The 104,710-nt window shown below is 43.9% G+C and overlaps 2 protein-coding genes across 2 annotated transcripts; both read left to right on the forward strand.

Annotated features, from left to right (window-relative positions):
- The first annotated feature begins 32,389 nt into the window (after positions 1 to 32,389).
- sgms2a (sphingomyelin synthase 2a) lies at positions 32,390 to 79,704 on the forward strand. The gene is made up of 6 exons (XM_060926473.1): positions 32,390 to 32,525; positions 52,874 to 53,429; positions 62,330 to 62,447; positions 63,124 to 63,277; positions 66,253 to 66,419; positions 79,294 to 79,704. The coding sequence occupies exons 2-6, from the start codon at positions 53,008 to 53,010 to the stop codon at positions 79,477 to 79,479; spliced, it is 1,047 nt and encodes a 348-aa protein (XP_060782456.1). The 5' UTR covers positions 32,390 to 32,525; positions 52,874 to 53,007; the 3' UTR covers positions 79,480 to 79,704.
- Positions 79,705 to 85,838: 6,134 nt separating this feature from the next.
- Positions 85,839 to 98,301, forward strand: LOC132889707 (cytochrome P450 2U1). Its single transcript, XM_060926472.1, has 5 exons — positions 85,839 to 86,679; positions 91,120 to 91,773; positions 94,596 to 94,757; positions 94,928 to 95,095; positions 96,888 to 98,301. The coding sequence occupies exons 1-5, from the start codon at positions 86,256 to 86,258 to the stop codon at positions 97,064 to 97,066; spliced, it is 1,587 nt and encodes a 528-aa protein (XP_060782455.1). The 5' UTR covers positions 85,839 to 86,255; the 3' UTR covers positions 97,067 to 98,301.
- The last annotated feature ends 6,409 nt before the right edge of the window (positions 98,302 to 104,710 follow it).

The raw sequence follows: 104,710 nt of genomic DNA on the forward strand, positions 1-104,710 counted from the left end.
ATTACTGCTTACGCTCACTGGATTATATTTCAGTAACTGTGCCAAAAGGTCAGTACAAAGTTCAAGAAAAAGACCTTTAAATTCTCTGCTCCTGCTTCTTGGAATGATCTCCAAAAATGTTTTAGATTAAAGGAGCTTACCACTTTAAATTAATTTAAATCTAAGGTTCAAGATCGGGAATTTCTCAAAAATGGGGACTGCCATTGTCCTTTTTGATTGTTGCATGATTTATTTTTATCTGGGACTTTCTTTTAAGTTTTAATACATACACTCACCAGGTACTTTAATTCTAAGATTCCTGTTCTTGGCTGCAGGCGTGGAACCCAGTGTGTTCTTCTGCTCACCACAGTTGTAAAGAGTGATATGAGTTACTATATCCTTCCTGGCAGCTCAAACCAATCTGCCATTTTTCTCTGACCTCTCTTATCAACAAGGCATTTGTTTCCACCCACAGAATTGTCGCTCACTCAATGTTTTTTGTACCATTCTGTGTAAACTCTAGAGACTCTTTGTTATGGGTGACGAGATGTGGTGAGTTAGGATCCAAAAGCAGAAACACAAACCAGAAAATCCAATGAATTTAAAAAAAAAAAAAAAAAAAAAATTTAATTGAAGTCCAAGAGAGTAAACGAACAAAAATAGCAAAAATAGTCCAGACAAAAATGAGGTAGGCAAAGACAAAATGCTAGTATGAAAAGACATGAAAAATTGTCCTGACAAAAAAACTATCACAAAAACATGAAAAAATGGCAAGACGATAATGCAAAAACTGTGGCAAAGAATAGGCAAAAACAGAGCAAAAATCCAAGAAGCAATAATGGCACAGAGACAACATGAGAAACCAACAAGACGTTCTGGCAAAGTCCCCTTCTGAGAACGGCCCTTTTATGCACAGCAGAGCAAACCAGGAAGTGGATGCCGGCAAGATGGAAGTCCCATCCCGGATCCGGATTGCGCTGAACTGGGAGATAATGATTCTCCGGAGTGGATCATGACAGTACCCCCCCCCCTCAACGAGCGCCTCCAGGCGCTTTAGGAAGAGCGTCAGGGTGTTGCCGGTGGAACTCCGTGATAAGTGTTGGGTCCAGTATGAACCTGGCAGGGACCCAACTTCTCTCCTCAGGACCGTAACCCTCCCAGTTCACCAGGTAATAGAGACCTCTGCCTCGCCGGCGCAACTTCAGCAGTTTCTTGACCATGTAGGCCTCGCCGCCATCAGTGAGCCTGGGAGGAGGAGGGGTTTGAAGGGTGGGAGCAAAGGACTGGAAATCAGAGGTTTAAGCTGTGATACATGAAAGGTAGGGTGAACACATCGCATGGTGAGTGGTAATGCCAGTCTAACGGAACATGGGTTGATTACCTTCTTGATGAGGAAGGGTCCAAGGAACCTGGGTGCTAGCTTGCGAGAGACGGCCCTAAGTGGCAGGTGGTGCATGGAGAGCATAACTCGTTGTCCCACTCGGTAGGTGGGTGCCTTGGAGCGATGTTTGTCAGCCTGCTTCTTGGATGTGAGTGTGGAGCGAATGAGTCTTCTCCGGGCCAATGACCATGTCCTCCTGCAGCGGTGTATAAAGGCGTGGGCTGATGGTACGGTGACCTCCTCCTCCTGGCTGGGGAACAGTGGTGGTTGGTACCCTAGTGAGCACTGGAATGGAGAGAAGCCTGTGGCAGAGGAAGGGAGAGTGTTGTGTGTATTCGATCCAAGGTAGGTACTTGCTCCAAGAACTGGCATCCCTGGATGCCATGCACCTGAGTGCAACCTCCAAAGCCTGGTTAGCCCATTCTGCCTGGCCATTGGTCTGTGGGTGGAAGCCTGAGGAGAGACTACAGGTGGCCCCTGATGAGTTTGCAGAAGACTCTCCAGAACTGTGCAGTGAACTGAGGACCGTGGTCAGAAACTATGTCGGTAGGCAGACCTTGTAGGCGGAAAACGTGGTGGATGAGTAGTTCTGCGGTCTTTGGCTGAGGGTAGCTTGGGCAGAGGAATTAAATGGACTGTCTTAGAAAAACGGTCAATGACAGTGAGGATGCATGCATTGCCACCTGAGTTGGGGAGTTCTATGATGAAGTCCAGGGCGATGTGAGACCAAGGTTGATGCGGAGTAGGAAGAAGTTTTAGTAGGCCGGCAGGGGGGGTCGATTGGCTGTCTTGTTCTGGGAGCATGTGTCGCAGGCTGCCACGAACTCCTGGACATCCTCCTTGATGGATGGCCACCAAAAGCGCTGCTGGATGAGAGCCAGGGTTCGGGCAGCTCCCGGATGACAGGCCAACTTGGAACCATGACCCCACTGCAGCACCTGAGTTCGCACATGACAGGGGACAAACAGATGGTTACAAGGAATATTGTTGGAGTTACCTTCACCGGGGTCCTGCTCCAGGGCCTTCTGCACGAGCGTCTCAACCCCTAAAATAGCGGCTCCCACCAGGCAGCATGGAGGAAGGATAGTCTCAGGTGGCTTGGACTCCTCTTGGTGGGAAGAGAACATCCTGGACAGGGTGTCAGGTTTGCCATTCTTGGAGCCTGGGTGGTAGGAGAGCGTGAAGTTGAATCAAGAGAAGGAGAGAGACCAATGGGCTTGATGTGAGTTGAGACATTTGGGAGACTTGAGATACTCCAAGTTTTTATGGTCGGTCCAGACTAGGAATGGGAGGTCAGACCCCTCGAGTTAGTACCTCCACTCCTCCAAGGCTAGTTTCACGGCCAGTAGTTTACGGTCGCCAATGTCGTAGTTTCGTTTGGCTGGGGATAGTCGGCGGGAGAAGGAGCATGGGTGGACCTTGTTGTTGGCCCTCTGGGATAGGATGGCTCCGACCCCTGACTCGGAGGCATCGACCTCGACGATAAACTGCTTGGTAGAATCAGGTATGGTGAGAATGGGTGCTGTGGTAAGCCTGTGCTTGAGACTGAAAAAGGCTTTTTCTGCTTCCTCCCCCCACTTGAACTTGGTCTTGGTCAAGGTCAGGGCTGAGAGAGGTTCAGCCACCGTGCTGAAATTGCGGATGAAACGCCTGTAAAAGTTGGTAAACCCCAGGAAGCGCTGGAGCTCTCGTCTTGAAGATGGGGTGGGCCAGTCAGCGACTGCCTCCAGCTTGAGGGGGTCCATCTGGATCTTGGCTGGTGAAATGATGAACCCCAGGAATGAGACAGAGCCTTGGTGGAACTCATTCTTCTTTGCCTTAACGAACAGCTTATTCTCCAGCAGGCGTTGAAGAACCTGCCGGAAGTGACCCCGATGTTCCTCCAGGGAGCGAGAGAAAATCAAGATATCGTCCAGGTAAACAAAGACAAAAGTGTTAAGAAAGTCCCTCAAGACATCATTAACCAACGCCTGGAATATTGCGGGCGCATCAGTCAGGCCGAAAGGGACTACAAGGTACTCATAGTGGCCTGTGGTGGTGTTGAAGGCCGTCTTCCACTCGTCCCCTTCCCTGATCCTAACTAGGTGATAGGCGTTGCATAAGTCCAGTTTAGTGAACACCTTGGCTCCCTGGAGTAGTTCGAAGGCTGTAGTCATGAGCGGTAGTTTTTTTTTTTTAACCTTTCTTTAACCAGGAAATGGTCCCATTGAGTTACAATAACTCTTCTTCCAGGGAGTCCTGGCCAAGATAGGCGGCTAAAAAGTTACATTACAATAAAACACATAAGACAAGACAAACCACAGCTATACACCACATCTAAACAGACAAAAACAAAATCAATGCTAACAGCCTATGTATACACAGACAACTAAAAAAAAAAAAGCACACGGCAAACAAATAATGAAATTAAAAACAATTGCAATGCTCAGTTAATGTTGCTTTTAAAAGGTCTTTAAAAGAATTAATGGGTGGAAGAATTTCAAGATTTAGAGTAGCTTGAAGTTCATTCCAAAGTTTTGGTGCATATGAAAAGACAGTTTTACCAAGTTCTGATCTTGTTTGTGGAGCACGTAAAAGTATTTTTCCTGATGACCTTGTCCGGTAAACACTATTATGAAAAGAAAGCAAATTAAAAATGTACAGGGGTAGTTTACCCATTAGGGCTTTAGCAATAAAAGTCAGTGCATGGATTCTCCTTCAGAGAGAGAGAGAGAGAGAGAGAGAAAAAAAAAGACCATTGTACAGTTTCATAAAGAGTGCAGTGGTGAGTCCTGGCTGATACACCAGTGATGAAACGCAGGGCTGAATGGTACAACACATCCAGTTTTTTAAGTAAAAACAAACTGGAGTGCATATACAGTGTGTCCCCATAATCAAGCACTGACAAGAAAGTGCTTAGAACTAACCTTCTCCTTGCATGATAAGGAAAGCACTTCCTCATTCTAAAGAAAAAAATTCAACTTTGGTCTCAATTTCTTGCAGAGGCTCTCAATATGTACACCAAAAGACATCTTATCATCCAACCAGATCCCTAAATACTTGTATGATGATACTCTTTCTATTTCAGTGCCATCTAATGTTGACACACCAATATTAGCTGGAGAGCGTGATTGTGTAAAAGACATTATTTTTGTTTTTTTAGCATTCAGTACCAACCTTAACTCAATAAGAAATGTTTGTACATGATTAAAAGCAGACTGCAGTTGTGCAAATGCATCATTCACTGATGAAGCTGTGGTGTACAAAATGGTGTCATCTGCATAAAGATACACCTTTGCTTGCTTCAAGTTCTTACCTAAATAATTTATATAAATAGAAAATAAAATTGGGCCCAAAACAGACCCTTGTGGAACACCCATAAAGACTTCTAATGATGAGGTATAGTTATCAATAACAATACATTGTGTTCTACCACTGAGATAATTTGAAAACCACCTTAATACAGTACCACTAAAACCTATGCTTTGTAATCGCTTCAGAAGGTCATGGTTCACCATATCAAACGCTTTAGAAAGGTCAATAAATATTGCAGCACAAGACTTCTTATTATCCAAGGCATTTAAAATATCTTTTGTGACTACGGTTACGGCTGTGACTGTACCATGGCCTTGTCGGAAGCCAGACTGCATAGGATTTAAAATGGAGTTTTTGGTTAAAAAATGTTTAAGCTGCTCATTTATAAGAGCTTCAAACAGTTTGGCCAGCATAGACAATCTGGAGATTGGGAGATAGTTGTCCAATACAAAAGGATCTCCACTTTTTAAAAGTTGGAGGACAAATGCAGACTTCCATGATTTAGGTATAGAACCACTGAGTAAACTAAGATTAAAAATGGAGGCAATAGGGCCAGCAATCAACTTAGCAGCAGTCTTAAGAAAGTAAGGCTCGATCTGGTCAGGGCCAGCAGACTTTTTACAGTCCAATCCAAGCAAAGCCCTCTGAACTTCATAGGCAGATATAGAGCTAAAATTAAAACTATTTAAACTTAAGTTTGGATCTGGGACAGTCATTATACTATTAATAAAATTGGTTGGAAGAGTCGACTGAATAGCAATTCCAGCACTAATAAAATGCATGTTAAAAGTGTCTACCATGTTTTGTTTATCCCTAATTTCTCCCTGGCTAGTCACTAAATATTCAGGAATAGTAGGAGGTGGCACATTACCCGAGGATGATTTAATTGCTTTCCAGAATTTCTTAGGGTTATTGAAATTTTCCTCTATTAGATTAAGATACTCATTTTTTTATACTTATTAGTCTTGTGCATTTATTTCTTAATACCCTGTAGTTTAACCAGCAAGCATCACTATTGTATCTTTTTGCTTTTACCCATGCCCAATGCCGGGGTGGCCCTATATTTAGCCGGGACCATCCCCGGCCCAAACCATCAATGGTGGCCTGCTTGGAGCATGGGGAAAATAATTTTCACTAATTTTGGTCACTGATCTTATTTTTGCATTAATCATCAATTCAACTGCACTCTGCATTTTCACATGGCAGCCCAGACGCCGACAGCATCGCAGCAGATTAAATAGGCGCTACCAAATAAGGAAATTCTCCCCTCCCCTCTATTGCAGTTGGTTTGGTCCAAGACTCCTCCTCTGTATTGCGGGGAACTTAAACAACATTGGCGCGAAACAGCGCACGTCAGTGATGGAGGGCAGAAAGAGGCCAGGTGGAACAGAAAGGGCGAAGCTTAAAAAAAGGAAGGAGGTGGCAGCAAAATGTGCCAAATTGACAGACATGTTCTCAAGACCAGCTGGTAGGTTACGAAAGATATGGAGTATGATAACCCTGTTTGTTGATTTTCATCAGTCTATGCTAGGCCTATAATGTGTCGATAGTTTGCGATGTCAATTCAGCTTTTTGATGTCATGTGAAATCTCGCAATTTACACAGTATACTGTAGATGTGGTGTATGTCTTAATTCTAAGAAGAACCGGACATTGCTTTACATCCCAGTTATTAACAATTTTAGATGAACAGGTCCCAAATGTGCTGTTGCGCGTTATTTCCTCATCCGGCCTATTTCATCTCGCTGTCACACCGTGCATTTCCACAGGCGTGTGCACATTGTGGTTATGAACACATAGGCCTAGAAGTCATATTTGATGTTAAATAATTGTTGTTAAATATATAACTTAGAAGAGGTGTATGCGTATCCCAATATTCTAAGCAGAATCGAACACTTGCTTTAGCCTACATTTCATTTAACCATTTTTGAGTTGCCTAATGCACCCTCACGCTTTATCTGCTGGTTGCTGAGTACCCAGCATTGTTGATTTGCCATTATTTTCGAGGCGTATGCGGCATGTAATGCACAAGCATTGGTTCAAATGCACGCGAGAACCTATATTGTTAAAGTGAAGTGAAGTTTACCTGAATTTAAACCAAATAAAAAGCATTGTGAAAGAACAGTTATTTGTTTTATCTTTTTTAATGTACTCAAATTCCTCCTCCATTTCAAAGTGGCCTGAATGTGAATTAAACTCCCGGACTGAAAACAGGGCCCACTCCGGCCCTGCCCATGCCTCATTACGCTCTCTAATGGCGGTCGCAATACAGTCATTAAACCAGGGATTGTCCCTGCCCCTTACTCTATATCTTCTAAAAGGGGCATGTTTATCAATTATAGCTACAAAAGTTTTCTTAAAATAATCCCAGGCTATTTCAACATCATCCATAAAACAAACTGAATTTAAATCACTATGGAATATGTCATGCAGAAATGCTTGTTCATTAAAACACTTAAGATTTCGTTCAAAAACAAACCGTGGCTTGGTCTTAACCATTTTACAATTCCTGATGCAAGCAACCATACAATGATCACTGACATCGTTACAAAAAACACCAACCGCAGAGTATTTGTGTGGAGCATTGGTCAGGATGACGTCAAGTAAAGTAGATTTGTCCATACGTTTTAAATTAAGGCGAGTAGGTGATTGTATTAGTTGGGTCAAATTCAGCGCATCACATATGTCTCTCAACACAGAAGACGACGACAGCCAGTCCCAGTTTAAATCCCCCAGAACGATATACTCGTTAGAGAGCTTGTTCAAAAAGTCAGACAGAAGCGCAGTTGCTCCAGCTACTGCCGATGGTGGGTGATAGCATCCTACTACCAGGCCCGCCGACAGGGGGGGGACAAACGGGTATGTTGTCCCGGGCTCAGGAATGGGGGGGGCCCAGAACTGGGCTCTCATGAAGTTGCGATTATTTTATTTCATTTCAAAATGTGTTGATTTGGGGGAGAAATGTGCTATATTTGCATTCAATAAATGATTTCTAGATCTTTTGCCTTTATTGTCTTTGAAAAAGGCGTCAAGAACCCCCTACCACCCCTAATGCAAAAATGGTTTGGTCTGACTATTTGATTAAGGGGAAAAAAAACAACATCATTCGATCATAGCACTTCGACAATCAGCGTGTGTGCCATTTGCCAACATGCACAAGTCAGGAGCACAGAAAAGAAAAGAAAAGAAAAAGAGAGGAAGAAACCAAGAGACTCAGGGGCTCACTGCATAAATATTTTAAAAAAGATTCGGATGATGCAGCAGGTACTAGCAAAGGCAGTGGGGCAGCTGAGCCAGGTAAGACACAGCCAACTTTTTCCAGCCCCGTAAAGTAACCCCAACCAAGGCACGCGCGGCACGCAATTCATGTTACAAACGAGGGGAGAGCAAGTCACACTGAACACCAGATCAAACGCACAGGGCATTGAATCATTTCATAACCACAACGGCTTAATAACATTTTGTTTCATATATCTGATTGAAGCTAAGAATATTCACATTAGCCCGCAATCATATCCCGCCGTTTCTCGAGCGGTGTGTTCTTCTCTGCTTTTCACACTGGACAGTACGCACGCACGCACGCACAACAAAAGTCTGGCACATTGCATTTCGCACCTGAATACATGCAGACTAAGGAAATGTTAAAATGTTAAAACTGTAAAAATGTTGAAGTGCTAAAATGAAATGGCTGTTGACCGGTTGAATGGTTTTTGAATACCTGTCATTTAAGGGTTGGAGTGAGTAGAGACTGGGATAAGAGAGGTGTGTGTGTGTGTGTGTGGGTTGGCCGGGGGGGGGTTGTTAGGGGGGGCCCATTCAGAGCATTTTGTCCCGGGCCCAGCCAAAGCTGTCAGCGGCCCTGTCTACTACCGTCAAGGGAGTGCCATTAGGGAGATTCACTTTGATGGCACACAGTTCAAAACACTTCGGCTTAGTTATTGCCTCAATGACACAGCAGTCCAAGGAGGATTTTACATATAAAGCTACTCCCACTCCTTTATTCACATGATCCATCCTAAATAAGGTATACCCATCGATGTAAATCATATTGCTCGTAATAGAAGATTTGAGCCAAGTCTCAGACAAGACGATTATGTCACTATCAGTCATTTTAGCCCAGAGACGAATGGCGTCAATTTTATTTATCAGGCTGCGCACATTAACATGAATAAAACGCAAACCACTGCTGTTTTTCAAATCATTGGGGCTCGAAAGTTCAGGCAGTTGCGGGCCTGGGTTGGGGTGTATATTACCTGATAGAAACAGGAGAAGGATAATCCAAAAACCAGCTGATCTTGCCGTGCGGATGGTGGCTCCCCTGTCAGGCCTACAACAGGTGGACCAAAACTGTCCAACCTCGGGCCACTTGAGGAGTGCGCACTTGCGCAAGGGTTCAACGCAACAACTATTAGACAGGGGTGTAAATCCGGTTGTGTCAAAGAACAAAGTTCCAGAATTTGGAAAAACAATCCGAGGGGAGGATGCGCATAATCCATCACTAATTCCAGCTCCCAAAGCGCCCATAAACGGTGTGTTTAGCACAAACACAAACAGCAGGTAAACCGGAAGTCTCAAGGTGTTGATGCAGCCAGACCTGCAGGATTGAGTAGGCCTAGACTTGCGTTGCTGTTTATGGCTACCCATCGCCACAATGTCAAGATTTTTGTAATCCCATGTAAAAAATGTTCTTGATAAAGAAATATCCCAAAAATCAGGTAATTTAGACCAACCGATTCATAAAAACACACATACACAGATAAACGTAGACAAACATAAAACACCTATGCCGCCATCTTGGATTGATTTAGTGGGTAGTGGGTAGCGGTTCTTGACTGTGATGGCGTTGAGACCTCGATAGTCAATGCAGGGGCGGAGTGACTTGTCTTTCTTCTCCATGAAGAAGAATCCCGCCCCTTCCAGGGAGGAGGAAGGGCGGATAATCCCAGCTGCCAGAGACTCAGTGATGTATTTCTCCATGGCCTGTCTCTCGGCGGGGGAAAGAGAGTAGAGACGTCCCTTGGGTGGCGCCATCCCTGGCAGGAGGTCAATACCGCAGTCATAGGGCCTATGAGGGGGAAGGGACACTGCTTGGGTCTTACTGAAGACAGGCTTGAGGTCCAGATACTCCGGAGGCACATGAGAAAGGTCAGGAAACTCACTGGCTGAGGGCGGAGGTGGTTTGGCGGGAGGCAGAGCAGAGTTCAGGCAGGAGGCCAGGCAGGAAGGACTCCAGCCTAAGATGGTGTGGTCAGTCCAGTTTAGGTGGGGGTTGTGCTGCATCAACCAGGGTAATCCAAGAATAACGGGAACATGAGGGTTGTTCATGATGTGAAGTTGTATAGTTTCGGAGTGATTACCTGAAATCCTTAGGATGAGCGGGGTGGTGAGGTGAGTGATGGTGGTCAAGCCAATGCCATTGAGTGTCAGGATGGTGAGATGGACCTCGAGGGCGAGTAGTGGGATTCCAAGATCCTTGGCAGTGGTGGAGCAGATCAGGTTCCTGTCTGCCCCTGAGTCGATAAGCGCCTGAAAATGGTGATACCAGTTGTTGAGTGTGAGGATAACAGGGAGCAATGTTTGGTCGGCAGGGGACTGGTTCCAAGCATTGCCCACCAGGGCCCCTCAATTCACTGGTGGGCTCGTCCTTTTAGCGGGCAGGCTTGGCAGATGTGTCCCTGCTGACCACAGTAGAAGCAAGCCCCCATGTTCCGTTGGCACATTAATTTCTCCGCTGACACCCGTACCCGATGTACCTGCATGGGTTCGACGGACGAGGCGGGTGGTGGAGAGGGGTTGAAGTTGAGTCGGCTCCTCTCTCTCCTCCGTTGTTGAACCTGCATGTCAATACGATTGGCAAGGTCCATCAGGCTGGAGAGGTCCGACAGCAGTTCCCGCAAGACAAGTTCATCCTTGATGGTGTCGGATAAGCCATGTAGGAACGCGTCGAGCAGGGCACTCATTCCAACCGCATGACGCTGCCAACGTCCAGAACTCGATGGCATAATCCGAGGTAGATCGGGACCCCTACCACAGCTCCCTGAGCTCTCTTGCCGCCTCCCGGCCAGACAGAGAGTAGTCAAATGTTCGCCTCATTTTCTCAGAGAATTCCTTGAAGCTGGAACAACAGGGCGCGTTGGCATCCCAGACCGCCATCACCCATTCCCTGGCCTTGCGGGTGAGGAGCATGATGGTATAGGCTACCCGGGAGCGTTCTGTGGGGAAAGCCAGAGGTTGAAGCTCCAAGATCAGTGAACACTGTGACAAAAAAGATCTGCAGGTGCCTGGTTCTCCACTGTAGGGCTGAGGCAAAGGGAGTCTTGGTTCGTGGAGAGCAGCAGTGGCAGGAGGTGAAGAAAGAGACAGCTGGGCAGGGGTAGGCACGGCTTGGGAGTGCTGGAGTTGTGTGGCTAGGAGGTTGAGTGAGTCGGACAGGGTGGCCAGGTTCTGGGTGATCTGCCTGAGTTCCTGTTGGTGGGTCCCGAGGAGGGCTCCTTGCTGCTGCATAGCTGATCTCAGATGGTTAAGTTCCACTGGATCCATATTGGCCAGAACATACTGTTATGGGTGACGAGATGTGGTGAGTTAGGATCCAAAAGCAGAAACACAAACCAGAAAATCCAATGAATAAAAAAAGATTTAATTGAAGTCCAAGAGAGTAAACAAACAAAAATAGCAAAAATAGTCCAGACAAAAATGAGGTAGGCAAAGACAAAATGCTTGTATGAAAAAACATGAAAAAACAGTCCTGACAAAAAAATGTACCACAAAAAACATGAAAAAACGGCAAGACGAGAGTGCAAAAACTGTGGCAAAGAATAGGCAAAAACAGAGAGCAAAAATCCAGGAAGCAATAATGGCACAGAGACGACATGAGAAACCAACAAGACGTTCTGGCAAAGTCCCCTTCTGAGAACGGCCCTTTTATGCACAGCAGAGCAAACCAGGAAGTGGATGCCGGCAAGATGGAAGTCCCGTCCCGGATCCAGATTGTGCTGAACTGGGAGATAATGATTCTCCAGAGTGGAAGTCCAGGGCGGATCATGACACTCTTGTGTGTGAAAACCCCAGGAGATCAGCAGTTTCTGAAATACTCACACCATAATAATAATAATAATAATGTGTTGCCAGGTAAAATAAACCTAGCCCATTAGCACTTATATGAAGGAAGATCTCGTCTCGTCTCGTCTCGTCTTCTTCTGCTTTATCCGGGACCGGGTCGCGGAGGCAGCAGTCTAAGCAGGGAAGCCCAAACTTCCCTTTCCCCAGACACCTCGGCCAGCTCCTCGGGAAGAACACCGAGGCGTTCCCAGGCCAGCCGAGAGACATAGTCCCTCCAGCATGTCCTGGGTCTTCCCCGGGGCCTCCTTCCGGGGGGACATGCCTGGAACACCTCCCCAGGGAGGCGTCCAGGAGGCATCCGAAAAAGATGCCCGAGCCACCTCAGCTGATTCCTCTCGATGTGGAGCAGCAGCGGCTCTACTCCGAGCTCCTCCCGAGTGACTGTGCTTCTCACCCTATCTCTAAGGGAGCGCCCAGCCACCCTGCGAAGGAAACTCATTTCGGCCGCTTGTATCCGCGATCTTGTCCTTTCGGTCATTACCCAAAGCTCATGACCATAGGTGAGAGTCGGAACGTAGATCGACCGGTAAATTGAGAGCTTCGCCTTTTGGCTCAGCTCCTTCTTCACCACGACGGACCGGTAAAGCGACCGCATCACTGCGGAGGCTGCACCGATCCGCCTGTCGATCTCACGCTCCATCCTTCCCTCACTCGTGAACAAGATCCCGAGATACTTAAACTCCTCCACTTGAGGCAGAACTTAACCAATCTGGAGAGGGCAAGCCACCCTTTTCCGGTCGAGAACCATGGCCTCGGACTTGGAGGTGCTGATTCTCATCCCAGCCGCTTCACACTCGACTGCAAACCGCCCCAGTGCATGCTGAAGGTCCTGGTTTGAAGAAGCCAACAGGACAACATCATCCGCAAAAAGCAGAGATGAAATCCTGTGGTTCCCAAACAGGATTCTTTCTGGCCCCTGGCTGCGCCTAGAAATTCTGTCCATAAAAATTATGAACAGAACCGGTGACAAAGGGCAGCCCTGCCGGAGTCCAACATGCACTGGGAACAGGTCTGACTTACTGCCGGCAATGCGAACCAGACTCCTGCTCCGTTCGTACAGGGACCGGACAGCCCTTAGCAAAGAGCCCCGAACCCCATACTCCCGAAGCACCCCCCACAGAATACTATGGGGGACACGGTCGAATGCCTTCTCCAGATCCACAAAGCACATGTGGACTGGTTGGGCAAACTCCCATGAACCCTCGAGCACCCTATGAAGGGTATAGAGCTGGTCCAGTGTTCCGCGACCAGGACAAAAACCGCATTGTTCCTCCTAGATCCGAGGTTCGACTATTGGTCGAATTCTCCTCTCCAGTACCCTGGAGTAAACCTTCCCTGGGAGGCTGAGAAGTGTGATTCCCCTATAATTGGGGCACACTCTCCGGTCCCCTTTCTTAAAAAGAGGGACCACCACCCCAGTCTGCCACTCCAGAGGCACTGTCCCTGACCGCCACGCGATGTTGCAGAGGCGTGTCAACCAAGACAGCCCCACAACATCCAGAGACTTGAGATACTCAGGGAGGATCTCATCCACCCCTGGTGCCTTGCCACCGAGGAGCTTGCAAACCACCTCAGTGACTTCGGCTTGGGTAATGGACGAGTCCACCTCTGAGTCATCAGCCTCAGTCTCCTCAGTGGAAGACATGACGGTGGGATTGAGGAGATCCTCAAAGTATTCCTTCCACCGCCGACAATGTCCCCAGTCGAGGTCAACAGCTCCCCACCCGCACTGTAAACAGTGTTGGCAGAGTACTGCTTCCCCCTCCTGAGGCGCCGGACGGTTTGCCAGAATTTCTTCGAGGCCGACCGATAGTCCTTCTCCATGGCCTCCCCGAACTCCTCCCAGTTCCGAGTTTTTGCCTCTGCAACTGCCCGAGCTGCAGCATGCCTGGCCTGCCGATACCCGTCAGCTGCCTCAGGAGTCCTGGAGGTTAACATGGCCCGATAGGACTCCTTCTTCAGCTTGACGGCATCCCTTACTTCTGGTGTCCACCACCGGGTTCGGGGATTGCCGCCACGACAGGCACCGGAGACCTTGCGGCCACAGCTCCGAACAGCTGCGTCCACAATGGAGGTAGAGAACATGGTCCACTCAGACTCAATGTCCCCCGCCTCCCTCGGAAGCTGGGAAAAGCTCTCCTGGAGGTGGGAGTTAAAGACCTCCCCAACAGAGTGCTCGGCCAGACGTTCCCAGCAGACCCTCACCATATGTTTGGGCCTGCCAGGTCTGTCCAGCTTCCTCCTCCGCCAGCGGATCCAACTCACCACCAGGTGGTGATCAGTTGACAGCTCAGCCCCTCTCTTCACCCGAGTGTCCAAGACATAGGGCCGGAGATCAGATGAAACGACTACAAAGTCTATCATTGACCTCCGACCTAAGGTGTCCTGGTGCCACGTGCACTTATGGACACCCCTATGCTCGAACATGGTGTTCGTTATGGACAAACCGTGACTAGCACAGAAGTCCAATAACAAAACACCACTCGGGTTCAGATCGGGGAGGCCGTTCCTCCCAACCACGCCCCTCCAGGTGTCACTGTCATCTCCCACGTGAGCATTGAAGTCCCCCAGTAACACAATGGAGTCCCCAGTCTGAGCACTCCTCAGTACCTCTCCCAGGGACTCCAAGAAGGCCGGATACTCTATACTGCTATTTGGGCCGTAGGCACAAACAACAGCAAGAGCCCTCTCCCCAATCCGAAGGCGCAGAGAGGCGACCCTCTCGTTCACTGGGGTAAACTCCAACACATGGCGGCTGAGCTGGGGAGCTATAAGCAAGCCCACACCAGCCCGCCGCCGCTCACCACGGGCGACTCCAGAGAAGTGGAGAGTCCAGCCCCTCTCGAGGAGCTGGGTTCCAGAGCCCAAGCTGTGCGTGGAGGTGAGCCCGACTATCTCTAGCCGGTACCTCTCAACCTCCCGCACAAGCTCAGGCTCTTTCCCCCCCAGCGAAGTGACATTCCATGTCCCAACAGCCAGCCGCTGTGTCCGGGGATCAGGTCGTCGAGGCCCCTGCCTTCGACTGCCACCCAATCCACATTGCACCAGTCCCCTACTGCTACCTCTGTGGGTGGTGAACCCACAGGAGGTCGGGCCCACGTCACCTCTTCGGGCTGAGCCCGGCCGGGCCCCATGGGCAAAGGCCCGGCCACCAAGCACTCGCATACGAGCCCCAACCCCGGGCCTGGCTCCAGGGTGGGGCCCCGGCTGCGTCATCCTGGGCGACGTCACGGTCCTCGGATTTTTCTCCAAAGGGGTTTTGGTGAACTGCTCTTAGTCTGGCCTGTCACCTAGGACCTGTCTGCCTTGGGAAACCCTGACAGGGGCATAATGCCCCCGACAACATAGCTCCTAGGATCATTCAAGCACACAAACCCCTCCACCACAATAAGGTGGTAGTTCTAGGAGGGGATGAAGGAAGTTTTTTTTTTGCGATGAAGGAAGATATCGCAAAAAAACGATTTTGACCTTTTTGGTGACCTTGACCTTGATTTTGACCTTGTGTGTGAACATACTTGGCCAATAAACATGGTTCTGATTCTCTGCTGCTGTCAGCCAATCAGAACACACCATACTGCTTTCAGCCAATCAGGACACACTGTACTTACTGCTCTCAGCCAATCAGAACACACCATACTGCTCTGAGCCAATCAGAACACACCATACTGCTCTCACACCATACTGTGCAATTGTTACACTCTGACATTCTTATGGCATGATGACATGGTGGCTACCACTTCTATATGAGGCAGTAGCCACAAAAACCTTGACCGGATGACCCCCAAAATTTTGGAGGTTCTATATGAGCCCAATGCCCATCTATCCTGAGCGTTTCTTGAAGATTGGTCCAGCCATTTTCCTGTAACATCGTTTACAAAAAAACAAAGAAAGAAACAAACGAACAAAGAAACCCGACCAAAAACAATACCTCGCCCCCTGGTGGACTCCATCCCGGGTGAGGTAATAATAATAGGTCTTTATTGCAGAAGATAAAAACACATATCCTATGTTACAATGAGAATATAAAACTAAAAAGGGCAGGAAAATACAGAATAACAGAAAATATGAAATGTAAGCATAAACTAATTTATAGATAGATAGATAACACCTTTATTTAAAAATAAAAGATAAATCACCCAGGGTAGTCCAATCAGGTAGCCACAAGAGCAAATCTGCTATCAATAGGAGCCCTGGGTAAAAATAAAAAATTGATTAAAATATTATTTACATTAAAACTTCATAATAATAATACTAAGAATATTTAAACAATGATAAAAAGAAGAAAAAATATATATATATATACACATATATACAAAATATACATACACACACACACACACACACACACATATATATATATATATATATATTCCACTACAAACTAGTATGATCATTAAAAACAGTATATAAATACAAAAGTCCAAGTAATATAATGGAGTCTTCTCCGTGCTTTCATGGAAGGCGGTTGCATTTCTCTGCCTCTCCCTCCCCTAATCTTTCCTGCTTTCTATCTAACGTCAGACTCTCTCTGTCCCCCCGCCCTTCCCTTCCCACGGTCGCCATTCTTACCCCTAGTGTGTCAAGTCGGTAAGCGCCGTCTGGCTGCAGGACCGGACTGCTCGTCTGTGCTGGGTTACCTATACCCATTTCCCCCCCTTACCCCCCTTCCATGATTGCCCCCCTCCCTCACTCCCTTCCCCCCCTCGAGTCCTGAGTTGTTGTAAAGTGTACTGTGTGTGTGGGATTTGTGCTTATGTGCTGAGGTGTTTTTTTAAATGTTCCCACACTGTGCGTCCCTAGAAGCATAGTGTGGGGGTCGTTTTTTTTCTCCTCCTCTTCCCTCATGTCATTCTGTATTTTTCATCCCTGTCTTCCTGTCCTGTCTACCCTATGTCAATTGTATGTTGTATACGTACGGACAGGTTGACGGCTAATTTCGCTGGTACATGTGACTAGTGACAATAAAGGGCTTATCATCATCATCATCATAATACTATATGAGATCAATAATACTAATACTACTACTACTAATAATAAATTAAATACAACTTCTAATAAAAAAATAAATTGTATCTAAAGATTAGGTGGTTTACAGAAGAGCTCATAAAATGCTGCGTGTTTATTTTAGGTTTCTTAATTGACTTTCTTCTAAACTGAGCTCTGGTATTTTTAACCTTAGGCATCATATTATATAACGGATGGCTCTCCAAGCTCATAGAACTCCAGTCCATCTGGCACCAACAGCCATGCCACAGTGAAAGTCACCCTTTGAGATCAGTTTTTCCCATTCTGATGTTTGAAGAAGTGAACATTAACTGAAGCTCTTGATTTGTATCTGCATGATTTGATGCAATGTGCTGCTGTGAAGGTATCGGCTGATTAGAGAACTGCATCAAACAACAGGTGGATAGGTGTTCCTAATAAAGTGTCCAATGAGTAATTATTAATTAATTAATTTATTTTTTGTGAGTTTTATGTGAGTCGTTGTCTTACTTGGCCAGGTCTCTCTTGTGAAAGAGATTTTAAATCTCAAGAGACAAAAACCTTTGATTTATTTTGAACTAAAATTTCAAAAATAGCAAAGCAAAGGCTCATTGCAAGAAATATTGACTTTGTTTCCTTTATCACTGTTTACGGCTCTTTGTAGTCATTTTTTAATGTTGAAACATTTAATTTCATTATTTCTGAAGGCATCTTTTGCTCGACAGCATTTCTTTGCATGTGCCTGAGACTTGTACACACTACGTAATTTCATGTTAAACTGCAATCTGAGAATCACGTCAAAGAGCTTTGATGTTACTCTTATTATAGGAATTTTTGAGTTTGTGTTCTTGGTAGCTTGTAAATCTGAAACCTGCTGTTTACTCCTCCAGAAACTGCACCGCTACCCTGTAATAACTCCACACTTATCCACAGAGCAAGAAATTACAGCCACCACCCTTTTCCTTTTGCCCAACCCTCAATGACAGACTGTACCATAGCAGGGATTCCCAATAAGTCCGTCTTGTAAAACACGACCATTTTGAAAAGAAATCTTTGAAAAGCTCTTCATTTATGAAAACAAGCACAGAAATCACACACATATACAGGGTGTTTCAAAAAATTTGATATGATTTTGAGATGTAAATATCCCAGAAACTACATAGTCTAGGCAAATGAAACTGAACAGGCTTAATGTTGAGCAATATAAGATTTCTCATCTCATCTCATTATCTCTAGCAGCTTAATCCTGTTCTACGGGGTCGCAGGCAAGCTGGAGCCTATCCCAGCTGACTACGGGCAAAAGGCGGGGTACACCCTGGACAAGTCGCCAGGTCATCACTGGGCTGACACATAGATACAGACAACCATTCACACTCACGGTCAATTTAGAGTCACCAGTTAACCTAACCTGCATGTCTTTGGACTGTGGGGGAAACTGGAGCACCCAGACGAAACCCACGCGGACACAGGGAGAACATGCAAACTCCACACAGAAAGGCCCTCGCCGGCCACGGGGCTCGAACCCGGACCTTCTTGCTGTGAGGCGACAGCGCTAACCACTACACCACCGTGCCACCCCCAATATAAGATTTATTCCTCAAAATTTGAATGAGACCAAGCCTTCCTCTTTGAACCGTGTCCAAATCTGCAATGCAGTTGGTACCTGTGGCAGCGGGGGCGTGGTCAAGCGCCGGTCTGTGACAGGAGGGCGGAGTCAGGGAAGGTAAGTGGCAGAATCACGTCACCTGAGAGCAATTAACCTGTTTGTGTGTCTTCCCAGTGACTGCGCCCTATATCAGGAGGGAGAGCGAGAGCAGAGGGGTGCAACCCTGAACCAGACGCCAGTTGTGTGTGTGTCTCTGTAAAAAGTATTGCTAGACTGAAAAGTGTGGCAATAAAGCCAGTTGATAAAACCTGATCTCTGTCCTGCCGTCCTCTGTGCTCCACCCACACGTAGGGTCGTTACAGTGGTGCCGAAACCCGGGACAGTGGAGCACCAAACCCGCAGCCCCATGGAATCCTCCCCGTTCGCCGATCTGATCCACGCCCTCGCCACGGCTCAGCAAAGCCAGCACCAGGCACTCGTCACGCTCCGAAAGGAGCAGGAGCAGCGCTTCAAAGCCCTGGTGCTGGCCCAGCAGGAAGATCGCGAGGCGTTCCGGCTTCTCCTCGCGTCGGCGGGGTCCACCAGCGCTCCGGCCGCGGGCCCGTCTCCCCTCATTGTCACCAAGATGGGCCCGCAGGACGACCCCGAGGCTTTCATCACGTTGTTTGAACAGGTCGCCGAAGCCTCGGGGTGGCCGATGGAGCAGCGCGCGGCGCGCCTCCTCCCCCTGCTCACGGGAGAGGCACAGCTGGCCGCGCTACAGCTCCCCGCCGACCGCCGGCTGGCCTACGCGGACCTTCGCCGGGCCGTCCTCCAGCGCGTGGGGCGCACACCGGAGCAACAGCGCCAGCGCTTCCGCGCGCTGCGACTGGAGGAAGTCGGCCGGCCGTTCGCGTTCGGCCAGCAGCTCCGGGACGCCTGCTGGCGGTGGCTGAGGGCCAACGATCGCGACGCCGAGGGAATCGTCGACCAGGTGGTACTGGAACAGTTCATCGCCCGCTTACCAGCCGGAACCGCGGAGTGGGTCCAGTGCCACCGCCCGGCGTCGCTGGATCAGGCAGTCGAGCTGGCGGAGGATCATCTGGCGGCTGTCCCGGCGGCAGGACAGCAGATGGCATCTTCTCTTCTCTCCTCTTCTCTCTCTCTCTCTCCCCCTCCTCCTGTGTCCTGTCCTCGCCCCATTCCCCCTCCGCGGAGGCGGGGGCCGGCACCCCCCCAGCCGGCCCGCCGCACCCGCGGTGCCCTCCCGTTTCTCCCTTCTGTGTCTGTCTCTCCCCCACCTCAGGTGAGTGAGCCCCAGATCACCGGTGCAGAGGGAAAGCCCGGGCCGGTTTGCTGGCGCTGCGGGGAGCCGGGCCACCTTCAACAGCAGTGCACGGCAATGGAAGTGGGCGCGGTGGTTCGGATCCCCGACGCGCCAGAGGCCGCCCTCGATTGGGCCGGAGCGTATCGCATACCGGTGAGTATCCAAGGGGCTACATATCAGGCGTTGGTGGATTCTGGTTGTAATCAGACCTCAATTCGCCAAAGCCTGGTTCAAAACGAGGCATTGGGGGGAGCACAAGGGGTGAAGGTGTTATGTGTGCACGGGGATGTTCACAGCTACCCTTTGGTGTCGGTCCACATTATTTTCAGAGGGGAAAAATTCATAGTAAAGGCGGCGGTTAATCCTCGCCTTACCCACTCTCTAATTTTGGGGACTGATTGGCCGGGATTTCGGGGTTTAATGACACGCCTAGTCGAGAGTGGGTCCTGCCATTTGACAGGGGGAGGTCCCGGTGTCGCTTTGGCGGGAGCAGCTGTCACAGAGCCGTCTACGTCATCTCCGCGTCAGAGTGAGGAGCCGCCGGCTCCTCCTCTCTCTCTTGGGGAATCCCTCGCGGATTTCCCATTAGAGCAGTCGCGAGACGAGACTCTGCGGCATGCGTTTGACCAAGTGAGAGTAATCGATGGTCAAACGCTCCCGCCGAACGCCACCCCGTCCTTCCCCTACTTCGCGATTATGAAGGATAGATTATACCGAGTGACGCAGGACACTCAAACTAAAGAGCGAGTCACGCAGCTTTTAATTCCGAAGAGCCGCCGGGAATTGGTATTCCAGGCGGCTCACTTTAATCCCATGGCCGGACACTTGGGGCAGGATAAAACACTAGCCCGAATAATGGCCCGTTTCTATTGGCCGGGGATTCGCGGCGATGTCCGTAGGTGGTGTACGGCATGCCGCGAATGCCAGTTAGTAAACCCAGCGGCCATTCCAAAAGCGCCTTTGCGCCCTCTACCGTTAATCGAGACCCCGTTCGAGAGAATTGGGATGGATCTCGTCGGGCCATTAGATCGGTCAGCACGAGGGTACCGCTTTATATTAGTTCTGGTGGACTATGCAACGCGATACCCGGAAGCAGTGCCTCTGCGCAATATCTCAGCACGCAGTATTGCCGAGGCACTCTTCCGCGTCATCTCCCGAGTTGGAATCCCGAAAGAGATTCTGACTGATCAAGGCACTACGTTTATGTCACGAACACTGCGCGAACTGTATGGGTTATTGGGGATTAAGCCGATCCGCACCAGCGTGTATCACCCACAAACGGACGGTTTAGTGGAACGATTCAACCGCACCCTCAAAAATATTATTAAAAAATTCGTAAGTGAGGACGGACGTAACTGGGATAAGTGGCTCGAACCCTTGCTGTTCTCAGTGCGAGAGGTCCCCCAAGCCTCCACGGGGTTCTCCCCGTTTGAATTATTATATGGGCGTAAGCCGCGCGGCATCCTGGACGTGCTGCGGGAAAATTGGGAGGAGGGACCTTCACAAAGTAAGAACGAAATTCAGTACGTTATGGACCTGCGCGCAAAACTCCACACACTCACGCACCTAACTCAGGAGAATTTGCGGCAGGCCCAGGAACGGCAAGCCCGCCTGTACAACAAGGGTACGCGCCTTAGAGAGTTCACTCCGGGAGATAAGGTACTCGTACTGTTGCCCACGTCGAGCTCCAAATTGATCGCCAAGTGGCAAGGACCCTTTGAGGTCACACGGCGAGTCGGGGACGTCGACTATGAGGTGAGGCGAACGGACAGGGGTGGGGCGCTACAGATTTACCACCTCAACCTGCTTAAACTCTGGAACGAGGAGGTCCCCGTGGCGTTGGTGTCGGTAGTTCCAGAGAAGGCGGAGCTGGGGCCGGAGGTTCAAAAAGGGACATTGGCATCGCGTACCTCTCCGGTCCCCTGTGGAGACCACCTCTCCCCGACCCAACTCACGGAGGTCGCCCAGTTGCAGACCGAGTTTTCGGATGTGTTCTCGCCCCTGCCCGGTCGCACTAACCTCATAGAGCACCACATAGAGACGCCCCCGGGGGTGGTAGTGCGTAGCCGCCCTTACAGGCTACCCGAACACAAAAAAAAGGTGGTTCGGGAAGAACTTCAGACCATGCTCGAAATGGGCATCGTCGAGGAGTCCTACAGTGACTGGAGCAGCCCGGTGGTCTTGGTACCCAAGGCCGACGGGTCGGTCCGGTTCTGTGTGGACTATAGGAAAGTCAACGCGGTGTCTAAATTCGACGCGTACCCAATGCCTCGTATTGATGAGTTGCTCGATCGACTCGGCACTGCTCGCTTTTATTCGACACTGGATTTGACGAAGGGATATTGGCAGATCCCCTTGACTCCACTATCCCGAGAAAAAACGGCCTTTTCCACACCGTTTGGTTTACACCAATTCGTCACCCTTCCGTTTGGGCTGTTTGGGGCGCCCGCGACGTTTCAGCGGCTGATGGACAGAGTCCTCCGCCCTCACGCCACGTATGCAGCAGCATATTTAGATGACATAATCATCTATAGTAATGACTGGCAGCGGCACCTCGAACATCTGAGGGCTGTCCTTAGGTCACTGAGGCGAGCGGGGCTCACAGCCAACCCAAAGAAGTGTGCGATTGGGCGGGTGGAAGTACGGTATCTGGGCTTCCACTTGGGCAACGGGCAGGTGCGTCCCCAAATTAATAAGACGGCAGCAATTGCGGCCTGCCCGAGGCCCAAGACCAAAAAGGGGGTGAGACAGTTCCTGGGGCTGGCTGGCTATTATCGCAGGTTTATACCTAATTATTCGGATGTCACCAGCCCGCTGACTGATCTCACTAAAAAGGGGGCACCAGATCCGGTCCAGTGGACGGAGCAGTGCCAGCGGGCTTTCTCAGAGGTAAAGGCTGCACTGTGTGGGGGGCCACTTCTACACTCCCCTGACTTTTCTCTCCCTTTTATGTTGCAGACCGATGCGTCGGACAGAGGGCTGGGGGCGGTTTTGTCCCAGGAGGTGGAGGGGGAGGACCGCCCTGTCCTGTATATCAGCAGGAAGCTGTCGGTGCGTGAGGGGCGCTACAGCACCATAGAGAAAGAGTGTCTGGCCATCAAGTGGGCGGTTCTCGCCCTCCGGTACTACCTGCTGGGGCGCCCTTTCACCCTCTGTTCGGACCACGCGCCCCTCCAGTGGCTCCACCGCATGAAGGATGCCAACGCGCGGATCACCCGTTGGTATCTGGCGCTCCAACCCTTTAATTTCAAGGTGGTCCACAGGCCGGGGGCGCAGATGGTCGTGGCGGACTTCCTCTCCCGTCAAGGGGGGGGGGAGTCGGCTGCAGGCCGGACGGCCGCCCGGCCTGAGTCGGGCGGTGGGGGTATGTGGCAGCGGGGGCGTGGTCAAGCGCCGGTCTGTGACAGGAGGGCGGAGTCAGGGAAGGTAAGTGGCAGAATCACGTCACCTGAGAGCAATTAACCTGTTTGTGTGTCTTCCCAGTGACTGCGCCCTATATCAGGAGGGAGAGCGAGAGCAGAGGGGCGCAACCCTGAACCAGACGCCAGTTGTGTGTGTGTCTCTGTAAAAAGTATTGCTAGACTGAAAAGTGTGGCAATAAAGCCAGTTGATAAAACCTGATCTCTGTCCTGCCGTCCTCTGTGCTCCACCCACACGTAGGGTCGTTACAGTACCTAACCTGCATGTCTTTGGACTGTGGGGGAAACCGGAGCACCCAGAGGAAACCCACGCGGACACAGGGAGAACATGCAAACTCCACACAGAAAGGCCCTCGCCGGCCACGGGGCTCGAACCCGGACCTTCTTGCTGTGAGGCGACAGCGCTAACCACTACACCACTGTGCCACCCCCAATATAAGATTTATTCCTCAAAATTTGAATGAGACCAAGCCTTCCTCTTTGAACCGTGTCCAAATCTGCAATGCAGTTGGTACATTTTTAGAGAATTCTCTCATAACCGCACGCTGCACAGTCTTGTTCGACTGTGTTCGAGCGTACTCTAACACACAAAACGCCTTTTCTTTTCCAGTGAATGGCATTTCTATACCTAAAAAGATAAAAACAAAAAACATTAAGCATAAAATGTTTAGCCGTTTCCAGACATGCTGTTAAAATTTGAGCTCAATTGAACGAGAATTGGCAAAGTTATTAGATTGTGAAATGATATCAAATTTTTTGAAACAACCTGTATTTATCTATCTATCAATTTTCTGCAAAGGGTGAAAGCTACAGTATGATGCTCCCAGCACCAGTATTGATGAGTAGACAAGGTGCATTTCTACCACTTTTTCCAGATCTGAAGATTTTTTTTTGTTTCCTTTTCAAAATCGGGTAGTTTATGATACCACCAGGAAACCCATCCATCCATCCATTATCTGTAGCTGCTTATCCTGTCCTACAGGGTTGCAGGCAAGCTGGAGCCTATCCCAACTGACTATGGGCAAGAGGCAGGGTACACCCTGGACAAGTCGCCAGGTCATCGCAGGGCTGACACAGAGACAACCATTCACGCTCACACCTACGAGCCACCAATTAGCCTAACCTGCATGTCTTTGGACTATGGGGGAAACCGGAGCACCCGGAGGAAACCCACACAGAGAACGTGCAAACTCCACACAGAAAGGCCCTTGTCAGTCGCTGGGTTCAAACCCAGGACCTTCTTGCTGTGAGGTGACAGTACTAACCGCTACACCACTGTGACGCCCCACCAGGAAACCCAGGAGGATTTCTGGTACTCTTTATAGTTTCTAGTCCAGAGTAGGTATAACTCTGATGACAAAGCACTACTGGGGTGGAACTTGCCATCCTAAACGTTGGTTATTAGCTCATCCGGCCGACAGGTGATGAGTTTATGCCATCATGTTGTCTGGCGTCCGTCTAGCGTCATCCACATTTCACAAAAATCACTTCTTGTCTGTCAATTCTTCACTGCTTTTTCTTCTTTTTGGCAGGAAGGTAGGTCTGCCTGGGGTGCATATGGTTTCTACCCAAATTTGCATAATTGCAATTAATAATGACGATATGGAGTAATTAATCCCTAACGAGCAGTTTCCACACAAATCGTTTCTTCTCCCTTAATTCTTAGCCTATTTTGATTCTTTCTGGCATGAAGGTACCTAGGGTGCATAAAACTTCTACCCAGATTTGCTTAATGACAATTATTAACAAGTGTTGCCAGGCAAAACAAACTTTACCCAGTAGCACTTATGATGAATATGAAGGAAAATATCATGAAAAAAATAGGTCCCCTATGCGTACATGTGGCTACTGCTTATAAATAAAATTGTTTTCTGATCCCATGTCCATACAGTAAATATAGCATATATATATATATATATATATATATATATATATATATATATATATATATATATATATATATATACTCTATGAAGCGTAATCCAAAAATGAACAATTTTTTAAAAAAATCACAGAAGTAAAATATAACAAGTGTCTGTACTTTATATTATTCTCCTCTTACCTCTTACAGTTTTTGAAACCGAAACCTCAGAACCAAGGTAGACATATACAGGCTGTTGCCATGACCCTAACTCTTATTCCCCAGAAATGGCCTGGCACTAGAGCTCAGTGGAACGCACTTTTCCCTCTGTAATAAGCATAAACATGTCTGAAAGTGATTTCTTTAGTCTAGTCCATTTATTTCGAATGGTGAACCGAACTGTATACACTCACCGGCCATTTTAATCAGAACATGTGTATGCGCAGTGCGTGATTGTTACACTCTTACATTCTTACAGCACAATGACGTAGTGGCTAGCGCCTCTATATGAGGCAATAGACACAACAAAAACAATTTTGACCTTTTTGGTGACCGGATGACGCTCAAAATGTTGGAGGTTCTATTTGAGACCATTGCATTGCATTACATTGGCAATCTTCTGTCTCGAGAAGGAATGGAGTTTTGCACCTTAGAGTTAGTCTATGATGGAATTGCAGTGGCGGCTGTGGCTGTAAAGCCCTATCCTGGATCGGCAGGTCCTGTTGCAAGTACCACAGGTAAAGACGGTGTCGTCCGAATGCGCCGACTCTGCTCTCTCACGTCTTCGTGCTCTTTTCTCCTCCCACTGCTCTTCTCTCCTCTGCTCTGATGTCTCAACAGCAGACCTGACAGCAAGTTTCCAAGCATTACGGTTTATTGCCACTACTTCAAAGCCGGCTGGTTCAATGCCACCCGCCTTGAGGTCCCACTTGCACACATCTTTGTAGCGGAGTGTGGGTCTTCCTGTAGGTCTGGAGCCAGTGGTAAGCTCACCGTACAAGATGTCTTTGGGAATTCTGCCATCTTGCATGCAGGTGACATGGCCGAGCCAACACAAGCGTCTCTTTGTGAGCAGGGCAAACATGCTGAGAGTTCCCGCCCATGCCAAGACATCCTTATTGGGAATGTGGTCCTGCCAAGAGATACCAAGGATCCTTCTGAGGCAGCGGAGATGAAAGGTGCTGAGCCTGCATTCCTGGCGGGAGTATAGGGTCCAGCTCTCGCTACCATACAGCAGAGTGCTCAGCACACAGACTTGATACACTTTGATCTTTGTATTAATGGTGAGCATGGAGTTTTCCCACACTCTCTTTGACAGGTGGGCCATTGCTGCTGAAGCCTTCCCGATTCTAGTGTTCAGCTCTGTGTCTAGGTTGAGACTGCTGGAAATGGTGGAGCCAAGGTAGGTGAAATCCTCCACCACGTCTAGAGTGCAGTCACCGATGGAGATGCAGGGTGCAGAGGTGACATCTTGGCCAAGGATGTTCGTCTTCTTTATACTTATTGTAAGTCCAAATTCTCTGCAGGCGTCGGCAAAACAGTTAATGAGATCTTGGAGGCCAGCCTTGGTGTGTGCTGTCAGGGTGGCATTGTCAGCGAACAGCATCTCACGAATGAGAACTCTTCGCACCTTTGTCTTTGCGCGAAGGCGCGTGAGATTGAACAGGCTGCCTTCGCTTCTGGTGTGAATGTACACGCCCTCTTCAGATTGACTGAAGGCGTAGCGCAGCAGCAGGGAGAACAGGATACCAAAAAGTGTTGGGGCGAGTACGCAGCCCTGTTTGACTCCACTCTTGATGGGGAAGGGAGCCGAGGAAGAGCCATCATACTGAACTGTGCCTTGCATGTCTTCATGGAATGATGTGATGATCCTCAGAAGCTTAGGGGGACATCCAATTCTCTGCAAGAGTGTAAACAGGCCTGACCTGCTGACCAGATCGAATGCCTTGGTCAAGTCTATAAAGGCAATATACAAAGGACGTCTCTGCTCGCGGCACCTCTCTTGCAGCTGCCTCAATGAGAAGATCATGTCTATTGTAGATCTCTCAGCTCTGAACCCGCACTGCGCTTCGGGGTAGACATATTCAGCAATCAGCTGCAGTCTCTTCAACATGACATGGGCGAAGGTCTTGCCAACAGTGCTTAGAAGGGATATGCCATGATAATTGTTACAATCGCTGCGTTCGCCTTTGTTTTTATAGAGCGTGATGATGTTGGCATCGCGCATGTCCTGAGGTACGGTTCCTTCCTCCCAGCACTGTAGCAGGAGTTCGTGGAGGTAAACGAGGAGGCTCGACTGTTTGCCTACTTTGATGACCTCAGGAGGGATGCCATCGTTTCCTGGAGATTTGCCACTGGCTAGAGATTCAATGGCCTTGCTAAGCTCCTCGATGGTGGGTGGGGCATCAAGCTCTTCCATGACAGGCAGGGGACTCGTGTTTTCCACTACCATGTCTGTCACAATGGTCTCCCTCGAGTACAGTTCTTGGTAATGTTCTGCCCACCTCTCCATCTGCTTTGCATGATCAGTGATGATTTCGCCTGAGGTAGATTTTAGCGGGGCGATCTTGATGACACTGGGGCTGAAGGCCTTCTTCATACCTTCGTACATGGCTCGTATGTTGCCACAGTCGGCGGAAAGCTGGATACTTTGACACAAGGTCTGCCAGTAGTTATTGGCGCACTGTCTAGCAATCTGTTGGGCATTACTTCTCGCCCTCCTGAGGGCTGTAAGTGTCTTTTCACATGGATCTTGCTTGTAGTTGAGTAGGGCAATTCTTTTAGATGCAATAGCTGGCTCGATTTCCACAATACCGGCTTCAAACCAGTCAGGGTTTTTCTGCTCCCTCTTTCCAAAAGTGTCAATAGATGACTTATATATAGCGTCGTGGATGTAGTTCCATCTCACATCGGCGCTGCTTGTTGGGCAGTTAGTGAGGGCCTCTTGGATGGTGTCTGCAAGGCGTTCACTCAGCTCAGGGACTGAAGTCATAGCCGTGTTGATTCGAGGTCATCCTTTATGCTCTGAATGATGGATCCGTCTGGGTTGAAGACGCACCTTGCTGGCGACCATGGAGTGATCAGTGTCACAGTCAGCGCTGTGGTAGCTGCGTGTAGAGAGGACACTGTTCAGTGAGGGTCTTCTGGTGATGACTAGATCCAACTGGTGCCAGTGACAAGATCTGGGATGCCGCCAAGACACTCTGTGGTTGAGCTTCATGGGATAGAATGTATTTGTGATGCAGAGGTTGTGAAAAAAGAGCATAGCTCAAGGAGTCTTTGCCCATTCTCATTGAGGTTGCTGACGCCAAAGTGACCAATGCAGTGGGGCCAGGAGATGTAATCGGAACCAACCCGTGCATTAAAGTCACCGAGCAGGAACAAGTGTTCATTGGTGGGAAGCTTCTCGATGGCGGTCTCGAGCTCCTCATAAAATTCATCTTTCGCCTCTGTTGAAGAGCATAAAGTTGGGGCATAGACGCTCACGATGTTCACGGGGCCTGAGGTGGTTGTACGGCGAAGAGAGAGGATGCGGTCTGTGCCTTCTGATGGAGGTTCAATTGCAGACAATAGGGAGTTTCTTACTGCAAAACCTACGCCGTGCACACGGTAGTCCTCTGGGGCTTTCCCTTGCCAAAAGAATGTATAGTCCTTTTCTCTAAGGCTGCCGTTTGAGGATCCTGGTTTCCTGCAGTGCTGCAATGTCTATCTCGAATCTCTTGAGCTCCCGACTGATGACCGCTGTCTTTCTTGCATCATCAACTTGTTGTAGGTCATCAGAGAGGCCAGGACACATGGTCCTGATATTCCAAGTTGCCAATCTCAGCGCTGGCGGCTTTCTTGTTTTGTTTCTTGTTTTTCCTGGTGCAGGGTTTGCAGTCAGCTCTTCGGTTTTGTCCTGAGCTCCAAGCACCCATTGGAGCAGGCAGACTGTGATGGGTCAGCACCTTACTGGCTGGGGGCTGCCCAGCTTGAGGCAGGCAGTAGCTGACCAGTGGGATGCGATGGTCCCTCCCACCGTCAGAGACAACCCATAGCGTCCGAGCTCACGTCAACTCGCTCCGGACTTATAACTTGTAACTGCTGTCTCCCATGTTGTTTCTGCTGCTGGGGTAGCGGCACTGAAGTGACCTCTCCAGGGCGCAAGCCTGGGCGACGTATGTGGAGATCCTGGGTTGCCCAATCGTCAGGACCCCCCTCTCGGCCTCGCCGGTGTAATCCAAAGGAATGCGAAGCAGTACATTTGGCACCGGGTTGGCTGCAGGAGTTGCCGGAGTCAGTTTGCACAGCACGCTGGTCCGCCTTCGGGGCTCCACTCCTGATTTGAAGGGTTTACTCCCCTACACTAGGCTGTTGGATCCACTGGGATCACCTCCGCCTGCTAGCCTTTGACTGCCCAAAGCAGCTCCTCTGCCTAGAAATGATGTAGTGTAAACACCACCCCCTCACGTGGTTTAGTCCGCCAGCTGAAGTGGTGTCCTGGGGTGTGGCGCTTGGAGCCAGCACGTGAGAGTTTGGGAGATGGATGAGGACCAGTGATGCCCAGCTATCCTACATAGTAGGATACAGCCGCTAGACGCCAAAAGTGCTACCTCTATCCAGAGCTCTGTACACCCCTATTTGAGACCAATGCCCATCTATTCTGAAAGTTTCATGAAGATTGGTCCAAATGTTTTCCCATAATATTGTTAACAAAAAATCAAAGAAACCTGACTGAAAACAATACCTCGCACCCTGGTGGACTCTGTCCCAGGCGAGGTAATGAAGTTATGGACTAATTAAGCCTTAATGAGCAGTTCAACAAAAATCACTTCTTCTTGGTCAATTCCTTGTTGTTTTGGATTCTTTGTGGCAAATAGGTAGGTATTTCTAGGGTGTATATAGCTTCTATATAGCTTGCAACATTTATTGTGTAAGGTGGCCCACTTTGGATCGTTCCTTCTGGACTAGACGGGGCTGGAGGGAGCTACGTTGTCCTTGGCCATCTCGTTTTTTTTAAAAGTGACCCTCCTATTAAACAAACACTTGTATTGCTAGCAAGTGCTGTAGCTTATGGTACGCAAAGAGGAATGTTTATAGGACACTTTTTTAAAAATTAACTTTTTAAGAACTTTACACGTTTCTACCAGGCGTACCAACGTTGCTTGCAGCAAGCTTTGTGCAAATGTAGCTCCAGCTCTGCTGCTTGCCTTGTGCTGTTGCTTTAAAAGCTCAATAAACATAATCATGTATTCACACCACAAAGCAAAACAATAAAGAAGGACATTGCCATCTTAACATCTGTGTTTGTGTTGTGGTGTTGCTGTGCTGCTGTCCTCCTGCGCTGTGTTAAAATTACATAACCATCACACAGCCTGTGACTTATTGTACTTCATGATCCCAAACAAGGAAGTCATTCAGAAACTATGGAGTTGTTCTTGTAGAACTCTGGAACTCTTGTTCAAGGTTTCTTTAGGTCTTCATGAGGTTCTGGAAATTAAATGTGAATGATTTGTACGGAATAAAACATCAGGGCATGATCTAATAGGAAAATACAGTAATCGTCTTACATTTATATGGACTTGTATGACAGATGTTTGCGATAAACAGCCTTTGATTTGACATTTTCTGTCAGGAGACTTTTATTTCGCCTTTAGGGAAGGAGTCTCCAGTGTCAGCACTTTGTCACAGTCAGAGGTAAAGCTGTAACGTTAAGTTCTCCTGCATGGGAAAGTCTTCAGGACAAAAGATTTTAGTGCTTTGTGATTTCTCAGTAACATGACAAGCCTTATTACATTAAAGGCATTTTAGCAAACACTCTTAACCAGAGTGAATTACAATATACCCAGAGTAGCAGTTAGGGGTTAGATGCCTTGCTCAAGGGCAGTTCAACCATTCCTGCTGGTCCAGGGAATTGAACCAGCAGCCTTTTGGTCCCAAAGCTGCTTCTCTAAACATTAGGCCATGGCTTCCCTTTATTGAGTTCAAGAAAGAGAGAAATGAGAGGCTGGTAAAATAAAGACTGTTTTTATAGCTGCTATAACATAAGTGATAACAGGAACTAACTTGTTTTGAGGATATTCCACAACATTCAATGTAACTATTTAACAGTTATTCCATGAAATCGAGTTGTACATGAGCTGATCGCTGTAAGCCATGTACGACGAGATTGAGTGGAATAACTTTTATTCTATCCACATTCACTGGATTTTGAGAAATGGAGCATTTTTATTTTTTGCAAATTCGATAAATAAAAACTTTATACAAAACGTCTGGCAAAATCGTTTCCGCTTAGAATGTAAACAAACCGGCAAAATGACAGAGCAGTTTTTTGAAAAATGTTATTATAATAATTATTGAAAAATAAAAAAAGATACATTCTTACCATGAAATACTTTCATTCCATATTTTGTTGCCTTTTTTTGTATTTTTTGCCGTTTTTGTTTTCGAGTAGAGCTTTTATTTCGTCCTCGGTTGATTCACCGACACAGTCTGCCATTTTTTTTCTTCTTTAGTTTTTTTTTGCCAATTGGCAAACCAACTTAAAGGTGAATTACTGCCACCGACTGGGCTGGAGTGTGGAACAGGAGATATTGAGGGTTAAAAAAAACAAAACAACCTATATTCTTTTATGTTTCTTTTTCTTTTAAATACTTGATAAAGTGACTTGATGTGCGCCGCCATTTTGTTTTTCTCTACTCACAGTATATGAGCTGATATCCTAGTAGTAGCCAATCAGAGCACGTGATTGCTCATATCCAGTGAATGTGAATAATCAAAATGGACACAGGACATGTCATTCTTTAATATAAGACATTGTAAGCATTGATAAATTGATGGATAGATCCTTTAATAATAATAAAAACACTGCATCACACCACCCCATTTTTGATTATGTTCCCAGAACAGCATGCCCCTGAGTGTTTTCTTCATTACCACATATACCACACCAGGAAAATCAAACATCAAGAAAGCTGAGTAGAAATAAATTTGCACCACATCCTTAATCACGTTTTTTTTTTCCTGGGTTTTCTAATTCACCCCATTTTTACATGGATAAAATACACCCAATAGACCCAGATGCCTTAAACATAACATATAGCTGCTTAACTGCGACTCATTCTACTCTTCTACGTTATGTCTAGCCCTCTTTGGTGTGGCCAGATCTTTTTTTATTCTTCTTTTTTGATCCTGTATTTAAAGAAGAAGAAGAAAAGCAGTAGCATGTCATTAGCAGCGTGTGCTAACCTGTAGGTCAGGAAAGTAAAACACAGCCCTGGGTTGACGTTTCTGTAAATAGCAGGCAGGGCTGAGCGATCGCAGGCAGACAACCCATCCATTACCATCTGTGTGCATGTGGAAGACATTTTCCCCTGCCAGTTTTCCACCACACAACGTCCCCATCAGGGCAGAAGGGTGGAGGCTGAGGAAACATGCCACTCCGAGTTTGAGAAGGCGAGAAGGATAAGCCTGGAGGAGGACGAGAAACACACACACACACACACACACACACCGAGGGACATAAGCTACAGCTGGGATTGCGTTTGACTCTAGGACAGATCTGTAGTGTTCAGCATTCAGATGACGTCCTTTCGGATGGTACAGTAAAATTTATCTCTTTTTTTTTTGGCTGAATGCTTTTAATATAGGAATGTGTGTGTGTCTTGTGTATACGGGTAGCATTCCAATCAAATAAATCTTGTAAGTGTATCCGAGCGCTGTAGGAAATGTGGTTATCCATGCAACAAGTCTTTCTCAAAAGGAGCAACATTTCAGGGAAATGATTAGCTTCATGCTTTGTATTCCTCCATCCCTCTACATTCGTCCTTCTTTCAGCATATCCACTGTTTTTCCAGTGTTTGTCTGCTGCTGATTATTGAGATGCATTTTGGGAAAGTGATGGGCTCGGATCTCTTAATGGAGCTTTTAAGTGGTGCTCTATTGGAAAAACCCATTTCAGATACACTCTCATGTTTTCAGCCGAGGAGAAGTCTCATTAATTACATCTGATATCGATATCTAGACAGGAAGTGATCGTTGGATAAATGTGCTTAAAAAGAAAAGTCATATTTCAAAGGTTAGCACAATTGTAGCTTTTATTTTTATAATAACAGACCACAAATAATAATCATCCATGTTATGGATACACTCTAATCTTATTAGACTAAGTTTTATTAGTTACTAATACTAGTGATGCTGTTTAACAGAAAATTGTAGTTAACTCTTCGATCGTACTTATACTGGATGCGCTATGTCAATGTGCGTCTGAATCCGACACAGAACAAGTGCTATATAGGTGGGTTGCATCCCACGTCACATCCGCCTCATTAGATATGCAAGCCATGAAGTGGTGGTCAGCTAAGCTCACTGTTCACAAAGCGTTACTATCATTGGGGCGCCTTGCTAGTCGTTAAAATGCCCTATGCTTGCGTTGTTTTGGGCCGTTCGAATCAAACAAACCGTGAAACTGATAAAGTTTCCTCCGGGTTCCCCGTGAAGTGATAAAAGGTGAATGAGCAAAGGATTTTACTAAAAGACGATGAGAAAGGTGGCGCTTGAGCCTTTCACTGTGATGGAAGGGAGCCGAGTCGAAGAACGCTCGAGTTTGCAGTGATCACTTCTTGAAAGGTTTGTAAATTCCCCTGATTTATTTCGTTTGGATTCGCAAATGACTTTTCTCGCCATTTTCTGTTATTACGTGATGTTTTAAAGTTCAGGAGACGCTTAAGTCCTTGGATGTGTTTTTGTTTACTGTTTAATCGTAGTCGCCATATTGTAAACTAATGCATATATGAGTAATACCCAGGTCTTTAAAGGTGTTCCTGTGGATCTTTGTGAATGATTTACCTGGAAGACGAGCAGGGAGGATTGAGAATCGAGCGGCTGTGGGTTGTTTACACCCGACACTAAAACTTGTAGCGTCCTAGCTTAAATGCAGAGGACAAATTTCACTGTGCTTGAGTGTCTGTCTGTCTGCCATCCTCATAGTTGATCCAGGAAACGATCAGCTAGCTTCCCTGAATTCTCTTGGGTGATTATAGCACACCAGAGGGACCCAAACCCTCATCTGATGACAGGTACACATACACACTTATGGGCAATTTAGAGTAGCCAGTCGACCTAATCCACATGTCTTTGGACTGTGGGGGAAACCCACGCAGACATGGGGAGAACATGCAAATTCCACACAGAAAGTCCCCCGTCAGCCACTGGGCTCAAACCCAGAACCTTCTTGCTGGGAGGCGACAGTGCCACCACACCACCATGCTGCCTGTGCTTGAGTGTACATGTGACAGATAAAGACTTCTTCTAGTGAGTGCAACTGCAGGCTAGAGCAAGGCTAGATTATGTCATTTTTCTGAACAGATAACTAAATCATTCTAGCTAGTGCTTAGCTATCTTAGCCTTAAAGGCGGCAACTACGCACTTCTGTCAGCTTATTAATTAGAGGGCAGGTTTTTTTCTTAGTCGGCCTATACAACGTGTGGAATATAGTATAGAGTGTGTTATAGAACATGGTGTAGAATGTGTCGTGGAATATATTCGAGTGTGTGTTATAGAACACACTGTTATAGAACAGTGTTTCTCAACTACTGGGCCATGGCCAAACCGCCATCTAGTGGGCTGTGAATTTTTTTTCAAGTTTGAAGCCAAATACCAAATATTTCAGGATGTCGTAGTATCCCAAATCCGGTAGCTGATTTAACATACACTTTTCAAGTGAAATAAATACATTTGTGGATAAATTAAGAAGAACAAGCCTTTATTATTGTCATGTTCCTCCTTGGGTGGCACGGTGGTGTAGTGGTTAGCGCTGTCGCCTCACAACAAGAAGGTCCGGGTTCGAGCCCTGTGGCTGGCGAGGGCCTTTCTGTGCGGAGTTTGCATGTTCTCCCCGTGTCCGCGTGCTCCGGTTTCCCCCACAGTCCAAAGACATGCAGGCTAGGTTAACTGGTGACTCTAAATTGACCGTGAGTGTGAATGGTTGTCTGTGTCTGTGTGTCAGCCGTGTGATGACCTGGCGACTTGTCCAGGGTGTACCCCGCCTTTCGCTCATAGTCAGCTGGGATAGGCTCCAGCTTGCCTGCGACCCTGTAGAACAGGATAAAGCGGCTAGAGATAATGAGATGAGATGTTCCTCCTTTGCATTTAACCCCCGAACGTGCGCCTGCGTGCACAGAGCTTGCATGTGTAGTGGGCAGAATAAATAAATCCATTTGTGGGTAAATTCTATGGATCTGTGATGCCTGCTGGAAGAGAAGTGCAGGGAGGGTTGAGAATCGAACAGCCGTGGTTTGTTTACACCCGATACTAAAACTTCTAGCGTCCTAGCAACCATCACAAAGATGCGTCCAAAGTCCAGAAATTCCTCCTTACCCAGGCAAAAACGATACAGGATCTATCTTGTAGTGTTCTGATCCCCAGATCTTTAACCCAGCCACATATAAAAAGTTGTACTCCTCCATGCTCTTTCAGGTTTTCATCTGTGTGTCCATGTAGAACAATGTCTGTGGTACCAGGTAGTTTGAGATGTTGGGGAACTCAACAGATGGATAATTTTCCAACTCATAGGAAAAATCCTTCTTTGATAATGTGTAAGGATCTATCCCATAACAAAGAGCAACTTTCTGATGGTACCTTGATTGTGCATTGGCCTCTAAACTGTGGAAACAGTTGGAGATGATTTCACTAGCTCTTTGCATAATGGCAGCCAAACTGGTTCTGATTCTTGTTCTACTGCATAAACTCCACAGATGGGATGTAACATTCAGGCGCAAGTCGACTGAGCAGGTGTAACAGTTCTTTTTTGGCTTTTCAGCTTCGTTCGTTCGTTCGTTTGTTCACTCAGCCACACACGTGTTGGGGTCGGGAGCTCCTCTTCTCTGCTCTCCCCCTCTTATGCTCAATCCCTGTGACAAACAAGCACACCTACACACATTAATGACACCAGGTGTAATAACTTAGCCACTTACAGTGGGGCAAAAAAGTATTTAGTCAGCCACCAATTGTGCAAGTTCTCCCACTTAAAAAGATGAGAGAGGCCTGTAATTTTCATCATAGGTACACTTCAACTATGAGAGACAGAATGGGGGGAAAGAATCCAGGAAATCATATTGTAGGATTTTTAATGAATTAATTGGTAAATTCCTTGGTAAAATAAGTATTTGGTCACCTACGAACAAGCAAGATTTCTGGCTCTCACAGACCTGTAACAACTTCTTTAAGAGGCTCCTCTGTCCTCCACTTGTTACCTGTATTAATGGCACCTGTTTGAACTCATTATCAGTATAAAAGACACCTGTCCACAACCTCAAATAGTCACACTCCAAACTCCACTATGGCCAAGACCAAAGAGCTGTCAAAGGACACCAGAAACAAAATTGTAGACCTGCACCAGGCTGGGAAGACTGAATCTGCAATAGGTAAGCAGCTTGGTGTGAAGAAATCAACTGTGGGAGCAATTATTAGAAAATGGAAGACATACAAGACCACTGATAATCTCCCTCAATCTGGGGCTCCACACAAGATCTCACCCCGTGGGGTCAAAATGATCACAAGAACGGTGAGCAAAAATCCCAGAACCACATGGGAGGACCTAGTGAATGACCTGCAGAGAGCTGGGACCAAAGTAACAAAGGCTACCATCAGTAACACACTACGCCACCAGGGACTCAAATCCTGCAGTGCCAGACGTGTCCTCTTGCTTAAGCCAGTACATGTCCAGGCCTGTCTGAAGTTTGCTAGAGAGCATTTGGATGATCCAGAAGAGGATTGGGAGACTGTCATATGGTCAGATGAAACCAAAATAGAACTTTTTGGTAAAAACTCAACTTGTCGTGTTTGGAGGAGAAAGAATGCTGAGTTGCATCCAAAGAACACCATACCTACTGTGAAGCATGGGGGTGGAAACATCATGCTTTGGGGCTGTTTTTCTGCAAAGGGACCAGGACAACTGATCCGTGTAAAGGAAAGAATGAATGGGGCCATGTATCGTGAGATTTTGAGTGAAAACCTCCTTCCATCAGCAAGGGCATTGAAGATGAAACGTGGCTGGGTCTTTCAGCATGACAATGATCCCAAACACACCAGTTTCGTTGATGTTATAAACTCTTCATTAATGGAAACTTGAGTGCAAAACTGCCCATGACATCTGCAGTCCCAAAGTCAGCAAGCCAACTGTAGTCCTCAGCCAGAAAAGCATTACTGTAAGTGTCCAGAGTGTCTTCCAAGTGTGACTTTCAACTGTCTATATGGGGCCGTCCTCCACAGGAGCGATGTGATGAGACTCCAACCAGACACAGGGTAACAGGATGGATCAAGCAGGTCTGAGGAGCAGAAGAGGTCAACATCTCGATCCCAGGATTGACATGTAACTCAGAGGGACAGACGGGGGGGGGGGAGATAGAGAGAAAACACAGGTTGTTAGGTATGCCCAGTGTCACCTGAATAAGTAGGAACAGTATACATTTTGCGCTGAGTACAAGCAGGGACCCCGGCAAAACTAACTATGACAGCATAACTAAAAGGGGAGAGCCAGAAGGTAACACAGGCATGAGGGAGCCCCAGGACATAAAGCAGCAGCCACTACACCGTCAACAAACTCGAGTGAGCAAGCGAGTGGGGGACTGACAGCATCCATACATCCCAGTTTACCAAAACACTCTGTCTGAGGACACTCCAGATTAAAAATAAGGGTCCTCAGACATAGTGTTTTGGTAAACTGAGGGTCTGCCTGGCACTACAAACAAAACTATATACATTGTGGAACTGGGAGGAATGGTAATATTTGAATATTAAATACATAAAGTATACATCATATAAAGTCTGTTCTTCTGGGAGCTATATACAGTAAGCAGTCCACTTAAACCATATATACTGGTAAAATCATCTTGGCAAAGCTGAAGATGGTATGTAAATCTCTCCATTTTGTATATTTAAAAAATTATGTCAACCCAGTCGTCAACTACAGGAGCCTGTTGCTTTAGCCTTTTGCAGGTTATGGCCTTTTTACATGCAGCTAGTAGGATGGACATGAGCTTCTTGTCTTTAGTGTGAGGGGATAGTTTTATTTAAAAGTTTATTTTTAGATCAAGACAATGCCATTTAATTTATTTGAAGATATGCCAAACCTCATTTCAAACCTCATTTCAAAGTTAAAATGTATTTTACCCTGAGAGAAAAAACTCTTGCTAATCATTTGTTTGCTAGCTAGTCACTCTCATCAAAAAGAAGTATACTTCAAGTTCATTTTATTAAGTATACTTAAGTAAAGTTATAGTATATAATTTTACTTAAGTTATATATAAAGTTAAGTATATATTAACATATATAAAGTTAAGTATACTTTTGTGTACCAAGTATACTGATATCAATGTACTTACAGTATACTTGGAAGTAAACTAATCTAATACTTCTTGGGACTAAATTGGCCCACTTTTAGTTTATAAAAAGTATACTTTAAGTCTAAGAGAAGTAAACTCTGAGTATACAACTAGTATTTTTTTATTTTGTACAGCAAGCATACCACAAGTAAACTATATACTAATAGTTTACTAGTTCTATACTTGTAGTCCACTCTTTAGTTTACAAAAAGCATACTTCATAGCATACTGGAAATATACTACAAGTTTACTTGTTTTATACTTCTAGTCCACTTTTTTGTTTACTAAAGTATACTTTGTAGTATACTGGAAATATACTATTGGTTTACTCATTACACACTTCTAGTCCACTTTTTAGTTTATAAAAGTATACTTTAGAGCATATTGGAAATATACTATTAGTTACTGGTTATATACATCTAGTCCACTTTTTAGTTTTGAAGTATACTGTAATTACCCTTCTAGGTATACTATTAGTTTTCTAGCCCTAACCCTTACCTCATGCACACTACCAGTAGACAACTTAAGTGTTTTGTACCTTAAATTACAATGAAGTTATAAAGGTAAGAATTCACAAAATAACAACAGATATACTCACGATTAAGAACATATTCATTTTCTTTAAAAATCAAAATTTAAAGCAGGGGTCATCAAACTACAGCCCGCAGGCCGACTCCGGCCCGCCACCCCCCTTTGACTGGCCCCCCAGCCCCTCTGCCCCCACCACTTGAACCGGCCCTATGAGGCAATCCCCAAAAGTGGTCATGGCCTATTTTTTTTTAAATTGCTTTTTGGCAAATAATAACGTCTGCATCTTGTATTTTGTTGATTTTATCAATTAAAATTGATATTTAGTTATAAAATGAACTATTCATATTTTCCAAATTTTCATCATATGCTCGTGACCAAGCAGTGACAGACAGCGCACGCGCAGAGAACTGTCAGTGTTCAGGACAACAAAATGGCTAGCGGTCAGCGAAAAGTTGACAGAGAGTGCAGAGTTTTTAAAGAGCAGTGGACCACCGATTATTTTTTCGTTCAGTGTAAGGACCGTGCAGTTTGTCTTGTATGTAAAGAAAGTGTGTCAGTTTTCAAAGAATATAATCTGCGTCGTCACTACGAAACCTGCCACAAAGAGTATGCTAGTTTGCAAGGGCAAACAAGAGAAGACAGGATTCGGAGGATGAAATGCGGACTGGCTGCACAACAGAATGTATTCCTTCACCAAACCCAGATCAACCAGGCTGCTGTCCGAGCTAGCTATAAGGTAGCTCACCTACTAGCTACCCATGGAAAGCCGTTTACTGAAGGGGACTTTGTTAAAGTATGCATGCTTGCTGTGGCCGAGGAGGTGTGTCCCGACAAGAAGGATGCGCTCAACGCGGTGAGTCTCTCCGCACCTACCATGACCAGGCGAACCGAAGATTTGGGGGACAACGTGTATGACCAGCTGAATGAGAGAGCGTCAGAATTCGAGTTTTTTGCTTTGGCCATGGATGAGAGCAATGACGTGCAGGACACAGCACAACTGCTGTGATCTATTGCTCATATTATAATTTCACTGTTTTTTAAAAATTTATTTATTTTATAGGCCTATTTATTTGACCTTTATTAAGTGCTGCACACAATTATTAATAATATCAACAGGCCTACCTACAATTTATAATTTTCCACTCACCTTTGCCAGTGTCGATCACCTCAACTAGGCAGATGTTTCTTACCTTGACAGCTTTGATGTTATTTTTATTAGAAAATAAATAAATGGAATATCTGTGGTATTTCAAATTAAAACAAAGTGTGAAGACTCGATTACTACTTTTGCAAACCACTAGTAAAGATAAACAAATCAGGAATCAAGTGTTGATATAGTAGTGGGGATGGCTATGCCAGGTTAGTAATCTCTACTACACAATGAGGCCTGCTGGTGATATTATTTGTCTGGGTCATACAATTCTATGTTATATAGCTGACCCAACCCTGGTCCCCCATCACAGTCAGGAACGACAATGTGGCCCCCAGAGAAAAAAGTTTGGTGACCCCTGATTTAAAGCAACATTGTATTAAATGCCAAAGTATAAAAACATAGCAATGACAACTGAAATTGACATCCAAGCTCTAAAGAAAAAGAAATAAATAAGAAAATATCCTACTCAGGAGGAAAAAAAAAACCTTATACGGAACCACAGACATACCTAAGAGTCAACAATCTTGAAGCACAACTACAGGGCAAGTCCACTTAAACATAAGGCACAAATATTTTAATACTTTTTTACACTTTTGTTAAGTGTATCTTGATCAAAAGTTTAAGTATCAGCTTAATATACTTAGACTTTTCTATATACTTTTCGGTATAAGCCAAGTCTACTTATGTATAACTTTATTAGGTATATCTCTGATAAGTAAATAAAAAGTAAACTGAAAGCATACTCTCTTATTTTTAGTTTAAAAGAAGTATACTAGAAGCACACTTGAATAAACTTCTTTTTTGTAAGGGCAGCCAGCCTCATTAGAATGACAGAGCATGATTAAATAATTAAATGTTTTCCATCTTGCAGTGGCTAACTTTGATCACAGTAGGGGAGAGCGGGGTAAGATGAGCCACTTTTTACATTTTTCATCATAACTACATGTTAAAGCCATTTTTGCTTCCAGTCTACACACCATACCAAATTTCAAAGTGTACTGTTACTATATGAGCAAAAAATAATTGATAAGCTCTTATGGTTAGAGTGATATTACCTCTTGAAAAAAAAATGTCAAGTGGCTCAACTTACCCCATGCATGGGGTAAGATGAGCCACTGTGTGGGGTAAATTGAGCCAACACAAAACATGTTAGGTTAACAAAGTAAACAACTTTTATTATTAGAAATGCAATCAATGAATCAAGTCAAGTCAATCAAGTGGGGGATAGGGCCGTTGCATAGAGAAGGGGAGATGAAGAGAGAGGTGATAGAACGAGATGGGATAGGGAGGGATAGATAGATGGATAGAGAGAGATATGCGTAGATCATGCACATCATGCGCATCATGCACACCTGTAATAACAGAGGGCATTATTTTATTTATTAAAAACCTTTTAAACATATTATTTATATTAACATGTTATTTATTTGTTTGTTTATTTTTTTTTTTTTGTTGTTGTTGTTGTCATATATGACCAGTAAATGTGAAAACTTAAGTGTCATCCATATTGGGTAAGCTCAGCCACCAATGGGGTAAGTTGAGCCAGTGGCTCAACTTGCCCCACATCTAATGGCTCATCTTACCCCATGGCCACCATTTTGTAGAAAAATGCTAATAAAGGGGATTAGGCTAATCAAAATTATTTTTATTAGCATTCATATCATAGCTTAGAAAGCCACTAACTTAACCCTAATGTGTCTACATATTATTCTACTTTTGTCTTCTCTAAATCATCTTCACTGTGGACAAACATGGAATTGACTTAGAAAGCACAAAAACACATTTTTATAAATATGTCCCTCACCTAGTTTGACATGTGGTGCTCCTCTCCACAAGTGTAAGTAAATGGTCCCGCCCCCCTTTGAATGTGGTCACATGGTCACATTTGTTTACTGTTTCTTAGAAACAGGGGGTGGCTCATCTTACCCCCTGGCTCATCTTACCCCGCTCTCCCCTACCTGTTTTTAAGTTGTGTACTGCTTTTGTTGTCTTCCCTGTACCTTTATCTGGAAGGTTAGTGAGAACAGACATCTGAAGTAATACTGTATCACAAACTTCACCCAGTAGTGATGGATATAAAGAATGAGGCTTTTACAAGGATAATATTACCTGGATACTGTCGATTTGCACTTCGGAGCTGCTCCTGTAATCATAAAGCCAGTCCTGTGCTCATCTCATGTCCATGTGCTCTGCTCATACTGAACTTGTTTTCAAGGCATTTCATACTGTTTGTTTTTTAATCTTCTTTACCTGTATACTGGGTTCAGTTTTCAGTCTGGTTCCTCTCAAGGTTTCTTCCTCATGTTCTGTCAGGGGTTTTTATTTTGCCACTGATTTGCTCGTTAGGGAAATACATCAAGATGTCTGTAAAGCTGATTTGTGACCATGCAAAGTATTTCCTTGCATCCTGTCACAAATTAAACCCTGGTACTAACCATTACTTTGTGATACAGAGGGTGTAGAGAAGACTTTCGTTTTGCTGATAAATATGAATCCTACAGTATGTTTCCTGTTTCCGATATAATACCGAGATCAGGGGTGGGTTTCCTGAAAGCCTCTTAAGGCTAAGGCCCTGTCCACACGGCAACGGATTCAGGTGACTCCGATACAATTGCTTATCATTTAGGCCTGGCGTCCACACGGCACCGGCGTTTTGGGTGCCCAAAATGCAATCTTTTTGAGAACGGGTTCCAGAGTGGAAAGATCTGGCAACGTTGCCATTGTGAAGTCGTCTGGATGAGTAGAACGGATTTATTTACGATGACGTCACAACCACATGACTGTCAGTGCTTCACGCCGGGTAGAAGTGTAACGAACTCGATGTGAGTTGTCAACAAATCCTATAACTTGGTTCATGAAACGCGCTTACAAAATATTTTCACTGTGAATATTTATTGTGTAATGGTGCAAAGTGAGAGAGAGAGAGAGAGAGAGAGAGAGAGAGAGAGAGAGACTCTGCCCTTAGGGCAGAGTCAATCCCGCCAGCAAAAATAGGGAAAAAAAAAGGAGCGATCTCACCTCTTCAGATGTTGGTTTAAATCCTACAATACATTCCTCAAAAAGGGCGTAGAAGAGCAAATTAATCCATCAACGTGTAGCATCCAATTTATTCCGGACCATTAAAGATGCCGCCTTCCGCGTAGAATCATACATCATCCTCGCCGCCATATTGGATAGGTCAAAGCGGAGAATAAAGATTCATGTGCTGCGTTTAACTGTACCAACAGGTTTACCGTCCAAACGAGATCACATGGGATTACCTTTCACAGGTGAGAAACAGCAAATTAATCCATCAACGTGTAGCATTCAATTTATTCCGGACCATTAAAGACGCCGCCTTCCGAGTAGAATCATACGTCATCCTCGCCACCATATTGGATAGGTCAAAGCGGAGAATAAAGATTAGCTGCGTTTAACTGTACCAACAGGTTTGCCGTCCAAACGAGATCACACGGGATTACCTTTCACAGGTGAGACTGGAAAAATACTTTTCATTGTATTTGGTCATTATAACGTAATTTTACGAACAGATTTTTCTGACTTTGTGGCTAATATGAAGTCTCGCGCATAATAGTTTATGCGCATGCGTCCTTACTTCTTCTATTGTTCTGGTGTTTCCGAAGGGACCGTCTTACAGCGCCCCTAGAGGTGTGGCATGTGTATTGCATCATTTTCAGCAAGCGTTGCGTTGCCATATGGACCTGATATTTTACTGATCGTTGCCCATTTGGACGCGATATTTTTTTAAATAACATCTCGTTGCCGTTGTCGTGTGGATGAGGCATAAGAGCATCTTTAACTGCCTACATCTTTTAAGCTAGTGTGGTTTTCCTGAACAATGTTGTAGTCAAAGGAATTTGCTCTTAACTTACGACGGACCTGGATCACAACGAACGCTCGTTCACAACAAAGAGCGTCTCCACGCAGCTGAATACACAGAATGCACATGCACCTCCAAGGGACTCTCGCAGTTGATGGGCGGAAACTGGTGTTGAATCTGCTACCGGTGTTCATTTATTTTGCTTGTACATTGCAAGTGTATTGAGTTAATGATTGAATAAATATACGGAAAACATTTATGAATATATTTCAATACTGTATGGAATTACGTATGGATATCGTAATGCCACATTGATGTCGCCACATTTTAATCAAATTTAACTCCATTAGGCGAGTGATCATCTCATTTAGTATCGTAAATGAGACAAATTTCTGCACCTGTAATGTGTGTGTGTGTGTGTGTGTGTGAGATATCCATCCATCCATTATCTGTAGCCGCTTATCCTGTCCAACAGGGTCGTGGGCAAACTGGAGCCTATCCCAGCTGACCATGGGTGAGAGGCAGGGTACACCCTGGACAAGTCGCCAGGTCATCACAGGGCTGACACATAGACACACAGACAACCATTCACACTCACATTCACACCTACGGTCAAGTTAGAGTCACCAGTTAACCTAACCTGCATGTCTTTGGACTGTGGTGGAAACCGGAGCACCCAGAGGAAACCCACGCGGACACGGGGAGAACATGCAAACTCCGCACAGAAAGGCCCTCATTGGCCACTGGGCTCGAACCCGGACCTTCTTGCTGTGAGGTGACAGCGCTAACCACTACACCACTGTGCCACCCTGTGTGATATATATTCCATCCACATTCACTGGATATGAGCAATCGCGTGCTCTGATTGGCTACTCTAATACTAGGATATCAGCTCATATACTATAAGTAGAGAAAAACAAAATGGCGGTGCGTGTTTCTGAACCAACCAAGGATGAAATAAAAACTCATCTCATCTCATCTCATCTCATTATCTCTAGCCGCTTTATCCTTCTACAGGGTCGCAGGCAAGCTGGAGCCTATCCCAGCTGACTACGGGCGAAAGGCGGGGTACACCCTGGACAAGTCGCCAGGTCATCACAGGGCTGACACATAGACAAAGACAACCATTCACACTCACATTCACACCTACGGTCAATTTAGAGTCACCAGTTAACCTAACCTGCATGTCTTTGGACTGTGGGGGAAACCGGAGCACCCGGAGGAAACCCACACGGACACGGGGAGAACATGCAAACTCCGCACAGAAAGGCCCTCATTGGCCACTGGGCTCAAACCCAGGACCTTCTTGCTGTGAGGCGACAGCGCTAACCACTACACCACTGTGCCACCCTGTGTGATATATATTCCATCCACATTCACTGGATATGAGCAATCGCGTGCTCTGATTGGCTACTCTAATACTAGGATATCAGCTCATATACTATAAGTAGAGAAAAACAAAATGGCGGTGCGTGTTTCTGAACCAACCAAGGATGAAATAAAAACTGTTCTATAAAACAAACACCCTCCCCCCCAAAAAAAAATCAACAAAATATGGAATGAAAGTATTTGATGGTAAGAATGTACTTTTTTATTTTTCAAAAACTATTTCATTTTTCACAAATTGTTACCGCCATTTCGCTGGTTTGTTTACATTCTAAGCAGAAATAATTTTGTCAGACATTTTGTATGAAGTTTTTAGGTATCGAATTTGTACAAACAAAAAAGCTTTTATTTGTCACATGCACACTCAAGCACCGTGAAATTCATCCTCTGCATTTAACCCATCTGAAGCAGTGAACACACGCATGCACACACACATACTCTGAGCAGTGGGCAGCCAGGCTACAGCGCCCAGGGAGCAGTTGGGGGTTAGGTGCCTTGCTCAAGAGCACTTCAGCCAAAGGCTGCCTCATGTTAACCTAACCGCAGGTCTGTGGGGGAAACTGGAGCACCCGAAGGAAACCCACACGGACACGGGGAGAACATGCAAACTCCACACAGAAAGGCCCTCGCCGGCCACTGGGCTCAAACCCAGAACCTTCTTGCTGTGAGATGACAGTGAATGTGGATAGAATAAAATAGTTATTCCACTCAATAAAAAAGCCACTCAGTAAAAAGAGCTGATAGCCGTGCCTCGTCAGCTATCAGCTCATGTGCGACTCGATTTCATGGAATAATGGATATACACTGAACAAAAATATAAACGCAGCACCTAAAGATTTTATTTATTTTGTACATCCGATACTGATTTTTTTTTCTGCCCACATCAAATGATAGTATAGCATACCAGTAAACATTTTTTGAAAAAAAAAATGTCCCTCTACTCAAGTTCTGAGCAGTGCCCAGACTTGAAATAATCCATGATCCAGTTGGGTGTGACCATTGCAGACAAAAATTTCACTGAGTAATGCATGTCATGACCATCCTTTATGTGGGGCCAATAAAAGGCCACCCTAAAATGACAAAAATGTTCAAATGTCAAGATGCCACAGATGACCAGAATCAACCGGGAACGAGCCATTGGCATGCTGCAGGCTGGAATGTCCATCAGAGCTGTAGGGCGTCAATTGGGGGTGCTATTCCACGATAGTCCGCCTCCGACGACGATTTCAGCAGCATGGCACCACAGACAACATGCCACATGCACGCAGGCCACGTGTCACCACTCTAGCACAAGACCGGCATATCCGTCTGACCCACCTGCGTGATCGGTGCCGGACTGCAACACGGACCGCAGATGAGACCATGGGGAGACACAATCGCAGGGTCATCAGTCAAACTGTGAGAAACCGACTCAGAGAAGCTGGCCTCCATGCACGTAGACCTCATCGAGGATTGGACCTGACTGCTGGGCGACGACGTTCTCGTCTGGACTGGGCTCGGGCACATCTCATATCATTATCTCTAGCCGCTTTATCCTTCTACAGGGTCGCAGGCAAGCTGGAGCCTATCCCAGCTGACTACGGGCAAAAGGCGGGGTACACCCTGGACAAGTCGCCAGGTCATCACAGGGCTGACACATAGACACAGACAACCATTCACACTCACATTCACACCTACGGTCAATTTAGAGTCACCAGTTAACCTAACCTGTATGTCTTTGGACTGTGGGGGAAACCGGAGCACCTGGAGGAAACCCACGCGGACACGGGGAGAACATGCAAACTCCACACAGAAAGGCCCTCGCCAGCCCCGGGGCTCGAACCCAGGACCTTCTTGCTGTGAGGTGACAGCGCTAACCACTACACCACCGTGGGCTCGGGCACATAGAAAATAAAAATGAAAATGAATTTCTATCTGAACATTTGTATTTCATAAAATATGGACCGCTGCGTTTATATTTTTATTCAGTGTATAATGGAGAACAGATAACAGTTGAAATAATCCTGACTGCATGATTGGGTGACAGTGAAATGAGCGGGCACAGGGAAAATATTTTACTTAACTGTTTAGCTTATTATTTGTTCATTCTTTCACGTGAACATTTGTTAATTTATTTAAAAAACACACTTGGAATAAAATTAATTATTGTCCAACAATGTAAAATAGCTTCAATTATTAATTAGCACATTATATATGTCATGCTTAGCGATGATACAGTATATTAAAATATTTCAACACTTTTTTATATTTTATTGTTTTTTGTTTAAAAATTAATGCCATGTGACCTCATCAACTGGATTTAGCAGCTACTAATGCCTTTAGCAACTACAGTACAAATGCCTTTAGCAACTACTAATGCCTATATCAAAGACGCTCTTAAGACTATTTCTTACGAGTGAGTTCAGAAAACCATGTACAGGGACAATGTTCGTTGCTTAAGAGTCTCTCAACTCGCCCTTTTGCCCTAAAGTGTTACGTTATTGGGGAAACCTACCCCAGAGCACTGAGTCTAAGCTGAGATCTGATACTGATCTGACTCTGACATCCATTTTAGCTGCACAGTATGTCTACGTTAAAAAAAAAAAAAAAATCAGTCATCACTTATATTTAAGGGATAAAACGGATCAATGGATTAGATTGGAACATTTGTCAAATCGGATCCAATAATGATCCAGTATCATCTTTGATACTCCTAGCCTCAAAGAAAAGGTTTCAGTCAGTCAGCACTGTAAAACAATTAAAAGATCTACAAAGACTCCTACAACAATTCTCCCCACTGTGTACTCCTAAGATTTGGATGGATTCAAGGTCGCTTAGAGTTTAAAGGCGGATTTCAAAATAGCTTGACTAAATATGTGTTTAGAAAGAAACATTGTTAAACCGGGAAAGGGTGTTGAGAGAGACTAGCGTCTTATTGTGTGTTCCACCACAAGGATTATAGGGTTCTTCAGATGGGGTTGGTTCACTCAACAGAGAAACACTCTGGTGCACATAAATCCTTTAAGGCTTGGCCAACATAGACAAGCTGAAGAAGGATTCTTGATTTAAGAAGCCACAGATACTAGACCTTTATTTTTTCATCAGTTGGGTCACAGAAACTAATTTGGAATTCGTACCACTGTTTGCAGATGTTTTGCTAATAGATGCCGTTGAGTCATATTAATTTTAAAAGCTCTGTTCAATTCGGTCCATTTGATATTTCATCTTTAAAAAGAGTTCCAGAATGTGTGATCAGGTTCAGTATGGATCCAGGCCCTGCGGTTACAGTCTTGTATTCTTCATTGTCAGAGTAGAACTGCTCTGATCCGAGTTCTGATCTGAGTTCTGGTAGACTTTGGGGATTTGAGTTCTGATCTGAGTTCTGGTAGACTTTGGGAATATTTTCTCTGATACTCTGAGCTACGCCTGTGGCACTGTGGTACAACTTTTCCCACATGTTCCTCAGTTACTTTAAAGAAAAACAAGGTAAGCCAATTATGAAAGAAAAGCTATGTACCTCATTGTATTATAGATAATACATGGATTTGCAGAAAGTATTAAACATGCATGGTTGGTTAAAGGTGGCACGGTGGGGTAATGGTTAGCACTGTCGCCTCACAGCAAGAAGGTTCTGGGTTCAAGCCCAGCAGCCGACAAGGGCCTTTCTGTGTGGAGTTTGCATGTTCTCTCCGTGTCTGTGTGGGTTTCCTCCAGGTGCTCTGGTTTCCCCCACAGTCCAAAGACATGCAGGTTAGGCTAATTGGTGGCTCTAAATTGACCGTAGGTGTGAATGTGAATGGTTGTCTCTATGTGTCAGACCTGCAATGACCTGCCGACTTGTTCAGGGTGTACCCTGCCTCTTGCCCATAGTGAGCTGGGATAGGCCCCAGCTTGCCTGCGGTCCTGTAAAGGATAAGCGGTGACATAGATGGCTGGTTAAATTGGTTAATACAGGGGTTTTCAAAGTGTGGGAGAGTCAGCCCCCCCTCAGAGAGCAAATAAACAACAGCGCTCCCCCCCTTACAATTTTTGTTGTTGCTATACTTAATGTTCCATTCGTATTTTTAAAAAATGGTTGTTGTACTGTACACATTTTTATTTTTTTATTTTTCACATTTTAAACATCTGCGCTTTTTAAAACATCTTGTTTTACACATTTTAAACATCTCATAGCATCGTTAGCTAGCACCTCTTGGCAGACAACACACTGTGGCAGTGGAGCATCTTCAGATCCAGTCCATGAAAATCCAAACTTTAAATAATCGTGGTCATACTTCCTTCTTTTTTCAGTCCCTCCAGGATTCCGTGGGCCTTTTTTGTGATTGTTGCGGGCTAAAATGTCTGATGTTGCGGGGGTTTTCCAAAAAATTGCGATGAAAGTTGCAGTGTTTTTTAGGTTTTTGTTGCGATTACATTGCGAGCGGAAGTGAAAGTTGCGAGAAATTGTTGCGATTTTCTCTTTTTGTGATTAAAATTGAGTGATATGTTAAATATTAAGTTATTACTGAAAAACTATTGATTAAAAAAAACAGACACTGAGAAATGGTCCTATAAACAACTTTACCAATATAAAAGCTTACCAGAACTACAAAAATGCAGAAAAATAGGCTTTACTTATCCAAATGCTCCTGTTGGTTCAAAAGTTAAAGTGCATAGAACCTCACAGCACAACATGAAGTTACCAACTATACCTCTGGAAGGTTCCGAAGAAGAATGTCTACTTGATAACCTCATGGGTAAGTGGCATTAAAACGTTTATCATAAAGAGACTATGCAGGGCATTTTATTTTAAGAATGCTCAAAATTTGGGGGCATTGTGGCTCAGGTGGATAAGGCGCCATACCATAAATCCGGGGACGCGGGTTCGATTCTGGCCTGAGGTCATTTCTCGATCCCTCCTCGTCTCTCCCTCTCATTTCCTGTCTCTACACTGTCCTATCCAATAAAGGTGAAAAAAGCCCCAAAAAAATCTTTAAAAAAAAAAGAATGTTCGAAATTGTGGGCGGCACGGTGGTGCAGTGGTTAGCGCTGTCGCCTCACAGCAAGAAGGTCCTGGGTTCGAGCCCCGGGGCCGGCGAGGGCCTTTCTGTGCGGAGTTTGCATGTTCTCCCCGTGTCCGCGTGGGTTTCCTCCGGGTGCTCCGGTTTCCCCCACAGTCCAAAGACATGCAGGTTAGGTTAACTGGTGACTCTAAATTGAGCGTAGGTGTGAATGTGAGTGTGAATGGTTGTCTGTGTCTATGTGTCAGCCCTGTGATGACCTGGCGACTTGTCCAGGGTGTACCCCGCCTTTCGCCCATAGTCAGCTGGGATAGGCTCCAGCTTGCCTGCGACCCTGTAGAAGGATAAAGCGGCTAGAGATAATGAGATGAGATGAGATGAATGTTCGAAATTTAAACTCAGTTCCAGATAATGACAGGGTTGTAAATGTTTTTGTCTGAAAAACAGGAAATCCGCGAAAACGTGGGCAGCTTTCTGATTTACTGTTTTCTTCTCATACTTCCTATTTTTCATGGACTGTAAGGCATTTGCTTATTTAGTAATTTTAATACAGAATTTACTCTGATGAAATTATTCAGACACTCCAACGCCCCCCCTAAAAACGCCCCTGGATCTGCACGATTCAGCCGTGAAAAAGGTGCATCTGCCCGTTTGCATCCCTGTTTAAACTCATAGGTTAACCGACTTTAATCGGCTAATGAGGCTCGGTGGTCGGTCAAGATTTTTTTTGAGTTTTCGCCATCCCTACTATGGATTGGCCTTTCAAAGGCATATATGAGCCAAAAAGATAAAACATTGTTATAGACTAGGCCAGGGTAGTAGGGCTAGGCATAGCCATTTTAAACGTTAGAGACTGTCTAGTTTCTAAGTATGCAGCTATCATTCAATCTGAAAATCAACTTAACAGATGTACTAGGAGTACTGCATTAGAAGATTACACCAAATGCTGAACAAGATATAACCATCCTCGAAAGATCTACTCCCATACACTTGATAATTAGAATGGGTTCATCTAAGTTCTATGTGCGGCCTTGCCGTCCAAAATGGCGGATAATGAATATCACGTGACCTCGTGACGCCACATGCACGCTCTCTATAAACACTGACTCGCACACAGTGTTGCCAGATACTGCTGACGTTTTCCAGTCCAAAATATGTTCAAAACCTGCCAAAATGCACTTGAAACCACCCAATCTGGCAACACTGCGTGCATGCTGCTTCTCTTTAACGTACACGGAAGTAAGGCGGAAGGTAGTTTGTCGACGTCACCTCAAGACGACGCCAACGATTGGTCAAATTTGCGGGAAAGTTGCGGTGATTGGATATAATTGCAACACCGCCCTGAATTCGCGGGGATTGGTTGAATTTGCGTTGAAGTTGCAAATCGCAACATCGCGAAATCCTGGAGAGTCTGGTTTTTTGCTTGGCCCAGACTCTGTCTCCTCACTCACTGTAGCTTTAGGTACTAAAAATCAATCCATTTTGTCTCTGGTAAAGGCTAGCTGAAGTTCGCCAAATGTCCGCAATAGTAACTTATTCTGGTTTATTTTTCCTCACGTTGCGCCCCCCCCTGAAGAACTCTGGCGCCCCCCAGGGGAGGCGCGCCCCACACTTTGAAAAGCCCTGGGTTAATAGTTTAAATTGTATCCTGTAAGAACTTCCTTGTTGTTCAATCAATTTGAATGGTTGTGGTGAGGCAATTAGACATCAGATATCCTGAGATGTTACTCACAGCACATTTGTTTTAGATGAGAAGTAAAATCCATAAAATGAGCTTGCTTTGCAAAAATCTGATCAAACAACCAAATATATGGCAGGATGACAAGGTCTATTCAAGTTTCTTTTTTTTACTTCTCTTTGTCATTCAAAGTCCAAGAAAACACAGTGAATATCTTTTGATTCATGGATGCAGATTAAACCTAGTAATCAGCCACAAAAAAGAAAGTCACTCACAGTCTCTACTGGCAGTCTGGGCTTTGGGTTAAAGCATCCAGGATCTCTGCATCCACAAAGCATTTTAAAACAAAACCACTCACGTGGGACCAGATTTCCATCAGATCTTCTGGTGTGTGTGGTAAAACACAAAAACGTTCTAGAAACTGGAATGATCTGCTTTGTGATTACGGTCCCTAGAAAACAATTATTTAGTAGACTTGGGAGACTGGCTACTAACCACGAATCAGCATGTTGAGAGAGGTTAACTATCTTTATATAGCTCTTTTTTTTGCTATTTGGCCTCCAGAATCCTGGTGACCCCAAAGTAATGATCATTACATTAAATTACGTTATGTTAATGCCGTTAGGCAGACGCTCTAATCCAGAGCGATGTACAACATACCCAGAGCAATTAGGGTTCTGGTGCCTTGCTCAAGGGCACTTCAGCCATTCCTGCTGGTCCAGGGAATTGAACCAGCGACCTTTTGGTCCTAAAGCTGCTTCTCTATCCATTAGGCTTCCTCTGATCACGTTGAAACGAACCAAATGGACAGCAGGGTAACATTCTGGCATTGGATTACATTACACACATCTCCAATAACTGACAGGCATGTCTATATGCTGTCCTGTCAATATGAGAGCCTTGTTTATTTGTGGCTGCAAAAAGCCCGTATTGATTATTAATACCTACTAAAAATAACTAAATGCTTTCTAGAGGCATATGAGATCAAGTTTCCTGCTTATTTTTTCTTTCATTACAGTTGGAGTGCCACACCTGAAACCTCGAACCCTGCAGCCTTTCATTTGCAGCTGTAACGCCGGCGAGTCTCAGAGAAGCAGCTAAGCCTGGTGGATCAGTGTGTGTGTGATTAGTGGGTAGCGTGTGGGGGCTCTTATGGCGTCAGCAGACCACCAGTGTGAGCGACATCCCACAGGTGCCCACCCACACGTCCACCCGCAATGCCCTGTCCACAGTCCTGTGGCAGAGGAAGTGAAGAACAGTGGCCTACGCAAGGGCTTGAGCAGACACCGAGACTATGTGAAGATCGCGGTACCTGATGGCAAGGGCAAGCCTCCACCCATGGAGTGGTGGAAGACGGTGATTGCGTTCGTGTATGCAGCATTTAACCTGGTCCTGACTACGGTGATGATCACAGTGGTGCACGAGAGAGTTCCAGCGAAAGAGAACAGCCCGCCTCTGCCAGATAAGTTCTTCGACTATGTGGACCGTGTGAAGTGGGCTTTCACAGTGACCGAGGTGAACGGGATGCTGCTGGTGGGGATTTGGTCTATACAATGGCTCTTCCATAGATATCGGTAAGGAAAGACACAACACTGGAGTTAACGTTCCTTCTGAGCATGTTCACAAACTCGATGTCTTGTGTGATATGTTAGACAGTGCCAGGGGGAGATAAATCAATATCTACCTTAAAGTCCAAGGGGATATAGTGTAAAACGTTCCTATGATCCCAAATCAAGACTCTAATAAAATACGTTTCAAACACTAGCTAATCTGTGCTAATCTTTGTTGAGCACAACTGTCTGGGTGTGGCCTAATATTCTAATAATGACATTGACTCAACACCCTGTGTCCAAGACCTACTGCCGTGAGCGGCCTGCCAAATCATAGAACTATCATAGTAAGCTATGTTCAGTAGCTCAGAGCTCAGCTTATGTTTGCTAGTTTGCATAGGTGTAAAAACACCATTCAAATGGGTACACAGGTTTACCCCCCAATGGCTTCTATATCCCATGTGGTTTAAGGGCACTGCCTTCCAATGGGCTCCCCAAGAGATAATGAGTTCTTGTCAAATTTGTATAACACCTCTAGATACTTACTTATAACATTCATTCATCTTCAGTAAGTACTTTATCCTGGACATGGATCTGGATCCGGAGCCAATCCCTTGAACACGAGACACAAAGCAGCAGTACATCCTGGATGGGATGCCAGTCCATCACAGGCCACCATACAGACACATTTATGTCTAATATGCGTGTATTGTTTGTTGTTCATGATTGCCTTCATAAATTTGGGCTGTTTCTATTTAAAAATGCAGAATACAGGGTAGTGTCTAGACAAATAGATTAATTTTGCACCAGCAATGTGATTTACTGCTGCATGGAAAGTAACATTGGGAATGCAAATGTATACGACTGACGGGCAGGCATTAAGTTTGTTGAAACCACTTTCCATTAGTTGAAGGCAAAGTAATAAAATCAACAATATACAGTACTGTACAAAAGATTTTTTCAAACAGACTTTGTTATAGATTTCTATTTTATGACTTCTACGTTATCGAGTCAGTACAAAAACATTTTAGAGTCCAAACATCTGTTTTCCAGCACAAAATTAAATGTTACAGAAAAAAAAGTTTGTATCTGAGCAGCATATTACATACAGTAAGAGAACACTTTTCAGATGAATAAAAGAAAGCATAATAAAGGCTACTGGGTTTTGCCGCAAAATTAAAGCTAGACGGCCTTTCAATTTCATAAATCTGTGAAACTTAGTTCCCTCTGAAATTTGGTCATTGTGATATGTTTATTTCTGTAATATCTTACAAAAAAACAGGCCATTCTGTGGCTGGGAAGTTATTTAATTTGAGGGGATTAAAGCTAATAATGTGCATGAAATCGCTCGCTTCGTGCAGTCAAGCAGACAGAAGAAGTCCATGTGCGCATGCGCAGGTTTACCTTCTTCTTCTTTTGGGTTTTATGGCAGCTGGCATCCACAGTGTTGCATTACTGCCATCTACAGGTTTACCTTTGACCATGCACAGTTCCATCATTCTGTCGCTAAACGAACAGCTGATCACACCGAGGTGCTCGCTGACCGCCGATATTTATTAGTTTGGTCCTGCGTTTCCTTTCCTTCACAACATGACGTCTTTTCTCCTTGCTTTCCGTTACTGTAGTCGGTCTTTCACATTTCATTTGCACACTCACGTCCTCCATTTTTCTCTCCTGTTTCAAATTTGTATCCCACAATGCCTTGTGCGAACGGGGAAAGCCCACCATGTGATGCATGACGTAGTATCTTGAATTGGGTCATGGTGAAGCAGGAAAAAATAGCGGAGAATTCAGGGCCACGTGGCCTTAAATTCATTAATTGTTCTATTAAAAAAACAAATAAATTTGGAAGTCTGTGATTCGAATTCAGTAGCTTTCAGTCCACTAAACAAAAATAATTGGGTGTCGGGGGGAAATTCTTTTTATGACCTACACTTGAAAAATCTGAAAGGCAGTACAGCTTTAAGAAGCAAGTGTGCACACTAAAAAGGGAGATGTTCAAGCATAGTACATGTACATACATGAAAAGTCAATTAAAGTCAACATTTTTGTCTTACATGTACAATACATGCACAATACATAAAAAGCAATCACAACTTTAGATTTTTATTTTTATTTTTGGAACTTTTTAATATATAACTGTATGCACAGGCTAATTTCATTGCCCAGGAGTTATCAGTGTAGGAAGTAATTTTCTTTGAATGGTCTCAAGGGGCCCTAATTACATTTCTCTGTCTGCTCTGGTTCTATTAGTGCTAAATCATTTTAGGTCAGATTTCTACCATTGTCGGATGAAACAAACAAAAGCTTCATGATAGACAAGAACATGCAGGCAGTACTCTTGGGAGCCTTAATTTTTCATTTTACCAAGTACAGAATAGTATTTGTCTTGAAATTCAATGGATGATATAATTATAGTCTGTTGCAAGGTTTTTGCCTGTCTCATCACATTATCAGTTATTTTACAGCCCACATGGCCTGCTCACACTGACTTTATAATTTCATTACGGCTGTGTAATATTTACTACGCAGTATGGAGGAAGAACACATTTCACATACAGTGGTGCTTGGAAGTTTGTGAGCCCTTTAGAATTTTCTATATTTCTGCATAAATATGACCTAAAACATCATCAGATTTTCACACAAGTCCTAAAAGTAGATAAAGAGAGCCCAGTTAAACAAATGAGACAAAAATATTATACTTGGTCATTTATTTATTGAGGAAAATGATTCAATATTACCGGTACATATCTGTGAGTGGCAAAAGTATGTGAACCTCTAGGATTAGCAGTCAATTTGAAGGTGAAATTAGAGTCAGGTGTTTTCAATCAATGGGATGACAATCAGGTGTGAGTGGGCACCCTGTTTTATTTAAAGAACAGGGATCTATCAAAGTCTGATCTTCACAACACATGTTTGTGGAAGTGTATCATGGCACAAACAAAGGAGATTTCTGAGAACCTCAGAAAAAGCATTGTTGTTGATGCTCATCAGGCTGGAAAAGGTTACAAAACCATCTCTAAAGAGTTTGGACTCCACCAATCTACAGTCAGATAGACTGTGTACAAATGGAGGAAATTCAAGACCATTGTTACCCTCCCCAGGAGTGGTCGACCAACAAAGATCACTCCAAGAGCAAGGCGTGTAATAGTCGACGAGGTCACAAAGGACCCCAGGTTAACTTCTAAGCAACTGAAGGCTTCTCTCACATTGGCTAATGTTAATGTTCATGAGTCCACCATCAGGAGAACACTGAACAACAATGGTGTGCATGGCAGGGTTGCAAGGAGAAAGCCACTGCTCTCCAAAAAGAACATTTTGCTAAAGATCATGTGGACAAGCCAGAAGGCTATTGGAAAAATGTTTTGTGGACAGATGAGACCAAAATAGAACTTTTTTGTTGAAATGAGAAGCATTATGTTTGGAGAAAGGAAAACACTGCATTCCAGCACAAGAACCTTATCCCATCTGTGAAACATGGTGGTGGTAGTATCATGGTTTGGGCCTGTTTTGCTGCATCTGGGCCAGGACGGCTTGCCATCATTGATGGAACAATGAATTCTGAATTATACCAGCGAATTCTAAAGGAAAATGTCAGGACATCTGTCCATGAACTGAATCTCAAGAGAAGGTGGGTCATGCGGCAAGACAACGACCCTAAGCACACAAGTCGTTCTACCAAAGAATGGTTAAAGAAGAATAAAGTTAATGTTTTGGAATGGCCAAGTCAAAGTCCTGACCTTAATCCAATTGAAATATTGTGGAAGGTCCTGAAGCGAGCAGTTCATGTGAGGAAACCCACCAACATCCCAGAGTTGAAGCTGTTCTGTATGGAGGAATGGGCTAAAATTCCTCCAAGCCAGTGTGCAGGACTGATCAACAGTTACCGGAAACATTTAGTTGCAGTGATTGCTGTACAAGGGGGTCACACCAGATACTGAAAGCAAAGGTTCACATACTTTTGCCACTCACAGATATGTAATACTGGATCATTTTCCTCAATAAATAAATGACCAAGTATAATATTTTTGTCTCATTTGTTTAACTGGGTTCCCTTTATCTACTTTTAGGACTTGTGTGAAAATCTGATGTTGTTTTTGGTCATATTTATGCAGAAATATATAAAATTCTAAAGGGTTCACAAACTTTCAAGCACCACTGTAGACCATGTTAACGCCAGAGCTGGTTCATGTTGAGATGCAACACTAAATGTCAAAAGTTCTACAGCACTTGTTAGATTGCTGTACAACCCCATTTTCAAAAAAAGTTAGGACGCTGTGCAAATTGTAAATAAAAATAGTGTGCGATAACTTGCAAATCATAGAAACCCTATATTTCATTGAAAATAGTACAAAGACTACATATCAAATGTTGAAACTGAGAATTTTTTTTTTAATATATGCTCGTTTTGAATTTGGAACAGGGGCATGTTTACCACTGTGTTGCCTCAGCTCTACTTTTAACAACACTCTGTAAAGGTTTGGGAACTGAGGAGACCAATTGCTCTAGTTTTGGAATGTTGTCCCATTCCTGCCTGATATACAATTTCAGTTGCTCAACAGCTTGGGGTCTCCTTTGTCATATTTTGTGCTTCATTAATGCGTCAGATGTTTTAAATGGGAGACAGGTCTGGACTGCAGGCAGGCCAGTTTAGCACCTGGACTCTTTTACTATTGAGCCATGTAGTTTTAATATGCGCAGAAAGTGGTTTGGCATTGTCTTACTGAATGCATTGATGCATCCTCATACCGTCACAGATGCTGGATTTTGATCTGTGCACTGATAAGCCGGATGGTCCCTCTCCTCTTTAGCCTGGAGGACGTGGTGTCCATGATTTGTAAAAAGAATTTCTACTTTTGATTTGTCAGACCTCAGGACAATTTTCTACTTTGCCTCAGTCTATCATAAAAGAGCTCGGGCTCAGAGAAGGCGGCGGTGTTTCTATCTGGTTTTAACTTGAATTTGTGGATGCAGTAATGAACTGTTTTTACAGTCCATAGTTTTCTGAAGTGTTCCTGAGCCCATACAGTGATTTCCACTACAGACACGTGTCTGCTTTTAATGCAGTGTCTCCTGAGGGCCTGAAGATCACAGGCATCCAGGGTCAGTTTTCAGCCTTGTCTCTTGCATACAGAGATTTCTCCAGATTCTCTGAATCTTTTAATGATATTATGTACCATAGATGATGTGATCCCCAAATTCTTTGCAATTTTACACTGAGGAACGTTATTCTTAAATTATTGCACTGTTTGCCCACGCAGTCTTTCACAGAGCGGTGAACCCCGCCCCATCTTTACTTCTGAGAGACTCTGCCTCTCTGGGATGCTCTTTTTATACCCAATCACCAATCTATTGCCAATAACCAAATTAGTTTTTTTAGCATTCTGTTTTATTTATGTTTTACACAGTGTCCCAACTTTTTTGGAATTGGGATTGTAGATTGCTGACATTATGATTTCCTCCAGTAAATACAAAATGCAGGAGGTAGAACTATAAGCTATAGGACCATCCATAGGCTGCAACATCATAGGAATTCATTAATTCATTAATTCATTCATCTTTAGTATTTTATTCTGGTCCGGGTTGGGTTGGATCTGGAGTCTATCCCTGAAACACAAGGCGAGAAGCATGAATACACCTTTGATGGAATGCCAGTATCAACGTAGCCAATCCACCTGCTAGCATGACTTTTGGAAGGTGGAAGGAAGTCCACAAAGACATGGGGAGAACATATGAAATGCCACACTAGTGATGTATTCAAATATAAATGCATTATTTGTACTGAACAGATAAAGTGTTCAGTATGAAAGCAAATGCAGAGTTGACGATTTTGTTTATTTTTTAGAAATCTTGCTGTATTTGCATATACAGCATCAGTAGTAAGTGCCTGGTCAGGTTTGCGGTGGTTTAAATCAGTGTTTCTCAACCACTGGGCCGCAGCTTAGTGGGCCGCAAATTTTTTTTTCCAAGTTTGAAGCCAAATACTCAATATTTCAGGATGTCGTAGTGTCCCAAATCCGGTAGCTGGTTTGACGTACACTTTAAGTGGAATAAATACATTTGTGGGTAAATTAAGAAGAGCAAGTCTTTATTATTGTCACGTTTCTCCTTTGCATTTAACCCCCTGCGCGTGCGCGCGCACGCAGACACACACAGAGCGTGCGCGAAGTGGGCAGAATAAATAAATACATTTGTGGGTAAATTATATGGATCTGTGATGCCTGCTGGAAGAAAAGAGCAGGGAGGATTGAGAATCGAACAGCTGTGGTTTGTTTACACCCGATTCTAAAACTATTTGAGACCAGAATTCACAAACCAAATCCAAACATTGCATTTATTTCTGGGGAAGGGGGGGTCAGGTTTTTCCAGTGTCTAAAAAGTCACAGTTGTTGGGTTCATCTAAAAAGGTTTATTAAAAAAAAAAAAACCCTCTCTCTGATTTAGGCCACACCCACCCAAGCTCAGGATCAAACTATGGACCCTGGAGCTGTGAGGCAATAATGCAACCTGCTGTACCACCATCATTCAGATCCTTTTATTAAATATTATAACAAAAAAAGCAAAGATGTTTTCACATCCAAAAAAGTCCAACATATAACTACTGCTATACTTATTAACAAAGCTGAGCCAACTACAATATTGACATGGTCAGGAATAGTGAAGTCTTTTAATGTTGTTATTTCATTAACAAATACCTGAAATACAGTGGTGCTTGAAAATTTGTGATCCCTTTTCGAATTTTCTATATTTCTGCATAAATTGGACCTAAAACATCATCAGATTTTCACTCAAGTCCTAAAAGTAGATAAAGAGAACTCAGTTAAATAAATGAGACAAAAATATGATACTTGGTCATTTATTAATTGAGGAAAATGATCCAATATTACATATCTGTGAGTGGCAAAAGTATGTGAACCTTTGCTTTCAGTATCTGGTGTGACCCCCTTGTGCAGCAATAACTGCAACTAAATGTTTTCGTTAACTGTTGATCAGTCCTGCACACCGGCTTGGAGGAATTTTAGCCCATTCCTCCGTACAGAACAGCTTCAACTCTGGGATGTTGGTGGGTTTCCTCACATGAACTGCTCGCTTCAGGTCCTTCCACAACATTTCGATTGGATTAAGGTCAGTACTTTGACTTGGCCATTCCAAAACATTAACTTTATTCTTCTTTAACCATTCTTTGGTAGAACGACTTGTGTGCTTAGGGTCGTTGTCTTGCTGCATGACCCACCTTCTCTTGAGATTCAGTTCATGGACAGATGTCCTGACATTTTCCTTTAGAATTCGCTGGTATAATTCAGAATTCATTGTTCCATCAATGATGGCAAGCCGTCCTGGCCCAGATGCAGCAAAACAGGCCCAAACCATGATACTACCACCACCATGTTTCACAGATGGGATAAGGTTCTTATGCTGGAATGCAATGTTTTCCTTTCTCCAAACATAAGACTTCTCATTTAAACCAAAAAGTTCTATTTTGGTCTCATCTGTCCACAAAACATTTTTCCAATAGCCTTCTGGCTTGTCCACGTGATCTTTAGCAAACTGCAGACGAGCAGCAATGTTCTTTTTTTTTTTTTAAAGATATTTTTTGGGGCTTTTTGCACCTTTATTGGATAGGACAGTGTAGAGACAGGAAATGAGCAGGAGAGAGAGAGACGGGAAGGGATCGGGAAATGACCTCGGGCCGGAATCGAACCCGGGTCGCCCGCATTCATGGTATGGCGCCTTAACCACCTGAGCCATGACGCCCCCGAGCAGCAATGTTCTTTTTGGAGGGCAGTGGCTTTCTCCTTGCAACCCTGCCATGCACAGCATTGTTGTTCAGTGTTCTCCTGATGGTGGACTCATGAACATTAACATTAGCCAATGTGAGAGAGGCCTTCAGTTGCTTAGAAGTTACCTTGGGGTCCTTTGTGACCTCGCCGACTATTACACGCCTTGCTCTTGGAGTGATCTTTGTTGGTCGACCACTCCTGGGGAGGGTAACAATGGTCTCGAATTTCTTCCATTTGTACACAATCTGTCTGACTGTGGATTGGCGGAGTCCAAACTCTTTACAGATGGTTTTGTAACCTTTTCCAGCCTGATGAGCATCAACAATGCTTTTTCTGAGGTCCTCAGAAATCTCCTTTGTTCATGCCATGATACACTTCCACAAACGTGGGTTGTGAAGATCAGACTTTGATAGATCCCTGTTCTTTAAATAAAACAGGGTGCCCACTCACACCTGATCGTCATCCCACTGATTGAAAACACCTGACTCTAATTTCACCTTCAAATTAACTGCTAAACTGCTAAAAGGTTCACATACTTTTGCAAATGACCAAGTATAATATTTTTGTCTCATTTGTTTAACTGGGTTCTCTTTATCTACTTTTAAGACTTGTGTGAAAATCTGATGATGCTTTTGGTCATATTCATGCAGAAATATAGAAAATTCTAAAGGGTTCATAAACTTTCAAGCACCACTATAATCCACCCTGTCAATATGTGTTGTTTTTTTTACACTTCGTGTGATGTTTTATGTGTTTTGTGTTGAGAATGAGTAATTACAAATCCTAGATGACTTGTGTTATCTGCGAGGAACTAATAAAAATTGATAAACCAGTCCAATGCATGCCTGATGGAGAATTAACTACTCTTCCTGCAACACAGTGTTGCAAAGCTGAACACCAATTTGAAATGAAAATGAACTGATTTGTTTTGATGTGCTATAACAGAACAACACTGTATGTTTGGAGCATTATTCCCCCAAAGTAGCTGTGTTATACAGCACTCAGATACATCTCTGTTTCATGGCAGAGATGATCATTTATTGTCCACATCACTTGTTATATTAAATTAAACACCCACTTGTATGATTTCCACCCAAAAGCGTGACAGTTCACATCATCAGATCTGCTGTGCTGTGGTTGTAGGGCCATCCTGGGCAGGAGGTTCTTCTTCCTAATGGGCACTTTGTACCTGTATCGTTGCATCACCATGTACATCACCACGCTCCCCGTACCTGGCATACACATGACCTGTGCCCCAAAGGTAAACACCCAGCATGAAAACTCATCATCACAGGCCTGCACTATGGCTCAAGGCTGGAATATCATAAATAAATCCAACACAATGCTGAAGGAATGCTGTAACATTCCCTGAGTGACTTTTGTATTATAAAACACAAACAGCACTTTTGTCTGTCTGTTCATATCTATCTATCTATCTATCTATCTATCTATCTATCTATCTATCTATCTATCTATCCCAACCCCCCTCTTTTACCCCTCACGTTTCTCTACTTTCGCTCTCCTTTCCCATTTCCCTCTTCCTCCTTCATTCACTTTCACACTTTCTTTCTAATTCTCACTACCATTCTACATTTCCATCTTGCCATCTTCCTCTTCTCTCCCTTCCCTTCTTTCTCTTTTTCTCCCTCCTTATCTTGATCTCTCTGAATGCCTACCTTTCTCTCTGCCTTTTTCCATTTTCTTCACTCTCTCACCACCCGACTGATATATTCCTTTTATTTACTTCTCTCTCTCTCTCTCCATCTTTTATCTTTTTTCTTCCCTTCTCTATTTCTGTATACCTCTTTCTCTCTTTCATGCCACTTTTTCTTTCTTTCTCTTCCTCTCCCTTCCCTTATCTGGGTCACTTCAAATCCCTCTTTCTGTGTTTTCCTACATCCCATCCCCTTCCTTCCTTCTCTCTCTTTCTCTCTCAGCTTTATGAAGACTCGCAGGCAAAGCTACAGCGAGTTCTGCGGCTGATCTCCGGAGCTGGCCTGTCCATCACCGGTTCCCACATCATGTGTGGTGACTTCCTGTACAGCGGCCACACAGTCATGCTCACCCTCACCTACTTGTTTATCAAGGAGTGTGAGTCTCGAAACCATTAACTTTCTCATAAAATCTTTTCTTCCTTTAGGCAATCTCAGCTTAGTTAGGACACACTTAGTGATGTGGTAGCTGTAGTTTCTAGAAACAAGGCAAGGAAATATTTCCAAAAAGAAGGGAGGAGAAAAAAAATCCTCAGCTTGAGGGCTCATTGTCCTCTGGCAGGCTCTCGGAGTTATTTCTGTTGAAGACATGGTACTTGCTAATTCTGTTCCTACATGGCTCCGCACCACCTCTCTTTGGTATGTCTCTGTGGCTTTGTTTATGCCTGACCTTTTCTGAAAGCATTACTAAGCCATTTTAACAACCATTTACAATGTAGAAGGCTCGAGGTGAAAATAAGAGTTGAAAAACTAGGCGTTTGCTTGTAGATACAGTTCACACGTAATGAAAGGAGACACATTATACTCCTTTTCAATTCAGTTATCTTGTTTTATTCCCTGAGATGCATTTGTTAAGATTGCGAGGTTTTTTTAATTTTTTTAAACGCCTTGGTTCTTTTGTTCTCATTCTGTTTAAGAATGCTATCAAAACCCTACAGAATAAAACCAGAGGATTTGGGGGCGTGTCTTTAAATGGTAAATGTTAAATATCTCATCTCATTATCTCTAGCCGCTTTATCCTGTTCTACAGGGTCGCAGGCAAGCTGGAGCCTATCCCAGCTGACTACGGGCGAAAGGCGGGGTACACCCTGGACAAGTCGCCAGGTCATCACAGGGCTGACACATAGACACAGACAACCATTCACACTCACATTCACACCTACGGTCAATTTAGAGTCACCAGTTAACCTAACCTGCATGTCTTTGGACTGTGGGGGAAACCGGAGCACCCGGAGGAAACCCACGCGGACACGGGGAGAACATGCAAACTCCACACAGAAAGGCCCTCGCCGGCCCCGGGGCTCGAACCCGGACCTTCTTGCTGTGAGGCGACAGCGCTAACCACTACACCACCGTGCCACCTATTTAATTTAATATTAATTTAAATAAAAAATGTAATTATAGGTTAGGTTAGGTTAACTGGTGACTCTAAATTGACCGTAGGTGTGAGTGTGAGTGTGAATGGTTGTCTGTGTCTATGTGTCAGCCCTGTGATGACCTGGCGACTTGTCCAGGGTGTACCCCGCCTTTCGCCTGTAGTCAGCTGGGATAGGCTCCAGCTTGCCTGCGACCCTGTAGAAGGATAAAGCGGCCAGAGATAATGAGATGAATGTAGATAGCTTCGTTCTGATTGGCTAATGGAAACTGTAGGTGTGGATGACGGAGATAGATGTTAGCCAATCAGAGCAGTGTTTTTATGTAAAAGGTGTATTTTATAATAATCAGTAATAATAATCAGCTCAGTTTCAGAACATATAAGACACACTGGTTTTGAACTTCTCCTGGGAAGATGAGATTTTATAAGATTCTGTCCATTCTTGGTTAAAAGCTCTGTTATTGCAGTCTACTTTTCTCTTTTTAGAGCACACCATGTGAAATTAGTTTTCTATGATTTTCCAACTCTTCTCTTTTGTGTGTGTGTGTGTGTGTGTCACTCGCTGGCTGAGTTCCAAATTGCACCACGCTTCAGAGATAAGTGCACTACAAAGAGTATGAGTAATGGTTTGTACATCCTACTGTATGTAGTTCACTCTGCTTGACAGGTAGTGATTTGGAATTCGGCCATAAAGATCAAAAAAGCTGTGTTGGGAAAATAAAAATGGTCTGTCAGAATTGAATAATTCTCAATAATTTATTGGGTATAGATCCTTTTTGACGGAGTGTTTCTATTTTAACCAGCGTAGCTTTTCTAGTCTTTACAGCACTGGCTTAGCGGCCCAGGAAACTCACAGACCGGCTCAAAGTGAGGCAGAGAGAGAGAGAGAGAGAGAGAGAGAGTGGTAGATAAACAGTCAGAGGAAAATAATTTCGCTGACTAACAAACTAATAGTGTTATGGTACAGTATTGTGGATCCTACAGTGTACCTCTGTTACCTCAGCTGTTACTGCGAAATGGCCAAAGAAACACATAGCACAATTATTTTTTAAGTATTTACTTTTGCAGGAGGCACAAGGGTGTAGTGCTTAGCACTGTCTCCTCACAGCAAGAAGGTCCTAGGTTCAAGCCCACCGGCCAACGAGGGCCTTTCTGTGCGGAGTTTGCATGTTCTCCCCGTGTTTGTGTGGGTTTCCTCCGGGTGCTCTGGTTTCCTCCACAGTCCAAAGACATGCAGGTTAGGCTAATTGGTAGTTCTAAATTGAGCGTAGGTGTGAATGTGAGTGTGAATGGTTGTCTGTGTCTATGTGTCAGCCCTGTGATGACCTGGCGACTTGTCCAGGGTGTACCCCGCCTCTCGCCCATAGTCAGCTGGGATAGGCTCCAGCTTGCCCGCGACCCTGCACAAGATAAGCGGTTACAGATAATGGATGGATGCATGGTTGCTGGTTTGATTCCCTGGATCAGCAGGAATGGCTGAAGTGCCCTTGAGCAAGGCACCTAACGCTCAACTGCTCCCCAGGCTGCCCACTGCTGTGGGTATGTCAGGGTCCTGTTGTATGTCACCTTGGATAATGGTAGGGTCTTGACCTAACAGGTTTGCCATGAGTATCAAGGATAGGGGACGTGGCATATGTGATGAAGTTTTTTTTCCTGGAATTAGGTGACTAAATTTATTATACTGTTAGTAAATCTCTTTAGAAATATAGGTGCTTTAATTGTACTCTTGCTGGTTGCTAGGGTGATACCATCAAGGGTACATGTTTTGTATCTTTTACCTGGGAATGTGCATGCAGTGTACCTTTTAATTAGATTTAAAGAGTAAAGCTGGTGTATCCTTCCTTTATGATACTACTTTAGTGACAAGGAAAAGTCCAGGTTGCTACCTTCTTTCTATTCTTTAGGTCAGATAGTGAAATGTGACAGGTTTAACCATCAGCACCGATTGGAATAATGTATGTAATCCCCCTTTCCTGCAGACTCCCCACGCTCATTCTGGTGGTATCACCTGCTCTGCTGGCTCCTGGCCGCAGTGGGCGCAGTGTGTATTCTTGTGGCTCACGAGCACTACAGCGTGGACGTGGTGGTGGCGTACTTCGTCACCTCCCGCCTCTTCTACTGGTACCACACCATGGCCAATGTGCAGGTATGTCAAACAAAGGTGATATCAATCCTCACCAACTTCCATACACACACACATTTGAACCTCATCTCATCTCATTATCTCTAGCCGCTTTATCCTGTTCTACAGGGTCGCAGGCAAGCTGGAGCCTATCCCAGCTGACTACGGGCGAAAGGCGGGGTACACCCTGGACAAGTCACCAGGTCATCACAGGGCTGACACATAGACACAGACAACCACTCACACTCACATTCACACCTACGGTCAATTTAGAGTCACCAGTTAACCTAACCTGCATGTCCTTGGACTGTGGGGGAAACCGGAGCACCCGGAGGAAACCCATGCGGACACGGGGAGAACATGCAAACTCCACACAGAAAGGCCCTCGCCGGCCACGGGGCTCGAACCCGGACCTTCTTGCTGTGAGGCGACAGTGCTAACCACTACACCACCGTGCCGCCCGGATTTGAACCTAATTGTTGATATTTGTTTGTTCTAATAGAGCTCAAGCGGGGCGGCACGGTGGTGTAGTGGGTAGCGCTGTCGCCTCACAGCAAGAAGGTCCTGGGTTCGAGCCCCGGGGCCGGCGAGGGCCTTTCTGTGCGGAGTTTGCATGTTCTCCCCGTGTCCGCGTGGGTTTCCTCTGGGTGCTCCGGTTTCCCCCACAGTCCAAAGACATGCAGGTTAGGTTAACTGGTGACTCTAAATTGACCGTAGGTGTGAATGTGAGTGTGAATGGTTGTCTGTGTCTATGTGTCAGCCCTGTGATGACCTGGCAACTTGTCCAGGGTGTACCCCGCCTTTCGCCCGTAGTCAGCTGGGATAGGCTCCAGCTTGCCTGCGACCCTGTAGAAGGATAAAGCGGCTAGAGATAATGAGATGAGATGAGAGCTCAAGCGCTTTTTAAGGACATGACACACTATGAGTTAGGATCCAAATGGAAACACAAACACACTTCCGTACATGAGACTTATTCTGTGTGGTTTCCAAGCGAAGAAAGAGTGATGAATTACAAGACATTAAAATGGCACTGAGCTCCTACTCAAAGTGTTTACATGACTTTGAGAACTCTCATCCATTAGACAGTACAGTACAGAAATACAGCTCTCTGATGGCTTCTAAGTGCTCTGTCAGTACGGGATGCCAATACAAATCTGTTTGAGCTGGACAGAAAAGAAACAATACCAAAAACAGAAACAATTGTCATTGTGATTATGTTACAGGCTCTAAGAGAATAGTTGGATATGAGACGTGACGTAAGAGAATAGTTGGATATGAGATGTGACCTACTATGCACTATATAAACAGTACTACACATCATGGAGTTGTGTACATATTAGTATGCAGTAGCTGAGTGAAAACATAACAGAAATGTCAGATGCATAATGTCTCATGTCATTGACACAAAACGACCATAATATCAGTGAGATACTTTCTGCTTACCATGGTTGTAAAGAGTGATTATTATTAGTTCATCCAGCTGACAGGCAATGAGCTTACGGCATTATGTGTTGTTCGTCATCCACATTTCACAAAAATCGCTTCTTCTCTCTCAATTCTTCACCGATTTTTATTTGTTTTGGCAGGAAGGTAGGTCTGCCTGGGAGGCATATAGCTTCTAACCAAATTTGCATAATTGCAATTAATAATGAAGATATGGAGTAATTAAGCCCTAACGAGCAGTTTCCACACAAATCGCTTGTTCTCTCTCAATTCTTCACCGATTTTGATTCTTTTTAGCATGAAGGTCGGGGTACCTAGGGTGCATATAACTTCTACCCAGATTTGCTTAATTACAATTATTAATGAAGTTATGGACTAATCAAGCCTGAATGAGCAGTTCAACAAAAATCAGTCAATTCCTCACCGTTTTGGATTCTTTCTGGTAAATAGGTCAGTATTCCTAGAGTGTATATAGAGGATGTGCAGTCATGTGACCCGTCCGTGTTTACTCCGCCATACTGGACGGCTTCAGGATTGTTTACCTTGCGCGAGCGTAATGGATCCAGGAAGTAATCCCCAAGAAAATTCGGAAAATACCCCAGCTACATCGCGCGATAACTTGTCTAAGTTTGTTCAGCATCTTGAAGGTGACGTGAGGCAGCGTTACGTGGAAAAGTGTTCCAGGTTGGGGATTGCAGATCCGTACAACTTGCCGCAATCCTTGTTCAGGGAAATTCGGAGCTGCGGTGCCGGCGATTTGCCCGATCTGGCCTACCACGACATTTACAATTTTCTTGTTAATCGTGAATCGTGTTACACTGGCAAAGCCCTCAAAGCTTACAAGAGCCTGGAAGCTTATAAATATTTTGTTGCGGGATGGGTATCCCAACTATACCTCTGGAAGGTTCCGAAGAAGGAAGTCTACTTGATAACCTCACAGGTAAGTGACATTAAGACGTTTATCATAAAGAGACTATGCAGGACGTTTTATCGTAAGAATGTTCGAAATCTAAACTCAGTTCCAGATAATGACAGGGTTGTAAATATGTATGTTTTTGTCTGAAAAAAATATCACAAATCACCGACTATGCAGTTATCATTCAATCTGAAAATCAACTTAACAGATATACTAGGAGTATTGAATTAGAAGATTACACCCACCTGATATGAAGTGTTCTCTACAAATTCGGCTGGTAGAACTGGGGTACCAGTTTTCTCTTCGCACAGCGGACACCCATTTTGCGTGTCTCTCCTCGTCTGCGGGGAATCTATAAAATGACAGGCCCTCCTTTTGGCCCTGTCTATTGGTACAACCAAATGCTGAACAAGATATAGCCATTCTCGAAAGATCTACTCCCACACACTTGATAATTAGAACGGGTTCGTCTAAGTTCTATGCGCGGCCATGCCGTCCAAGATGGCAGATAAACAAATATCACGTGACCTCATGACGTCACGTGCATAGCTTGCAACATGTATTGCGCAAGGTGGCCCACTTTAGATCATTCCTTCTGGACTAGACGGGGCTGGAGTGAGCTATGTCATCAATGACGGTCTCCTTTGATTTACTGTCGACTTCTTGTCAACTAGAACCAGTTTGGCCGTTCTCTCTGACCGCTCTCAGACAACTCACACATCATTACACCATCGATTTTAAATGATAACTTAAATAGTTTTTAAACTTGCTTTATTTTTTAACTAACGTGTTATTCAATTATGTTTTTGGTTTTAGTAACCTTATATTGTGACTCGTATTGGCAACTAATTGCAATTAAATATTATACTTATCGGCCTATTCGGTTTTTAGCCGTGTTGAATTTAGTTCGTTTGGTCCACGGCAGGCGTCGCTTATCCGCGCGATCTTCACGAGACTTGTGCGAGACTGAAACGTGAAGAAGAGTCAGCCAGGTGTCAGTGCTGCCATTTTGAAAACTGTTTTCCAAATGAAATATTGCACAAAAACGAGTTGAAATTATGATTACTGCCTACTTTTTTCAAACTTTCCTGATTGCTATCAAAACAAACAAAACTTCCGGCTTGATTCCATCAGCATTCGAAAGAGGGCGCGCGCGTCTTTTGACAACGTAGGCCAGACCTGGGCATTTTCCGGCCCGCGGGCCGCATCCGGCCCTTTGGTTCATTCTGACCGGCCCGCGTAAGGTTAATTAGAAATTACAAAATAAACGTATTTTCTAATTTTACCTCATGCATGGACTGAATGTGCATTGCTTTTATATTGAAGTTGTGTTCAACAAAAACGCAATGTGTGCGACATGAACATGACATGAAATCCCACAAAACCTAATTCCGCAATAATTACTTCCGTAATTTGTCCAGACCAACCACAAACTTGTACGTCATCCTTCAAACGGTCCAGCCAATCACATAGTGTGACGTCACCAGCAGGCGCCGGAGCCCGAGCCGATCTGTAGATCTGATTCCTACACCGAATCGACTGATGATCATCTGTCAGCTGTGCTTCGCATCTCCACCTCAGACATTCAACCTGACTCTGATGCACTCGTTAAAGACCAACAGAGACTAGATTTCTCTCACTGAACAAATAAAAAACACCAAATGAGGTGATTAGACTACAAATGTGGGCATCATTATTATAATATGATGTATCTTGCTTGATATTTGGAGTAGAAAGACAATATTGTGATGTCTTTATTGTGTTTTGGGGTGAATGTGACTGAAAAAAAATGGTACAAACGTTCACATTTTGTTAACCATTGTTTTGGGAAATTTGATTGAATAAATGACATTTTTTGTAAGGCAACCTCGTTTTTTCCATACTCTTACCAGTCTTAGCAGCTTGTAAAAACAGTGTTATTTACTGCTTTATATAAAGAAATACAATTAATATTATGCAGAATTTAGTTCAGCCTTTTGGTCCGGCCCTCCACAAAATTCTGTTTCTCATGTGGCCCCATGGAAAAAATAATTGCCCACCCCTGACGTAGGCAGATGTTGGTCGCTTTGATTTCTGCTGTACGGTTTACTTCCGTCTTACGATGTCTCGCACAGGTCTCAGCGAATCTCGTTTATGGCCATTGCTTTGACATATGGACTGATATATTACAGAGCGTATTTCAAACACTCATAACTTGCTATAGCAGTGACGAAATAGTGATCAAAAAGGCATTCATATATTTAATAAAATGAGAGAAATAGAATTTTGATAATAAAAAAATTGCCTTCAGTTCTCCTTTAAACACATTCAGAATGGATGGGATGTGAGATTTCAGATTTACTGTGATGAAACATTCACATGTGCACGAATCATCAATGTGCGTGTCTGGGTTATGTCTTAAGCTAAGACACAACCAGATAGATTAAAAGTGTGTCTCTGTCTGTGAAATTGAAATGGAGGCAGCTTGAAGTAGGATAACATTATGTGCAATTTGCAACCATTAAATATTAAGCAGTATAGCAAGAGGGAGTTGTCACGTTCGCAGTCAGGAACCTCACATAAACTGCACTTTCAACAAACATAAGAAATACAAAACATGATGAATTATAGATTATAAAAATGTAGATTTCTCAGTACTATCCCTCTTTTCATTTCACATCTATCCCTTTTCGTCCTGCTTTGTTCTCTTTCTCAAACTTTTAACTTTGTTTCTCTCTAACTGCTTTACACCTTCTTACTCTCCCTCATTCTTTTATCTCACAATCGTTCTTTTTCCTCGCTCTCCCATCTATCTTACCATGTTACTCTCTCTTCTTCCTCTCTGTCTAACTCCCTTTATCTCTCCAACTTTTCACCCCTCCTTCACTCTCTGTATCAGTGGTGGCTGGTAGTCTTTCAAACAGGGGAGGCTGGTCGGTTACGATATTTCCAGATTTTAAAAGAAAAAAACATCAATTTTGCCCATACTCTTGCCTCTGATCTGGCTGATTGTTGGCAGCGTCACAAACTGTGAAATAACAGGTTCTTTTGGCCCATTAGCCTACTGTCCAATATACATGATGGTGGTGTTGGGGGGGGGGGGGGGGGGGGGGGGTATATTTTAACATTTTATATTTTAAAATTGTGGCATGTTGTTTAAAAATTGATCATTATTGAAAGCAGCTCTTTGTCAGGAACCTCAGCAGTAGAGCTGGGTGCCACACATTTCATTCAATGACACTTTCCCTATATTTTACTTATTTTGACTGAGAAATGTTTTATTGGCAATTTTGATAACCCTTCACTTTTAATCCAGGTCTGTAGTGTGAAATGTTCTCGGCTGTGTTTTTGTTTAAAAATGTTTTCCAAATTGTAGCTGTGTTTAATTCATATCCAGAAAAACATATATTCCAATATAATATACTCAGCATAAACATTTTAAATAGATTCTATATTTTTGGTCCATCTATGACATATTACTAAAGTAGCCTATTTACTGTTGCTGATGTGGGTCACTTGCTGTTAGCCAATTCACTTTCTCGTACCAGGAGAGCTGAAAGGAACGAGTATTATTCCCTACCTTTTTCACCAAGTCAATTTGAGGCGTTGGTCTACCCTGCTCTTTAATTTTAATTTTTTCCTCGAAAGGAAGACTGGCAAATGGCTTCGCCAAAATTAAATCAGCAATGCTTGGCATCCGTGCGCAGCTTTCTTGCTAGCTGACTAGCCCCCTCAAGTTCAAGTTCAGTCACTCAAATAAACAAAATTTCTGGAACTAAGATAGCAAACTTGACAACACTATATTTACACTTTATTTACAATGAAAATATATACAAACTAAAAAAGCTGGTAGAAACCGTATGTAATGAATGAAATCGAAATGTAAGCTGATCTCTTACAATACACAGCACTTGCGAATCCGCATGGGACTGAACTGAAATTCACCGCTGCCTGTCTATAGTTGAAACGAGCTGTCAATCAAAGAAAATATCCGGCCGCTTTCACCAATCACCAGTCTCCTCGCGGAAACTGCCATGTCCCTCCCATGTGAGGCTCAGAGTCCGTAGGTGGGCATTTTCGCAGTATTTGTCCAATAACCGTCTTGCATTTTGAGATTGAAAAGCGCAGAGCTCCCAAATGCCATTGAAGTCCACTGAGGCTGGGAGTCCGTGGGAGTCCGTGGGCGGGCGTTTTCGCAGTATTTGTCCAATAATCGTCTTGCATTTTGAGATTGAAAAGCGCAGAGCTACCAAATGCCATTGAAGCCCACTGAGGCTGGGCTGCATCGCGCTGTCATGAGGGGGAAAAACTCACGCACACATTAAAGTTATAAGGGCATTTTTAGAGGAGGCTGAGCCTCCCTCGTTGTCTTAGAGCAATCGCCCGTGCTCTGTATCTACCCTCATCTTGGCATCCAGCGTATTTCACTGTGACCTATAGAACCCTTGTACGTGATGTCATGCATCACATGATAGTTTCTCCTGGGGGACAACCAGACACCGTCTTTCCTGTAAGCAAGGCTTAATCTGTCTTAAATATGGTTCATTTTTGCACCGTTTTTAGTTGCTCCAATCGTACGAATCGAGAAAAAGATAAAGGTATTACCATCTCCCTGGAACTTTGTCTTGAACCACTGATTGTGACTTTGGAACTTAGCTTGGACGTTTCTTTAGAAAGGAAATATCTCTGATCAGGAAGTAGGAGAGTTTTTTCACAGCAGTAGGAAGAACCCAGTACGCCTTTTTAAGCTGTAACTGTCAGTGAGTCTCTTTGTTTCACTCCAGCTTCAAGCCCACAACAGCGATGCTATGTGAGAACAGCTCTCTCCAAAAAGGCCTGCCATACAGTCGCAGTGTTCGGCCACCATCTTGCCATTTTTTTCACTGACAGTCCACGGAGTTAAAGGTTTTTTGGTCATTCTTTGCGAGTGGTTTAACCTGGAATAGAATACAGGTTGTGTTCAGTCATGTGACTTTTGCTTGTGAGTTTATTTCCGGTGAATGAAGTGGTGGTCAGACGAACTGATTTGGCTGCCTTTGTGTAAAACAGGGCTTTTCAAAGTGTGGGCCCCCCCCCCCCCCCCCCCCCAGGGAGCGCCAGAGTTTTTCGGGGGGGGGGGCGCAACATGAGGAAACATAAACCAGAATAAGTTACTATTGCGGACATTTAGCGAACTTCAGCTAGCCTTTACCAGAGACAAAATGGATCGATTTTTAGTACCTGAAGCTACAGTGAGTGAGGAGACAGAGTCTGGGCCAAGCAAAAAAACAGACCCTCCAGGATTTCGCGATGTTGCGATTCAACCAATCCCCGCGAATTCAGGGCGGCGTTGCAATTATATCCAATCACCGCAACCTTCCCGCAAATTTGACCAATCGCTGGCATCGTCTTGAGGTGACGTCGACAAACTACCTTCCGCCTTACTTCCGTGTACGTTCAAGAGAAGCAGCATGCGCGCAGTGTTGCCAGATTGGACGGTTTTAAGTGCATTTTGGCGGATTTTGAACATATTTTGGACTGGAAAACGTCAGCAGTATCTGGCAACACTGCATGTGCGAGACGATGTTTATATAGGCTTAAATTCTGTTACTGAAAGTGTGTGATGTTTACAGTGAAGGACCGTGTGCACTTTACATTATTTTTTACTTAATACAAGAAATTAATGGATGCCAACATTTTTGCCAAAATGGTATTTTATTTTCCATTGTTTAGGCAGCTTCAGCATCATACTGTGAGATTCTGTTCAAATTGTTTTTTTCTTCTATGAAGCCTGAGCCATTTATTTTATTAGTTTATAATTATTGTTTAATTTAGTCTTCAGGAGAGACTGCCTGCACACAGTACTAGTATTAATAGTTTTTTTTCTTACATGAAAGCTGAGGCATTTAAATTATATTTTAAGGTAACTTCATGTTGTGCTGTGAGGTTCTCTGCACTTTAACTTTTGAACCAACAGGAGCATTTGGATAAGTAAAGCCTATTTTTCTGCATTTCTGTAGTCCTGGTAATCTTTTATATTGGTAAAGTTGTTTATAGGACCATTTCTCAGTGTCTGTTTTTTTAATCAATAGTTTTTCAGTAATAACTTAATATTTAACATATCACTCAATTTTAATCACAAAAAGAGAAAATCGCAACAATTTCTCGCAACTTTCACTTCCTCCCGCAATGTAATCACAACAAAAACCTAAAAAACACCGCAAATTTCATCACAGTTTTTTGGAAAACCCCCGCAACATCAGACATTTTAGCCCGCAACAATCACAAAAAAGGCCCGCGGAATCCTGGGGGACTGAAAAAAGAAGGAAGTATGACCACGATTATTTAAAGTTTGGATTTTCATGGACTGGATCTGAAGATGTTCCACTGCCACAGTATGTTGTCTGCCAAGAGGTGCTCGCTAACGATGCTATGAGATGTTTAAAATGTGTAAAACAAGATGTTTTAAAAAAGCACAGATGTTTAAAATGTGTAAAAGGGCGCTGTTGTTTATTTGCTCTCCGAGGGGGGGCTGACTCTCCCACACTTTGAAAACCCCTGGTGTAAAGAGTTGATGAAACTGTCTCCGACTATTTTCACAGTTTAGAAGCCAATGCATGGTCAAGATACTTCAGAAAGTTGCTCTATGCAATGGGATAGATCCTTACACACTAATTATCTATCCGTTGAGTTCCCCGACATCTCAAACTACCCGGTGCTGCAGACATCGTTCTACACAGAGAAACAGATGAAAACCTGGAAGAGCATGGAGGCATACAATATTTTATATGTGGCTGGGTTAAAGAGCTAGGGATCAGAGCACTACAAGATAAATCCTGTATCGTTTTTCCCCGGGTAAGTCGGAATTTTTGGGCTTTTTGTATGCATCTTTGCGGTGGATACTTGGACGCTACAAGTTTTAGAATCAAGTGTAAACAAACTAGCCTAGTAAACTAGACCCACCCGCCTAGCGACCAAAAATATTTTTGCCTACGAGTGGGTCTAGCCTCGCACCATATCAACAAAACACCCCGGTGTAGGTATCATGCCGCCATCTTGTGTCAGGACTACAACTCCCAGGCAACTTCCGCGTTGACTACGTCACGCCTGGGCGGGATCACGTACAACATTCCTCAGGTTTCTCAGGTTTCACATAAGAGACTTGGACAACTCCATTTTTCCTTTGTCTCAAGTCTGATCCCGAACGGAACGGACTAAGAAGAGACACTCACCATCAGACGTCTAAACAGCGCGTTTTCTTCTTAATCTACTCCTGATCAAAGTAGATATCGGAAACACGCGATCATCAACTCAAGCGAGTTATTAAACCGGTTTGCAAGTATCATTTTCTTTTAAAGGCGTACGCAATGGCAAGTGAAAGCAATGTTATTTTTACTTAGAAAAGTGGCTGGCCCCCCTTTTCTCTTCTTAAATCCGCGCGCGCGGCACTGCTGAAAAGACTTTCGTCATCATCCACAAAGATCTTCACAGCAATCTCTCTCTTCCTCACCGAAGCGCAAACTTCCCCTCCAAGATCTACTTCTCCAGTGAGACGGTGCTTCCTACGAAGGCGAGACTTTTTGCAGTAAGAAAAGGCACTGGGCGAAAGTTTAAGTCTTAGGAATTATTCACTTAATGTGAAGATTGTATGAAGTTAAATGAAGTGTATACACAGTGTATAAACAATCTAGGTTCTCTATCATTTGTTTGTTGATTTAAAAATTGGTTAATCCATAAGTTGCATGCTCTCTCTCTCTCTCTCTCTCTCTCCTTTTAACATCCTAAGTTTATTACTCACACATATCCTGATCTCATTAAGATTTCAGTAACTCGGGTAATACTAGAAAGCTAAGAGGGTTTTAGCTGTTTGAAAAGTCTCTGTCTCCAAGGAGGGCTTTCAACACGTGTTCACAGGCCCAAACAGGCCCTGACCGCATGCTCAAGCTAGCAAGGCAGAGCTAAACTCTTTGTTCTAGAAAGGAAACATGTGGCAAACCCCTCCTCCTTCCCCTTTGTTCCAAGAGGTCCTGTATCTCATCTTTGAATTAAATATCATAAGTCCTAAGTTTAATTCAACCTTGATAGCAATTCTCCTGTTTACATTTAAAGCCATATAAACTACAGATGACTGTTTGAATGTTTAATTTTAATTAAAGCCTTCAGCTTTTACACACTAGGCCTGGAACCACATGGCTAGTTAGAAATTCTTTTGTTCAGTTAGCTCACAAGCTAAAACTGCTTATACACATACGTGCTCACTAGACTTTGAGGATTCCCCTCCTCCAAGATTGCAGATAGCACGTCCTGGTACGGACACATTCCAACTTCGAGAGAGAGCCAAGGTCTCTCTCTCTCTCTCTCTCTTTTCTCACACACACACACACACACACACACACACACACACACACACACACTGTTTACAGAAGATTTTAATTCTGCTGCTATTAGATTGTTCAAATTTTTCCTTTTCTTTTTATTAAAATTTTTATCTTTTTTATAATAAACTCTATTATTATTAAAATTGTCATTGTTTGTTTACAATACTTTGAAGTCGCCCACATTGTCAAAGAACTCCTAAGGTGTATGAATAATTAATTAGATGCAGTTTGGTAAGTGATAAATTTGAATTATCAAATTTTAAACGGGGCGGCACGGTGGTGTAGTGGTTAGCGCTGTCGCCTCACAGCAAGAAGGTCCTGGGTTCAAGCCCCGGGGCCGGCGAGGGCCTTTCTGTGTGGAGTTTGCATGTTCTCCCCGTGTCCGCGTGGGTTTCCTCCGGGTGCTCCGGTTTCCCCCACAGTCCAAAGACATGCAGGTTAGGTTAACTGGTGGCTCTAAATTGACCGTAGGTGTGAATGTGAGTGTGAATGGTTGTCTGTGTCTATGTGTCAGCCCTGTGATGACCTGGCGACTTGTCCAGGGTGTACCCCGCCTTTCGCCCGTAGTCAGCTGGGATAGGCTCCAGCTTGCCTGCGACCCTGTAGAAGGATAAAGTGGCTAGAGATAATGAGATGAGATGAAATTTTAAACGATTCTTCAATTGATTCTTTAAATGATTCACTTGATTCACTAAATGATTCACTTGATTCACTAAATGATTCCCTGATTTGATTCACTGACTCGATTCGTTGAATGATTCACTTCACACGATTCAAATGAGACTGATTCTATGGTATGATTCAATTCAAATGAGTCAAATTAAACGATTCAATAGGATTGATTCATTTTAACTATTAACCTTCAAATTTAATGAGACTGATTTCATGTAATTATTAAAGAGTGATCACTTATCCAATCTTAAATACACAAAATCATTAATTACACCTACACTGGGCATCAAATCATGCCCGCCAATCACAACGCAAGGTTTTTGTTTGGATTCTTTGGGCGGGCTTTTGCAGGAGTGACGACAAGGCTGCGCGATGCTGGAGAAAGCACAACAGGAAAGATGGTTACGGCTAGTGAACAGCGCTCGTTTGACTCCACTTTGGAATCAGTTTTAGAAGAATTAGACTTGGAGTTTTCGTTGAAACATGAGCAGGAAGAGGCTCTCCGCTCATTCCTTTTCAAGAAGGACGTTTTCGCTGTTTTGCCGACCGGCTATGGCAAAAGTCTGATCTACCAGCTGGCTCCGCTCGTAGCCAAAAGGATGGGGCTAGTTTGTGCAGTACAAAGAATTAATAAACAGCTTTGAAACATTACTTTTTGATTGTTTCTTATTTTCCCGTTATTTTAAATGTAAGGGAAATTATTTCACCAAACACCACTAAATAAAAACTCTCAAAAACAGTTTAAGCAAACCCTTGAAAAACACTTGAAAAAAAAATGAGTGTATGTTAAGTACAGTATGTGGTACAGACTCCAAACTTGTGGTCATTATCTCCAAACTTCTTAATATCTAGAACCTGCTTATTAATTAATATGCATTTTGAAAAATTATTTATTTCAAGGCCTCCCCCACTGCTTTCTGTCGCTCTGACTACGTCACAGTCACTGTTGCGCTGATTGGTCAGAGCGTTGGCCTATACGCACAGAGGCAGTTTGAAAGACAGCAGGTTGTTCCTCCCACACCCTTCGGAAATGTCTATGACCAAGGCCAGACTAAATATTCACATTTAGTCTGGCTTGCCAGGCTATAAACAAACCACAGCTGCTTAATTCTCAATCCTCCCTGCTCTTTTTCAGCAAATGATAAGTGGGTTTTTTTTAAATTAAAACAGAGAAAATGCAGTGAGAAGATACATTCCAACACCTATGTAGGTAATGCTACATCATCACTCCAGTTGTCTCAAGGAATTTTGTACGGATCATAACCATTAATAAACTCTAATTTCCATGTATATGTATCCTTTGCTTCTTTCTGACTTAGATTATCCAAGTACTCCAATAGTAAAGCTTTTTTAGCTGTAGCTTTTATCTGACATCTTCGATATCGCTCGTCTTCAGTGTGTAAAAAAGTTCGCTTGTCCCCCAGGACAAAGGTAGCAATGGTCGCTAATGTAAGTATAGAACAAACCCGTTAAGATACGAGAACCTTTTCTTTCTCCAGTGTAAAATTTTCTTCATGTGCTCTTCCTCCAGGCTCTAAAGTGTTCGCCCAACAACTACCTCACCCACACGTGGTGGAACCCCATCTTCAACTTCATGGAGCGGAACGTGCAGTCGGAAGTGCCTTGCTCGTTCTGCTGGCCGCTAACGTGGCCTCCAACCTGCCTGAAGAACCCGTGTAAAAAGTACTCCATGGTGCAGAGCGTTCGCGAGGAGTGACTGTCGCACCTTCACCTCCACACTGTTACTTTTTCTTTACAATTACTACAGCATTGTACTTCCTTTATTTATGAAAGCCTGAAATCTTGCATATCAATAATACCAAAGACTTTGTGAAGGGGTTGTGATAAATCAGTGGCTCAGGTTTAATCATGAAGTCCATTTTTTCTGTTTTTTAATTTGGAAAACATGCACAATTCAATAACTTAAAAACATTCCCTATTATTAAATGAATTCTTTTTTTTTTCTTCAAATTAATTAATATGCAACAAATTCCATGAATAATATTTGTTTGCAACAAAGGGTATTCGTCTTGATTGTTTTTTTTATTCAATGAAGTGGTCACATGTGTGCCTTTTAAAGCATGAATTGTTGAATTTTGTTGCTTGGTTTGAAGTGTTTCTTGAATATTTCTTTTTTATATATATATGTTTTTTAAACAAAAGATGACATTAAAAAATCTGACAAATCGGGGGTGAATCATATTTGTTGATGCAAATAAAAACTAATAATCATAATGTCGAAATCACTCCATATTTAAAGCGAGACGGCCTTTCGATTTCGTAAAATCGGTGAAATTTAATTCCCTCTGAAATTTGGTCATTGTGACACATGTTTATTTCTGTAATATCTCACGAAATATCAGGCCATTCTGTGGCTGGGAAGTTATTTAATTTGAGGGGATTCTCGTGCAAATAATGTGCATGAAATCACTTGCTTTGTGCAGTCAAGCAGACAGAGGAAGTCCGTGTGCGCATGCGCAGGTTTACCTTCTTTTGGGCTGGCATCCACAGTGTTGCATTACTACCATCTACAGGTTTACCTTTGACTGTGCCCTGACAGTTCCATCATTCTGTCACTAAACGAACAGCTGATCATACGGAGGTGCTCGCTGACCACTGATATTTATTAGTTTGGTCCTGCGTTTCCTTTCCTTCGCAACATAACGTCTTTTCTTCTCGCTTTCCATTACTGTAGTCGGTCTTTCACGTTTCATTCACACGCTCACGTCCTCCATTTTTCTCTCCTGTTTCAAATTTGTATCCCACAATGCCTTGCGTGAACGGGGAAAGCCCACCACGTGATGCATGATGTAGTATCTTGAATTGGGTCATGGTGAAGCAGGAAAAAATAGCAGCGAATTTCGGGCCATGTGGCCCTAAATTCATTAATTGTTCTATTAAAAAATAATAAAATTGGAAGTCTGTGATTCGAATTCAGTAGCTTTCGGTCCACTAAACAAAAATAATTAGGTGTCGGGGAAAATTCTTTTTATGACCTACACTTGAAAAATCTGAAAGGCAGTATAGCTTTAATCAATCTGGAACTGCAGAAATCACACAGCTCGTGTATGCAAGCAAAATTTTCAATATAATGTTCAAAATATGGTTTACTGAGGTTAATAATCTTTTGGTAAGCACCGAACACCTAAACTCAACTGATGAGAAGCCAACTCGGACACAGTGTCCGCTCACTGAAAACAGAAACACGTCCTGCATGAAATCCCCAATGAAATAAAACACAAATGTTGTTTGTATGTTTTGGAATAAATGCCCAACAACTACTGTTCATGGTAGCGTCTATTTGTAAAACTTTTAATCTTTTCCCAGTGAGAAATATTAATTAAAATGGCATTTTTTGTTTTCGAAACATGATATTTGGTCTCCGAAAACCTCAAACATATCAACACATACTATAAATCTTAGAGTAATAATGGCTAGTTTTCATGTACCTACGTGTAATTTGTTTGGGAAGATACATCAAGAATATTACACAGCTGAGCGAAGATATGAAGTTTATCTTCAAGTGATATATTTTTCAACACGAGAAGATAAGCTTCATATCTTTGCACCACCGTGTAATGTTCTTTATATTATATGGACACATCCACAAAAAAAATATGCAAGTTAATCAAAAGAATTTTAATTTTGAACTGGTTCGCCATTTGACAACACACATCTAGTCGCGGGAAAACACTGGGAGTGACATCATCAGAGTAAAATATCGGGAATAATGTCACTGTATTTCATATAAAAAATGCAAGTTTTTCAACACGAGAAGATAAACTTCATATCTTCAAGCCAACCTGTGGTTTTCTTTTTATTATACAGACACATTCACAAACAAAAAGCACCCAAATTTATCAAAGCAATTCATCGATTTCCTCATGAGTGACATATTGAGAATTATTATACATACAGGACACTTTTTTGATGGAATAAAAATGGGTTCTATTCCCTTCTAGCGGGTTTTATTCATTTGGTTTGATAGCATGCAAGATTAGCATACGCCAGGTTAGCATATCGCTTATCCTACGTGTATTACATCACTCTACCCAATGGAGAATGAGCGTTGGATATGGTTTACAATATTGCATGGTTGTCAAGACAACGTGATGTCACACGTCGGAGGCGTAAAACTTCCGCACTAGCAAGCGACTGTAACAATTTGTAAACAAACATGGCTGCCAGGTTTGCTTCGTTAAATACGGAAGATTTTGAGAGAATTTTCAAAGACAAATACGCATTGAACACCCAAAAGGAATGTATAATAATAATAATAATAATAATAATAATAATAATAATATTCTCATCTCATCTCATTATCTCTAGCCACTTTATCCTTCTACAGGGTCACAGGCAAGCTGGAGCCTATCCCAGCTGACTACGGGCGAAAGGCGGGGTACACCCTGGACAAGTTGCCAGGTCATCACAGGGCTGACACATAGACACAGACAACCATTCACACTCACATTCACACCTACGGTCAATTTAGAGTCACCAGTTAACCTAACCTGCATGTCTTTGGACTGTGGGGGAAACCGGAGCACCCGGAGGAAACCCACGCGGACACGGGGAGAACATGCAAACTCCGCACAGAAAGGCCCTCGCCGGCCCCGGGGCTCGAACCCAGGACCTTCTTGCTGTGAGGTGACAGCGCTAACCACTACACCACCGTGCCGCCTAATAATAATATTGGCTGATTTTTTTGTCATGGTTTATCAGATATATTCCATTCAGCTACTTGTCTTCAACCTGTTCAATATCATGCTAGTTGAATGGAATATATCTGAAATACCATGAAAAAAAAAGCCAGCTGATATTATTTAAATATGTCATTGAGATCCGTGATGTATTTCATATGAAAAATGCAAGTTTTTCAACACAAGAAGATAAACTTCATATTTTCAAGCCAACGTGTGATTTTCTTTTTATTATATAGACACATTCACAAACAAAAAGTCCCAAATTTATCAAAACAATTCATCAATTTCCTCACAAGTGACATATTGAGAAATATGTTCCAGTTGCTGTTCTTGATGTCCTAGGTGTAGCTCGTATGAAAAATACGAGTGGCATATTTCCAAGCAAAACACTCATGTCCATATTATATGATGTTTTATGTACTGTTTTTAAGGAAAAAACAAAGCAGATGAGTTCAAATATCTGGGGTCAACTGTACAAAGCAATGGCGAGTGCGGAAGAGAAGTGAAGAAGAGAGTGTAAGCAGGTTGGAATGGATTGGAGGAGAGTGTCAGGAGTGATTTGTGACAGAAGGTTACCAGTAAGAGTGAAAGGGAAAGTGTACAAGACAGTAATAAGAGCAGCGATGTTGTATCGTTTGGAGACAGTGGCACTAACAAAAAGACAGGATGATGAACTGGAGTGAGTGGAGGTGAAGATGCTGAGATTTTCAGTGGGAGTGCTGGACCGGATTAGAAACCAAAATATTAGAGTCAGTTGAGGTGGTTCGGGCACCTTGTTAGGATGCCCACTGGACGCCTCCCATGGGAGGTCTTCTGGGCATGCCCCACCGGGAGGAGACCCTGGGGCAGACCCAGGACACACTGGAGAGATTACATCTCTCGGCTGGCCTGGGAACGCCTTGGTATTCCCCCGGAAAAGCTGGTGGAAGTGGCCGGGGAGAGGGAAGTCTGGGCTGCTCTGCTTAGGCTGCTATCCCTGCGACCTGGATCCGGATAAGCAGTAGAAGATGGATGGATGGAATATTAGAGGGACAAGACATGTAGGACAGCCTGAAGACAGAGTGAGAGAGGTGAGATTGAGATGGTTTGGACATGTACAGAGGAGAGATCCAGGGCCCATCTGTAGCTGCTTATCCTGTTCTACAGGGTCGCAGGCAAGCTGGAGCCTATCCCAGCTGACTACAGGCGAAAGGCGGGGTACACCCTGGACAAGTCACCAGGTTATCACAGGACTGACACAGAGACAAACAACCATTCACACTCACATTCACACCTACGGTCAATTTAGAGTCACCAATTAGCCTAACCTGCATGTCTTTGGACTGTGGGGGAAACCGGAGCACCCGGAGGAAACCCACGCAGAACGGGGAGAACATGCAAACTCCGCACAGAAAGGCCCTCGCCCACCACAGGGCTCGAACCCAGAACCTTCTTGCTGTGAGGCGACAGTGCTAACCACTACACCACCGTGCTGCCAGAGAAAGACCAAAGATGAGATTTATGGATGTGGTGAAGGAGGACGAGGATGGTTGATGTGACAAAAAAAAAAAAAAGATTTGGAGGACAGAAGAAGAAGAAACCTTTATTTGTCACATGCACACTTCAAGCACGGTGAAATTCATCCTCTGCATTTAACCCATCTGAAGCAGCGAACACACGCACACACCCAGAGCAGTGGGCAGCCACACTAGAGTGCCCGGGGAGCAGTCAGGGGTCAGGTACCTTGCTCAAGGGCACTTCAGCCCAAGGCCACCCCACATTAACCTAACTGCATGTCTTTGGACTTGTAACAAGGGCAGCCGTGGCCTAATGGTTAGGGAGGTGGTCCTTGTTCAAATCTCACCCTTACCTCTACCTACATCTCCATCCATGGCTGAAGTGCCCTTGAGCAAGGCACCTAACCCAACATTGCTCCAGGGATTGTAACCAATACCCTGTACCAAAATAGTAACAGTAAGTTGCTTTGGATAAAAGCATCAGCTAAATGTCATGTAATGAAAGTCAAGGAGGCAGCTTCATAGTTCTCAGCTTTACTCATGCAGGATGTTAAGGGCTGCAAAAGTGCAACATACTGTCAATTATGTAATTTAGTGATTGCCTATTATAGCATGATTATGATTACATTAGTATTGCATTTGTAGTATACCCCCCATTTTTTTGTCTTTTTGTTGCCCTTCCATTTTCCATATTATGTCTTTTTGTTGCCTGTTTCTGTGTTCGTAACGTGTGTTATGATTTTCACTGCAGATCTGCTTGTGACGGGCGGCACGGTGGTGTAGTGGTTAGCGCTGTCGCCTCACAGCAAGAAGGTCCGGGTTCGAGCCCCGTGGCCGGCGAGGGCCTTTCTGTGTGGAGTTTGCATATTGTCCGCGTGGGTTTCCTCCGGGTGCTCCGGTTTCCCCCACAGTCCAAAGACATGCAGGTTAGGTTAACTGGTGACTCTAAATTGACCGTAGGTGTGAATGTGAGTGTGAATGGTTGTCTGTGTCTATGTGTCAGCCCTGTGATGACCTGGTGACTTGTCCAGGGTGTACCCCGCCTTTCGCCCGTAGTCAGCTGGGATAGGCTCCAGCTTGCCTGCGACCCTTAACAGGATAAAGCAGCTACAGATAATGAGATGAGATTATTCATTCATTCATTATCTCTAGCCGCTTTATCCTTCTACAGGGTCGCAGGCAAGCTGGAGCCTATCCCAGCTGACTACGGGCGAAAGGCGGGGTACACCCTGGACAAGTCGCCAGGTCATCACAGGGCTGACACATAGACACAGACAACCATTCACACTCACACTCACACCTACAGTCAATTTAGAGTCACCAGTTAACCTAACCTGCATGTCTTTGGACTGTGGGGGAAACCGGAGCACCCGGAGGAAACCCACGCGGACATGGGGAGAACATGCAAACTCCACACAGAAAGGCCCTCGCCGGCCCTGGGGCTCGAACCCAGGACCTTCTTGCTGTGAGGCGACAGCGCTAACCACTACACCACCGTGCCGCAGATGAGATTATTATTATTATTATTATTAAATTGTAAAGATAGTCTGTATTTTATGAGATAAGGAAACAATCATCATCAGTTCCCAATGCTTTCATCTGTGAAAGTTGATTCCTTATGCTGTAGAAAATGCTAACACACAGCATTTTTATACACAATCAGTTAGCTAACACTGTAAATTCAAATTACGTCTTGGATTAGCTTCACTTGAAAGCCCTCTTCAACATGGCGCTGCGGCTGACGCATCGAATCAACGGCGTCATCTGATTGGAACACGGTTACTATAGACCCGCCTCATGAACCTAACGCTAACCAATGAAAAGCAGCAAACTGAACCACGCCCCCTGTACACACGTTCCAAAACATAAACGACAATAAAAACCCGGGTGACAGCCGGAAGCGTGAGCAGCCGGGTCGAGTTTTGTAGGAAGATTTAAACTAAACGGCTTTGTTTGGAAAAGACAACTGAGTTTTTAGATGCTAAAGTGAACTTCCGGAGTGTCGCGGTGTTATTTCAAGGTGTTAGGATTTGTTTATCTCGGCTAGCTGATGGTTAACAGTCTTTAACATGGTCTGTTGTGATATTAAACAACGGTAAAGTCGTTATAATATGAAGTATGCAAGTTTATCAGCATTAGAACTCCATTAGTAGGATGTATCCGATACTTTAACAGTAGTACATAGTGTAATAATCTTTCTTTGGCCTCACCGGAAGTGATGCTTCACTAGTATTTAGGTGTTTTTTTAAATTAATTCGGGTTTTTATTTTTAACCGTGGAGGTTGTGTAGTAAAATGTTGCATGAAGTTGAATTTTCCTCTGTGTTATTACTATTATTCACTCTTTTCATTATTGTTTTCTATCTGCTAGGGAAGTATCGGTTAAGTAAACACTTATTTGTAAACATCCCACCGGGTCCAAAACCACTTCCGGTTGTAGGGAACTTCGGCAGCGTGTTTGTCCCCCCGTTTGTCCTCAAGTTGTTCGTGCGGAAACATGAAGAGGATGAAAAAAAGAGAACACGCCCACTTTCCCCGCAGGTGGGTTTGATGGAGTTGTCGAAGGTCTATGGGGACGTGTACAGCCTGTTTGTGGGCAGTCAGCTGGTAGTGGTGCTGCATGGATACGAGGTGATCAGAGACGCGCTGTCCAATCACGCCGAGGCTTTCTCTGACCGACCGGACATCCCTCTGATCACCATCCTGACCAAGCGGAAAGGTGAGAGCAGCTCCGGCATCGTAGGTGCTAAAGAAGGCGACTGGACTTGCTTGAATTCTTGAAGACGTGTCACGTCTCATCCGAAAGACTTCTTCAGTTCTGTCCGACTAGTGTGGAGTGTTGTTTGTGTTTTGTTTTATCTGTAACCGCTTATCCTGTGCAGGGCAAGCTGGAGCCTATCCCAGCTGACCATGGGCGAGAGGCAGGGTATACCCTGGACAAGTCGCCAGCTCATCGCAGGGCTGACACACACGGTCAATTCAGAGCCACCAATTAACCTAACCTGCATATATTTGGATTGTGGGAGGACAGAAACAGGGAGAGCATGCAAACTCGATACAGAAAGGCCCTCGTCGGCCACTGGCCTCAAACCCAGAACTTTCTTATGAGGTGACGGTGCCGCCCCTAGTGGGGAGTTCCAGGTATTTATCCTCTAGTGGACCAAGAGGAACCCTAAGCAGAGTCGTTGAAGTCACATGGGTCATTGAGTCATCCTGTAAGTTGTTAAGGTCAGAGGCAGGGTATACCCTGGACAAGTCGCCAGCTCATCGCAGGGCTGACACACATGGTCAATTCAGAGCCACCAATTAACCTAACCTGCATATATTTGGATTGTGGGAGGACAGAAACGGGGAGAACATGCAAACTTGATACAGAAAGGCCCTCGTCGGCCACTGGCCTCAAACCCAGAACCTTCTTATGAGGTGACGGTGCCGCCCCTAGTGGGGAGTTCCAGGTATTTATCCTCTAGCGGACCAAGAGGAACCCTAAGCAGAGTCGTTGAAGTCACATGGGTCGTTGAGTCATCCTGTAAGTTGTTAAGGTCACTGGAGGCTGGGTGTGAACGGTGTTAGCAACCTAGAGAGTCCATCCATCCATTATCTGTAACCACTTATCCTGTTCAGCAGGGTCGCGGGCAAGCTTGAGCCTATCCCAGCTGACCGTGGGCAAGAGGCAGGGTATACCCTGGACAAGTCACCAGCTCATCACAGGGCTGACACACACAATCAATTCAGAGCCACCAATTAACCTAACCTGCATATATTTGGATTGTGGGAGGACAGAAACGGGGAGAACATGCAAACTCGATACAGAAAGGCCCTCGTCGGCCACTGGCCTCAAACCCAGAACCTTCTTATGAGGTGACGGTGCCGCCCCTAGTGGGGAGTTCCAGGTATTTATCCTCTAGTGGCCCAACAGGAACCCTAAGCACAGTCGTTGAAGTCACATGGGTCGTTGAGTCATCCTGTAAGGTGTTAAGGTCACTGGAGGCTGGGTGTGAACGGTGTTAGCAACCTAGAGAGTCCATCCATCCATTATCTGTAACCACTTATCCTGTTCAGCAGGGTCGCGGGCAAGCTTGAGCCTATCCCAGCTGACCGTGGGCAAGAGGCAGGGTACACCCTGGACAAGGCTTCAGATCATCACAGGGCTGACACATAGAGACAAACAACCATTCACACCTACGGTCAATCTAGAGCCACCAATTAGCCTAACCTGCATGTCTTTGGACTGTAGGGGGAAACCAGAGGAACCCCATGCAGAGAACATGCAAACTCCACACAGAAAGTCCCCCGGTGGCCACTGGGCTCGAACCCAGAACCTTCTTGCTGTGAGGTGACAGTGCTAACTACTACACCACCATGCTGCACAAAAAAAAAAAAAAGATTTGCAAACATTAGCTTTCCAGGACAAAATGAAAATGTTGCAGGGGTAAAAAATGTTTGTGTGTTAATAAAGAAAGCAGAATATTACATTTTTCCGACTAAAAAACATAATGAAGGCTGCTGGGTTTTGGTGCAAAATGAAGAGCAAGTGTGACAGTCAAAGGTCCAGAAGAACTGTGGCTGGTTCTGGAAGATCGTCAGTAAAACTTGCAGCTCATTTCCATATAAAACTGCATTCATTGTACCTGACGCGACTATAAATTAAATTTATTAGTAGATTATATGGAGACATAGTAGCCTATATATGATTGCCTCTGCCTCTTCGCTGCAGTTGCTTGATACAGTTTACCCTGGAGCACTAAGATTTATCTGAAAGTCTAAGCATCACTTATCATTGCACTGTTCATACTTAAATAATATTGGCTGGCTTTGAGTGGTATATCAGATATATTCCATTCAGCTACCATAACACGGGGAGAACATGCAAACTCCACACAGAAAGGCTCCTGTTGGCCACTGGGCTTGAACCCAGAACCTTCTTGCTGTGAGGTGACAGTGTTAACCACTACACTACCATGCCACCACCTAGAGTCATTAGGGTGATCTGTGGGTCTTTGGCTCTCTCTGCCATCTGGGGGGTGGTAGAGGTAGAAATGTGTGCTTGGTGTATAAATTTTGACTCTGACAGTTCCTCAACTTCAGCTACATCACTCAAGTTTAAATTGTTCTTGATGAGAGATGATTGTTTTTAACTCCTGCTCGTTATTTTAGTTTGTGCGTGACATGGTAGCCCCAAAATGCACTATATGGCCAAAAGTTTGAATACATCTGACCATCACATTCATATGTGGCTCTTCCCCAAACTGTTGCAAGTTTGAAATTCACAATTGGCTAGAAAGTCACTGGATGCTGTAGCATCATTTTCCCATTAGTTGAACTAAGGGGTCCAAACCTGCTCCAGGTTGACAATGCCCCTGTGCACAAAGCAAGCTCTATGAAGACATGGTTTGCCAAGGCTGGAGTAGAAGAACTTGAGTGGCCTGCACAGAGTCCGAACCTCAACCCCACTGAGCCCCTTTGGGATGAACTGAAATGCTTCCTCACCTGACTTCAGTACCTGACCTCACTAAGGCGCTTGTGAACACATGAATGAACACACGTCCCCACAGCCATGCTCCAAAATCTAGTGGAAAGCCTTCTCAGAAGAGTAGAGGTTACTATCACAGCATATCTAAGAATCTCATCTCATCTATGATCCATAAATAATATTAGATCAGGGTGTACTGAAACCAAACCTCCAGGAGCGGGATGGGCATCTTGGAGCGTCAAGTAGTATACATTTATAAAATATTTCAAAGCAGTATCTACAGGGCTCGACATTAACTTTTAAACCCACTTGCCCTGGGGGTGAAAGTGGGGATAAATTTCCACTTGTCCCCCAATATTATCACTTTCCCCCTATTTTGTGAGTACTTTTTTTTTTAGGAAAACCATAGAATAGTTGTGAATTGCAACATAAAATGAAGATCACACATTGAGTGGAACTTTGGTTATTGGATGCTTTTTACTTGTAACGGACAATAACAGTTTTATCCAAAATAGTTTTCCCTGCCTTAGTCGATTTATTTCCATTTCACATGCATGCAGCCGGGCGGCACGGTGGTGTAGTGGTTAGCACTGTCGCCTCACAGCAAGAAGGTCCAGGTTCGAGCCCCGTGGCTGGCAAGGGCCTTTCTGTGTGGAGTTTGCATGTTCTCCCTGTGTCCGTGTGGGTTTCCTCCGGGTGCTCCGGTTTCCCCCACAGTCCAAAGACATGCAGGTTAGGTTAACTGGTGACTCTAAATTGACCGTAGGTGTGAATGTGAGTGTGGTTGTCTGTGTCTATGTGTCAGCCCTGTGATGACCTGGTGATTTGTCCAGGGTGTACCCCGCCTTTCACCCGTAGTCAGCTGGGATGGGCTCCAGCTTGCCTGCGACCCTGTAGAACAGGATAAAGCGGCTACAGATAATGAGATGAGATGAGATGCATGCAGCCGTTGTAAAGTTCAGTGTGTTTGTGTAGAACTCTCTCTCAGACTGTAGGTTCATTACTTGGTAATCTAGAAATCTATAACAAAGTTTGTATGAAGAAAACAATAGGGTGCCAAGACTTTTGAACAGTACTGTGTTTGAGAATATTTGTATATCTTTTTTTTTAATATATAATCATCCACCTCTAGGTTTAAAAAAAAAAAAACTCACTGCATCATGACGGACAGGATAATGTTTGAGTTTAAAATTGTTTAGTGTGTAAGTTGTGGGTGTTTTATACAGACCTGGCAACCTGTAACTGAATCAGTGCAGCCGCTCTGTCATGACTCAGCACAGGTTTTTTTTTTTTGTTTGTTTTTTTAATCTAGAGGTGGATATTTAAAAAAAAAACAGATTATATGTGATGCGGGACGTCATGCACAAGGGGTCTATAAACAGTATGTGTACCATACTACAACAGCGGGGGTATATAAAATAACTTGCAAAGCAGTAAATGAAACTGAGACTAAGAAAACAGCCAAGACATAACGGCAGATACGTAGTGAGGAACACTTTTAGGAACTGAAAGAAAAGATCAAAAAGCTTAATTTTTGTGGTGCTAGTTCGTAATATATGCTCATTCCAACTTGCCCGGTCGGGGACATAACCCACTTGCCCGAATACATGTTTCACTTGCCCCAGGCAATCGGGCAGTCCTTAATGTTGAGCCCCGATCTAACAAGTTAATGCTTCTGATCCACAGGCATTGTATTTGCACCTTATGGCCCAATCTGGAGAAAACAGCGCAAGTTCTGCCATATGACTCTTCGCAACTTTGGCCTGGGCAAACTAAGCCTGGAGCCCTTCATCCATGAGGGACTTGCCATGGTCAAGGCTGAGCTGCTGAAGCAAAACCAGGAGGCAGGAGGACAGGGAGTGGACCTGAGGCCTTTGATCAGCAATGCTGTGTCCAACGTAATCTCCTCAATCAGCCTGGGCCAGTGCTTCCATCACCAGGATGAGGAGTTCCGCACACAGCTGAACCTCATGGCCTATGGTCTGGAGATCAGCATGAACAGTGCCGCCATACTCATCAACATCTTACCCTGGCTTTACTACGCCCCTTGGGGTGTCTTCAAGCAACTCCGCCGAGTGGAGAGGGACATCACGGCATTCCTTAAGAAGATTATAGCCAGGCACAGGGCCACACTGGACCCCGAGAACCCCAGGGATTTCATCGATATGTATCTGGTAGAGATGTTGACTCAGCAAAAAACAGGAGGATCAGAGGAGGATGGATTCTCAGAGGATTACCTGTTCTACATCATAGGGGACCTGTTTATTGCAGGGACAGATACGACCACTAATAGCATCCTGTGGATGGTACTGTACATGTGTTTACATCCTGATGTCCAAGGTAAGCACACATGCAAATTTCTTTAAGAATTTCCTGACTCGAACCCGGACCTTCTTGCTGTGAGGCGACAGCGCTAACCACTACACCACCATGCCGCCCTTAAAGGAAAACTGAAGGCAAATTTTTTTTATGATCAAAATTCTGTTTATCTCATTTTATTAAATATAGGAATGCATTTCTGACAGCTATTTTGTCACTGCTATAGCAAGTTCTGAGTGTTTGAAATACGCTCTGTAATATATCAGTCCATATGTCAAAGCAATGGCCGTAAACGAGATGCGTTGAGACCTGTGCGAGACATCGTAGGACGGAAGTAAAACGTACAGCGGAAATCAAAGCGACCAACATCTGCCAACGTTGTCAAAAGACGCGCGCGCCCTCTTTCGAATGCTGACGTAATCAAGCCAGAAGTTTTGTTTGTTTTGATAGCAGTCAGGAAAGTTTGAAAAAAGTAGGCAGTAATCGTCATTTAAACTCGTGTTTTTTTTGCAATATTTCGTTTGGAAAACAGTTTTCAAAATGGCGGCGCTGACACTTCTTCATGTTTCGAAGTCTCGCACAAGTCTCGTGAAGATCGCGCGGATAAGCGACGCCTGCCGTGGACCAAACGAACTAAATTCAACATGGCTAAAACCCGAATAGGCCGATAAGTAGAATATTTAATTGCAATTAGTTGCCAATACGGGTCACGATATAAGGTTACTAAAAGAAAACGTAATTGAATAACACGTTAATTAAGAAATAAAGCAAGTTTAAAAATTACTTCAGTTCCCCTTTAAGGTCATATTGAGAATGTCTGTCTGTTGCAATGTTCCCATAGCGACAATTGTAGCTCTTTGAGATGTCACTGGTTAGATGATGATAATAATTATGAGACTGTCAGTGACGGCGTAGCTCACTGCGGCCCCATCCAGTCCAGAAGGAACAATCTAAAGTGGGCCACCTTGCGCAGTTCTATTCTCAACCAGTCCGGCTCAAATATTTGCCAGAAAGAATCCAAAACAGCAAGGAATTGATTGAGAAGAAGCGACTTTTGTTGAACTGCTCATTAAGGTTTAATTAGTCCATAACTTAATTAATAATTGTAATTTAAGCAAATCTGGGTAGAAGTTATATGCACCCTAGGTACCCCTACCTTCATGCCAGAAAGAATCAAAATCGGTGAAGAACTGAGGGAGAAGAAGCAATTTGTGTGGAAACTGCTCATTAGGGCTTAATTACTTCATACCTTCATTATTAATTGCAATTATGCAAATTTGGTTAGAAACTATTGCCGCTTTTCCACTACCAACGCGGCTGAGTTGGGCTGAGCCGTGCCGTGCTGAGTTGGGCTGAGTCGAGCTGAGCGGGGCTGTTGGAGTTGCATTTCGACTACAACCGCGCTGAACCGTGCTGGCTGGAAGTGGGTGGACACATTGGGTGGAGTTAGCGAAAGTGGGTGGACGTCACGTGATGTCGTTAGGCGGCGCAAACAGTGACATCAGTGACCTTTTAAGCGGTAGTCTCACGACCCAGATAGTAAACAATAAACATGGAGGACATGGAGTCGTTAGTGTTGCTGGTCTTGGTGCTGTGGCTTGTTGTCACCGACAACGCCAACAGATACTGGCAAGAGCGTATAGATGAGGCGAGGTGCATAAGGCTTCAGAAATTCTCGTAATTCGTAATTATTATTCTTCCGGGTTTACGGTGTTTACAGATCCCAGCGTGCTTGCGGGGCGTGTGTGGGCATGTGAGGACACTCCTCCTCACCAATCAGTGCACAGGGGAGTGTCTCCTCACGCCCCTAGCCCCACTCGGCTCGGTTTGGCTCGCTTCAGCCCCACTCCAAAACCGTGCGAGTTTTGGGTGCTGAGTAGGGCTGAAGCGAGCTGAGTCGTGCTGTTCTGAGGTAGTCGAAACGCGAGCCGTGTCGAGCTGAAGTGAGCTGAAAAAGGGTAGTGGAAAAGGGCCATTTATGCACCCCAGGCAGACCTACCTTCCTGCCAAAAAGAATAAAAATCAGTGAAGAACTGAGAGAAAAGAAGTGATTTTCATGAAATGTGGACAACGCCGGACGGACGATGGACAACACATGATGGCATAAACTCATCGCCTGTCGTCTAGATGAGATGATGATGATAAATTATTTATATAGCACTTTTCATACAGAGACTGCAGCTCAAAGTGCTTTACATTAAAGGATGAGACAAAAAAATCAATACAAGTGGACATCATGATAAAATCTTTAAAAGACAACATTGACAAAATGGAAGGAAAAAAGAAAGTAATTATTACAGTGAAAAATGAAACGAGATAAAAATAAGATAAAATTGCATAGAAACGAGCTGTATGCTAAATTAAACATGGAATGGTTTTAGCTGACGTTTAATAATAATAATTAATAATAAAGATATTTACTGACTCCGCCTCCCTGACACTTTTTGGTAAAATATTCCACAATTTGTGGAATGTTAGCCAAATTAATTGACATCGAATTTGCCATTTTCAGTTAGTACAGTTATGAGTTAGCACAGTTGTATACTTTTAAATGGCTTGAAAATACTAAAAAGATTCTTAAATGGCTCCACGTTGCCTTGTAGAAGTGCGATAGTAGCAGACTGATGTAGGAAGCACCTCTCTGCTCCTTGTTCTTCAGGTATTGAAACGCTTCTTTTGGTGTTGTCTCACAGTGGTGTAAAGATAAATTATCGTTTCTTTATATATGCACTGTAATAAAGGAAATCAGGGAGGGGCAAATACTTTTTCACAGTCCTTATTAAAGAAAGAAATGCACTCGGATGCATTGGGTTACATGAAACGTCCTTCCTTTGCTGTCTCAGAGAACGTCCAGCGAGAGATCGATGAAGTGGTGGGACGTGGAAGGCTGCCGTCACTGACTGATAAGGGCACGCTGCCCTACACCGAGGCCACCATCATGGAGGTGCAGAGAATGGCTGTGGTGGTGCCTCTGGCTATTCCTCACATGGCTTCCAAGACCACAGGTGAGGAAGTAAAACCAAATGTCTTGCTGAAGCAAAATCCCGCGTTCAGGAAATCAGTTCTCACACGTGATCCTCGTGTGATCTCAAAAAGCACACTGTGGTAACGATGGATGTGTGAAGAGAGAACAGAAACTAGCTTGCCTTTTTACTTAATTTTTTTTCCCCCCCAGAATTCCAAGGGTACACTATTCCTAAGGGGACAGTCATTGTTCCCAACCTCTGGTCAGTCCACAGAGATCCCACAGTGTGGGAGAATCCAGATGACTTCAATCCATCACGGTTTCTGGATGAACAAGGCCAGCTCCTCAGGAAGGAATATTTTATTCCATTTGGAATAGGTATGGTTTACCTATGGTTTTATTATCCCCCGCTGGCCGAAAGGCCTGAAGGAGGATTACGTCATGGTGATTTCCATCCGTCCGTCCCAGGAAGGGTGCTCACCTTCTGAAATCAACTCCTCTCTCAATTTTTGGAGGAATTTCACGAAACTTGGCAGGATTCTTTGTTATATGTCGGTAATATGCATATCCTAATTTTGTTAAATTCGGTCACATTTTTACCGGAGTTACAGCCCTTGATTAACAAAATTGTACTTTGACAATTTCATGAGTATGTTTTCCTTCTGGCGGCACGGTGGTGTAGTGGTTAGCGCTGTCGCCTCACAGCAAGAAGGTCCTGGGTTCGAGCCCCAGGGCCGGCGAGGGCCTTTCTGTGCGGAGTTTGCATGTTCTCCCCGTGTCCGCGTGGGTTTCCTCCGGGTGCTCCGGTTTCCCCCACAGTCCAAAGACATGCAGGTTAGGTTAACTGGTGACTCTAAATTGACCGTAGGTGTGAATGGTTGTTTGTGTCTATGTGTCAGCCCTGTGATGACCTGGCGACTTGTCCAGGGTGTACCCCGCCTTTCGCCCATAGTCAGCTGGGATAGGCTCCAGCTTGCCTGCGACCCTGTAGAAGGATAAAGCGGCTAGAGATAATGAGATGAATGAGATGAGATGTTTTCCTTCTGAAATCAACTCCTCTCTCAATTTTTGGAAGAATTTCGCCAAACTTGGCAAAAAGCATTGTTGTATGCCGGTAATACGCATATTGTAATTTTGTTCAATTCAGTCGCATTTTACTAGAGTTACAGCCCTTGATTAACAAACTTGTACTTTGACAATTTCATGAAGGTGTGCTCGCCTTCTGACATCAATTCCTCACAATTTTTGGACGAATTTCACCAAACTTGGCAAAAGGCCTTGTTATATGACGATAATACGCATATTGAGATTTAATTTCGTTTGTTAAAATTTTCCCAGAGTTTTGACCCTTGATTAAATAGCTTGTACTTTGTCAGTTTCATGAGGGTGTACGTTCTTCTGAAATCAACTCCTCTCACAATTTGTGGAGGAATTTCACCAAACTTGGCAAAAGGCTTTGTTTTATGACAGTTATACGCATATTGAAATTTCGTTTAATTTGGGCAAATTTTACCAGAGTTATGCCCTTGATTATTAACAAACTTGTACTTTGGCAGTTTCATCAAGGTGTGCTTGCTTTCTGAAATCAACTTCCCTCACAATTTTTATCCCCCCGCTGGCTGAAAGGCCCAAAGGGGGATTATGTTGTGGCAATGTCCATCCGTCCGTCCCAGGAAGGGTACTCACCTTCTGAAATCAACTCCTCTCTCAATTTTTTGAGGAATTTCACAAAACTTGACAGGATTCTTTGTTATATGTCGGTAATATGCATATTGCAATTGCATTCAGTTCAGTCAGATTTTACCAGAGTTATGGTATAGTTGCCAGTGCGGGATATTGTGCTCTCCGAGCACTCTTGTTTTACTTGGAAGATGCCAAATGCTGGTTGCTGTCCGCTAAAGCTATAATCAGGGATGTCAGAAGAGGTATGTGGTACACGCCAAATACAAAAAGAGCATTCCCTTTTACTTCTTAATTCTTAAAAATCATGAGGGTTTGTTACTGGAAACAGATGGATGGATGGATAAACTGACTTTACTGATCCCTGAGGGGAAGTTTTAGAATATATTAGTTGATGAAAAGTAACAAATGCAACCAGATACCGTTTCTGTAGCCGTTTTGTCACATGTGTAAGGTGAAACGTTATGTTATATTATCCTTGTGTCTGCAGGTCGGAGACTGTGCATGGGCGAACAGCTGGCGAAGATGGAGCTCTTCCTGATGTTCACCAGCCTGATGCAGGCTTTCACGTTCCGCCTGCCTGAAGGACATCAGCCCCTGTCCATGGATGGACGCTTCGGCCTCACGCTGGCTCCCTGTCACTTCAGTGTGTGTGTAACGCCACGCTAACCTGAAACACAAACATCATCAGAAAATCGCAGAGACAGTAACGATAACGTTTTCTTTCTGAGTTAAAGTGTCCTTAAAGGAACATTATGTAGGATTTAGTGGCATCTAGTGGTAAGGTTGAAGATTGCAACTAATTGAGTACCTCTCACTCACCACTCTCTAAGCATATAAACCCCTTACACTGACCTCATATTTATGTTAGCTACCTTTGTCTTGGGGGACAAACGAACTTATAAACTAGATAGAACTCGACGCCAACAGCGTCGATGGGGATGCCTCCACCTGGTAGACTACACGCCTTATTAAGTTGTGATTTGGGGATGGACATTTGACCTCACAGTAATCTTGACCTGTGACCTTTTAACCTCAAAATCTAATCAGTTAATGTTTGTCCCCAAATGCACAAATGGTGAAAGTTTGGTGAAATTCCTTTCATTTGCCTTGGAGATATTGTGTTCACAAGGTTTTCGGACAGACATTTGACCTCACAGTGACCTTGACCTTAGACCATTTGATCTCAAAATCTAATCATTTAATCTTTGTCCCAAAGTGCACAAATGGTGAAAGTTTGGTGAAATTCCTTTCATTAGTCTTTGAGATATGGCGTTCACAAGGTTTGGGGATGGACATTTGACCTCAGAGTAATCTTGACCTGTGACCTTTTAACCTCAAAATCTAATCAGTTCATATTTGTCCCAAATGCACAAATGGTGAAAGTTTGGTGAAATTCCTTGCATTAGCCTTTGAGATATCGTGTTCACAAGGTTTCGGGACGGACGCATGGACAGACGGACAACCCGAAAACATAATGCCTCCTGCACCTTAAGGTGGCGGAGGCATAAAAAACCCCACATATCATTTGCTGAAAGAGAAGAGTAGGGAGGATTGAGAATCGAGCGACTGTGGTTTGTTTACACCCAACACTAAAACTTATCGCGTCCTAGCAAACATCACGAAGACCCCAAAAGTGCCGACTTACCCGGGCAAAAACGATACAGGATTTATCTTGTAGTGTCCTGATCCCCAGATCTTTAACCCAGCCACATATAAAAAGAAAAGTTGTTTTCCTCCATGCTCTTCCAGGTTTTCATTTGTGTGTCCGTGTAGAACGATGTCTGCAGCACCAGGTAGTTTGAGATGTCGGGGAACTCAGCAGATACAGTGGTGCTTGAAAGTTTGTGAACCCTTTAGAATGTTCTATATTTCTGCATAAATATGACCTAAAACTTCATCAGATTTTCACACAAGTCCTAAAAGTAGATAAAGAGAACCCAGTTAAACAAATGAGAGAAAAATATTAGACTTGGTCATTTATTTATTGAGGAAAATGATCCAATATTACGTATCTGTGAGTGGCAAAAGTATGTGAACCTCTAGGATTAGCAGTTAATTTGAAGGTGAAATTAGAGTCAGGTGTTTTCAGTCAATGGGATGACAATCAGGTGTGAGTGGGCACCCTGTTTTATTTAAAGAACAGGGATCTATCAATGACTGATCTTCACAACACATGTTTTTGGAAGTGTATCATGGCACTAACAAAGGAGACTTCTGAGGACCTCAGAAAAAGTGTTGTTGATGCTCATCAGGCTGGAAAAGGTTACAAAACCATCTCTAAAGAGTTTGGACTCCACCAATCCACAGTCAGACAGATTGTGTACAAATGGAGGAAATTCAAGACCATTGTTACCCTCCACAGGAGTGGTCGACCAACAAAGATCACTCCAAGAGCAAGGCGTGTAATAGTCGGCGAGGTCACAAAGGACCCCAGGGTAACTTCTAAGCAACTGAAGGCCACTCTCACGTTGGCTAATGTTAATGTTCATGAGTCCACCATCAGGAGAACACTGAACAACAATGGTGTGCATGGCAGAGTTGCGAGGAGAAAGCCACTGCTCTCCAAAAAGAACATTGCTGCTCGTCTGCAGTTTGCTAAAGATCACGTGAACAAGCAGAAGGCTATTGGAAAAATGTTTTGTGGACGGATGAGACCAAAATAGAACTTTTTGGTTTAAATGAGAAGCATTATGTTTGGAGAAAGGAAAACACTGCATTCCAGCATAAGAACCTTATACCATCTGTGAAACATGGTGGTGGTAGTATCATGGTTTGGGCCTGTTTTGCTGCATCTGGGCCAGGACGGCTTGCCATCATTGATGGAACAATGAATTCTGAATTATACCAGTGAATTCTAAAGGAAAATGTCAGGACATCTGTCCATGAACTGAATCTCAAGAGAAGGTGGGTCATGCAGCAAGACAATGACCCTAAGCACACAAGTCGTTCTACCAAAGAATGGTTAAAGAAGAATAAAGTTAATGTTTTGGAATGGCCAAGTCAAAGTCCTGACCTTAATCCAATCAACATGTTGTGGAAGGACCTGAAGCAAGCAGTTCATGTGAGGAAACCCACCAACATCCCAGAGTTGAAGCTGTTCTGTATGGAGGAATGGGCTAAAATTTCTCCAAGCCGGTGTGCAGGACTGATCAACGGTTACCAGAAACGTTTAGTTGCAGTTATTGCTGCACAAGGAGGTCACACCAGATACTGAAAGCAAAGGTTCACATACTTTTGCCACTCACAGATATGTAATATTGGATCATTTTCCTCAATAAATAAATGACCAAGTATCATATTTTTCTCTCATTTGTTTAACTGGGTTCTCTTTATCTACTTTTAGGACTTGTGTGAAAATCTGATAATTTATATATATATTTATGCAGAAATATAGAAAATTCTAAAGGGTTCACAAACTTTCAAGCACCACTGTCGATAATTTTTTGAATCATCAGATTCTAGTGTGTAAGGATCTATCTCATTGCAAAGAGCAACTTTCTGCAGGTATCTTGACCGTGCATTTGCCTCTAAACTGCGGAAAAAGTCAGAGATGGTTTCATTAGCTCTTTGCATAATGGCAGCCAAATCGGTTTGTCTGACCACCACTTCATTCACCAGAAGTAAACTCACAAGCAAAAGTCACGTGACTGAATACAACCTGGATTCTATTCCAGGTTAAACCACTGAGATAAAAATTTGAACTCTGTGGATTGTCAGTGAAAAATATGGCGAGATGGTGGCCGCACACTGTGACTGCATGGCAGGCCTTGTTGGAGAGAGCTGTTCTCACGTAGTATCGTTGCTGTGGGCTTGAAGCTGGAGTGAAGCAAAGGGACTCACTGACAGTTACAGATTAAAAAGGCGTACTGGGTTCTTCCTACGGCTGTGAAAAACTTTCCTAGTTCCAGATCAGAGATATTTCCTTTCTAAAGAAACGCCCAAGTCAAATTCCGAAGCCACAATCAGAAGTTCAAGACAAAGTTCCAGGCAGACGGTAATACCTTTATCTTTTTCTCGATTTGAACGATTGGAGCAACCAAAAACAGCACAAAAATGAACCATATTTAAGACAGATTAAGCCTTGCTTACAGGAAAGGAGGAGTCTGGTTGTCCCCCAGGAGAAAGTATCATGTGATGCATAACGCCACGTACAAGGGGTCTATTAGAATCTCCTGTAGTCATCAGGTGCAATAATATTTGCCTGCAGAGCCGTGGCAGCGTGCGCTCTGTTTATCTTGGCGGCTATTCAACATTTCAGTCGTTTTAGGTGGGTTTCTGATACATTCGTGTGATTTTAAAACTAAAATAATTATTTTATTGGAATCACAAAGAGAGTTACACAAGCACGAACACGTTTACCTCTTCTTCTTTGTCACGAGTCGTCTTCTGTTTTCTTTGGCCGCTTACGGAGCAGGCTACTTGTAACAGTCGTGACACGAAAAACAACTTCTTGTAGAACAAAAATCTTCAAGCAAAAAAACCTTTACTCATCCAATATTAACAGTCACAAATTACAGTTGGTTCATTTTCATTTTTGTCAAATGCTGGCTTCGTGTCAGAACCAAACATTAATAGGAATGTTTAACAGCTTTTACGAAATGAAAAGAAAAAGCAAACCCATACTGAACACTGTCAGTCTCTTAAAATGGCTCCGATGTTCTTCGTCTGTCTTCTTCTTCATCTTCTTTCCAGAAATGTGCTCTCTTATGCCAGCGTTTGAATGGTTTGTCCATTTTGGGCTACTGTACGGGTGCAACATGGAGGCTTATTAGAAATGGACCTGCTCACTTTGTAAATACGAAGGGCTCATTGTACGCTCCTGAAAACACAACAGTTCATAGTTACAGGTGATTATACACTAATGAAAACAATTATGAATACTACATTCCATTTCTGCTAATGGAGCCCCTGAAATATTACATAGTACACCTTTAATGCTTTTTTTTTTTACGGCAATGATTCGTTCAAAACAAGGTGGAGAGCTACAGTAATAGTGCTGCTGATGATAAAAAAAAAATTATATATATATATATATATATACAACCCCGATTCCAAAAAAGTTGGGACAGTACAAATTGTAAATAAAAACGGAATGCAATGATGTGGAAGTTTCAAAATTCCATATTTTATTCAGAATAGAACATAGATGACATATCAAATGTTTAAACTGAGAAAATGTATCATTTAAAGAGAAAAATTAGGTGATTTTAAATTTCATGACAACAACACATCTCAAAAAAGTTGGGACAAGGCCATGTTTACCACTGTGAGACATCCCCTTTTCTCTTTACAACAGTCTGTAAACGTCTGGGGACTGAGGAGACAAGTTGCTCAAGTTTAGGGATAGGAATGTCTTAGGTCTTTTTTGTCGTATCTTCCATTTTATGATGCGCCAAATGTTTTCTATGGGTGAAAGATCTGGACTGCAGGCTGGCCAGTTCAGTACCCAGACCCTTCTTCTACGCAGCCATGATGCTGTAATTGATGCAGTATGTGGTTTGGCATTGTCATGTTGGAAAATGCAAGGTCTTCCCTGAAAGAGACGTCATCTGGATGGGAGCATATGTTGCTCTAGAACCTGGATATACCTTTCAGCATTGATGGTGTCTTTCCAGATGTGTAAGCTGCCCATGCCACACGCACTAATGCAACCCCATAGCATCAGAGATGCAGGCTTCTGAACTGAGCGCTGATAACAACTCGGGTCGTCCTTCTCCTCTTTAGTCCGAATGACACGGTGTCCCTGATTTCCATAAAGAACTTCAAATTTTGATTCGTCTGACCACAGAAGTTTTCCACTTTGCCACAGTCCATTTTAAATGAGCCTTGGTCCAGAGAAGACATCTGCGCTTCTGGATCATGTTTAGATACGGCTTCTTCTTTGAACTATAGAGTTTTAGCTGGCAACGGCGGATGGCACGGTGAATTGTGTTCACAGATAATGTTCTCTGGAAATATTCCTGAGCCCATTTTGTGATTTCCAATACAGAAGCATGCCTGTATGTGATGCAGTGCCGTCTAAGGGCCCGAAGATCACGGGCACCCAGTATGGTTTTCCGGCCTTGACCCTTACACACAGAGATTCTTCCAGATTCTCTGAATCTTTTGATGATATTATGCACTGTAGATGATGATATGTTCAAACTCTTTGCAATTTTACAGTCGAACTCCTTTCTGATATTGCTCCACTATTTGTCGGCGCAGAATTAGGGGGATTGGTGATCCTCTTCCCATCTTTACTTCTGAGAGCCGCTGCCACTCCAAGATGCTCTTTTTATACCCAGTCATGTTAATGACCTATTGCCAATTGACCTAATGAGTTGCAATTTGGTCCTCCAGCTGTTCCTTTTTTGTACCTTTAACTTTTCCAGCCTCTTATTGCCCCTGTCCCAACTTTTTTGAGATGTATTGCAGTCATGAAATTTCAAATGAGCCAATATTTGGCATGAAATTTCAAAATGTCTCACTTTCGACATTTAATATGTTGTCTATGTTCTATTGTGAATACAAGATCAGTTTTTGAGATTTGTAAATTATTGCATTCCGTTTTTATTTACAATTTGTACTTTGTCCCAACTTTTTTGGAATCGGGGTTGTGTGTGTGTGTGTGTGTGTGTGTGTGTGTATATATATATATATATATATATATATATATATATATATATATATAAAATACACATCTGATTTTGATAAAGTGAGATTGAAAATGTGGTTTGAGCTTCAGTTGTAAAGCCAGTGGTTTGTACCAAATCATTTCACTCAACTGTATTCACAATAACAGTATTCTGTCTTACTAAAATTGTCCTTAGTTTTGGTATTCGTTTCTAGAAATGTCGCTTTCAGCTTTTGCAGCTTTTACGAAAGCGGCGGCTACGATTATCGACACCTTAACGATCTTTTGGCCGTTGCAGAAGTAGAAAAAATTTTCAATACATAAATTGTGCATGAATAGTTACTTAAACTTCCATTGGAAAAAAAAAAAAAAGAGTTGATTCCTGATTACTTAGTGTATCGGATCACATGACACTGTTCCACAATTATCGACACCTTTGTCCACAGTTATCGACACCGTTCTACAATTATCGACATCCAGATGATTATTTATAAAAAAAAATTATCGGTCTGTGGTATTAAGTTAACAAAACATAGTTTTATTTAAAATTTATTTTACATAGACTCATATTTAATACAGAATATATTTTATATAAATATATGGATGTCGGGGCGGCACGGTGGTGTAGTGGTTAGCGCTGTCGCCTCACAGCAAGAAGGTCCTGGGTTCGAGCCCCGGGGCCGGCGAGGGCCTTTCTGTGTGGAGTTTGCATGTTCTCCCCGTGTCCGCGTGGGTTTCCTCCGGGTGCTCCGGTTTCCCCCACAGTCCAAAGACATGCAGGTTAGGTTAACTGGTGACTCTAAAATTGACCGTAGGTGTGAGTGTGAATGGTTGTCTGTGTCTATGTGTCAGCCCTGTGATGACCTGGCGACTTGTCCAGGGTGTACCCCGCCTTTCGCCCGGAGTCAGCTGGGATAGGCTCCAGCTTGCCTGCGACCCTGTAGAAGGATAAAGCGGCTAGAGATAATGAGATGAGATGAGATATGGATGTCGGTGCTGATGTAAATGAGGAAGTAATTCTAATGTTTGTAAACAAATGAACTGATAATATTTAACCTGTCAGAAAATCTTTATGTTCCACTTTCTACCCACTTTAAGTCTTTTCGTAGATCACATTTTGTTAATCATTCGTTGTTGTTTGTATTAATTTCTAGTTTTGTAGTTTACCAATAAATGTCAACAGATATTGTAACCACATGAAAATCCAGGTCAAAGGTCACGTCATTCCTCGAACCAAAAGATAAAATGTCGCCTGATATTGTAATAAGTGGTAGATATTTACAATAAACTGCAAAAAATAATATATTTTCTGAATGGAATAGAAAAATCTGAATATTTCAAGCGTGTAATTTTTTCTATGCTAGGAATTTAATTCTGGTCTAATTCTATTTATTGCAATCGGATTCCAAATACTCTATAAACACTCCATTCTGTTATGGATCCAAAAAATATAAATATAAATCACAGCACTTTTATTTTTTAAAGTACTTCATCTACTTCAACAATGTTACACAAAGATGGATCCATAACCGTTGTAAATGTCACTTCATTCCACAGGGTGTCGATAATGGTGGACACCGGTGAGAGTGAGCACTATTATCGATGCCTCACGCACGTGACTTCTCAAACGTGTGTTTAGATACAAAATGGTGACTGAGAAATGAAAGAGTAAGAAAGAACTTAGGTTTAGACGAGGA

The sequence above is a fragment of the Neoarius graeffei genome, chromosome 7 (genome assembly GCF_027579695.1).
Source record: "Neoarius graeffei isolate fNeoGra1 chromosome 7, fNeoGra1.pri, whole genome shotgun sequence".
Classification (NCBI taxonomy): Eukaryota; Metazoa; Chordata; class Actinopteri; order Siluriformes; family Ariidae; genus Neoarius; species Neoarius graeffei.

Coding starts and splice junctions, on each gene's coding strand:
- sgms2a (XM_060926473.1), top strand. CDS start 53,008: ATGGCGTCAGCAGACCACCAGTGTGAGCGACATCCCACAGGTGCCCAC. Junction 53,430..62,329: donor TGGCTCTTCCATAGATATCG/GTAAGGAAAGAC, acceptor CTGTGGTTGTAG/GGCCATCCTGGGCAGGAGGT. Junction 66,420..79,293: donor ACACCATGGCCAATGTGCAG/GTATGTCAAACA, acceptor CTCTTCCTCCAG/GCTCTAAAGTGTTCGCCCAA.
- LOC132889707 (XM_060926472.1), top strand. CDS start 86,256: ATGTTGCATGAAGTTGAATTTTCCTCTGTGTTATTACTATTATTCACT. Junction 94,758..94,927: donor CATGGCTTCCAAGACCACAG/GTGAGGAAGTAA, acceptor TTTCCCCCCCAG/AATTCCAAGGGTACACTATT. Junction 95,096..96,887: donor TTTTATTCCATTTGGAATAG/GTATGGTTTACC, acceptor TTGTGTCTGCAG/GTCGGAGACTGTGCATGGGC.